Source organism: Erpetoichthys calabaricus, chromosome 8, assembly GCF_900747795.2.
Source record: "Erpetoichthys calabaricus chromosome 8, fErpCal1.3, whole genome shotgun sequence".
NCBI lineage: Eukaryota > Metazoa > Chordata > Cladistia > Polypteriformes > Polypteridae > Erpetoichthys > Erpetoichthys calabaricus.
The window spans coordinates 101056904-101195054 of NC_041401.2; the positions used below are offsets into that span (position 1 = coordinate 101056904).

The 138151-nt window shown below is 38.9% G+C and overlaps 4 protein-coding genes across 7 annotated transcripts in view; 3 read left to right on the top strand and 1 right to left on the bottom strand.

Annotated features, from left to right (window-relative positions):
* Positions 1 to 1224, top strand: part of LOC114656572 (fibrinogen-like protein 1-like protein) — an 8775-nt gene extending 7551 nt beyond the window's left edge. Inside the window, exon 3 of the mRNA XM_051931248.1 lies at positions 376 to 1224. Coding sequence (XP_051787208.1) covers positions 376 to 1004 — 629 coding nt within the window. The 3' untranslated portion in view covers positions 1005 to 1224. The remainder of the gene's footprint in view (positions 1 to 375) is intronic.
* An 8085-nt stretch (positions 1225 to 9309) lies between these two features.
* LOC114656573 (fibrinogen-like protein 1-like protein) lies at positions 9310 to 89852 on the bottom strand. Of its 3 annotated transcripts, XR_007935686.1 has the most exons (4): positions 89816 to 89852; positions 89161 to 89313; positions 84526 to 85244; positions 42294 to 42545 (listed from the first exon to the last, which is right to left on the bottom strand). XR_007935686.1 is itself a non-coding variant. In XM_051931336.1 (3 exons), the coding sequence occupies exons 1-3, from the start codon at positions 89817 to 89819 to the stop codon at positions 9928 to 9930; spliced, it is 780 nt and encodes a 259-aa protein (XP_051787296.1). In that variant the 5' UTR covers positions 89820 to 89852; the 3' UTR covers positions 9310 to 9927. The 3 variants fall into 3 exon arrangements, 2 of the variants coding, with proteins under 2 accessions (XP_051787296.1, XP_028664046.2); XM_051931336.1 differs by lacking the exons at positions 42294 to 42545; positions 84526 to 85244 and adding an exon at positions 9310 to 10550; XM_028808213.2 differs by lacking the exons at positions 42294 to 42545; positions 84526 to 85244; positions 89161 to 89313; positions 89816 to 89852 and adding exons at positions 9310 to 10550; positions 13703 to 13900.
* On the top strand, positions 24618 to 62600 carry LOC114656574 (fibrinogen-like protein 1-like protein). Of its 2 annotated transcripts, XM_051931340.1 has the most exons (3): positions 24618 to 24678; positions 26500 to 26640; positions 62044 to 62600. In XM_051931340.1, exons 1-3 carry the CDS (start codon positions 24633 to 24635, stop codon positions 62529 to 62531), a joined length of 675 nt encoding a protein of 224 aa, XP_051787300.1. In that variant the 5' UTR covers positions 24618 to 24632; the 3' UTR covers positions 62532 to 62600. The 2 variants fall into 2 exon arrangements, with proteins under 2 accessions (XP_051787300.1, XP_028664047.2); XM_028808214.2 differs by lacking the exon at positions 62044 to 62600 and having other exon boundaries at positions 26500 to 27128.
* Positions 89853 to 91326: 1474 nt separating the features above from the next.
* On the top strand, positions 91327 to 114846 carry LOC114656577 (fibrinogen-like protein 1-like protein). Its single transcript, XM_051931249.1, has 6 exons — positions 91327 to 91426; positions 94211 to 94352; positions 97591 to 97645; positions 99931 to 100057; positions 112086 to 112118; positions 114137 to 114846. The coding sequence occupies exons 1-6, from the start codon at positions 91327 to 91329 to the stop codon at positions 114763 to 114765; spliced, it is 1086 nt and encodes a 361-aa protein (XP_051787209.1). The 3' UTR covers positions 114766 to 114846.
* The last annotated feature ends 23305 nt before the right edge of the window (positions 114847 to 138151 follow it).

Consider the following 138151-nt stretch of genomic DNA (forward strand, 5'->3'; position numbering starts at 1 on the left):
TTTTATATTCAGGTGTCAAAAGACATTAAAGAGTCTTTTCATGTTGATCAGTGTTAAAAATGCCAAATTAAATCAACTGTGATTCGATGTTGTATTACAATAAAATATGAAAACTTCCAAGGGGTTGAATATCTTTTAAAGGCGCTGTAACTGTCTCCTCCCACAGTCAGCTGTAGCCTTTCCTTTAAAAAGCGGTGAAGAAGAGGTAGGAAATCAGTACTCCGTCTATCAGCACATCAATACACCGATTATTCATGCAAAAAGCTCAAACCTACACAAGTACAAATGTACAGTATGTTACACATTTTAGATGAAAAGCACTTCAATATTCTTGTGTTCAATAATCATTTTCTACAGCTGCTCTTCTTTCTCTAGCCTACAGTGACTGCAGCCGACTGCCCAGTACCAGTCCAAGTGGGGTGTATGCAATTCAGCCCAAAGACACACACCCCTTAATGGTGTACTGTGATATGAACACAACTGGCGGTGGCTGGACTGTCATCCAGAGGAATAATGGTTCTGGTGAGCTAACTTGGGATGAATCCTGGACCACCTACAAGTATGGCTTTGGAGATCTTCTGAGAGACCACTGGGTGGGGATGGAGTACATCTACAAAATAGCATCACAGACAATCTATCAAGTCCGCTTTGTGATCTATGATGCATCGTACAATATGAAGTATGCAGATTATAACATGTTCTTAGTTGATAATGAAAAAAATGGCTACAAACTGAGACTGGGCAGCTACTCTGGAACTGCAGGGGATGGCATGACTGTACCAGAAACCAACAAACTCCATGACAATAAAAAGTTCTCCACCAGGGATAAGGATCAGGACAGTTATGGTGGCAACTGTGCAAGTGGTTATGGGGGCTGGTGGTATGATGCATGTATTGCTTCCAATTTAAATGTAAAGAGTAGTATGTCCTGGCACAAACTCTGCTCAAACTGCTTGGGGTCTGTTATCCTCATTCGACCTTCCAGCATATGCAAGGGTGCTTAAATGGGAAAAATACTGGAGTTGTCAGAAGTGTATACAGATTTACTGTTTGTCATAAACTTTGAAATGCATACATGTATCTTCCAACTTAGCAGGCTCACTAATGTATTAACCAAATGTGGGTCCTATTAGATTTGTGCCTTGCCGTCACTGCTTTATCTGACAACTGCGATTTTAGGCTTGTTCTCTAATCTCTAGTGTGAAAATAAAGTTTGAAAGATCTCTGATATTATAGTGCTTCTTTTTATTTCCTTCAAGCTTCATATGTTTGAGCAATTTAAAAAGTAACTGTTGCTGATGAAAAATAAGTGCTGAGAGATATACAGGGGTATTACTTTGCCAGTCACTGATCTAGTAATAGTTGCGAGAGTTGCTTCTGAACTAAAACAGATAGGACATCCGCTTTTTACCTAATAAGAAGAAAATGAATATATGATGAAGTTGGAATTTCCCATAAGAAAGTGCAAAGGTAAGGAATTTGTAAGTCTCTTAGGATATGAACAGAACCATTGTTTACACTTTGAAGTTTTCTGGACACAATGAAACCAATGAAAACATCGTTTGGTTGTGTAAGTGCTGTATTAATGCGAAGGTTCACCTTCTATGTATAGCATCAGAATAGTGCACTTTTTATAATTGCTTCAACAAGAGATCTCATATTCAGCTAATTACTGGAGATGCATGATTACAATGAAAAGGCTAGAAGAGACCAATCTCTCATGACACTCTACCAGCTTCATTCAGATTTTAGACTTTACCTGTTAGTATGTTTCCTACTGTTTTGTTTTTATGTTCTCTTAATGTGTCTTTGTGAATTTTTCTCCAGGTACTCCAGCATTGTGCGTGTGTGTGTATATGAATGAGTCTTGTGATGGACTGGTGCCATGTCCCTGAAAAAAGAAATTGCCGTGGCATTTTGATTGTTTGTAACACTTTCCAAAAGCATATCAATTTGGATTTAAATCCTCAATTAATTTTTTTCAACATAATTTACAAGAATATTGTTATGACTCTTTAAATTGGTTAATGTAAACCTAATAAAACTTCCAACTATTAATCCTAGTAATATCTATTTGGTGATGTGACAAGGAAACTATGTAAGTAAATGAACAATCAGACTCATGTTAGTTGTAAAAAACCTTGAATAGAAACCCTTTGTAGGTTATCCTTTTGCTATCCTTATAACTTCATAATGTTGCGCCATTCAGGACATTATTATTACGGGACAAAATGAATAACAAATGACAAGAGTAAAATAATTATAAGTGTGCATTTTTAATGAATTTTTAAATAAAACAATCAATCTGAACTAATTATAATAGTTAGAATGAAGACATTTTACTTCTCCTAAGCTGAAAAAATAGTTTGTAACATTAATTACGACGAAGATGCTCCATCCTAATTGCAGGCCTAACCATGAATTAAATGTATTTAAAAAATGGATTGAGAGACAAATTATCAGAAGAGCCCATTTATCATTTATTTGACTCATATTTATAGTGTGTGCTTGAAACGGCAAAGAGCTAGAGCTTAAAGAACTAGCCCAAGTCTGTAATGTTTTAAAGAAAACTAAGCACCCCTTTAATTATGCTACTGTAAACAACTCTATTTGCTGTTCTACAGAACAAAAAGAGGGTTTTGTCAGTTATAATCTTATATTAGCAATAATTTTCATTAAACTCTTTAAATCCGTGACCCAGTCTTGCCCTGCTTTCAGCTATGCTGGAATTTACAAGGTTAAAAGTGATAAAAACTGGCTGTGGCAACAAAGTACAAAGGAAAAGAGAAACCAACCTGACTTCAGGGTCCTATTTATCAATAACCTTATCAGTAACTAATTAAGGACATGAGAAATTGTTCACTAGTCACATACTCCTATAACTAACCACGTATTAAGAAGTGTAATCAACATTGCCTTCTCTGTACTGCATGACTCCACATGTGTTGACAGAAGTTTCTTCGTGATTCTGGACACGGCTGCCTGACATTATCTTTGGCACATTTCATAACTGCTAAGGGTATTATATTGGCACCTGCAATTTCTGGAGAGACAATGAGACAAGGGTTACTTGGGAGATGATACAACAGTGTGAAATTGTAGTCAGGGATATGCTAAAGGCAAAACCAGAAAAGTCAAAAATGGATCAAAGTGATACAAAACTAAAGAGTATGAACAAACTCACAATACAGGAGTTAAAACAAATGAAGAATCCTCATGCTTGCTCCACTTTAATTTAAAGTTGACTACTGGTAAGACAGAACGTTTTAAAGTATATCTGCCAAGGGACACTAAACCTGCAGCATGTCAACATATTTGTACCACAGCAACTTAAATGTGAAAATCAAAACACAAGGCCAGCATTGTGTCAACTAAATATACAAAATGGTAATTAAAAAACAGCCCCCTGTAAAACAAAAACAAAAGTAAAAATTAATGTTAAACATTAAAACCTGACTCGCAATTATGAGACCTGGGTTCGCTTCCTGGGTCCTCCCTGCGTGGAGTTTGCATGTTCTCCCCGTGTCTGCGTGGGTTTCTTCCGGGTACTCCGGTTTCCTCCCACAGTCCAAAGACATGCAGGTTAGGTGCATTGGCGATCCTAAATTGTCCCTAGTGTGTGCTTGGTGTGTGGGTGTGTGTGTGTGTGTGTGTGCCCTGCGGTGGTCTGGCATCCTGCCCGGGGGTTTGTTTCCTTCCTTGCGCCCTGTGTTGGTTGGGATTGGCTACAGCAGACCCCCGTGACCCAGTAGTTAGGATATAGAGGATTGGATAATGGATGGATGGATGGACATTAAAACCCCATATGTATGAAAGTGGTTCAATACTGCACTTGCTCAAAATGAGAATAACAGAGCAACCTGATGGTCCTTATTTAAAACACCTATTGGTCTCATTTCCTTGTTGAGGCATTAAATATTCCTTGCATTTGTTGTTTAGTTTCCTTTCTAATTCCTCCATTCTAGACATTTTTTTGTATGTATCAGTTTCAATTTTTGAACTTTTTTTTGAGTTTGCCTGTTTTATTTGGTTTAGAATTTTGTCTAGGGGATATGATTTGTTTATACTTCAAATTACCTTTTATGCTTCTCTTTTGAATTTAATTTTTTTTGTGTTTAATTTTGTATTTGGTTATTTTGTGCTTTTGAATGTTTTGGAGTTTTTTGTAACTCTTTTTAAATTGTTTTTGAAAAAAATTAATAGAATTAAATATCAGAACTGTACATTTTCTTGATAACAGTGGCAGAGGGGAAGCATGAATTTGCCCTCCACAAATTTGACAGCAGGTACTGACCTCTTTCAAACTAAAAAGTGCAGTTTGTTTTTTTTTTTTCCTCTATCATTTTTGCTCACTCACTTCCACTGCTACCAAATAAGTGCAACACTAAAGCATGCAAATTCTTCAGTCCTTCCTGAGTGCATCAAGTGCATAGCATTCTGGGCAATATTGTAAAAAAGGTAGGCATCCATATCATACACAGGTCACACACATGTTCATATAAAGAGACATTACATTAAAAACACAAATACACTTACACATTTCCAGTTTCAATTTGCATTCGTGTTTTGTAGTTAAATATATGACAGCCGTCTTGAAATGCTTCAATGAATCATCCACAGAGCAGTTAGTGCTGTGGTCGCAGCTCAGTTGTGCACATTTGCACCACGATCCCCACACAGAAACATTGTAAAAAAAAATTTCTAGCTTCGAACTTTCCTCATACTGTTTTTTTTGCTGTTTTTGCTTTCTGTGGTTTTCAGTGATACCCTTTTCTTATTGCTTGTCAACATTTGAAAAACATCCATTGGAATTTAACTCATTGTCAACCTCCTACAGAAACGGAAGACACGAAAAAACGATAACAGTGTTAATGTTTGTGATGTGCAATCTGTTGGAATGACAAATGCAATGCATATGTCTTTGTTATATGCAAAAATAGAAGATTGGGTTGCAAACATATGCGAACTGCTGCATTTGAAGACAGTTTTATGTGGTTCAGTGATGCTCGTTCAAGAAACATTCCTATCAATGCCACTCATTCAAGAAAATGTGAGGTTTCTAAACTCTCTTGGGACCTCCGTCAATGGGACAAGTGGACAGACATAAAGACAGACGTTGGATTTTACGTTTATTTATTTAATACAGCTTTTTTCTGGTTTAAAAAAAACAGAACAGTTTGAACAGAAACCTTGACAACCTTTAAGAAGAATCTGGATGCGATATTGGGACAGCTTAGCTATTAGCTTAACAAACAGGCTTGATGAACTGAATGGTCTCCTTTAGTTTGTTAAATTTCTTACATTCTTATGTTTTAGAACAACAAAAAAGTTAAAGAAATCTAAAAGAAACAATACACCAGTAAAATAAGCACCAGTATAAGTTAAACAATCTACAAAAGTATTGCCAGTAACAACAGTAAGCAAAACAGTACAATCACCAAAACAGTAAATCATTCAAAAGAATGCAAAACTAAATCGGTATGTTTTACTTAAAACTGAATGCCATCTGGTGTCCTAGAAGACTCTTGCACAAGTGAGACCATAAAAACTAAAGTCCACCTCCCCAGGAGCCTTTGTTCTCAGCCAAGGATCAGATAAATAGCCCAAGCCAGCAGATCTCAGAGTATACCTTCAAAGCAGGCCTGAAGTATAAGAAGCATTTTAAAATCAATCCAATATTTAAAGGGTAGCTTTAACACCAGTAATGGGACCCCTCTTAGAAGATCTAGCAAGTTACTTTTAACTAAGGCCTTCCTGGATAGACCAGACAAGAGAGAACGGCAATTGTCAAGCATCAGACTGACAAAGAAAAGGGTGAACCTTGGTAATATTTCTTAGATAAATAAAATGCTGTTCAAGTAACATAAATCATATGAGCCTCAAAGCTAAGGGTTCAGTCTAACTTTATAAATAATGTTAGAGACAAAGAATTACAGTTATTTTTAAGGGATGTTTAAGAAGAGTGGTCAAAAGAAAGGCAAAAGTTCAAAGTGCTGAGTTGAAAAGTAACCAGAAATCTGAACCAAAACATTAAACAAAATTCATAGTCAACATTCAAATGAAACTGTACCCAAACTAAGCTTTACATATTCTTTATTTGTTGTTGTTGAATTGACATTGACTCACACCATGCTGCATCTCAGTTCAAATACATATGCTGTGGTAACAGCTGGTGGCCAGCCATGAACATGCAACATCTGGCTCAGAAGCAATCACCTTGTAACATCAGGTAAAGGAGTAACTCCATTAGTTTGTTGGCCACCAGCAGTTACCACAGTGTGAATCTTTGAAATCAGATGTTTTGTGGTGCAAATCTATGACAGTTCAGTTGTGCTCTGATATATTTTCATCATAACCATTCGTGTCTTTTTAACCAAAGTTTAGATGCTGTCTCCAGGGCACTGCCATATTTTATGATGCAATAACATCACTCATTCCATCAAAGTCAGGGAATATTTACTGTAAACAGTACAGCAGCAGCCATGCAAAATAATACTAATAAATGGTGGGTTCCATTGAAAAACAAAAAAAATTGAAGGTTACAAAATAATAATATTCAAACCATTAAATAATGCAATACTCTAACTCCACAATGACATCATTCCAGCCTATGAAGTTTCACCTGAGAAGCTTACACTGAGGTTTCCCATAAGATGGAAGCTTGCAATGAAAGATGAATAGCCTTTTTTAAAAAGAAATGACTCCCTGATAGAAAAAGAAGCACTGGAACTACAGTGTGCCATCATTAAATTCTATAAATACACTGAAGAGAAGAAAGTTTAACCTATTATTTTATCAAAACCCTTAGCCTAAAAAATTAGGTCACAAGGAGTTGCAGCTACTAGAATGAAGAAGTTACACCATCTTGTTGATGCTTATTTTTAAACTTTGCAACAGAATTGATTCACTCCTTTGTGAGCACTCTAAAGAGGAGTCATTCTGAATGCTGGTGTCTTCAACCAGGCAAATTTGGATCTAATGGCATGTTCCTTTTGTGGACACAGCAAGCTGGACTGACTGTATTCAAATGTTAAAGCATTTAAATGTAACCCTTTGGTATATCTGGATAGGTCTCACCATCTTATTGCCACCTACAGGCCTATCAACTAGAAGCTCATCATTAAAGAAGCCAGAAATTCTTACATGTGTTTGAGGAGTTAACTGTTTCTTTATTTCATGTAGATATATCTTATATACTGTATACTTTTTTCTTTTAGCATCTGTAAAGCTTTAATTTCCTCTTGGGGACAAATTAAGTATATCTAATCTAATCTTGGGCGGCACGGTGGCACAGTGGTAGCACTGCTGTCTCACAGTAAGGAGACCTGGGTTCGCTTCTTGGGTCCTCCCTGCGTGGAGTTTGCATGTTCTCCCTGTGTCTGTGTGGGTTTCCTCTGGGTGCTCTGGTTTCCTCCCACAATCCAAAGACATGTAGGTTAGGTGTATTGGCGATCCTAAATTGTCCCTAGTGTGTGCTTGGTGTGTGTGCGCCATGCTGTGGGCTGGCGCCCTGCCTAAGATTTGTTCCTGCCTTGCGCCCTGTGTTGGCCGGGATTGGCTCCAGCAGACCCCCGTGACCCTGTGTTAGGATATAGCGGATTGGACAATGACTGACTGACTAATCTAATCTCTAATTGTAGCTGCTTAAATTTATGAAAATCAATACAAAATTTTAAAGAAGCACCGCAAACTTAATTATTTAAACAAGCAATGAGGCTATCCAGCAAGAACATTGTGTCAAACTGAGTGTTTAGATAGTTATCCCTTGAATATTTACTTATAATTGTAAAAGAAATTGCATGTGAAACTAACAAAGACATAATTTTGAACAAAGTAAAAGAGCATGTAATATCAAAATGGCCAATATGTTTTCCAAATGACACCATAAAATCATATTCTACATTATAATTTTTTTTTGCATTGATATAGTGCTTTTCTCACTACTTAAAGCACTTAACAATTGTAGGTTAAGGGCCTTTCTCAAGGGCCCAACAGAGCAGAGTCCCTTTTGGCATTTTACGGGATTCAACCCTGCAACCTTCTGATTACCAGTGCAGATCCCTAGCCTCAGAGCCACCACTCTCTCTCTGTCACAAGGTTTTAACTCACCACTAAAAAAGATGGTGTTTTGTGGGATTTTCGTGTGGTTATAATTACACAACTGCAATGCAAAACAGAGCATACAATGCTCACTGCAGAATGATATGTGTAGAATTTATTTGACATTAATTCTTCTGTTTTGTACAGTATTCACTCTTTATCAAATTTTCTTCAAAATATCAAACATCGTATACATCTCTCCAATGGAGAAGTGGTGCTAGTAGGCCTATGAACGGTGAAGTGCCTGTCAGTTGTAATACTGGATATTATATAGCAAAGATGACAGCATAATTTAACTAGGCGTGTATATACATTTTAGGAGAAAATGATTTATACAGGGCTTGTCAGGAGAACTGGCAAATGGTACAGAGCCACTGTGTTGGGAGCCTGCATCTTCCACAGACATGGCAATCGCTCTTTGGGACACTCTTCGGCATGTCGTCCCTTTGGGGGAAGTACCAAAAGAGATTACATAACTTACTCTATATACACACAAACACACACACACACACAATGGACTGAATAAATGAATATGGATTGCCATCTTTGTCCATCAATATATATTCAAACCATAATAACACAATAAAAGCATGCTTTCAAAATGGTTTGAAAATTTATTAAAAACCTCTCATTTACCTAAGTGCTAGCTGTGTTACCTGTCTTCACCTGGGAAACTTCCTTAGAAAATGGGCCTCAGTTAAAGTACTGAAGGTAAATCGGATATAGCAGAAGCACTATGTATGTAAGCTGGGGATAACATTACTAGTTCACTGGTGCTCCTTACTCCTCAGCATGCAACATACAATTGTGTATGAATGAAAAATTCCTGTCATATGTCAATTTGTGCTTTTCATACTGGCTGATTTTGGCTTTTGTTGATGGTCATTGCAAAATGCAGTTTTACAAGGCATTGTATTATTCGAATCGAAACAGGTCATTAGTAGAAATAACACAAATTTTTGACATAAACCCAGTTTCACCCTGTAGCACCATCCTGCAAAAATGGTAGCTTCAATCACATTTGATTGTAACACTGAATCCACTGTTTGTATATGTAAAGTATGTGTGCATATACGTACAGTATATATATATATATATATATATATATATATATATATATATATATATATATATATATATATATATATATTATATACACACACACTTATATATACTGTATATATATATAGATACATACATGCATACACACATACTTCCATAATGCACAGTACACAGACACTGTATATATACATTTTTATGTTTGTTATTAAATATACTATATATTTTGCATGCTATATATATTTTATTTTTGCACTGTATTTTTGTCAACTGTTCTAAGGACACATGCAAGTACGAATTTCATTGTTCTATGTAGAGTACACATAACAACAAACATGAACTTGTTATATTCTGAGATGGTGCTCTTTTGTGTTGGAGTGGGATTACAAAATGGAGACCAACAGAAATCACCTGCTTTGTGAACATCATCAGCAGATTTGGTCTTGGTGGTCATATGTAAGAAATGGATGAAGTGGATTAAGGTGGGTCTAAATGCCAAGCTAGGGTTCACTTTCAGGACTAGCTATATTCTGCATTTCTTTGCACCACAACAAACACAAACAGTACCAGATGATTAACTGATTTATTTCAAAATTTTGAATTTAGTATATCTTCCAAAGAGCCTATAAAGAAGTAATTTATTACTTTTTTCCTGATTTTAGAAACAATGAAGAAACAATGCTTAAATCCTAATTTTTTCAATAAGGAAAGAGCTAGTAAATTTATACTTGACAAAAAAGCATTGGCATAAAATGTAAGGTTGCTCATTTACTGACAGATCTCTGAAGGTCTTATCATTATTAGTGAGGCTTGGCAGTTTCCATGACAGAGGGTGTTCCAGTAAATGTAGCCCTTTCCATTCAGCTGCACCGTCAAGCAATTGTCATACCACCAGCCACCATGATGTGCGGAGGCACAGTTTCCACTGCTACGATCTTGGTCTTTGTCCTTAGTGGAGAACTTCATATTGTCATGAATTATACTGCCTTCAATCATATAATCAGGAGCCGTTCCAGAGTACTGTCCAAGTCGCAGCGCATAGCCTCTTGACTCCTCATCCAAGCTGAAAGTGTCATAGTCGGCATACCTGACATCAGTCTTTGTGACATTAAGCACAATTCGTGCCTTGTATGCACGCTGGGTGGTTAGTTTGTGGATGTATTCATTTCCCAGCCAGTGATCTTCCTCAATATTGCCAAACCCATACTTATAAGTAGTCCAGGATTCCCTCCACTCAATTTCTGAAGAAACAGAGTTTTTCTGGATCACTGTCCACTTCAGATTGTCCACAGTTATACAGTAGACCACCAGGGGATGTGAATTTCTAGGCTGGATTACATAAACCCCATCAGGGTAATTGGGAGGAAAGGCACCACAATCGCAAGGGTAAACTGTAAAGAAAGTTGTAAAAATACCTTCAGTTTTGTCCTAAGTATGAAAAGAAAAATATGAAATTTTCCAGGCTCACAGAATTGTCCTTCATACAAACATATGATTAGTCTGCCATGCACATCATAACATTCTTAATCTGTATCATCCAATGCAGGATATAAGGAGGTCAGAGCATACCCTAGTCACATTATGTGCAAGGCAGGAAACAGCCCTGGACAGGACACCAGTCTATCACAGGAACCAGATAAACACACACGCACACTCAAACCAGGTTAGTATGGAATTTCTACTCAACCTAACATGTTTGGGGATGTGGGATGAAAATTAGAGCACTTAAAGGAAAATCAACCCACAAATAGGAAGAATGTGCAGACTCCACATGGACAATCACCAAGAAATTTGAACCCAGGTAGTATGTCATCCACTGCACCACCATGCCACCCTCTATTTTACATTAACACAAGGAATTAAAGAGAGTACGCAGTGTGGAAATAATAATACTATGCATTAGTTCTGGATGCCACTACATATGCACACCTCATTCAAGTTCTTCAATGTCTCTTGGTCACTCACTCTTTTTCTAGGTTTTGGTTTGTGGACTTATACAAACACAGAGGACTTATGCAAGCAAAGGACACCCAGTTACTAATAATACTACTTCAAGATCATTTTGGAAAAACAAGATAAACAGGTAGAAGATGTGGGAAAACTGTCAAAAGGTAAATGGACAGTAGCATATGAGGCAAAACATAAACAAAGAAAAGCATGAAGACTGAGGCATATTCAGGTATAATGGCCAACATATAAATGAAACAACATAAAAGCAAAAACCCACAGAAGACAAGGATGGAGTAAAAAACACAAGAAATAGTACAAAATAACTGAAAGACGCCTAGTTAAGAGGCAATTTAAGAGCATGCATTAATACAAGAACAATTTGGATTGAAGCAGGTCGCAGGTAATGACAGAATAACTACCTTGCTTTGCATGCATGTATTCAAACATCCATCCATCCACTATCCAACCCATTATATCCTAACTACAGGGTCACGGGGGTCTGCTGGAGCCAAACCCAGCCAACACAGGGCACAAGGCAGGAAACAAACCCTGGGCAGGACGACAGCCCACCGCACGGCTGTATTCAAACATTACATGTAAAATCTGGAAAATAGCACTCTAGGTCCTCAGCTATATTTTTGCAGAAATTAGGACCTGTAGTCAAGAGCGCCAAAATATGGATGTTCCCATTCTGAAATTAAGCACCAAGCAAGGAATACTTTCTTTAAGTTCAGAATGAGGTGACTTTGCACAGCTGCATTTTCTGTCCAGAGTTATTGCAACCAGAAATTGATATGTCAAAATATTCTTCTAATTTTGATCTGTTAGATAAAAAACAACTAGATGTGCAGAGTATGTGGAATAACCAACTTTAATGAAAAGATATAAACCAACGAATAAAAAAGATTTAATGAGTCTCAACAATAGAAAATTATTTTTCTTTTTAGAAAAGTGATTGTGCCCAATGGTCCTGTGATAATCAAAAAGTTTTGATGTGGATTATTTTAAGATACAGTCATTCTGATTTATGTTTCACTAGTCATGGTCCCTGTTGAAGACCGGTAACAGAATAATTTAAAAATATTTGCTATCTCTTGCTCTTTCAGCATCTTTCCTCTGTATTTGTGTGTGTGTCTGAACCTCTCATCTCTGGCATCTTCCTGCAAAGCCTGCTTCTCAGTCTCTGTCATTATGTTCAAGGCTCCTTTCTCACCTTCTGTCTGGTTTCATACTTTCCATCTTTGTAGGTTACTCTCTCAGTATGGCCTTTACTCCTCCTTATGCATCTCACACTCACACTTCCTCTTTCTTCACAGCACCAAAGCCAAACTGACAAATCAGATTGCTCTGAGGGACTGGACATGCAGATCTTTACATTTAATTATATAGTATATAAGATGTTGATTTGGAGAAAGACTTTAAAGGATTTTTGTTATCCTAGCCACTTTACATTGATGTTTACCTTGAAAGCTGTACTGAAGCAGATACATTATAGTTTTAAAGGAAAAATCCATCTAAGATTATAATATATTATCTGTTACTTATCAGAATTGTAGTGATGGCCAAGAAAAAAATTAACTCCATGTTTATATGGAAAATGTATCAAAAATATCAAAATTCATGACAGAGTGGACTTAAATGGGGACCAATACTGAAAAACAGCAAGCAATATGAAAAACAATTCTCAAAATACTCATGTTGCATAATTGAAGTATCAGGAATAAAGTTGTTTGCTCAAAAGACGTTAATCTTGGCTAAAATATTGGTAAATAAACCAATTATGGAAAGTGCTCATGTAAGAAACACAATCCAAAAGGAATCAAGCCTTTGAATTGCCTCTGCCCTCATTGGCTAGTTAGGACTTCCTGTTTGTTTGTTTTTTATCAGTAACCTGTAAACCTCCATTGATTAAGTGAATAATCTGCATGTTGAAGCACCTCAGATATTCACAGAAGGTTTAACTTGAAATCTCCGATTGTACACTTCTCTCTGTCCTCATACAGCAATGTTGTTGTCACATGAAGTGCAATGGTGGCCAATGAATGAACTATTAGAATGGAGGCCTCATGACCAATGGATGAGGAGGTATGGCAGGTGTTCATTATAAAACCTCAGTCCTGTTTGAATGCACTTCTCTGTAATGCATAAGAGTATTTTTCTGGGAAGTAGTTTATTTTACAGTATTTTAATCAAAATACAAGTGTTAAAAACTTTGTGAGATTACAATTGGATCCTAGAAATTTGTAATGAATAATCTGAGTTTTTTTTCTTTGATGTTTACATATTTTTTGTAGTTTTTCAAGGTGAGTATCCATTTAAGTTCATCATATCAGGAATTTTGTGATCTCTGGTCTCTATGAAAACAAGATTACAAGTTTTTCTCGGCTATTACCACAAACAATGCAGGGTAAATAACAAATAAACTTTAAAAAATCATTTTTGGGTGGAGTATATAAGACCAAAATGTAATTTTGCTTTTCTTTTGCTTACTTATCTGTATAACTAGGTACACTGCTTAAAACATAAGATGTCATCATCAGGACTGGTAAACTGAGCCAAAGAGATATGCTGGTCATCAAGGGAAAAAGCTTACCAGTCCTGCTTCTTCCAATGCGCAGATTGTGAACCTTGATAGCGTCATCATGCAGAAGATTGGCATTTGCTACGTTGATTTGCAGAGCGTCTGACTGTATGACGTGGGCCACTGCTGTCAGAAAAAGGACAGCCAGTATGTTTATAACAGCATCTAGGGAAACAAAGTATTTCATTCAAAGGTGGGCAATAGAGAAACAATCACATTTCAATTTCCTGAAAGATAACCCCATGTGTTTGCAATGCATGATGCCCAGAAATTCTTGAATGTGCCCGATATTATAGCACTTCACCCCATTACAAACAGCTTCATTTAATACTTGTCTCATTACTGCATCGGTCAAAATGAACTTGTTCTAATTACATTTCAGTCAGTTTGAGTCCTTAAGTGATTTGCCAATGCTGCCATGGGCACTGTATATTTATGAAGGACATTATCCATTGCCCTCGGACAACAGATGCTTTGCATAAGTGAAACAGTGTACGCAATCTTTACCGTCCAACTCTAACTGGCATAGTCTGATCTGTCTTCTCTGAACGTTACGTTATAAAGGTCCTCTTCTCAACCTCTATTTCAGATTCATAGACTTATGATCTCTCTTTCCAATTACACAAGCTAAAGCGAACAAACACTACCTTAAAGAAGACTACAAATTAAGTCAAATGTTAGGTTGACATACCCATCTCAGCTCAGCTGTAGTGCTTCTCTTATGATCAACGCATTTGTTCCGGTTATATAGAGAGCTCAGAAACATTCTTTCCATTATCATAAATTGTTTGGCCTCAGTTCAGACACCAGCCCTTTGAATCAACAGATCTTATCATATAATTATAAACTTTATGAGGGGCAGCACATGTAAAAAACAAATATTAACAATTTAGTATATTGCTTCGAAGATATGGAAAAGGTATTAAGACATTTTCCCTTGACATGAGTTGCGGGAGATGCTGCAGGGAAATTGGGTAAAAAGGCTACTCTTGCTTGTTATTCTTTTCCTATATGAATGCAGTGAGAGTGATAGATAGATAGATAGATAGATAGATAGATAGATAGATAGATAGATAGATAGATAGATAGATAGATAGATAGATAGATAGATAGATAGATAGATAGATAGATAGATAGATAGATAGATAGATAGATAGATCTTTAATTTCTCACTAGGGAGAAATTTAGCTTTTTACAGAAGCTGTTTAAATAAATGAATACATGTATAGATAGATAAGTGAATACATAAATACATACATACATACATACTATGATAGGTGGCAGGCCATTTATCCCGGCCAATACCCCCAGGCCGCCGGGTGGAGCTCTCCTTGCAGTTTGGAGGTATCCCGAATGCCAGCAGGGAATTATGGACATTGGAGTTTTCCTTTACAACACTGCTGGATACCACGGGGGCTGCTAGAAGGCGCTGCAGGGAGGAGCAGTAATTATTTTCCCTACGCCCCGGAAGTATGTCAGAGTCACATGAACAAGAGGAATGACGTGCTTCCGGGGTGAAGAAAAGGATTTTTTTCTGACCCGGAAGTGTTCCTAGTCACGTGGACAGAGAGGGCGAAACACTTTCAGGTCAAGGACTATAAAAGACTCAGAGAAACACCAGAGCGTTGAGCTGAGCTGGGTGGAAGGGTGGCAACGCGTCTGGGAGTGTGGAGGAATTGATTAGTGTTGTGATTATTGATTTATTATTGAGTATTGTGGAGTGGAGGGTGCTTTGTGCACTTTATTATTATAATAAATATTATTATTGGACTTTTATCTGGTGTCTGACGTCTGCTCTGAGGGTTCAAGGGGTCAACAGTGCTTCTATCTGTTACAATAAATACATACATACATAAATAAATAAATAAATAAAATCACACTTTGGTCTGAACACACATCAGAGAATACTTGCTGTTAAGTTGAATTTGTTCATTGTAGTTATTGGACTTCATTTATGGATATTAGGGCACAGCCAGGAATGTGAAGGTTTTCAGGTGGGGGGTTTATGGGCGTGGCATGGGTGTCCTCTTTGCCTCACGTGATTGTGACCTTTAACATACACTCAAGCAATCTGCTGCTGAGTGTGAAGCAGCTGGGTATAGGGTCAGCACCTCCAAGAATGAGGTCATGGTTCTCTCTTGGAAAAGAGTGGATTGCCCTCTCCAAGTGAGGGGGAAACAACTGCCGTTGGCGAAGGAGTTCAAGTACAGGGTGGCCCACGAAAAAGTAGCCCGCCTCCAATCGATCCCATGACGTTGCAAAGAGTGTACATGAATATGCTGCAACGGGCACAGAGATGTATTCACGCACAAGAGATCTCTTTCCGCATGTTCTGTAAATGTGAATACCAAATATGATATTTTTTCTCTTCACCACGTAATGCAGTCGTTTAGGTGGAGGCAGGCCACTTTTTCGTGGGCCACCCTGTATCTTGAGATCCTGTTCACGAGTAGTGGAAAATTGTAATGCGAGATTGACATGCAGATTTGGGCAGTGGCAGCTGTTCTGCAGGCGCTATACCGGCCTGTGGTGGTGAAGAGGGAGCCGAGATTAAAGGCAAAATGATCTGTTAACCAATCGATCTGTATCCATGATTAATATCTCTGTGGTTATGAGTGGTGTATAATGATCAAAAGAATGCAATCACAAGAACAAATGACAGAAAGGAGGTTTCCTTGTAGGGTGGCTGGGCTTACATTCCATGACAGGGTGCAAAGCTCATGCTGCGTTCACATGCTCTTGGACTATTCACAGCTCTAAGCTGTGATGTTTTCACCTTTCCATTTTACTCCGTTCACATGGGTTTCCCATTGGACTATTCAGAGAAACACAAGGTCGCTGCTGATTTGTTACTTGGTCTGTAAAAAAAAAAAATTGAAAGATAAACGGCATTTTACTTGGAAATAAAGTGCAAAATAAATATTTCATGTCACTCCAAATTCAGTTCAATCAAAAAATGTAATTTCTGGCTGACCAGGTTGTATGCTTTATCAAAAATAATTAATTAAGGTGAAAGTTCAGTGCTACCTCACAACTTAGAAAATTTTAGTAGCTTTGTTTTGTTGGAATTGTACAACTTATAGCCCTGAATTCACAGGGCGTTCACATGGAAATTGCAAATTTTGAAACTCTTATTTATCCTCTGTCTGAGAGTATGTGAAGACAGCAGCAGCAAGAGTAGAGTTGTTGCTTCTCTGGATCAAGGGCAGCCAGTTGAAGTGGTTTGGACATGTGGTAAGGATGCATGCTGGGCAGCTTTACCTGGAGCTGCTCCAAGCACATCCCACTGGGCAGACACCCTATGGAAGGCCTCTGAAAGGATTCCATGTTGGCTGAATTGGGAACATCTAGCAATTCCCCAGAGAGTGCTGGAATCTGTAGCTGTAGACAGAGAAGTCTGAACAAACCTTATTGACTTACTGCCTCTGTGACCATCACCACGAAGAACAACTAAGAGGAGATAAGATGAGATGAGCAAGTGGGCATATCAACAAAGCAACATAGCAGCAAAGAGACATACTGTTATGTCTGCAATGTATCGATTTTACAACAGTGTGTGTTTGTTTGCTGTAAAGTGTTTAGGGTTAGATGGAATGGGTTTTCTGGAATAAACGCCTCTCTGAGACAAATTGCACCTGCCCGATCTCTTATTGTATGCAACACATATGTGTTGAAAAGACATAAGGGCATTCGTTAGTCTTTGTAATTTTTTATGTCATCCATCTGCACTGCTGAAACTGTGACTCTTCCACCAAATGCTTAACAATCAAACATTTCAAGGATCAGAGATTCTTTTGTGTAGTATGAAAAACACAAAACAAACAATGTTGCCACTTTCCCACTCATGAATAGTCTGAAACAAGTTGAACCCTTTACTCTTGTACATATATCTATGAGTAGTTACTTCTCAATGAAGCAAAAGGAAAAACCATAACCTACATAAAAATATCACATGGCAAGGATGTCTTTTGTACAGACAGCATTTGCTTTATTAACTATGTACTTTACCAATACTCAGAAATAAAGCCCAAATTTTCCTCTATATATATATATATATATATATATATATATATATATATATATATATATATATATATATATATATATATATATTTTATCTTTAATAAAATATACACTTTACTGGTTAAAATAATCTCACCCTTTGGAAATATGCTGAAAATGTTTTTTTTTTTCTAGTAGAGGTGGGAGCTGCTTAGCATGAAGCAGCCCCATTCACCATCTGTCCAAATAATACTTTGCTTTAAATCAGCAGCCACGTCAGGGGTAACAGGATGTCCTGCACAGGCTGGCACAAACTGACAGAAGAATTAGGCTTGTCATCTATATTGTATTAACAAAGCAGATGCAAACAGAGAAATATGTGATAAGATAGGATGAACAACATATGTGCTTCGAAATGTAGTATTAGACATGGGTGTTTTGGAAACTTATATGGATTATTTGTTTTATTTTTTAAGAAACTTCATTTTTACAGTAATAGATGAAACATTTACTTTCCAGAATCAAAATAAAGTTGCCTTCTCTGTTGTAAATGATAAGACAAGTAAATATTTGTTGTTTTATTTCAGACCTAACGACTAATGAGAATAAAGAGAATACACCATTATTCTGTTAATGGTATTCCTCTTTTCAGTGTTTTACTAGGTGGATCTGTGAAAGATTCAAAACATGATTCTGCCATCTCTTTTTTGACATACAGTATACTCATGTGAAAAGTTAAGTATACCACATAAAATTCTTTTTTTTTTTGTTTTAAATTCATGGGAACATATCAAAATTTAAATAAAGGTCAAACAGTATCTTTAGATAAAGGTAATATGATTGAAAGACAATGAAAATTTCACTTTCCAATAATGAACAGATATGCCATTTCTGTCTGTGAAAAAAGTAAGTCCACCCTTGGCTAAAATAGCTAGTATTGCCCCCTTCAAGTAGATATTTCCTGTAACTGTCTAGCAGCCTCTAACATCAGCTGGAAAGAAAGTTTTTCTTATTCCTCCATGTAGAATTCTCTCACCTTTGTGACAACTGAAGGGAGTCCTGCGTGCACAGCCCATTTTAAATTCCCTTGTCACTTCTTGATGGGATTCAGTTCTAGACTCTGACTTGGCCACTTCATTTCCCTCTGTTTATTCCTTTTCAGATATTCCCTGTTTGATTTACTGGAATGTCAAAGACCACCGCCATTTTGCAAGGTCCAATTTGGAATAAGCTTCAGTCCTTTAAATATTGGTCTCAAACTACTCTCAAGCATCCAGTGGCACAATGAAGAATTCCAACAGGATTCTATGATTGTGAGCTGCAGAGCAAAGCAGCAACAAACAGTCAGATTTCCACCACCATGCTTGTTATTTTTCAGATTCTTCGCTCAAATGATATCTTTTGGTTTTCACCAAATACATGTTCTGGTATTGCAGCCAAATAACTCAATTTTTGCCTAGTCTATCTAGAAGTTCTGGGCTTTGCCTAGGTGTTTACAAAAAAACTTGTTCTGATGTTTTTTCTGGACAGGAAATGTTAAACCTCACAAGAAAATAATAAAATGCTAGACCAATGGCGCAATTTGAATTAACACAATGTACATAATAAAATAAAATAGCCATTGACATTAGGAGAAAGGATTTTTGTCTATATCTCTCAAAAACACTGAGGTCTCTAAATGCTCCCTGTTTTTCCTAGTCCAATAGATTAAATTTTGTCCAGAATCTCCTTTTAATTCAGCTCACTTACTATCAGCTACTATGCTCTTTCTTGATCACTGATCAAGAAAAGTCAATAGATAGATAGATAGATAGATAGATAGATAGATAGATAGATAGATAGATAGATAGATAGATAGATAGATAGATACTTTATTAATCCCAAGGGGAAATTCACAAAAGGAAGGTCCCAAAAGTTCTGCACTCCTCCATGTTCCTTGGTCATTCGTTCCATGGGTCTGTGATTCTTTGTGAGAAATTCTGAAAAATTTGCCCTTAAAATGTTTTAAAAAAATGTCTTTGTGTTCTTGTTACGGTTTATTTTAAAGTAACAAGTGGAATCTACTGTAATAATTCCTCCCATATTTTTAGAAACTTTAATCATGTCCCCACTTAATCTCCTTTTATTTAAGCTATAAATGTTCACCTTCTTCAGTCTCCCCTCATAGTTTGTACTTCTTAGTTCAAGAATCAGCCTGGTTGCTCTCCTCTGGACTTTCTCTAGGGCTGCTATGTCTTTTTTGTAATGTGGTAAAGAAAACTGAACATAGTACTCAGTCTAAGTTAGTTACAGACATTCATGGCTGTCAAAATGTAGTGAACTCGTGATATTTAGGAAGCTTGAAACTGTACTGGCGGCACGGTGGCGCAGTGGGTAGTGCTGCTGCCTCGCAGTTGGGAGATCTGGGGACCTGGGTTCGCTTCCCGGGTCCTCCCTGCGTGGAGTTTGCATGTTCTCCCCGTGTCTGCGTGGGTTTCCTCCGGGCGCTCCGGTTTCCTAATTGGCCCTAGTGTGTGCTTGGTGTGTGGGTGTGTTTGTGTGTGTCCTGTGGTGGGTTGGCACCCTGCCCGGGATTGGTTCCTGCCTTGTGCCCTGTGTTGGCTGGGATTGGCTCCAGCAGACCCCCATGACCCTGTGTTCGGATTCAGCGGGTTGGAAAATGGATGGATGGAAATGAAAACTGTACTGAGGAAGTAAGAGAGAGTCATGTAAACCGTCATCCTCAATGATTCTTAAATCTGACATCCTAAAGGCAATGAGATCCAGTAGCTGTGGATGTTGTGTGTGACATGCTTTTTGGTTCAAAGTCTAGTAGTGTGACAGCAGTCTAATTTTGAGTTGGCGAGCATATAACACTTAACAACTGCCACTACTGAATCTCATTGCCTTGAGGATGTCAAGTAGGAATAGCAGGATTACATGGCCAAAACAACCCTACCTACCAACTATAACTCAAAGCAAAAGAATGTACTATTTTACTTATAATTGGAGAAAAAATTATTAATTTTACAAAGTATATATCAAAAGCTGTTTTAGAATCTGGACAAAATGTACTGATATTGCCAAAATTTACTGCAGCATGTTGAACTATTGCAACTTTTCCAGATATTTCAGTTTCTGTACCTCATTAAATCTAAATAGATGGATAGGGGAAGAAGCATCAGATCTGAAAAAAGCCTTCTTATTAGTATTGTAAGCATCACAGAAAAATAAAGACTTTGTTCACACCATCCAAGCATGGGCAACTGAGCTAGTTTATAAACGCTTTATATTGATTTACAAATGCAATATTGAAAATATAAATGACGAAGCTGAAAAGCAGACTTCTGTCTGCCACAAACATTTCTCAAGATAACAAAACAAGATATGAATTTGAGTGCAGGGCCATCTTAACAGCATTACAAGACCCCAGGCAAAGCAGTGCACTGGGGCCCCTACCTACACAACCACTCACAGGAATAAAAATGTAAATGGTTGATAAAATTAAACATATATTTATTGTATTGGTATTTACAACAAAACAAGTGTTTGAACATTAAAAAAACATGCTGCACAGAAAAGATTAATCAATACATACATTTGAACAATATAGCATGAGCTTTGAAAAACACAAAAATTTCAACATATAAAGGATATTCAATTGGCAAACCATACAGATAGAGATGGCACAGTATGAAATTACTAGGAATTATTTATTATTAATCAAGTGTTCAACACAAACATCTGCAAAATTTCTTTCCAGAGAATTGAGTTGAAGTGACGTTAACATATACGCTTTTAGGTTATGTAGTGCGTGACATCCATTCACATATACTGTATGCACATGAGGTTGCAGAGGTGACCGTGATACTACATCAGAGGTAAATGCCAATGTCCACTTGTAACACAGTAACAAATCTTTATAGTTTAGTATAGTATAGTATTTATTTATTGACAGCAAGTCACAATATACATAGATTAGCATGGAGCCCCTATGCTCATGGGGCTCCTGGGCAACTGCACAGCATGACCATGCGTTAAGACAGCCCTGTTTGAGTGAAGTATTTCTATAAGCCAGATTTTAAATATGGGGAATGTAACAAAACACAACTAGCATATTGAAAAAAAACTGAAATTTGAGAACCACTAAAGAGATGATACTATAAAATGCATTGCTTCTTATTTCAAACAAAACAACAAATATAGTGCCTGTCCCCTAGCTCTAAAGGGCACATATTTAATACATAAGAAAGCCTAGTAAGCAGCTTTTATATGTCTGCTTAGAGCTATGCAAGCCCACAAGTCTTTAATCCATTTTAAAAATGTTCAGCATCTCCACTTCTACTTGCATGTTGTCCTGGAAGTAATAATTATTCATCTTTTTACGATGTTATAAGAAAGTATTAAGTCCTACTGAAATAAAGTGTCCCAAACATTATGGTGCCCTGAAATGGGGGAACCATGTATAAAAGGTGTTGTCATTTCTACCTAGTGTGACTGAAATGTATGCAAATACTTTTAAAATAAAGTCGGTAATGTGCACTTTAATCAAATCTGAATTGTTTGATTTGTAATTTTAAGTCATAAATCTGATTTTTATTTCAATGAATACGTTTAACAAGTATTTATTTAATTAGCAAAAATAAAAAGAAATGCAAATTCATCAGAAAGTAAAGAGTACATCAGGATTGTGTGAAGTGTAGAAGGCATTCCAAAACTCTGAAACTGTAACATCTGCTATGTCATCTACAATTCATTTTCTAAATCCGCTTAACCAGAACAGGGTCACAGAAAAGCTGGAGGCTATCCAAACAAACACTGGGGCCAAGATAGGCACAATCCCTTAACTGGACATCAGGCCATTGTAGGCAAAATACACAAATACACACACATACAAGCACATCAAGTGCCAAAGTAGAATTGCCACTCCACCTAAGTCGCATGTCTCTTGGAGAAAACTGGAGGACCCGGTGGAAACCCACATGGGAACGGGCAGAAAATGCAAACTCCATGCAGGAAGTACCTAGGACTTAAATCTCAGTCTCCCTGTTGAGGGGCAGCAAAATACCACTGCCCCACAATGGTGGCAGAGAAAGAAATATAACAAGATGAAATGTGGGACATAAAGCACAGAATTCAGTTGCACTTGCAAATGCTCCTGATGACACAATCTCTGTAGATATGAGAAAGGCAGCCGCTTTCATCATTTGTGTGTCCATGGCAATGCTGGATGTTGGGAATATCTTTGAATGTGGCTTTTTTATTAAATATATACTGTATATTATTAGCTCACCACTCTGAACTGGACAAATGGGTTACAAATTGGATGAATAAATGGATAGACTCTTATTAAGTATTTTACCCTATTAAAAAGGGACTTTATAAGAGGTTGTAGACATTCAAAAAGTGTTTATATTCCAAAGTGCCACCAAACGCTCTACATCTCTCTACAACTCAGCCATATGGAGATAAATTGGAGTATAAGGTTGAAACACCATAAATCATTCTTCCTGGAACTGTTCATTGATATGCCTGCCATAATTTAATCAATGTCAACAAGTGTGTTTGCTGAATCGAACTTTTGCAACAGATGCCAAGATAAACTCTTAACATGGCACACCTATTGCGTTGCCTTGCAGTTTGCCTATAAAAGGGCCCGCGTTCATCAGGAGTCAACAATCTCTTGCTTAAAAGACAACATTGCAATGCGTAAGTTGGTTGTTTAAAAACATGCAGTCTTAATATTTACTGTCTAGTATTCTAAAATATTTCAGCAGATTATTTAACAATTTAAATATTAATATTTGTTTTGTATTTTTTTTTTCATCTTGTTTAAATATTGTTCAGGACTTTTGCTCAAAACTACAGCACAATAAGGCTTTGCATAATATCATAAATTCAGATGTTTGACTTCAGGCCAAAAGCAGTCTGTGTGAGTTCTTATTGTTCTCTTTGCAGGGTTTCATGTTCATTTCGTGAGCTGCTTTGCAGTTCTCTTGGGTTTGTCCCAGTTATGCAGATCTTCTGTGGTTCTCAGCAAAGGTAGGTCTGTCATACAGTAGGTAAACTCGGAGACCAGGTTAATGTCTGGGCTGCTAACAAAGCAGATGTGGAATGGGAGGGCTAGTAACAGTTGCAGCATAATTAAGAAATCCGTGACTCTAAAAATCTTCCACTAAAACATTTTCTATCTGTCTAACCAACTGATAACTTGTAATGTTTAGAGTACAGCACATACTCTGTACTGTTCCCAGCTTAGATGTAGCTGTCTTGTAATTTTCATCAATACCTTTCTAAAACATTTGATATATTCCTAATATATTTTGCATTGCAAAACAGTAAAAAAAACTGCTTAACTATTTATCCATTCTAGAATGCTGTGCAATAGATAGATAGATAGATAGATAGATAGATAGATAGATAGATAGATAGATAGATAGATAGATAGATAGATAGATAGATAGATAGATAGATAGATAGATACTTTAATAATCCCAAGGGGAAATTCACAATTTGACAATTCACAAATTGCAACAGTTAATGATTACCTTTGCTATCTGATATGCCAAATTATTAGATGCAGTGTATTTACAGCAAGCCAACTTTATGGCAAAATCTTTAAGATGGCAATTAATGTTGCATTTTTGGTTCAGAGACAACAGAAATATACAATTAGATATCAAATATTAGAGATGAACTTTAACTTGAACTTTTACAATACAGAGGGCACCATCCCCATGGCAAATGCACCTCACTGTACAGTCTTAATTTAAAATCCTCCCCAGAGTATTTAGTAACATATATACTGGACCAGAGGCAGACCATCAAGAGTCTTGGCAAAACTTTGAAAAGAACTTCATCCTTTGAATATGTATGACTTGTGTGTATTATTTCAATTCATCTAAAAATTGTGTGCCTGGATTCTCAGACAACACTGCAAAACTCTAATGTATTTTTCATTATGTTTCCATCAGGACAGCAAGCTGATGTCATTGACACTACCAAAGGTTTGTACCTTATTTTATTTCAAAAATATTATTTCCACAATAAAAGCCAGTGTCACTGGTTTTGTGGTAGTCAGGGCTGTGGATATCACCCAGGAACAAAGAGTTATACTGTATTTACAAGTACGAAGACATTAGGGCACCACTGCCCCTTTTTAAGAGAGGTCCTCCCAATGTCAGTACCAGCTGCTGGTTTCCCTGGGGCTGCTTTCTTTTAATTATATCATTTGTTAACTTCAAGCATACCTCTGCTATTAATTCACTTCATACTTTAACTTGAACATTGCAAAATATAAATAATGAACCTATTTGAAACTGAATTAGTGTTACATTTTTATCTATATTATTTTGAAACATTAAACAAAGTGTAATTAATGTTACATTGAACACTGATACAGTGTTTAGTCCTTCAGTCTCCTAGGTGAAGGAGACTGAGATCCAGGCCCAGCAATAGGAATTTGCTAGTTCTCCTCGCATCTGTGCAAGTTTAGACTGACACCAGCAAAATGTTTTGGTATCAATAAAAGTTTTTAATGTTTATATTTTTTTACTTTTTTATTGAATTTCTAGAACCAGGCTTCCTATTCCAAGGTTGCTGGATATGCCTAATATTATACTCTCAGCCATTGGTAGTTTGAACCCCTATTATTTGACAAGTTGTAGTTTAAGTGGCTTCAGTACGTTTGACTCCTTTTTGAGCATAATGCTCTGTTTTTAGATAACATCATCAGTTTTCCTGAAATATTATTGTGGAAAATCAGAAAATGGAAAAGTCAATACCTCCCAGACTGACATGTAGGAGAAATTGTTAATGCAAATTTCTGACCACTTCAGGTTTTGACTCTTGCCCTGATCACTGATTTCTCCAAATATCTCTAGTTTCTCAAAGATGGGCCATTTAGGACTTCAAATGTTTGAGTGAGTGTGGGTGCAGGCCTACAGTAAATGTGGCCATAAGTGAAGTTGTATTCTGTCCTGGGTGGATCCATAGAAAGAGAGATCTTTGTAACTCAAGAGAAAAAATAAATAAATGAACTCCTCATACAGCATTACAGAAAACACCTCAAAGATGCCTTAAGGATATAGGAGAAATACAGAACACATGGGCAGAATCCAAATGCGAAAAGGAACAATCACAAGCTCTACAGAGACTCTGACTGCAGTTTAGTTCTTAAAAAAAAAAATCTGAAATCTTTAAACAGTTCACATTCTGAAAAAGAATATCTGACAGCTGTCACTTGTTCACTTTGGCAGATGCTACACCATCCCGTGGCAGATGCCAAAGACAGGGTGCAGAAAATGTGGTCATATAGCTTATGTACTACTGAACAAGCATATAGCCCTGTACTGGTGTCCACGAGAGGTTGTTATTGATAAGTGACAAAACCAAACAAGACAAAGAAAATCAAAATCAGCAGGAAAAACAGACAGCCTCCTGTGGAAGAAAAAAATCTTAGTAATTGATTTACAGTAAATAAAACTACAGATATTTACCTCAGAGTACTTTTGTCACCAACCCAGGTCTGCCACAATCTTGTTGAAGCCACATTACAATGCCATTTAGCAGCACTTGCTGCTCATGTCCACTGAATACAGTTTACACCCATGCATTAAAAAAGCTCCATGTGTAACTTCTTAAACATCAGTTACTATTTTTTATTTATAGCCTTTACCTCAAGCACTGAGTAAAATCAGAATTAAGTATGTTAGTATATTCAATGCTCATGTGAAAGGCTATAAATCCACAAAAACAAAAATGGACAATATACTGTAAACTTTAGTTGAAAGTTACTTCTCCTACTGTTGTTTTTCTCCTTTCTCTAGTCTACAGAGACTGCAGCCAGCTGCCCAGCAACAGTCCAAGTGGTCTGTATGTTATTCAGCCCAAAGATACCCACCCCTTAATGGTGTATTGTGAAATGAACACAACTGGCGGTGGCTGGACTGTCATCCAGAGGAACAGAGGTTCTGGTGAGCTGACCTGGGATGAATCCTGGACAACCTACAAGTATGGCTTTGGGGACATTCTGCAGGACCACTGGTTGGGGATGGAATACATCCACAAAATAGCATCTCAAACAATTTATGAAATTCGTTTTGTTATTTATGATGCATCAAACAATATGAAGTATGCTGATTATAATATGTTCTTTGTGGATAATGAAACAAATGGCTACAAACTGAGATTGGGCAGCTACTTCGGGACTGCAGGAGATGGCATGACTGTACCAGAAGCCAACAAGCTGCATGACAATAGAAAGTTCTCCACCAAGGATAAGGATCAGGACAATGCTAGTGGCAACTGTGCAAGTGGTTATGGGGGATGGTGGTATGATGCATGCTTTGCCTCAAATTTAAATGTAAAGAGTGGCCTGACCTGGCACAATCTCTGCACAAAATGCATGGGGTCTATCATCCTGATTCGGCCATCCAGTATATGCAGAGATGCTTAAAGAGAAAAGTAGTGGAGTGGTTTGAAGCTCATGAAGAGGCTGAAAGTAAACACTCGCCAAATGTTTACCTCTGATTGTTAGAATAACTGATCCATATGATTTTACCTTTTTAGTGTCAGCTCTACTATTGGGTTGCAGGCACTCTCATGTGTTTATCATATTTGTACCACATTCAATTTTTGCTTAACATTTATCACTTTGAATTAATTCATCTTCTTCTTGGGTGTCCCTCCATTTATCTGGGAAATGGAATGTGAGTCTTTTTGTGAAATCTAATTAAAAATTAAAGTTTATGTTTATGGTAGAAAAGTGTTTCTGTTTGTTTCTTCTTGACTGTTTTCTGCAGATTGAAAGTGCACATCTGCAGTTCCAAATGGTGCTGCCTCCCTTGCTGTTAGAACAGTGATGGCCATCACAACTGTATGTGCTGTGCATGAAAAGCAATTAAAAATAACCAGTATAGCCAGATTTTACGTGATAAAATACTTTATATAATAAGAATTCTGACCAATCTGTGCAATGGAAATGAACTCCCCCATGTACAATCAGGTGCACAGTCCAACAAAAAACAATCTATGCTAATAACATGTGGGGCAGAACACAGAGAAATTGGCCTTTTGCATAAATTAAAGTGTTGAAGAAAAGATCAGAGAGCCTCTTAAGTGCTTGCCAATGCTTTCTTTTATATTTTAGAGCAAGGGGTTCACAAGTCACAAGGAAGCTCTAGCTAATCCCAGCATGCCTCAGGGTCAAGGCGCAAACAATCACTGGATAGGGCGCTAGCCCATCACAGGGTAAACACACATACACTCATATCAGAGGCCAATTTAGCACACCAATCCACCTAACTTGCATATCATTGCACTGTAGGAGAAAACCAGAGCACCCGAACAAAAGCCATGTGGGCATGGGGAGAACTAGTAAACACCATATACGGAGAACACAGGCATGGACACTAGTCTCCTTTTAGCCGGGCAGCATGAATAGCAGCATTGACGTGAATTTACTGCATTCAGGCTATGTCACATTAGACAGCTTTTCCAGAGATTCTCAGTCTTAGCCTTCTTTTACATAATCTTAGCCATTTGATTGGCCAGCTCCCATGAGTACTGATTGTCTAATGTTACATACCTAATGATTGAAGAAAGCTATTCTGCAACTGGCTAGGGTAAAATCAAACAGATTTGATTGGTCTTTGGTCTATTGTTGAGCTCTTTCATGCAAGAGATGATACCCAATGATCATTCATTCAGAAATACAATGCATAGAATAAAGCAATGAAGGAGGAGGAAAACGTGTGTTTATAACCTCACAAATATAAGATAAGCTTGTCTGTCTAATGTCTCATGTTGTATATACTTAAACAGAATTGAAAAAGAAAAAAGGGCCAAGACTGTAGCTGAACACGCCTGTGACGGTGCAGGTCCGCTCCTTGTTCCTTCTTCCATATTGGGAGCCTGTTGAACCAGACACCATCGATAACGTAACCAGATGAGCTGAGCTGATAATGACAAAACACACCAAGCAAGGGAATGGTGAAAAGTGCAAGTGCTTTTATTATTAAAAAAAAATCCAAATATTGTCCACAAAGTGCAGTGCTCAAAAAAAGTTAAATAATCCATAAAATGATTGTACAGTGGAAGTTAAAATCCAATAAATAAGTTCTCCATTAAAACAAGGTTAAAATGCAGGCAAAAGTCTCCCTGGTGCTTCCCTTTTAAATCCGATGCCTCTCCGGCTTACAATACTCAGACTTGTAGCATGGTCAGACATCCACTAACAGGCACAGACATCCTTCAAAACTGGCCGGTGTCCCCAATGCCCAATCCACGGCATCCCACGGGGAGCCACCAGACTCTGCATCCGTGCCCACTGCTGCCAATCCAGGCTCCACCCAGCAAAGGCGCGCCATCATCCCATCGCTGCCAGTCACAGGCACCACCCGGCAAGAGGATCCTCCTGAGCATTAACAATCACTTCTGCTCCTGGCTGCTCAGCAGGAATGATCCTCGTGCCCCCATTCCTGAATGCGGGTCACACCCTACCTCCTGGGGCACCATTCCCATCCGCCTGTTTCTCTCTAAGCACCGGCTCACTGCTGCTCCTATCTTTCTTTCTGTTCTTTAACCTCCACTCTTTCTTGTTCTGTTTCTCTTTTTTACATTCCGCTTTATAGGCTGGGGAGCTTTTGCAATTACAATTGCCTGATGATAAGGCAATCAGACTGCCTGAACGTGCCAGAAAGGCAATGCACAGATGGCTGACTGGCTTGCACCAACCCTGAGACGGGGCATCTTCCCAGCAGATCGCTCACACCTGCTTTCCCTCCCCAGCGTGAGTACGTTCATTACTTATTTATTAATTAAAATGGCCACTCTTTTCGAGCCACGGACCCGCAATACCACAGCGCCACTGCTATCAACCCTTCTCCTAGCAGTACTGGTTCTGTCAGGAAGCACGGGAACTATGGACCTCATAAACAAAACAGAGCCCCATCTGTTTGATGTCTTGTGTCTTACATACCATAACAGAATGGAAAAATGAAATAAAAGGTAGAGACTGCTGCTGGACCCGGTGTAGTTGTTAACACTTTGTACAGGGTCGACTCCTTCAGGCAGGACACTATTGGCTGTCAGAAAAAGTGGTGAACACAACTGTGCTGGAACATAGGTGCTCAATCAGTAAATGTGGCACAGACTGCAATTTCCAGTCCTGTAATCTGACATGGTGCAGCGACAAGATCAACAAAAAAATCACATAATGTCTTCTAAATCTAAAGCTAATGTCACATGTTGCTGAGGAGAAATAATATTATGCTACTTTATGCAAGATATCATTAGAAAAAGCCACTTCACACTTATTTGACTCCCATTTTCCTTCATTTCAGTACTTACATTGTATGTAGCACAACTAAAACGAGCAAAAGCTAAAAAATAAATTAGAAAAGTAATTTCTAACTCTAAAATATTTTTTTGAAAACTAACTAATTAAGCATTCAAAGCATGTGAGAGAAAAATAAACAGATCCTTACTAATAGACCAAGTTAAGTCAAGTTGGGGAGCATGCACTGGTACAGTGCGTTGCCGTACCCACTACACAACAAAACAACTTGGCATCCCAGTTTGCAACCCCCCAGGCAGACACGCAGTCCAGTCCCACCCTCCGGAAATGACCCTCTATCTGCTGCAGCCAGGTGTTACGTGGGCATCCCCTTGGCCTGGTCCAGCCACTCGGGTCCCCAACAATGAGGATCTTATGAGCCGGATCACCCTCGGGGAAACGCGCCACATGGCCATAGTGCCGTAACTGACGCTCCCTCACAATGCAGGTAATGTGCCTCATTCGAGACTCCATGAGCAACCGCTCAATCGACACAAAGTCAAACCAACGGTACCCAAGGATTCTCCGAAGAGACATAGTACCAAAGGAGTCCAGTCTTCGTTTCAGGTAGACCAGGAGATGAAAATCTTAAGCAAAACAAAACTTGAACAAAGGAAACAAAACCAAAAACAGAAAAAACCCAATATGTTAGCCAAAATTCATAACCAAAAACACTAGCATGAATCAGTACTAAGAACCTTTAAAAAGAATGACAGCTTCTGTCAAGGTTTTGCAATGGACATCAATTTTTTGTTATAGTCTTTCATTTCTGATCCATTCTACATATCATTATTTTCTGTTATGATTTATTTAATTGCTATCATGGTAATGCCATTATGTCATCATTTGCAGGCTGAGGTTTCATCAGAATTATCATTCACATATGATTGCTATCGTCATGTTGCGTGATGTAATGAAGTGAAAAGCATTTAAGAAGGCAACATGAAATGTTTGGTATAAAAATGTATGTATAAAATTGTAAACAAAACTACTTCGGTTCAAGTTTTTTTTTTGTCTTGGGATTCTGCTTCTGATGGCAGCAATTCGCTCATTCCAGTTTTTACCTTTACCTGTTTAAAAGACAACTCTTTCCATGCTCCTTGTTTAAACTTCATTTCCTGGTCAGGTTATCTTGCTCCTTGGGCTGTGAAGCTCATTATCATCATCATAAAATTAGTTATGATATATCTTACAAAAGTGTTACCGTATTACCATATTACCATGCTACCATATTAAACAGTGACAACCTGGTAATATATCGCCGGACCTCAAAGTCAGTTTTTGCTAACAACAGACTCACAAAAAGAGACAGGATAAAAAATAGTGGCACAGTAAACAAAAATTATGATGGTAAAAATACAAAAATACAATAAAAAAAAAAAATTGATCCAAAGTAAGGCAAATTGAGTTCTATGCACTCCAAAACCAACTTACAGTTCCTAGAGTGAGAGTCTGGGACTTTGGAGTGTCTGTCTGCAGCTATATTGTCTTGTCTCCATAAAATATTCTGATATGAAATGTTAAATTTCTTAATTAAAATTAGGCAAATACTTTAAAAGTCATGAAACTGCCCAAATATCAACAGAATCAGTTCTGGAAAACACTCCACTAATAGTATCCCATCCATACATATTTGTTTCCATCAAAAGGGTTCCAAGCAGCCAAGCCAGACAGGGAAACTGCTCACCAAACCAAGCCTAACTAGTTCAAACTGAACATTATAAAAGAAAAAAACAAAAAAACCTAACTATAATATTGACATAGTTGGCTGAAAGTATTATGTGACATAAATATCCCATTTCAATCTTTAAACTGACTGGTGTCACACATGTGCGTATGGGGACCACCTCCCTGGGAGAATACCTCTTGTTTGGAACCATTACTGGCAGTCTTTTGCGTTATTATTAAACAGGGCTGCCAGGATGGTACCCAGTCTTTCCTTTGGTCTCTGACTTGTCTGTCTACTCTGTCACCTTTAACACTGGGTTCACAAAAAGAGGAGGTGAAGTCTATTGTTATCATTAAAATGATATATGCATCAAACCTCAGACCTGTCTCTATTATAAACAGATAATCTTTTGACAGTGCAGTACACCCCCAAAATCCGCGGGGGTTATGTGCCTAGAGCACCCACGAATTGTGAAAAACTGCAAATTTTGGATGTGATTAAAAAAATGTCTATTTTTTAGTTTAAACCCTAAATATGCCCCCAAAACACTTTAATTTAATTTCAAACTCAGCTTAACACATTACCTAAAAATAAAGAACGTAAAGGTAAACCTGTATACGTTATGTAAAGCACTTTGAGCTACTTTTTGTATGAAAATGTGCTATATAAATAAATGTTGTTGTTGTTGTTGTTATACTGTACTGCTATGTCTCCCGCAGTGCTAGAATGTAAAATACCAATATTACCACTATATGTACTATAATTCATGCAAGCGCGGTTTCATTGCCAGAAGCCTTAGAAGGTGCAGGGCGTTTTGGTGGCATCTTGGGGCTTTAACCCTTAAACTGCCACATACTTGGGGATTAATGCATCCCTGGATGCCAAATACTTTTTTGCTGCACTTTAAGTAAACGTCACAATTCACAAAGAAAAAGTGAAATTTTAATGGAACACATTTTTTTTAATGCAAAGAGCATCACAATTACTGGAACACTAATCATTTTACACACTGCTAATGAACTGTAACAACTATTTAAAAAACTGCTGGAACAATATGTACAAGGTGCAACTGACGCAATGGATGAAATTCAATAAATCACCAAGCCAACTGCGCTTGAACTGGCTGCACTCAAGCACACAGAGGTAAGCGCTGATGCTGGCAGGCTAGTCTAGTGCAGCGGCTCAATCCCAGAGACAGCGAGGCTGCAGTGCTGCAGGGTATCATGCTTGAGTCACAGAATTGCACAGAAACACAGGAGATTGTAGAGACAGGAACTTTATTTAAAAACTTCAAACAAATGTCTTTTTCAGAAGTAAAACGAGCTCAGTATGTAGTTAGTTCTCGATTAAAGAATAGAAAAACATCATAGGGGAGCACAACGGGAGCGGGACCTCCAACAGGAGCAGAGGATGTCTGAGGGAGAAGAGAGAAACAAAGCAATCAGCCAAAATGGACAGGTGCTGTTCAGGCTTTTAAGTATGCGTAGTGTCACGTGAGAAGCATATCATGCAACAGAGGAACCCAAGTAAGCTCAGCAAGTAAGGGAGCAATGTGAAAGTAGTCTATCAGCGTTTTTTAAGAATGTACGACACTGACTGATCAGCTCCTGCGTGCTGGCAAATGGCACTGGGAAACGACTATAATTGGTTGTGGTGGTTTAAGGGTTAAGAGGAACAAAACAGAAAACACAAGAACACTCAGCTGGAGATGCATCACAGTCAATCAGCAGCAAGGAGAATGCTGTAGAGGTCCGGTGCCGCTAAAATTCACACCGTCGAGAAGACGACGGTTTATTTATTTTTATGGTGGAGATTCCAGGGACGCACCCAGCCTTGGCCCGACCTGCACGCACTCACAAAGAGAGACAAAAACAAAGCAAACCGGTAATCAAACAGCATGTAATGAATGTAATGAAAACAAATGAAATAAATGAAAACAACGATACCACCCCTGTTCCCCTTATGGCGATTATACATTAAATACAACAAAGCACAAACAAAACACACACAGTAAATCATGTTCATGAAAAATGGCAACAGATGAACTGTAATGATGAAAATAGATAGTCCAGAGATCCGCACATTGAATGGGAATGTAAAGATAGTCTTACCGCTAGTTCCTGAAATGGCGAAGACAGGTGGACGGGTTCAGGAGCGCTCCTTTCTTTACAGGATGGCCATGAATCCACTTACAGTCCTCATGTACACAGGCAGACGGCAGACAATCCAGATGCACGAAATGATCCAGGACAAAATTAATAAGTACAGGTAACCCAACAGAAGGCAGACAGACAGGAACTTGTAACACAAATTACACCGGCCCCCTTTTTAAAAGCTGCGCTGACATCCTTTGACCCCAACAGCCCCAGCAGCCTCAGCAGAAGACCAATCAGAGCCACTGCAGTGACTGCTGGGAGTTGCAGTTTCAAATTCTGTTGGCTACTTTCACCATCTCAAGCCGTGTTTTCCTCTACAGCTGCTTCCTGGTCTCTCTACAGTGCAGTATTGCCACGATAAAAGCCATAAAAATTGTGGAGGATATTTGCAGTTTCCGCTAACAATTATCAGTTAGAGTCTAAGGAAAAATCCGTGAATGACTGAGGCCGCAAACTCTGACTTCGCGGGGGTCTACTGTATATACTAAATAAAATATAGAAGTAAAATTTTTAGCAAATGCTCCACTTAATTGCACTTCCCTCTATCTCCAAAAATCTCTGTCCTTATCATTGTCTTTGGAGAGTCTGCGCTTACTCCTCATGTTTTCTCCACACACTCCAGGTTCTTCTCACATACCAAACACTGTATGCCACTGCATCAGAAAGCTTACAGCTAGATATAGACTTGAAGTTAGAGAAAACTATGGCGAGAGTGAGACAGAGTGAGGCAGAAAAATAAACAACAGGCAATGCTGAAGGGGATGGTGCTGGTGACCTGACAAATTGAGGCAATATACAAAAAGAACACCAGAGAGAAGAAAGTAACTAAAGATAAAACAAAAACCCTGCCACCAGAATGCAGTGGAAATTCGCTGAAATGTCTCCAGAAGGACTGCCCAGTGTAGGAGATGTCATAAGAAAGGGAACTTTGTAAAGAAATGTAAGTCAACAGGGGGTGTCCATGACATTGCAGAGGAGCCAGTTGTATTCAAGTGTATTCAGAGGGATCTGATGAGTGGAATGAACTGTTATGTTTGAATGGAGAAAAGACTGTTTTCAAGTCGGACACCAGAACAGTGGTTAAAGCAAATCCAATCAGTATCTTCTCAGTCAAACAGCACGGGAATTTGCAGCCACCAAGCAAAATGCTGTACATAGCCAGTAATAACAGACTGGAAGTTAAAGGGTGCTTGAAAGGAAAGCAGAGTATTAAAAAGAGAACAACAGAACAAAACATTTATGTGGTTGATGGACTTTCTAAGCCTCTATTAGGCTTCCCTGCAATAGAAGCTCTTACATTAATACAGTGTCTCCACATACACAAAACTTAAATGTATGGAAGACATTAGGGTAATTGCGAAAGTGACCCAAACCACACCAGGGTGTGCTAGCATGGCCGTGGTGACCAAAGTCCAGGGGAAGATTCAGCTGTGAGTGGACCTGACACATCTGAACAAATGGGTGTGGAGTGACCATGATAGCTGGGGCCAAAGGTGCTCACGAAGCTGGACGCAACCTCCATCTTCTGGCAAATCACACTGCCCAAGCAGAGCTCACTGCTGACAACTTTCATCACCCCATTTTGGAGATATGCCTTCAATCGTTTACCATTTTGATTTCGTCAGCCCCAGGGCACTTCCAGCATCATATGTCACAGGTGTGGAGGGGCGTGAAGGAGTAGTATACCACGACAACAATTAGTGTATGGAAAGGACAGGCAGCAACATGAAGGCTGAAGGAAGATGGCCTCACACCGAATGATAAATGTGAGTTCGCTAAAGACAGTTTCCTGTTTGTTGGTCACCGTGTCGCAGTAGACAGCCTGACACTGGATCCAGGCAAAATCAGAGCTATCACACCTAGAAGGTGTGAGGAGAGTAATGGGTATGGCCAAATCTCTGGGCAAGTTTTTACCTAACTTTTCATCATATATCCGCCTGCTCAAAGATCGGCTCAGTGAGAAAAATGGGATGCACAACAGAAAGAGGCATTTCAGAGGCTAAAATCTGAAGCATGACTGAAAGTGATTCAAGAGAAGCAGAAAGCTGATCCTGTCTCTGCAAAGCTTATCAAATACCATGAGATGGGGTGGCTGGAGAAACATGCCCTTCACACCACATCCTGGCCATATTGGGCAGAAAGGGAGAACTTCACGTGGGCTGAACAGGGGTCAAAGAAGCTACTCTTTTGGGTTCATATATTTGTAAATCTCATCCTGAAGGAGTCAGTGCCTCACCAGCCATGAACCTCACCGCAAGTCACTGTTCTTGTTCAGCTGAATAAATGACAAAACAATTGAAATTCCTAATTTTCCATACATGTGAAATTATTTTAGTCTATTCAAATCAAGCAGACATTCCATGACAGTAATCTAGATTTTTGAATCAACAGACAGTGTCATTGTTCTTCCTTGCTTTCAAACAACTGCTATTTATCCAAGACACAACTGCAGAAAAAGAATGCATGAAAGTCACACTCTTTCTCAAGATATTTATCTATCACTTCGAGAGGTAATTTTGCAGAATTTCCTGGTCATCATCCCCACTCTAAATTTGCACAACACATTCATCAAGGGGAGGACACACTTTGTTCCAAATCAAAGAAGAGGAGGACCTTAGTCTACGATTGATAAAATGAAACACTACAAGGCAAAGTTAAAGCCTCACAACTGCTTTGTGATCCTAAAATTATACATAACCTCCTCACATCCACTAACTACAATTTAGGGTCATTGAGGTTCTAAAATATTTCATTCTAAAAATAAAAACAGCTTTAATATAATAGAAGTATCCCTTTCTTTGCACATGGCAGTCAAAATTAAATGATAAAAACATACATATATACAGCAGTTATCTGAAAACAGTTTTTAAAATTCTAAACATTATTGTGAAAAAGCCTACTATAATAAAAATAATTAAAGAAAACTTGGTTCAACACAAGAACATAAAGTGCTATAGATAATAATAATAATAATAATAATAATTCCCCATAACCACTTGAAAAATAATATTTTTTAAACTGTATTTGCATTTTAATATAACTTTCATGCTTGAAAGTTAAGGTTTAAAATTTAGCAAAAAAGTTACAAGAAACATATAAAACTAGAATGACTGTTTTTAAAAAAACAATGCTTATTGAAGACATATTTTTAATGGATTAGAGATTTGATTATAGGTCTCATGTTACTTTTACTTAAGACAATCCTAGAAAGTACTGGTTGCACTGTCCTGATCAGATATTCAAAGTAAATTCCACAGTAAACTTTACTAACAAAGTTTGAAGTGGGGCTTGACTTGCTTTATGTTGTTAATTTTTATACATACTTTATTTATAATTTGGACTTCAACACCAGCAATAATTATCAACTATGATTTACATAATGCAAACTCACCTTTCTGAACAGTTCTTCAATGTGATCATGGCAAGCATCTTGGCGGAAAACCTCCACTATTCTTTGGCTAAGTAATGACCCTTCGTGAGGATGTCTCCATGACACTGTATCTGTAGTAGAAGCACAAGAGTAAACTTCAACTCTCCAGCTTTAAAGAAGACTAAAAAGCCATGAGCTCCTCAAAGTATACAGCTAACAATCACCAAGAAATGAATGGCAAAATAACACAGGGCTTCATTCTAAGGTTTTGCCATCACATTTTGTAATAAGATGAGAGTCAGGAAATGTAACATCCATTTTGTATAATACAGCTTTGCTGGTGGTCCTGAAATAAAATTTAACAGTTCTCAGCTGCCTACTCAACAAGTGAAAGAAGTGCTTCCATCAAAGCCACACCAATTTACCCTCTACAACCTGAGACCCTTACTCCGCAAAACCAATAAAACACACCAAGAAAAAATGACATACTTAGTTTCTTTATGAAAGCTAAAATTAAATAATTTGAGAGGTCAGCACAAAACTAAAGAAAAACACTAAATTCATAACATGCATAAATTTATACTCGCTTTGATTTGAAATGGTTATTTGTCTTAGGTACACATAGTTATGTAAGAAATCAATAATTTAGTTATGAGATGGCCTCTGTCTGTGTACACTAACAGTGGTTGACACAAATATACTGTAGCATAAGGTAACCTGTAGCACAGCTCTGGGTCGATTCCTGACCGAGGTGGACTTTGCATGCTCTCCCCCATGTTTTCATAAGATTAATCTTGGGGGTTTGCTTATTTTCCACAGTGCAGAGACATGCTGTCAATATTAAACGGGCCCAATGATATTAGTGTGCCTGTGTGTTAAAGGGTCCATGTGACAGACTGGTTCTGTATATTCCTTGTTCTCAATTTGCCAGGACTGTGTAGGGTCAGTAAACAGATGGATATCTGCAAAAATTCTGTATCAGGAAGGTTACAAGTCACCATAAATATGAAACAGAGTTTTGAAATAAAGAAAAGCCATGTACTAGAAGAGCAATGTAGAAGAAAAAAATCAAAAAGAAGAAAAGTCATCTACTAAGACGAACAATAGTATGTCACTCTACCCTCAACCATTTCAGAGCGATGCACTCTTACCAAGCAGATACATGTGACATTTTTTCCTTGTGAGACTGTGCTTGGGTAATGAAAATTTGTGAGCTATGAACTACAGCTTGCTAAAATATTTTAGAATTGCTGTATACAAAAAGACATTACAGTTAGTTAAGGGTATATGTAAATCATTGAATGATTGTTCACAGTAACAAAAACATTTGAATAAAAAAGTAACTGCTATTTTAAATGGTTCATTAATAACTTAAAATAAGTAATGTGATGTACAATGACAAAATTCTTGCCTGAGGTGCTGGCACAGAGACAAATGAAGTCTTTTTCTTTGTATGTTTTTTTCAATCCATCGTCACCAACAGGTGGCAAGGAGTCACTAACTCATACAAAACCATTTGACAAGCCATATAACACTTTAAAAGTCAAACAGAGAAGCAATGAGAAATTAGAAATGAGCTATCAGCCCACGGGTGGGTCTTTAATGGCCGCAAACAGTCACAATTTTGGAGTCATGTTCCATCTGTAGAACATACACATCCTACAGTACAGTTTACTCAAACAATGCACTGAGCTGCTGATCTGTTGTTACAGATGGAAAACAAACAGAGCTAACTACTGGCTTATGAAAAAGGTCCATAAAAATGAATTATCTATAGTCTGACTATCTATAGGGAGGAACCAGGGATACCCTTCTAATTTCTGAGGTTTTGTACGATTACTTGGTACAATCATCAAGATGATGCCACTTTATATATATGTTATCTTACTAAAATGCAATATCATTAAACTTGGCTTATTTTTTATTATTTTTTAATACTCATTTTGGTAGCTCATTTAGCTTTAAATGTTACAGCAGAAAATATTGTGAAAAGAAGTTCTGGTTACAACACTTTTTGTACAACATACCATGTGGCTATTTAAAAAAAGAAGCAGACGCAGTTATTATACATTTTATCTGCCTTATTTTTTTTAAACTAGACAAAGTAGCATTCCTTACCTCCTCTGCAAGATTGGATGATAATGCCCTTGGGCTCCAGAAGGTAATAAATGTCTTTTGTCTGTACCAAATATTGAAAAGGTATGTTCAGTACGCAGAACTCATGGTTGTATTGTGCATGTTCCCTTATGTGAGGGTGATTCTTAACTGTGGTCACAAGTGCTCCTATAGCAGATGGTCCTGTTCAGTTATTAACAATCATTCACGGGCCACCTTATCAAGCAATAAAGAAGTAGTAGATACTCACTGTACAAAGACAAGGGTTGATTGTGTTGATTGACCTGTGAAATGCTTGCTATAGACACTGGACAATCGAAATCAAATCTTTAAATAGAGTGATAGGCTTGCAGTGGTCAACTGTTGCATAGGTTTAACAGTCTATTGAGACAAGGCAGACTGTAAACATGTTCTCCCCGTGTCTGCGTGGGTTTCCTCCGGGCGCTCCGGTTTCCTCCCACAGTCCAAAGACATGCAGGTTAGGTGGATTGCCGATTCTAAATTGGCCCTAGTGTGTGCTTGGTGTGTGGGTGTGTTTGTGTGTGTCCTGCGGTGGGATGGCACCCTGCCCGGGATTGGTTCCTGCCTTGTGCCCTGTGTTGGCTGGGATTGGCTCCAGCAGACCCCCGTGACCCTGTGTTCGGATTCAGCGAGTTGGAAAATGGATGGATGGATAATGAACAGAGGTATTATTAAATAATTGTATTTATTTGTGTTAATTAATCTTTTCACAGTCTTAGTTTCATGGACCCTCTTCAGTTGTAAATTTTGTCATACATTCCACTTTATATGCTTCTTTATTTTGTGAATAAGAAAAAGACACTGTGACAAATACACATCCCTAAAGCATAGAATTGTGACTTGGAGAGACTTTAACAGAAATCAAACTTTCATGATCCCACATGGGTTTTGAAAATGTTTGTTTTATTGCTGTTGTTTTTTTTATTAATAAGAAACACCACTTTGGATGCTTTTAAATGCTGAAAAGCAAAAAAAAAAAAAATGAAAAGAATTTGTGAAAATAAACCTCTTTAAAGATTAAAAGCCTAACCTGTATGGAGAATTGTATTTTTATGATCATTGTTTAATTGTTGCGATTCCCATAAACATTTAATTTCTGTACTTTTTCAGTAAAAGAAAATTAATATTTGAAGCATAAATACTGTAAGTTTATAAATTATAATGCTATTTACAGAAAAATTAACTATGAAAATAGTAGTTTCGGTGGAAAAGGCATTTGTTAATGGGGCACCAGAGATGGCTTGGTATCATTTTTTTTTTGCTGGGAAACAATCTCGTACCCTCTACTTGCTGTCACCTGCCCACCACTTACCAATGCCTGCGCACCAGGTGCTTTAAGGTCGCACCAGTTAATATTGCCTGTGTGCCGCTTACATTCAGATGAGCACCATCATGTGTGACTGTGCATCATTTTCTGTGATCAGGACATATCGCATAACAGTTTGATGCTACGTACACAGTTACACCCCATAGAAATGGATATTGGCAAGTTTATAAAAGCAGGCTACGCATTCAAGCCCCTCTCTTTGGATCCACGAAGCAGCAGCGCTAAGCACTGCACTACTGTGCAGTAAAAGGAAATGTTAGCTGACTTCCTCGCAGCTTACTGTACTAGCTCATAGCCAGCTTCTTATTTGTACTTACACTTTGATTGTATGTGACTTTTTCCTGGTCCAATTGCGGGTACACTAATTTTATCCTCTGGTAAACTTGGCACACTTACTTATCTACACCAATGGAGTGTGGTATTTGATATGCACTCCAATCGGGCCCCTGTAATTGTCATGGATATAGCAGTATGGACACATTTACATGTATTTATTAAGTTAGTTCACTGATGTTTAATTGGTACAAGATGCGCTCTGGTTGCCGTTGACTGCTTATAATCACTCCGCCTGCGAATGATCATAAAGCTGATCACCTTTTTTAAGGATCACTTTAACTTTTCTGATGTTTTCATTTAATGACAAGATGACCTGTTACCAGTTCTGAAGACTGCTAATTTGAACTGTAATGCTTAAATTAGTGTCTCTGCAGTTATTTTACGAAAATCTGCCTTTTTCTATTCTGTAAACGCGTGATTAGACTCCTGCTCACGATGATACTGTTGAAAGCTTTACGCATGCACATAAAGCACAGAGGTCATTTTGACAGTTGTCCAAATTTTTCACCACACCTGCTGTAACTTACTTTCTCTTTTTCCTCCCGACATCTACGTGGCAACAGTTTCCTCTGGGCTGAAATACTTGCGAAGCTCAGCAGCCACCTGAACTCTCGCGCACCATCTCTTTGAGCTCAACTTCATGAAGGTGCCCTGCCAATTGTTAATGTGCATCCAACCCTGCACTGCTTCAAGCCAACCAGAAAAATTAAAAGAAACTATTTCAGGCATGCACGTAACAATGGCCTTGTCAGATGCTGAGTTAGTGCATGCATTTATATCTAGCACTGTACCATATTTGTTATGTTTTCAGATGAAATTTACTTATTTTATTATTGCCTACTAAAAACACATTATTATGGTAAATGTGTGAGCAACCACTTCTTTCTTTCCACTACATAAATTAAAAAAAAATTCAGGATTAGAAGACAGAGGACTTTATTTTTGTAAGCACCTGTTCCCAGGCCTCAAGCCTAGGGGAACCTGGGCCAGGTGCAAGCCACTGCTGCTACTAGGTGTAGCCACAGCGATATGGCATCAAAAGCATAAAAGAAGTAGGCAGCAATCAAGAGTCTCAGATCATACTTCTTTGTTCTACTTTATTCCCATTTACCCAGAGATCTATAAATGCTTCAATTTCTGCATAGGTCAACATGACGATCAGTTAAACAATGGTACATGCCTCTGCAGAAAAAAACACATTTACTCTGGTTAAACAATAGTATAAGAATACCTGATCAGAAATCAATGTTCACAGAAGTCATTAATTTTCAAAGGAAGCAGGCAGTTCTGTGTCACTAATCAAAGCAGTCTGATTATTAGAGGCAGGTGCCTCTTTTGCAAGACAGGTAAATATTTAGGTCCTGCAGACAGCCATCAACAATAACCTGTACATAACAGAATTTTCCAGAGAATTTGCTATTTTCTTTAAAACACTGATTTAGCCCAATACACTAAGCAACACATAAAAGTCATTTTGTTTAAAACCCTGATTTCTAGCGCATTACACACCTATTTAAAAGTTATTTACTGTTTTATTGCAAACCTTACAGATAATATTATTTTAAACAGCCACATCTATACAAGCCCCAGCACTAATAAAATTAAACTGATGCAAATATGGCAGTCAGATTTAAGGTCACTCTTGACAAATTTCTGAAGGTCTGATCATTATGAGTGAGGCTGCACAATCACCTTGGCAAAGGGTGTTCCAGTAAATGTAGCCCTTCCCATTGAGCTGTACATTAATGCAATTGTTATACCACCAGCCGCCAAGGTAAGAAGTGGCACAGCTACCATGGTCTTTGTCCTTAGTGGAGAACTTCATATTGTCATGACCACCTTCAATCATATAATCTGGAGCCGTTCCAGAGTACTGTCCAAGTCGCAGCGCATAGCCTCTTGACTCCTCATCCAAGCTGAAAGTGTCATAGTCGGCATACCTGACATCAGTCTTTGTGACATTAAGCAAAATTCGTGCCTTGTATGCACGCTGGGTGGTTAGTTTGTGGATGTATTCATTTCCCAGCCAGTGATCTTCCTCAATATTGCCAAACCCATACTTATAAGTAGTCCAGGATTCCCTCCACTCAATCTCTGAAGAAATGGAGTTTTTCTGGATCACTGTCCACTTCAGATTGTCCATAGTTATACAGTAGACCACGAGGGGATGTGAATTTCTAGGCTGGATTACATAAACCCCGTCAGGGTAACTGGGAGGATAATCACCACAATCGTTGGGATAAACTGTAAAGAAAGTTGTGAAAAGACCTTCAGTTTTGTCCTCAGTCTGAAAAGAAAAACATGAAATTTTCCAAGAAAAGGAAAGGAAAACATGAAGACTGAAGCATATGCAGGTGAAATGGCCAACATATAAAATATACAGGAAAAAAGGAAAAATCCAGAGAACACAAGAATGGGGTAAAAACACAAGAAAAGTCAATCTTCTTGTAAATGACAGGGCTTAAAAAATAACCAAAAGACACCTAGGTAAGGGGCATTAATACAAGGCAGAATAACTACAGTACCTTGCTTTGCATGCATGTATTTGAACATTACATGTAAAATCTGGAAAACAGCATTTTAGGTCCTCAGTCATGTTTCTGCAGAAATGAGAACCTTTAGGCAATAGGACCAAAATATGACCAAAATCCAACTTCCAGCTCTCCCTCTGTCTTTATGCAAAGGTCACTCACTGCTATAATTAGTAAACCTCCAAAAGAACTTCATCCTTTGCAGCAAGAGTTAGACAAGAATATTATAAAGTAGAAACACATTTAGGTATAAAACAATCTTTCAACACCCAATCCTACTTGTTTTACAATCAATGATTATGTGACTTTTATCATGAAAATACTGGCTGCATCCTCCTGTCCTGCCTCAGCATGGGCTGTGTATCTCTTTTTTCTAGCAGTTCAAAATGAGAATGGCCAATAATAACATCAGGTAAGAGGCAGTTACTTTAATTTAGGGAACACGACTTTCTCTGAAAATTCAAACCTGCTTGTAACTGCAGCTGCCCCTCTGCAATACAGTAAAATTCTTACTGGCATATGCTAATCAACCTGAAACACTTTGTAACTCTCTGGGGCTACGATTAATAACATAACTACCTCACCACAAATTACTATGTTTCTTACCTAAAATGACATTTTATTTGTAAATGAAGCATTTTGTTCTGTTTTTGAACTAATGATTTCATAGATTGCCTTTTTCTTTGATGAGAGGTTATGTGACTGATCAGCTACTGTTTAAGCACAATGTCTAGAAATTAAGTACCAAAGCAAGGAAGACTTTCTTTAAGTTCAGTATAAGGTGACTTTGCACAGCTACATTTTTTGTCAAGAGTTATTGTAACCAGAAATTGAAATGTCAATGTATGCTTCTAAGTTTGATCTGTTAGATAAAAAACAATTACATGTGTTAAGTATGTGGAATAACCAATTTTCATGAAAAAAAATAAAAATGAAAAAGATTTAATGAGTCTCAACACAGGTTTAAAAAGTCAGAAACAGTTATGACTGGCAGAAACTGATTTTTCTTTATAGAAAAGAGATTGTGCCCTATAGTCTTGTGACCAATCAAAAGTTTCAATGTGGATTATTTTAGGAGACAGTCATTCTGAATTATGTTTTACTAGCCATGGTTCCTGTCAAAGACTGCTAATAGAATAACAGAATAATTTAAAAATATTTGCCATTCCTTGCTCTATGTGTACTTTCAGCATTTTTCCTCCATATTGATGTGTGTCTGAACCTCTCATCTCTGGCATCTTCCTGTAAAGCCTGCTTCTCAGTCTCTGTCATTATGTTCGAGGCTCCTTTCTCACCTTCTGTTTGGTTTCATACTTTCTCTCTTTGAAGGTTAAACTCTAAGCGTGGGCCTTTACTCCTCCTTATGCATCTCACACTCTCACTTCCTCTTTCTTCACATCACCAAAGCCAAACTGACCAATCAGATTGCTCTGAGGGACTGGACATGCAGATCTTCACATTTAATCATCTAATATAATACGGTACCGTGGCTGTCCGTTTGTCTGTCCAGGATTTTAAATCACCTGCAGCTTGCAGACCATTTGACCTATTGACTTGAAATTTGGTACAAATATACTACGTCACGTCTACTATCCGCTTTTAGAGTGATGATAGACCTCCAAGGTTATTCCTCTTTTTATTTTATTTTAGAATCTTTTCTCGGCAGTGGTCAGCAGGGCGGCCATGCGGCACATGTGTATGGGTGCCGTTCTTATTCCCTATCACCTTCACCATCACTTCCCCTACCTCTTCACATCTTAAATCATTCTTGAGGCAGATTGAAGACTGAAGTGCCAGCTTAAGTAAAAATTTCAAGAAAATGTACTAAGTAATTGCAACACAAACACTGACTTAATCAGTTTTAACGAGAAAAGATGCCAACGAAAGAAGAAAAGAAGTGGGCCGCTAGGGTGGAGAAAAGAAGAGCTGCTCAGGAAGCAGCAAGCGCATCAACCTCTGAGCAAACGAATGCTAAACGTACAGAGAAAGAGGATGAAAACTATAAATTGCTCAAGTCAAGTGTATTCACTGCACGTTATTGTGCAGTGCACCGTTACTGGCATAGTATATAAAATGTTGATTTGAAGAAAGACTTTAGAGCATTTTTGTTATCCCAGCCACTTTACATTGATGTTTGTCTTAAAAGCTGTTGTGAAGCGGAGACATTATGATTTTAAAAACATAATCCATCCAAAATGATAACATATTATCTGTTACTTATCACAAATTGTAGTGATGGCCAAAAACAATTTTAACTCCATGTTTATATGGAAAACAAAAGTAGCAAAATTAATGACAGAGTGGACTTGAATGAGGACCTATGCTGAACAACAGCAAACAATATGAAAAAAAACTCAAATTACTCATGTTGCATAATCTAAATATCATGAATCCAGCTATAAACTCACACATTCTCAAAACACATCAATTTTGGCTAAATATTGCTAAATAAACCAATTCTGGAAAATGCTCATGCGAGCAATGCATTCCAAAAGCAATCAAGCATTTGAACTGCCTCTCCTCTCCTTTGTTGATCATTAAGCCACAACTACAGGACATTTTTTTATCAGTAACCTGTAAGCCTCCATCAATGAAGTGAACATCTGCTTGTTGAAGCACCTCAGATATGCACAAAAGGTTTAACTTGAAATCTCTGATTGTACACTTCTCTCAGTCCTCACACGGTAATGTTATCCCATGAAGTGCAATGGTGGCCAATGAATGAACTATTAGAATGGAGGCCTCATGACCAATGGATGAGGAGTTATGGCATTTATGTTCATTATAAAACTTCAGTTCTGTTTGAATGCACTTCTCTGTTATGCATAAGAGTATTTTTCTGGGAAGTGGTTTATTTTACAGTATTTTAATCAAAATACAAGTGTTAAGAACTTTGTGAGATTACAATTGGATCCTAGAAATTTGTAATGAGTAATCTGAATTTTTTTCTTTGATGTTTACATATTTTTTGCAGTTTTTCAAGCTGAGTATCCATTTAAGTTCATCATATCAGGAATTTTGTGATCTCTGGTCTCTATGAAAACAAGATTATAAGTTTTTCTCAGCCACTACCACAAACAATGCAGAGTAATTAACAAATAAACTTTAAAAAATAATTTTTGGGTGGAGTATATAAGACCAAAATGTAATTTTGCTTTTCTTTTGTTTACTTAGCTATATAACTAAATACACTGCTTAAAACATAAGATGTGATCATCAGGACTGGTAAGCTTTTTCCCTTGATGACCAGCATATCTCTTGATTTGATTTCATGAATTCTTTTAAAAAACAACTCAAAACTCATCTGTTCAGGAAGGCTTTTAGCTCTGTGATCTTTGACTTTATTACCCTTCTCTCAGTTTACTTCTCTGTCAAGATGCTCATGTAACCTGTATGTGTGTGTGTGAGACTATCAATTATGTTATCTGTTTTTTTTTTTCTGAATTCACTGCCGTAATCTTCTTTATTTATTTATCTGGTTTGTACAATGCTATATACTGTATACCCTGCCATTCTTTCTTATATTCTATAAGTACCTTGAGCATGGGAAAGGTGCTATATAAATAAAATGTATTATTATTATTTATCATTTTGGCTCAGCTTACCACTGATGCTTCTTCCAATGCGCAGATTGTGAATCTTGATAGTGTCATCACGCAGAAGATTGGCATTTGCTACATTGACTTGCAGAGCTTCTGACTCTATGACGTGGGCCACTGCTGTCAGTAAAATGACAGCCAGTATATTTATCACAGCATCTAGGGAAATACAAATAGTTCATTAAAAGGTGGGGTTGGAAAATGGATGGATGGATGGAATACAGAAACAATCACATTGCAATTTCCTGAAAGATAACCCCCTGTGTTTGCAATGTGTGATGCCTAGAAATTCTTGAATGTTCCAGAAACTATAGCACTTCACCCCATTACAAATCCCATTACTGCTTTGGTCACAATTAATAGGCTATAACTGATCAATAAATTTCAAACGGTTCCAAGTCCTTAAGTGACTTGCCAATGCGGCAACGGGCACTGTCCCATTGTCCTCAGACAACAGATGCTTTACCTAACTGAAACAGTGTCTACAGTCTTTACTGCCCAACCCTAACTGGCATAGTCTGATCTGTCTTCTCTGAACGTTATATGATAAATGTCCTCTTCTCAACCTATTTATTTCAGATTCATAGACTTATGATAGCTCCCCTTGCAATTACACATGTTGAAGTGAACAAACAATATCTTAAAGAAGACTACAAATTAAGTCAAATGTCAGTTTGACATACCCATCTCAGCTCAGCTGTAGTGCTTCTCTTATGATCAACACATTTATTCCGATTATATAGAGAACTCAGAAACAGTCCTCACATTATGGTAACTTGTTTTGGCCTTAGTTCAGGCACCAGCCCGTTGAATCAACAAATCTTATCATATAATTATAAACTTTATTAGGAGCAGCAAATGTAAAAACAAATATTAACAATCGTATTGTACGAGAAATGATGCTCAATAAAATGGAAAAACACTCTGGAATTCAAGGTTCCCAGAATAACCTTGTAACTCCATGAATTCTTTAAAAAAACAACTCAAAACTCATCTGTTCAGGAAGACTTTTAGCTCTACTTGACTTTATTACCAAGATGCTAATGTAACCTGTATGTGTGTGTGTTAGACCATCAATTATGTTGTCTGTTTTTTTTCAGAATTTACTGTCTTAATCTTCTTTATTTATTTATCTGGTTTGTACAATGCTATATACTGTATATTCTGCCGTTCTTTATTATATTCTGTAAGTGCCTTGAGCATGGGAAAGGCGCTATATAAATAAAATGTATTATTATTATTATTATTATTATTAACTGTAACTTTTGGGTGAGGTAACTCTTCATGGTAAGGCACATTTACTTTACACAGGCTGACAATGTGGCCTAGCTGCCAAGGCACTGGGCTTTAAATTATAACATGTCTGCTTCAGTTTTTTGGTCTACCATGCTGTGTAACCATTAGCAAGTCACCAACAACATACATTTGCCATAACTGTAAAAAACTAAACAATTGATTTCTACAGTTAAAGTATTTGTACAAATTAAATAAAACATTTTTTTTAAATATTCACCTCCTTTTCTACAGTTGTGTCAGAGCATGGAACCATAATGGAGTTCACTGATATTTTTTGCCATTCTTGAACACCAATTACTCCATAATGTAAATGTGAAAAAAATGCAGACATTTCTCAAAATTAATTATAAGTGAAAAACATAAAATTGATTGTACAAGTATTTACCTCCTCATTGGATACAACTAAATTCCACACCAATTTTCACAGTTGGGTGGAATCAAGTCCATGTGAGTGCAGCTGAGGGGTTTCACATGTGTTCAGAATAAATATATCGGTGTCTGAGAGCTTTCCAGATTTGTTAGTGCATTTCCAAGGAAACATAAACAATGGGATGACCAACATTCCAAACAGATCCAAGACAGGGTCTATGGAAAATACCACTCCACACATACCACTTAGAATAAAGGCCAAACAGTTCTATCTTGCTCTCATCAGACCAGAGAATCTTATTTCTCACCATCTCAGAGTCCTTCAGGTGTCTTTTAGCAAACTCCATGCGGGCTGTCATGTGTCTTGCACTGAGGTATGTGTGGAGACAACCAGGCACTGCTCATCACTTGTCCAATACAGTCCCCACAGTGAAGCATGGCGGTGGCAGCATCATGCTGTGGGGGTGTTTTTCAGCTGCAGGGACAGGACGACTGGTTGCAATCGAGGGAAAGATGAATGCGGCCAAGTATAGGGATATCCTGGACAAAAACCTTCTCCAGAGTGCTAAGGCCGAAGGCCTCAGACTGGGCCGAAGGTTTACCTTCCAACAAGACAATGACCCTAAGCACACAGCTAAAATAACGAAGGAGTGGCTTCACAACAACTCTGTGACTGTTCTTGAATGGCCCAGCCAGAGCCCTGACTTAAACCAAATTGAGCATCTCTGGAGAGACCTAAAAATGGCTGTCCACCAACGTTTACCATCCAACCTGACAGAACTGGAGAGGATCTGCAAGGAGGAATGGCAGAGGATCCCCAAATCCAGGTGTAAAAAACTTGTTGCATCTTTCCCAAGAAGACTCATGGCTGTATTAGCTCAAAAGGGTGCTTCTACTAAATACTGAGCAAAGGGTCTGAATACTTAGGACCATGTGATATTTCAGTTTTTCTTTTTTAATAAATCTGCAACAATTTCAAAAATTCTTTTTTTTGTCTGTCAATATGGGGTGCTGTGTGTACATTAATGAAGGAAAAAATTAATTTAAATGATTTTAGCAAATGGCTGCAATATGACAAAGAGTGAAAAATTGAAGGGGGTCTGAATACTTTCCGTACCCACTGTATATATGACTAGTTACTTCTCAATGAAGTAAACGGAAAAAGCATAACCAAAATGAAAACATCATATAGCAAGGATGTCTTTTTATGGATTGCAACTGCTATATTAACTATGTAGCTTACCAATACTCTATGCACCTCCATGTTGTAGGAAGGGCTGCATCTGGCGGCCTGGGGGTATTGGCCGGAATGAATGGCCGGCCGTATATCACTATATATATATATATATATATATATATATATATATATATATATATATATATATATATATATATATATATATATATATATATACCTGTATACTGCTCAAAAACATTATAGGAACACTTTTTAATCAGAGTATAGCATCAAGTCAATGAGACCTCTGGGATATTGATAAGGCCAGTTAAGTAGCAGAGGGGGTTGTTAATCAGTTTCAGCTCCTTTGGTTTTAATGAAATTAACAACAGGTACACTAGAGGGGCAGCAATGAGACAACCCTCAAAACAGGAATCCTTTAACAGGTGGAGGCCACTGACATTTTTTTCTCCTCATCTTTTCTGACTGTTTTTTCCCTAGTTTTTCATTTGGCTACGGTCACTGTCACTACTGGTAGCATGGCGCGATGCCTGGACCATACAGAGGTTGCACAGGTAGTCCAGCTTCTCCAGGATGGCACATCAATACGTGCCATTGCCAGAAAGTTTGGTGTGTCTCCCAGCACAGTCTCAAGGGCATGAAGGAGATTCCAGGAGACAGGCAGTTACTCTAGGAGAGTTGCACAGGGCCATAGAAGGACCTTAACCTATCAGCAGGACTGGTATCTGATCACTTTGGGCAAGGAGGAACAGGATGAGCACTGCCAGAGCCCTACAAAATGACCTCCAGCAGGCCACTGTTGTGAATGTCTCTGACCAAATAATCAGAATCAGACTTAATGAGGGTGGCCTGAAGGCCCAACGTCCTCTAGTGGGACCCGTGCTCAATGCCCGGCACCACAGAGCTTGATTGGCATTTCCCAAAGAATATCAGAATTGGCAGGTCCACCAATGGCGCCCTGTGCTTATCACAGATGAGAGCAGGTTCACCCTGAGCACATTTGACAGTCGTGAAAGGGTCTGTGGAGAAGCCGTGGAGAACGTTATGCTGCCTGTAACATCATTCAGCATGACTGGTTTCCTTGGACCCATTGTCAGACCCTGTGCTGGTGCAGTGGGTCCTGGGCTCCTCCTGGTGCATGACAATGCCTGGCCTCATGTGGCGAGAGTATGCAGGCAGTTCCTGGAGGATGAAGGAATTGACACCATTGATTGGCCCCCACGCTCGCCAGACCTAAATCCCATAGAACACCTCTGGGACATTGTGTGTTGGTCCATCTGACGTCAGGTTGCACCACAGACTGTGCAGGAGCTCAGTGATGCCCTAGTCCAGATCTGGGAGGAGATCCCCCAGGACACCATCCGTCATCTCATTAAGAGCAGGCCCCCCAGATGTTGTGAGGCATGCATACAAGCACGTGGGGGACATACAAACTACTGAGTACGATTCTGAGTTGCTGCAATGAAATTTCGGCAAAATGTACCAGCCTGCTGCATCATTTTTTCACTTTATTGATATCCAGCAGGGTTTTCTTCCCATTGAGATCTGATGTGTTTTCAAAGAGTTCCTTTAATTTTTTTGAGCATATATATATATATATATATATATATATATATATATATATATATATAATTTTTAATACAAAATATACACCTTACTGGCTAATAAAATCTTACCAGTTGGAAATAAGGTTTTTTTCTAGTAGGGGTGAGTGCTAATTAGCATGAAGAAGCCTCATTCACCATTTGTCCTATAATATTTTGCTTTAAATCAGGATGTCCTGTACTGTTTGGCACAAACTCACAGAAGGATTAGGCTTGTCATCTGTATTGTATTAACAAAACAGTTGTAAATAATTTGATAACTCTAACAGATGCAAACAGAGAAATGTGTGATAAAAAAGGATGTACAACATTTGTGTTTCGAAATGTAATATTAAACATGGGTGTTTATACTGAGAAAGCAGGTGTGGGAGACTCCTGAGTTTTGGGAACTTCTACGGATTATCTGTTCTATTTTCTAAGAAACTTCATTTTTACAGTAATAGAGTAAACATTTACTACATCATCTCCAGAATCAACACAAAGTTGCCTCCTCTGTTGGAAATGATATGGCAAGAAAATATTTGTTGTTTTATTTCAGATGTGCCAACTAATGAGAATAAAGAGCATACTTCATTTCTCTGTTATAGTATTATTCTTCTCAGTGTTTTACTCGGTGGAATTGTGAAAGATTCAAAACATGCCTTTGCCATCTCTCTTTGGACATATAGTCATGTCAAAAGGTAAGTACACCACATCAAATGTTTTCTTCATTTTAAATTCATAGTAACATATCAAAACTTGATCTTTATTTAAACAGCATCTTTAGATAAAGGTAATATGATTGAAAGACAATGAAAATTTGACTTTCCAATAATGAACAAGTACGGTATGTAATTTCTGTCTGTGGAAAAAGTAAGTCCACCCTTGACTATTAGATAGATAGATAGATAGATAGATAGATAGATAGATAGATAGATAGATAGATAGATAGATAGATAGATAGATAGATAGATAGATAGATAGATAGATAGATAGATAGATACTTTATTAATCCCAATGGGAAATTCACATTATAGCTAGTATTGCCCCCTTCAAGTAGACATTTCCTGCCTCTAACATCAGCTGGAACAAAGTGTTCCTCATTCCTCCATGTAGAATTCTCTCACCTTTGTGATGACTGAAGGGAGTCCTGCGTGCACAGCCCATTTTAAATTCCCTTGTCACTTCTTGATGGGATTCAGATCCAAATTTTGCAAGGTCCACTTTGGAATAACTTCCATCCATCCATCCATCCATTTTCCAACCCGCCATATTCCTAACTACAGGGTCACGGGGGTCTGCTGGAGCCAATCCCAGCCAACACAGGGCACAAGGCAGGAACCAATCCTGGGCAGGGTGCCAACCCACCACAGTGGAATAACTTCAACCTTTTAAAACCTGGTCTCAAATTACCCTTAAGTACCAACTGGTTCAATGAAAAATTCCAAGAGGATTTTATGATTGCACGCTGTGTAGGCCCTGATGTAACAAACCAAAAACTGCCCGACTTCCGCCACTATACTTCACTGTTGCTTTCAGGTTTTTCTGGTCAAACGTTATCTTTTGTTTTCCCCAAAAATGTCTTCTGGTACAGTGGCCAAATAACTACCTTTGCCTAATCTGTCCATAGCACACTGTGCTAGACGTCATGGACTTTTCAAACTTTTGTCTTGCCCCGATGTTCTTTCTGAACAGCAAAGATTTCCTCATGGAACACTTCCTTTGACGACCTCTTTCTGATGGTGCACTCGTGTACTTTGAAATCAGTAATGTCAAGAGCCACCTCTTTATTCAAACACGTTTTTTAGGGTATTTGAAATATAAAAAATAAAATGTTAAAAACCATATGTATGGAAACTTATGGCATCACAAGATGATATTCTGGGGCCCTCATAAACTTCTTTCAGCACTTTATGTTTTTCTCTCAGGCTAAACTTGCTGGGGGAACCTGGACAAGTTGGCAGTTGTCTGAAATCCTCTCCACTTGTAGATGATCATCCAGATAGTGGATTGGTTCATTTCCTGTTATTTGGAGATCTCTTAAAATCTCTTCTTAGACTTATAGGGATCCATAACTTTCATTCTTTCAGTCTAGGCATGGTGATATTGTAGCGATCGTGGGGACACTAAAATTCACACCATCCGAAGATGGTGATTTATTTATGTTATTGTGGGGACCAAAGGACCACACTCAGTCTTGAACTGGCATGCACACACTCGCACACAGAGACATCGTAAGTGGCACAATGAACAGGTAAATAACAATGAAATATATTAATCAAATAATGAAAAAAAACACAATATAACAAAAACAATGTACACAAAAGCCCTTCCCAGCTCCCTGACAGCGATAATAAATTACAACACTAACAGCTAACAATAAACACTAAACAATTTCCAAAGCAGTCCAGTACAGCAGGGGCAGTTGATGATGGATGTTGTGAATGAAAATCCCCATGAACAGCTTTCTGAAAGCAATGCAAAGTTTTGTCCTATCAGGATCCTCATGTGGCAACAATAATGACAGTACTCCTAATAAAGTGTACATATACTGTAATGAATCAGGAGGACATTACGTGCATGTATGGTAAGTAAGCAATGTGAAAGTGAAAACAAACATGAATTTTAAGTAAACTCTTCAGCATACCCATATTTAAATAATAGTTTTTATTCTGCTTGATACATTATTGCTAACTACATCAGCTGTTACAGTTGCACAGACTAACTCGGGTTAAACAAGACCTTACAAACTGGCTATGTCTTCCTCTCATACAAGTACAAGAATTATCAGGCAGAATTAAAGTTATTAAAATGAATATTTTTGTATCTATTCGAACAGTAAGAATTCCTTTAAAAAACAAACAATAATTTTTGCTTTGTTTTTTTGAAAAAGAAAGACTTTTCCAGCTACTTGCAGCTATAGTGATTTACAGTACATAGTGTTTTGCACATTACAACATTAGAAAAGCTGTGACGAGAACAGGCCACTCAGCCCAACGAGTTTTTCCATACTGTTCATCTAGATTGTCCATAATAACATCAAGTTGGGATTTGAAAGTCCAAAAGTTCTGCACTCCACCACATTACTTGGTCATTTATTCCATGTGTCTGTGAATCTTTGTGAGAAGAAAAACTTTCTAAAATTTCTGTGAAATCTGCCCTTAAGTTTCCAAATATGTTTTTGTGTTCTTGTTACAGTTTATTTTAAAGTAACAACTGGGATCTACTATACTATTTCCTTTTATAATTTTAGAAGCTTCAATCATGTCTCCTCTTACCCTCCATTTATTTAATGTATGAATGCTCGCCTCCTTCATTCTCTCCTCATAGTTTATACCTCTTAGTCCGTGAATCAGCCTAGTTGTTCTCCTCTGGACTTTCTCTACGGCTGCAATGTCTTTTTTGTAATGTGATATAGAAAACTGAACACAGTACTCCATCTAGGTTAGTTGTGGACGTTCATGGCTGTCAAAATGCAGCGAACTCATGATATTTAGGAAGCTTGAAACTGTGCTGAGTATGTTAAGCGAGAGTCATGTCAAGTCATCCTCAATGATTCTTAGTCATGTAATCTGACATCATCAAGGCAGTGAGATCCAGCAACTGTGTATGTTATGTCTGACATGCTTTTTGGTTCAAAGTCTAGTACTGTGACACCTGTCTATCACACTTAACAGCTGACACTACTGAATATCATTGCCTTGAGGATGTAAGATTAAAAGATTACACAAATAGGAATAGCAGGATTAAATGGCCAAAATAACCTACCCACTAACTATAACTCAAAATAAAATAATGTTCTATTTTACTTATAATTGGAGAAAGCATATTTCAAAATCTTTTTAGAATCTGGCAAACATATACCAAATTTAGTGCGGCATGTTGAACTATTACTACTTCTCCAGATATTTCAGTTTTTGTACCTCATATAAACTTTTTGCCCTGTAGATGGGTAGGTGAAGAAGCATCAGATGTGAGAAAAGCCTTCTTACTGATCAGTACTGTAAGCGTCACAGAGAAAACTGAAAATCAATAAAATAGTTACAAAAGAGTGTTAAACGCAGACTTTGTTCATAACATCCAAGTATGGATGATTGTGCTTTCATATTGATTTAAAGGAGACTAAAAAGCAGAATTCTACCAGTCACCAACATTTCTCAAGATAACAAAGCAGTAACAAAGTTGGAATTTCAAGTGAACTTTTTTCTATAACCCCAGATTTTAAAACTGAGGAGATTATCAAAACACAACAAGCATATTAAAAAAGCTGAAATTCATGAACCACTAAAGATGTAAAATTATAAAATGCAGTACCTCTTAATTCAAACAAAACAACAAGTATAGTGCCTGTCCTCTAGCTCTAAGGAGCACATCTTTAATACACAAGAAAGCCTAGTAAACAGATCACCTTTTAGCACATATATGTCTGTTTAGCGCCATGCAAGTCCACAAGTCTTTAATCCATTTTTAAAATGTCCAGCATCTCCACTTCTACTTGAATGTTGTCCTGGAAGTAATAATTATTCATCTTATTTATGATGTTATGAGAAAGTATTAAGACTTCCTCAAATATGTTGCATCTTTTAATAAATGTGAACATGAATCTGGTTTTGATTTCAGTAAAATATACATTTAGGCAACATATTACACACTGAATAATTTTAATATGTATTTATTTAATTAGCAAAAATAACAAGAAATGCAATTTCCTTAGTTAGAAAGTTAAGAGAACAGCTGGATAATGTGAAGTTCAAATGTCAATTCCCAAACCCAGAAACTGTAAAATCTGCTTTGTCGTTTACTATCCATTTTAGAAATCCACTTATCCAGAACAGGGTCAGGGGAAAGCTGGAGCCTATCCCAGCAAGCACTGTGCCAAAGCAGGAACAATCTCTTAACCGGAAATCAACTAATTCCAGGGAAAATACATAAATATACACACATGCCAACACATCTAGGGCCACTGTAGAATTGCCAATCCACATAACTCACGTGTCTTTGGAAGAAAACTGGTGGACTCAGAGGAAACTCACATGGGCAGAAAATGTAAACTCTACACAGGAAGTACCTAGGACTTAAATCCCAGTCTCCATGTTGAGAGGCAGCAGCTTACCACTCACTACACCACAGTGGCAGCCGTGAAAGATACATAACGCAATGAAATGTGGGACATAAAGCCCAGAATTCAATTGCACTTGCAAATGCTCTTGAGGACACAATCCATGCAGATATGAGAAAGGGAGCCGCATTCGTCGTTTGTGTGTCAATAGCAATGCTGGATGTTGGGGATATGTTTTGGGTATGGTTCTTTTAATTTAATATATGTTTTATTAGCTCACCACTCTGAACAGGTGAAGAGGGTTACAAAATGGATGAATAAATGAATTGACTCTTTTAAAGTATTTTATCTTTAAAGAGGGACTTTATAAGAGGTAAACAGTCAGAAAGTGTTTATATTCCAAAGTGCCTCAGACCCTCTAAATCTCTCTACAAATCAGCCATATGGAGAGAAACTGGTGTATAAGGTGGAAACACCATGAATCAGTATTCCTGGAACTGTTCATTTTTATGACTTTCTTATAATTTAACCAATGTCAACAATTGTGTTTGTTGAATCGAATTTTTGCAGCAGTTGCCAAGGTAAACTCTTAACATGGCACACCTATTGTGTTGACTTGCAGTTTGCCTATAAAAGGATGAGCATCCATCAGGAGTCAAAGATCTCTTGCTTAAAAGACGACATCACAATGCGTAAGTTGGTTGTTCAAAAACTAACAATCTTAATATTTATTGCCTAGTATTTTAAAATACTTTTATATTTATTTCTTCTTGTTTAAATATTGTTCAGGTCTTTTGCTCAAAACTACAGCATAATAAGGCTTTGCATAATATCATAAATTCAGATGTTTGACTTATGGCCAAAAGTAGCCCCATGAGAGTTCTTATTGTTCTCTTTGCAGGGTTTTATATTCATTTCGTGAGCTGTTTTGCAGTTCTCTTGGGTTTGTCCCAGTTATGCAGATCTTCTGTGGTTCTCAGCAAAGGTAGGTCTGTCGCACAGTAGGTAAACTCGGAGACCAGGTCAATGTCTGGGCTGCTAACAAAGCAGATGTGGAATGGGAGGGCTAGTAATAGTTGCAGCATAATTAAAAAATCCATAGCTCTTAAAATCTTCCAATAAAACATTTTCTATCTGTCTAACCAACTGATAACTTGTAATGTTTAAGAGTATAGCACATTCTCTGTACTATTCCCAGCTTAGATGTAGATGTCTTGTAATTTTCATCAATACCTCTCTGAAACATTTAATATATTCCTAACATATTTTTCATTGCAAAACAGAAATCACTTCTTCAGTAAAAAAGTGATGGAACTATTCATCCATTCTAGATTATATAGAATTATTACATTTTCTAGCTGATAGACCAAATTCTTAGTTACAGTGTATTTACAGAAGGCCAACTTTATGACAAAAGCTTTCAGAAGGCAATTAAAGTTACATTTTTGGTTGCAGAGACAACAGAAATACATATTAGAGATGAACTTTAACTTGCACTTTTACAATACAGAGGGATCCATCCCCATGACAGATGTAACTCACTGTGCATCATTAATATAAAGTCCTCCCCTGGGTATTTAATGTATATAACAGCCCAGAGTCAGATATTTGGAAACCATCAAGAGTCTCTGCATAAAAGAACTTCATGGTTTGAAAAATATATGCAGAGACAATTTCTGGGCAAAGGCTTTCTAGGCAAGAGCTTAGGGTGTCATAAGGGTCAGGGTGCATTACTGCAGTCATCTGTAGCGATTCCTATCTTTATTTTGTTTAGAAAAATGTGTCCAAACCGGACAGGAGCACAAAGAAATGTTTATGTTGTGCACCTCAGCAATGTCTGCACTGTCTGCACTATGCCCAGAACAGTGCAGGCATAGTGACAGGCATCTTGTGCGACGTCCTGCCTCCTCACTACCTGTGCACTGTTTGCGTGATCATGAGGCAGAGCCGCTTCAACTTAGGCACATATCTGCAACCAGGACCAGGTGTCAGGATTCCACTGACCCCCTCCCAGTCTTCCAACTTGATGCACAGCCTGCCGTAAGCTTACATAACTAGGTCCCAATACCCTCCTCCTCGTCCTCTTCAAGCGTGACACTGCAGGGTGAATAACGGCTGACCAGGTGCAGTGAGCAACTTAATCCAGGCAGCCTCCTACTGTCATCACCACCGCCTGATTAGCTTGTTCCTCGGGTCGGGAGGTACTAAGGAGAGAGACTGAGCCTGAGGAGAGGAGGTCTTGGAGGCAGGAGCACTGGCACTGCAGCAGGGACATTGTGGCCACTACACCACTGCATACACACCAGGGGGACATTACACAGGGACACATTTAGGACTACACAAGCACAGCACCAGTTGTCCCTCCCCACCAAAATGGTCCTGCTGATGATGCTACAATGACCAGTCAGACCTTGATGGGAAAGCACTGCACAACAAATGGAAGTTTTCACAGATTTTCCTAAAGCTAATATGACCACACTGGACCTGTTATCTTTCTTGCTAGAAACTAATTTAAATGAAATACATTAAAATATGTGGATGACCCTCAGAAATGCAGCCACTACTCCCATAACTGTAGCTTCTCAAAAGTAAAGCTCATAAAAAATTACTTGAGGTCAATAATGATGATCATTAACAGAGATGTGTCTAGGAATATATCATATAATGATGTTGCAAATTATTTTGCTGCAAGAAATTCAAGTGGAGCCCGATTTTAAAAAGACTTTATTTGCAATGTTTCTAATATTATTTATTTGTTGTACTTCTTTTCCTATATAAAGTTTGTAGAGTCTGTTAAATAAGGTATTTACGTGCAAAATGGTTCTATTTTGTTATTTTATTTTTCTTTACAAGTTTTGTAGATTTTTGTACATAAACAATTTACATGCAATAGACCTCTATTGTTATATTATTATTATTATTATTATTATTTTATTATTCTATTTACATTTATTTTTAATTAAATAAGTAATTAGCCTGTGTTAGTAGCATAATGTGTGTGTTTGTGTCTGTGTATGGTGGTGTGAAGGGAGGGGGACTGATTTTGTTGCCTGGGGCATCAAGTAGGTCAGAAATGGCCCTGTATATTTGACTTGTGTGTATCATTTCAGTTCATCTAAAAATTGTGTGCCTGGATTCTTACACAACATTATAAAACACTAATGTGCTTTTCATTATGTTTCCATCAGGAGCGCAAGCTAGAGTCATTAGCACTACCAAAGGTTTGTACCTTTTATTACGTCAAAAACATTATTTCCCCAATAAAAGTCTGTGTCACTGGTTTTGTGGTGGCCAGTGCTGTGGATATCACCCAGGGATAAAGAGTCATATTTACAGGTTTGAGGAAATCAGGGCATCACTTCCCCTTTATAGGAGAGGTCCTCCCAAAGTCAGTAACAGCTGCTGGTTTCCCTGAGTCTGCTTTCTTTTAATTATATCATGTTTTAACTGCAAGCGTACTGTACTTCTGCTATTAATTCACTTCATATTTTAAACTGAAAATTGCTAAATAATAAATTATGAACCTACATGATACTGAATTAGTGCTACATTTTTATCTGCATTATTTTGAAACACTAAACAAAGTTTAAAAGTTGCATTAAACATTGACACAGTGTTTAGTCCTTCTGCCTCCTAGGTGAAGGAGACTGGTTTGATACCTAGTAGCAGGAGTTTGCAAGTTCACCTCGTGTCTGTGCAAGTTTAATCTCATAACAGTAAAACATTTTGATACTATTTAAATATCAATAAAACTTAAATGTTTTTTTTTTTACATTTATTCTTTATTGAATTTTTAGAACCAGGTGTTCCTATTCCAAGGTTGCTGGATTTGCCCATAATTATAGTTTCCGCTGTTAGTAGTTTGAACCTCCTTTTTTAATAAATTGTAGTTTAAGTGGCTTAGGTATTCTCCCCATGTTCATGTAAAACTTCTCCAAATATCTCTAGTTGTTCAAAGATGAGCTATTTACTTACTTAAAATGTTTGAGTGAGTGTGGGTTTGGGCATACTGTTGTACAGTATTATGTCCAGACTTGATCCATAGAAAGAGAGATCTTTGTAATTGAAGACAAAAAAAAGAATGAATTGAACTCCTCCTACAGCATTACGGAACTAACTCAAAGATGCCTCAGGGATATACTGTAGAAGAAATACAGAACACATGGACAGAACCCAAATGCAAAAAGGAACAATCACAAGCTCTACAGAGACTCTGACTGTGGTTTAGTTCTTAAAAGAATCAGAAATCTTTAAACATAGTGCACATTCTAAAAAAGAATATCTGAAAGCACTCACTTGTTCACATTGGCAGATGCTACACCATCCCACTGGAGATGCCAGGGTGCAGAAAATGTGGCCACATTCTAAAGAAGCAGGTAACCCTACACTGGTGTCCACAAGAGGTTGTTCTTGTTATTGATAAGTGACAAAACCAAACAAGACAAAGAAAACCAAAATCCACAGGAAAAACAGACAGCCTGCTGTGGCAGGAAATAATCTTAGTAACTGATTTGCATATATAGTATTTCTTACATTTCTAAAATTCACCTGTACATAGTTTTTGAACCCCCCCTCCTCCCAATAGGTATTTGTATATTGTACTTTGTCAGGTGAACAATCAGGCTATTTGCCAACATTTTCTTTCATCTGAATGTGAAGTGCACATTTTCAAAAGATTTCTAAATGTACTGGGACAGTTTATTGCAAAAATGATTCTCCTCATCTGTAAACACTTGCTCTTACATTCTCAGAGAAAAATCTTACAATTCTGTGTGACCTTATACAGAAATTACTAAATTCCCTGTTTCCACATCAAAAAAACTGCAACGTTGCTTATGTTTTTCTTATCAGCAGGTTTAGAAAATGGATGAATGGCTGGATAGATGACATTTCAGTCATTATCCAAAGCTACAGATTTTTAAATATATTTACCTCAGAGTACTTTTGTCACCACCTCAGGTCTGCCACAATCTTGTTGAAGCCACATTACAATGCCATTTAACAGCACTTGCTGCTCATGTCCACTGAATACAGTTTACACCCATGCATTAAAAAAGCTCCATGTGTAGCTTCTTAAACATCAGTTACTATTTTTTATTTATAGCCTTTACCTTGCAAAGCACCGAGTAAAATCAGAGTTAAGTATGTTAGTACATTCAATATACACATGAAAAGCTCTAAACCCACAAAAATAAAAATGGACAATATACTGTAAACTTTAGTTGAAAGTTACTTTTCCTACCGTTGTTTTTCTCCTTTCTCTAGTCTACAGAGACTGCAGCCAGCTGCCCAGCAACAGTCCAAGTGGTCTGTATATTATTCAGCCCAAAGATACCCACCCCTTAATGGTGTATTGTGAAATGAACACAACTGGTGGTGGCTGGACTGTCATCCAGAGGAACAAAGGTTCTGGTGAGCTGACCTGGGATGAATCCTGGACAACCTACAAGTATGGCTTTGGGAACATTCTGCAGGACCACTGGTTGGGGATGGAGTACATCTACAAAATAGCATCACAGACAATCTATGAAATCCGTTTTGTTATCTATGATGCATCAAACAATACGAAGTATGCTGATTATAATATGTTCTTAGTGGATAATGAAACAAATGGCTACAAACTGAGATTGGGCAGCTACTTCGGGACTGCAGGAGATGGCATGACTGTACCAGAAGCCAACAAGCTGCATGACAATAGAAAGTTCTCCACCAAGGATAAGGATCAGGACAATAATAGTGGCAACTGTGCAAGTGGTTATGGGGGATGGTGGTATGATGCATGTTTTGCCTCAAATTTAAATGTAAAGAGTGGCCTGACCTGGCACAATCTCTGCACAAAATGCATGGGGTCTATCATCCTGATTCGGCCATCCAGTATATGCAGAGGTGCATAAAGAGAAAAGTAGTGGAGTGGTTTGAAGCTCATGAAGAGGCTGAAAGTAAACACTCGCCAGATGTTTACCTCTGATTGTTAGAATAACTGATCCATATGATTTTACCTTTTTAGTGTCAGCTCTACTGTTGGGTTGCAGGCACTCTCATGTGTTTATCATATTTGTACCACATTCAATTTTTGCTTAACATTTATCACTTTGAATTAATTCATCTTCTTCTTGGGTGTCCCTCCATTTATCTGGGAAATGGAATGTGAGTCTTTTTGTGAAATCTAATTAAAAATTAAAGTTTATGTTTATGGTAGAAAAGTGTTTCTCTTTGTTTCTTCTTGACTGTTTTCTGCAGATTGAAAGTGCATGTCTGCAGTTCCAAATGGTGCTGCCTCCCTTGCTGTTAGAACAGTGATGGCCATCACAACTGTATGTGCTGTGCATGAAAAGCAATTAAAAATAACCAGTATAGCCAGATTTTATGTGATAAAAAACTTTATATAATAAGAATTCTGACCAATCTGTGCAATGGAAATGAACTCCCCCATGTACAATCAGGTGCACAGTCCAACAAAAAACAATCTATGCTAATAACATGTGGGGCAGAACACAGAGAAATTGGCCTTTTGCATAAATTAAAGTGTTGAAGAAAAGATCAGAGAGCCTCTTAAGTGCTTGCCAATGCTTTCTTTTATATTTTAGAGCAAGGGGTTCACAAGTCACAAGGAAGCTCTAGCTAATCCCAGCATGCCTCAGGGTCAAGGCGCGAACAATCACTGGATAGGGCGCTAGCCCATCACAGGGTAAACACACATACACTCATATCAGAGGCCAATTTAGCACACCAATCCACCTAACTTGCATATCATTGCACTGTAGGAGAAAACCAGAGCACCCGAACAAAAGCCATGTGGGCATGGGGAGAACTAGTAAACACCATATACGGAGAACACAGGCATGGACACTAGTCTCCTTTTAGCAGGGCAGCATGAATAGCAGCATTGACGTGAATTTACTGCATTCAGGCTATGTCACATTAGACAGCTTTTCCAGAGATTCTCAGTCTTAGCCTTCTTTTACATAATCTTAGCCATTTGATTGGCCAGCTCCCATGAGTACTGATTGTCTAATGTGACATACCTAATGATTGAGGAAAGCTATTCTGCAACTGGCTAGGGTAAAATCAAACAGATTTGATTGGTCTTTGGTCTATTGTTGAGCTCTTTCATGCAAGAGATGATACCCAATGATCATTCATTCAGAAATACAATGCATAGAATAAAGCAATGAAGGAGGAGGAAAACGTGTGTTTATAACCTCACAAATATAAGATAAGCTTGTCTGTCTAATGTCTCATGTTGTATATACTTAAACAGAATTGAAAATGAAAAAAGGGCTAAGACTGTAGCTGAACACGCCTGTGACGGTGCAGGTCCGCTCCTTGTTCCTTCTTCCATATTGGGAGCCTCTTGAACCAGACACCATCGATAACGTAACCAGATGAGCTGAGCTGATAATGACAAAACACACCAAGCAAGGGGATGGTGAAAAGTGCAAGTGCTTTTATTATTAAAAAAAAATCCAAATATTGTCCACAAAGTGCAGTGCTCAAAAAAAGTTAAATAAATAATCCATAAAATGATTGTACAGTGGAAGTTAAAATCCAATAAATAAGTTCTCCATTAAAACAAGGTTAAAATGCAGGCAAAAGTCTCCCTGGTGCTTCCCTTTTAAATCCGATGCCTCTCCGGCTTACAATACTCAGACCTTGTAGCATGGTCAGACATCCACTAACAGGCACAGACATCCTTTAAAACTGGCCGGTGTCCCCAATGCCCAATCCACGGCATCCCACCAGACTCTGCATCCGTGCCCACTGCTGCCAATCCAGGCTCCACCCAGCAAAAGCGCGCCATCATCCCATCGCTGCCAGTCACAGGCACCACCCGGCAAGAGGATCGTCCTGAGCATTAACAATCACTTCTGCTCCTTGCTGCTCAGCAGGAATGATCCTCGTGCCCCCATTCCTGAATGCGGGTCACACCCTACCTCCTGGGGCACCATTCCCGTCCGCCTGTTTCTCTCTAAGCACCGGCTCACTGCTGCTCCTATCTTTCTGTTCTTTAACCTCCACTCCTTCTTGTTCTGTTTCTCTTTTTTACATTCCACTTTATAGGCTGGGGAGCTTTTGCAATTACAATTGCCTGATAAGGCAATCAGACTGCCTGAACGTGCCAGAAAGGCAATGCACAGATGGCTGACTGGCTCGCACCAACCCTGAGACGGGGCATCTTCCCAGCAGATCGCTCACACCTGCTTTCCCTCCCCAGCGTGAGTACGTTCATTACTTATTTATTAATTAAAATGGCCACTCTTTTTGAGCCACGGACCCACTATACCACAGCATCAACCCTTCTCCTAGCAGCAGTGCAGTACTGATTCTGTCAGGAAGCACGGGAACTAGATAGATAGATAGATAGATATGGACCTCATAAACAAAACAGAGCCCCATCTGTTTGATGTCTTGTGTCTTACATACCATAACAGAATGGAAAAATGAAATAAAAGGTAGAGACTGCTGCTGAACCCGGTGTAGCTGTTAACACTTTGTACAGGGTCGGCTCCTTCAGGCAGCACACTATTGGCTGTCAGAAAAAGTGGTGAACACAACTGTGCTGGAACATAGGTGCTCAGTCAGTAAATGTGGCACAGACTGCAATTACCAGTCCTGTAATCTGACATGGTGCAGCGACAAGATCAACAAAAAAATCACATAATGTCTTCTAAATCTAAAGCTAATGTCACATGTTGCTGAGGAGAAATAATATGCTACTTTATGCAAGATATCATTAGAAAAAGCCACTTCACACTTATTTGACTCCCATTTTTCTTCATTTCAGTACTTACATTGTATGTAGCACAACTAAAATGAGCAAAAGCTAAAAAATAAATTAGAAAAGTAATTTCTAACTCTAAAATATTTTTTTGAAAACTAACTAATTGAGCATTCAAAGCATGTGAGAGAAAAATAAACAGATCCTTACTAATAGACAAAGTTAAGTCAAGTTGGGGAGCATGCACTGGTACAGTGCGTTGCCGTACCAACTACACAACAAAACAACTCGGGATCCCAGTTTGCAACCCCCCAGGCAGACACGCGATCCAGTCCCACCCTCCAGAAATGACCCTCTATCTGTCGCAGCCAGGTGTTACGTGGGCGACCCCTTGGCCTGGTCCAGCCACTCGGGTCCCCAACAATGAGGATCTTATGAGCCGGATCACCCTCAGGGAAACTCGCCACACAGCCATAGTGCCGTAACTGATGCTCCCTCACAATGCAGGTAATGTGCCTCATTCGAGACTCCATGAGTAACCGCTCATTTGACACAAAGTCAAACCAACGGTACCCAAGGATTCTCCGAAGAGATACAGTACCAAAGGAGTCCAGTCTTCATTTCAGGTAGACCAGGAGATGAAAATCTTAAGCAAAACATCCCAAGGTCAAAATTGAACAAAGGAAACAAAACCAAAAACAGAAAAAACCCAATAGGTTAGCCAAAATTCATAATCAAAAACACTAGCATGAATCAGTACTAAGAACCTTTAAAAAGAATGACAGCTTCTGTCAAGGTTTTGCAATGGACATCAATTTTTTGTTATAGTCTTTCATTTCTGATCCATTCTACATATCATTATTTTCTGTTATGATTTATTTAATTGCTATCATGGTAATGCCATTATGTCATCATTTTCAGGCTGAGGTTTCATCAGAATTATCATTCACATATGATTGCCATCATCATGTTGCGTGATGTTATGAAGTGAAAAGCATTTAAGAAGGCAACATGAAATGTTTGGTATAAAAATGTATGTATAAAATTGTAAACAAAACTACTTCAGTTCAAGTTTTTTTTTTTGTCTTGGGATTCTGCTTCTGATGGCAGCAATTCGCTCATTCCAGTTTTTACCTTTACCTGTTTAAAAGACAACTCTTTCCATGCTCCTTGTTTAAACTCCATTTCCTGGTCAGGTTATCTTGCTCCTTGGGCTGTGAAGCTCATTATCATCATCATAAAATTAGTTATGATATATCTTACAAAAGTGTTACCGTATTACCATGCTACCATATTAAACAGTGACAACCTGATAATATGTCGCCGGACCTCAGAGTCAGTTTTTGCTAACAGACTCACAAAAAGAGACAGGATAAAAAATAGTGGCACAGTAAACAAAAATTATGATGGTAAAAATACAACAAAAAAAAATTGATCCAAAGTAAGGCAAATTGAGTTCTATGCACTCCAAAACCAACTTACAGTTCCTAGAGTGAGAGTCTGGGACTTGAGTGTCTGTCTGCAGCTATATTGTCTTGTCTCCATAAAATATTCTGATATGAAATGTTAAATTTCTTAATTAAAATTAGGCAAATACTTTAAAAGTCATGAAACTGCCCAAATATCAACAGAATCAGTTCTGGAAAACACTCCAATAATAGTATCCCATCCATACATATTTGTTTCCATCAAAAGGGTTCCAAGCAGCCAAGCCAGACAGGGAAACTGTTCACCAAACCAAGCCTAACTAGTTCAAACTGAACATTATAAAAGAAAAAACAAAAAACCTAACTATAATATTGACATAGTTGGCTGAAAGTATTATGTGACATAAATATCCCATTTCAATCTTTAAACTGACTGGTGTCACACATGTGCGTATGGGGACCACCTCCCTGGGAGAATACCTCTTGTTTGGAACCATTACTGGCAGTCTTTTGTGTTGTTATTAAACAGGGCTGCCAGGATGGTACCCAGTCTTTCCTTTGGTCTCTGACTTGTCTGTCTACTCTGTCACCTTTAACACTGGGTTCACAAAAAGAGGAGGTGAAGTCTATTGTTATCATTAAAATGATATATGCATCAAACCTCAGACCTGTCTCTATTATAAACAGAATCTTTTGACAGTGCAGTACACCCCCAAAATCCGCGGGGGTTACGTGCCTAGAGCACCCACGAATTGTGAAAAACTGCAAATTTTGGATGTGATTAAAAAAATGTCTATTTTTTAGTTTAAACCCTAAATATGCCCCCAAAACACTTTAATTTAATTTCAAACTCAGCTTAACACATTACCTAAAAATAAAGAATGTAAAGGTAAACCTGTATACTGTACTGCTATGTCTCCCGCAGTGCTAGAATGTAAAATACCAATATTACCACTATATGTACTGTAATTCATGCAAGCGTGGTTTCATTGCCAGAAGCCTTAGAAGGTGCAGGGCGTTTTGGTGGCATCTTGGGGCTTTAACCCTTAAACTGCCACATACTTGGGGATTAATGCATCTCTGGATGCCAAATACGTTTTTGCTGCACTTTAAGTTGTGAAAGGGTACGTCCCGGACACAGACAGGCAGACACGTTGCAGTCCATCACCACACGTTTATTTCACAACTACTATATACAAGTCCTTATGTGCACCTCACCAAACCCTCCCGCAGTCTCCCAAAGTCTTGGCTCCTTCAGCCTTCTCTCTCTTCTAACACAACACACTCGGGCCTCTCCTTGCCCCCTCTGCACCGGCCTTGTCCTCCGCCTACCCGACTCCAGCCTTGATTGCAGGGCGGCGGCTCCTTAAATTGAGGGCCGCACCCGGCCACCTGCCACATGACTCCCCCGCTAGCTGAGACCTCCTGGGACCAGCGAACCATTCCGGGAGGACGGGAACCCCTCGGCGGCAAGCTGACACACTGTAGACTAGGGCCCGATCCTGTCAACACAAAAGAAAAACAAGGGCGGAGGCGTTGCCCTGACGCAGCCCCTCGGCTCGTCCTCAGCTGGGCCAACGCTCTCGGCCCCGATCGGCGCCCCGATGCTCCCTTTCTCGGCTTCCCAGCCCGAGCAGTCCGTGCTCCCCGCCACGGAATCACCAGTGGGATCACGCTCTGTTTCCACCTCTCCAGCTGCGGGATTCTCCTCTGCCTCCGCAGAGGACGGCCCTTTGCGGGACACGCGCACCCAGCAGCATGTCCTCGCTTATCGGAGGAACTGGCTTCCCCAAGCCGCTTCCTCCGTTTACTTTGTGACGCCACAGCGGTTCGGATCTGCCCATTGTAAGAGGGCAGACCCAGCTTGCTGGCGTCCGGAGCTTAACGGGGTCGGTCTCCCTTACCTTCCCCGCTGTGCCTCTCCGTCCAGGAGCTCCTGCAGTGCGCCGATCCTCTTCTGCCTGCAGCTCTCGATCCGACGCCACTGCCATCCCTCCCGAGTCCAGCGTCTCCGCCCGGAGGGCACATCGCTCGGCCGGCGGCAACAGCACAAGGGCGCAGCTTTTTTTGCAGCTCCTGTAAAATCGCCGCCAAGGAGAGAGAAGCAGCCGGCGGTGGGCTTACCTTAGGAGTAGTTCCACTTACCGACTGCTCCCTATGGGCCCTTCCCTGCGGCCCACTCGGGTTTCTTTGGAGCATGGGACGGACATTCCCTGCTCTCGCCTCCGACCAATCACTGGCGAGAGAACAGGACACGCTGTCCAACCCCGTGCCTGTTAGGAGGAGGGACTTCTGGTCGGCCATCTCGCTCCCCTCTCTCACTGGAGAGCGATTCTCCGGGCAGCTCCGCTGCTGCTGCGGCTTCCCCAGCTGCAGCCTCTCCTTCTCGGCAGCCTGCTTCTTGGCCATCGCGTCGGTGAGCCGCCCCTGAAACACAAAGTCCCACCACGAACCTCCACTGGTCCACGATACCGCGTTTCCCTGCGGGGTTGGGTGCACGCCGCCCCTGCGGCATGTGGGTGAGCTTGCCTGCTGTGCCGGGCCTTTCACAAACTTTTCCATGAATGCAGGTCCCCACCTTGACCCAGGTGGAGCCTCCTGCCGACTACGCCACTGTGAAAGGGTACGTCCCGGACACAGACAGGCAGACACGTTGCAGTCCATCACCACACGTTTATTTCACAACTACTATATACAAGTCCTTATGTGCACCTCACCAAACCCTCCCGCAGTCTCCCAAAGTCTTGGCTCCTTCAGCCTTCTCTCTCTTCCAACACAACACACTCGGGCCTCTCCTTGCCCCCTCTGCACCAGCCTTGTCCTCCGCCTACCCGACTCCAGCCTTGATTGCAGGGCGGCGGCTCCTTAAATAGGCGGCTGATTGAGGGCCGCACCCGGCCACCTGCCACAAAGTAAACGTCACAATTCACAAAGAAAAAGTGAAATTTTAATGGAACACATTTTTTTTAATGCAAAGAGCATCACAATTACTGCAACACTAATCATTTTACACACTGCTAATGAACTGTAACAACTATTTAAAAAACTGCTGGAACAATATGTACAAGGTGCAACTGACGCAATGGATGAAATTCAATAAATCACCGAGCCAACTGCGCTTGAACTGGCTGCACTCAAGCACACAGAGGTAAGCGCTGATGCTGGCAGGCTAGTCTAGTGCAGCGGCTCAATCCCAGAGACAGCGAGGCTGCAGTGCTGCAGGGTGTCATGCTTGGGTCACAGAATTGCACAGAAACACAGGAGATTGTAGAGACAGGAACTTTATTCAAAAACTTCAAACAAATGTCTTTTTCAGAAGTAAAACGAGCTCAGTATGTAGTTAGTTCTCGATTAAAGAATAGAAAAACATCATAGGGGAGCACAACGGGAGCGGGACCTCCAACAGGAGCAGAGGATGTCTGAGGGAGAAGAGAGAAACAAAGCAATCAGCCAAAACTGACAGGTGCTGTTCAGGCTTTTAAGTATGCGTAGTGTCACGTGAGAAGCATATCATGCAACAGAGGAACCCAAGTAAGCCCAGCAAGTAAGGGAGCAATGTGAAAGTAGTCTATCAGCGTTTTTTAAGAGGGGTTTTTTGAGGAGCGTCCGTGTCTTCTAGGGGTGCGTTCAGCTCACAAGGGGCTGGCAGTGGTCATGAGCTGGCTGCTCAACGAATGTACGGCACTGACTGATCAGCTCCTGCGTGCTGGCAAATGGCACTGGGAAACGACTATAATTGGTTGTGGTGGTTTAAGGGTTAAGAGGAACAAAACACAAAACACAAGAACACTCAGCTGGAGATGCATCACAGTCAATCAGCAGCAAGGAGAATGCTGTAGAGGTCCGGTGCCGCTAAAATTCACACCGTCGAGAAGACGATGGTTTATTTATTTTTATGGTGGAGATTCCAGGGACGCACCCAGCCTTGGCCCGACCTGCACGCACTCACAAACAGAGACAAAAACAAAGCAAACCGGTAATCAAACAGCATGTAATGAATGTAATGAAAACAAATGAAATAAATGAAAACAACGATACCACCCCTGTTCCCCTTATGGCGATTATACATTAAATACAACAAAGCACAAACAAAACACACACAGTAAATCATGTTCATGAAAAATGGCAACAGATGAAATGTAATGATGAAAATAGATAGTCCAGAGATCCGCACATTGAATGGGAATGTAAAGATAGTCCTACCGCTAGTTCCTGAAATGGCGAAGACAGGTGGACGGGTTCAGGAGCGCTCCTTTCTTTACAGGATGGCCATGAATCCACTTACAGTCCTCATGTACACAGGCAGATGGCAGACAATCCAGATGCACGAAACGATCCAGGACAAAATTAATAAGTACAGGTAACCCAACTGAAGGCAGACAGACAGGAACTTGTAACACAAATTACACCGGCCCCCTTTTTAAAAGCTGCGCTGACATCCTTTGACCCCAACAGCCCCAGCAGCCTCAGCAGAAGACCAATCAGAGCCACTGCAGTGACTGCTGGGAGTTGCAGTTTCAAATTCTGTTGGCTACTTTCACCATCTCAAGCCGTGTTTTCCTCTACAGCTGCTTCCTGGTCTCTCTACAGTGCAGTATTGCCACGATAAAAGCCATAAAAATTTTGGGGGATATTTGCAGTTTCCGCTAACAATTATTAGTTAGGTTCTAAGGAAAAATCCGTGAATGACTGAGGCCGCGAACTCTGACTTCGCGGGGGTCTACTGTATATACTAAATAAAATACAGAGGTACATTTTTTAGCAAATGCTCCACTTAATTGCACTTCCCTCTATCTCCAAAAATCTCTGTCCTTATCATTGTCTTTGGAGAGTCTGCGCTTACTCCTCATGTTTTCTCCACACACTCCAGGTTCTTCTCACATACCAAACACTGTATGCCACTGCATCAGAAAGCTTACAGCTAGATATAGACTTGAAGTTAGAGAAAACTATGGCGAGAGTGAGACAGAGTGAGGCAGAAAAATAAACAACAGGCAATGCTGAAGGGGATGGTGCTGGTGACCAGACAAGTTGAGGCAATATACAAAAAGAACACCAGAGAGAAGAAAAGTAACTAAAGATAAAACAAAAACCCTGTCACCAGAATGCAGTGGAAATTCGCTGAAATGCCTCCAGAAGGACTGCCCAGTGTAGGAGATGTCATAAGAAAGGGAACTTTGTAAAGAAATGTAAGTCAACAGGGGGTGTCCATGACATTGCAGAGGAGCCAGTTGTATTCAAGTGTATTCAGAGGGATCTGATGAGTGGAATGAACTGTTATGTTTGAATGGAGAAAAGACTGTTTTCAAGTTGGACACCAGAACAGTGGTTACAGCAGATCCAATCAGTATCTTCTCAGTCAAATAGCACGGGAATTTGCAGCCACCAAGCAAAATGCTGTATGTAGCCAGTAATAACAGACTGGAAGTTAAAGGGTGCTTGAAAGGAAAGCAGAGTATTAAAAAGAGAACAACAGAACAAAACATTTATGTGGTTGATGGACTTTCTAAGCCTCTATTAGGCTTCCCTGCAATAGAAGCTCTTACATTAATACAGTATCTCCACATACACAAAACTTAAATGTATGGAAGACATTAGGGTAATTGCGAAAGTGACCCAAACAACACCAGGGTGTGCTAGCATGGCCGTGGTGACCAAAGTCCAGGGGAAGATTCAGCTGTGAGTGGACCTGACACATCTGAACAAATGGGTGCGGAGTGACCATGATAGCTGGGGCCAAAGGTGCTCACGAAGCTGGACGCAACCTCCATCTTCTGGCAAATCACACTGCCCAAGCAGAGCTCACTGCTGACAACTTTCATCACCCCATTTTGGAGATATGCCTTCAATCGTTTACCATTTTGATTTCGTCAGCCCCAGGGCACTTCCAGCATCATATGTCACAGGTGTGGAGGGGCGTGAAGGAGTAGTATACCACGACAACAATTAGTGTATGGAAAGGACAGGCAGCAACATGAAGGCTGAAGGAAGATGGCCTCACACCGAATGATAAATGTGAGTTCGCTAAAGACAGTTTCCTGTTTGTTGGTCACCGTGTCGCAGTAGACAGCCTGACACTGGATCTAGGCAAAATCAGAGCTATCACACCTAGAAGGTGTGAGGAGAGTAATGGGTATGGCCAAATCTCTGGGCAAGTTTTTACCTAACTTTTCATCATATATCCGCCTGCTCAAAGATCGGCTCAGTGAGAAAAATGAATGGTGCTGGGATGCACAACAGAAAGAGGCATTTCAGAGGCTAAAATCTGAAGCATGACTGAAAGTGATTCAAGAGAAGCAGAAAGCTGATCCTGTCTCTGCAAAGCTTATCAAATACCATGAGATGGGGTGGCTGGAGAAACATGCCCTTCACACCACATCCTGGCCATATTGGGCAGAAAGGGAGAACTTCACGTGGGCTGAACAGGGGTCAAAGAATTGTGATTTCCCATTGCATGAAACAAAGAAATCATCTGCAGTGGTCACCAAGGTATTGTCAAGTGAAGGACAAGATCCCGCCAGTCGGTTTGGTGGTCAGCTCTGTCCATACATATCAGTCAGCTGGTGGAGAACTGTGGCATATGTTCACAAAGGACAGAGAGTCCTTGCTGGTGACACCAGTGCAAGAGAGACCCTAGCAACAGGAGGGTACAGACTTATTCGTTTGGGAGAGGAAGACTTACCTATTTGTTGTTGGTTACTTTTCACACTACATTGAGGGAGTCCACCTTAGTGTCACCTCGGGCAACACAGTCATTGCAGCTCTGGAGCAAGCATTCAGTCATCACAGAATACCAGAGACAGTTGTGTCCGATAATGGGCTGCAGTACATCTGTGTACTCTTCAATTTCAAAGGATTCAGGAATCATGAGAAGCAGAAACAGGAGAATCAACAATGCCAACTACAACCTGCTTAACAGGGCCCACCCCTTACGACAACTACAGCCCAGCCAAGATGTGTGACTTCTGAGACAGAATATTCAAGGGACAGTTATAGAACACGCAACACCCAGGTCTTGCATCATAGGCACAGAGGAAGGACTGGTCAGGAAAAACCACGCACACATGTGTATAGTGCACCATCCACAACCTCAGACACTCACTCACATACCTGAAGCTGCCCAGGAGCCAGCTATCACTGACACACACACGCACAGTACTGAGGACACAATCAATTACAAACATGCTTATGTGACCAACACACCCTAAGTGTCAGCTTCAAGTTGAGTGTCACGCCCTCCAGTGTGTCTGAATTTGTAATGCTGCATACAGTGTCTGTTGTAAAGAAAGATACATTGTTGTTGTGGAAAAAAAGAAGAAGAAAATGAGAAGAGAAAGCATTCTATTATTATTCTTATCTGGTTAAGATTTGCTTGATATGAGACATGTGATGTGTGTGTTGCCCTGGATTTGTTATGGGAGGAGTTCTTACTTGAAAACGGGAGGTGTTCTATAAAAGGGAATTATTAGGGAGGTGGATTGTAATGGGCACGGACCCTTTTAGGGGCGTACATAAGTCTGACAAATAAAGATATTCATGCATTGTATGCACACCTCACTGGTTCTTTATTGTTGCTGAATGTAGCACGCTGCACTGCCGAAATATGCCAGTCTGGCTGACAAGCTCATCACATCACTGAATCTGCTCTTTTAAAAGTCTTTAAATGACTTCTTCTTAATAGCTGATTCTGCGGATTCTGTAGCCTACGTCTTACTGGCATTAACCTGAACATCCTTTTTGATTAACTTTCCTGAGCAGGGTAGCTTCGGCATACAAATTTCTTTATATGCTTTGGGAACTCCTCCTCCTCCTCTACCATTCTCCCTTGTTGGATCCCAAGTTATTCTCGTTAGTCACCAAGGGGTCTCCACTTAAAAAAATATTGGGCTGAGTGCGAGTGTCTCACCGCGGTGTACTGTCAGGTCTGCAGCCTGAACGGCTTTTTCTTTAGACAGACGCGAGGCAGCGCCTGACACTGTGCGCACAAATGACCCTGTCAGTGACAGAGGTCTACCATCAGTTAAACTTTAGTTTACAATTTACATTAAGAGTAGAAAGATACAAGCATATGCTTACCTCCGTGCAGCCTTTGCGAGTGCAATTCTTTTTCCAGTCCGCCCGCGCACGTGCCGATTTAAAGGCTTGATCTGGCCAAACGTCTGCTGTTTCATTCTGTTGCGTCCCTGATAGACATTGAAATGTCAGGGTATGTGCTGTTAATACAAACGGCCAGGAGATGTCACTATGGAGGTGAGTGTCAACTTCTTCGAATCCTCGACAGCTGAGAAAGAGCTTTCTGTTTAAAGAGGCGGTGAGTATCGTAAGATGGGGTCGGTACTTCCAGGAAAGCGTATTAAAAGAAAGAAACAAGTGAATATTAATGTGGTGGCTCTGTGGCCGACAGTAAACGAGGAGCTTTTATTTGGTTCCTATGAGCCAAGTTAAGCTCCCGATTTATTTGAGGAGGAGCTTTATTAATTCGTCGTGGGATGAGGAAAATACGTTTTTCATTTTTATTGAAGGGCTTAGACTGTACCTTCTCTTTCGTTATACAGCCCTGTAAGAGCCTTTGCGAACAGGATAGTTTTTTCTTCTTGATTATTTTTGAGTGACACGATAGGGTTATTTTTCTTACTGTTTTTGTTTTGAATACTCCATCTCTGTTTGTTTTTGGCCTAGAACTGTGTTCTGGATATAACTATTTTGGCACTGCAAATATACTTCATCGTATGAACTTTCCACGTTTTATCCTCAGCGACAGTCACTCTGCTATTTTATTCCCTTTCTCACTTACATCTTTGGTCCCTTTCTGGCCATCTGCTGTGCAGCTGGCTTGTGACAGTGTGCGCAAGTCATTGATTATTATTATTATTATTATTATTTAATGTAAAGAAAACTGAGATTGTGATGTTTGGGATTTCCGATCTCCACAGTGCCTCTGATTTTAATTTTGGTTCATTGGCACTACACATTAAATTCAGTGCTAGGAACTTAAGTGTGACATTTGATAGCAACCTCAAATTAGATAAACCTAAATTCTGTTAAGTCCTGTTTTTTTTTCAACTGTGTTAGCTACTGTAAGATCAAACCCTTTTGTCTGCTGCTGATCTTAAAAGGTGATTTGAGCCTTTATTTCTTCACGATTGGACTACTGTAACTGATTATACAGTGGCGTTACCAAGCAATTCCTTTCTCAACTGCAACTGATTCAGATCTCCTTCTTCTTTCGGCTGCTCCCGTTAGGGGTTGCCACAGCGGATCATCTTCTTTCATATCTTTCTGTCCTCAGTATCTTGTTCTGTTACACCCCTCACCTGCATGTCCTCTCTTACCACATCCATAAACCTTTGCTAAGGCCTTCCTCTTTTCCTCTTCCCTGGCAGTTCTATCCTTATCATCTTTCTCCCAATATACCCAGCATCTCTCCTCTGCACATGTCCAAACCAACGCAATCTCGCCTCTCTGACTTTGTCTCCCAACCGTCCAACTTGAGCTGACCCTCTAATGTACTCATTTCTAATCCTATCCATCCTCGTCACACCCAGTGCAAATCTTAGCATCTTTAATTCTGCTACCTCCAGCTCTGTCTCCTGCTTTCTGGTCAGTGCCACCATCTCCAACCCATATAACATAGCTGGTCTCACTACTGTCCTGTAGACCTTCGCTTTCACTCTTGCTGATACCCGTCTGTCACAAATTACTCCTGACATCTTTTTCCACCCATTCCACCCTGCCTGCACTCTCTTTTCATCTCTCTTCCACAATCCCCATTACTCTGTACTGTTGATCCCAAGTATTAAAACTCATCCACCTTCACCACATCTACTCCCTTCATCCTCACCATTCCACTGACAATTCTGCTACTACTACTACTAATAATAATAAAGATAAAATAAAATACTACTACTACCACTGTAATGATTATATATTTGTATTAGTGGTATTAGTTCATATTAAAGTCGGTCTCTTTGATCATTATACTTATCTCCCTTGTTAAGAAACCTTGACTTCACCCTTACAAGTATTCTTCTGTATTCATATACTAATATTATGGTTTATAATTATTGACTTAGTGAGTGGTGATAGTGTGTTATAACTTTTAACAGGTGGTTCTTGTTCAGGGACGTGTGGTCAGGGGAGGCAGGGGAGGCAGAGCCTCTCCTGTCATTATGAAAAGTAACAAAACTAAATAATAACATAAAATAAATTTGCCCACTGGTCTGTGCTATAAATTTGTTTTCTGTGTGATTCCAATAATTTTGATCATTTTCATAGTCAAAATCACTGAACTTGCATATTTCTTGCAGCGACAAGCCTCACCTCACCTTGGACTGCGCTGTCCCTCACACACTGGGTTGATGCCTGCAATTGGCGCATGCCTGTTGCTGTCTCTGTATGTCGCCAATATAATTTTTGCAGACACGTTTATTTTACACCCTGACTTTCCACTGTCTGTCTAATATCTTTAATGAATGTGTGTGACATATTTAGTCTTGCTAATTGGACTTGCTAAGGCAGACTGTATTGTGCCACACCGAAGGAGGCGGATATGAGCCCAACAGGTGCTTGCTGCTGTTGTTCTATGCAGAGGCTCTGGGCACCAATAAGTTGCAGATATCAGAAAGTCAAGTCCGTTTATTTTAATTTTTTGTTCTGACTGACTGCCAAAATGGAAGATTAAGACTTTTAAAACTAAAGGAAAATAAGGAGGACTTTTACAAGAGAGTGACGGAGATTTTCGTGAAGAAGGATAGGCGCATGGACTAATAAAGGTAAGACCATAAACAGTTTTCAGTTTTATAAAAAATGGAATCAGATTAGGACAAAAAACAATCCAATATTTAAAAATTAAATTTTGACCTTAAATAAAATATTCTTTCTTGTTATCCTTTTGTTGAACAGTCTGAACTAAAATTGACTAAAGCATCAGAATTGAAAGCTTTTAAAAACAACTAAATATTTCAATCAAGGTCAAAACTGAAATCCATTTTTTTTACACCACTCTATAATTTCATTTGTATTGAATGAGTGTGAACACATGGAGGGTGCAAAGCAAATGTGCTCTCTCCCCTCGTCACTATAAATGTAGCTAAATATGAACCTTACCTACTGTATGTGTGTGTAAAGAATGCTGATGACATATGAAACATAACCAGCAGTCAATGTGCATGCTGCCAGTTGAATAGTGAATAAGCTACTCTTTTGGGTTCATATATTTGTAAATCTCATTCAGTGCCTCACCAGCCATGAACCTCACCGCAAGTCACTGTTCTTGTTCAGCTGAATAAATGACAAAACAATTGAAATTCCTAATTTTCCATACATGTGAAATTATTTTAGTCTATTCAAATCAAGCAGACATTCCATGACAGTAATCTAGATTTTTAAATCAACAGACAGTGTCATTGTTCTTCCTTGCTTTCAAACAACTGCTATTTATCCAAGACACAACTGCAGAAAAAGAATGCATGAAAGTCACACTCTTTCTCAAGATATTTATCTATCACTTCGAGAGGTAATTTTGCAGAATTTCCTGGTCATCATCCCCACTCTAAATTTGCACAACACATTCATCAAGGGGAGGACACACTTGGTTCCAAATCAAAGAAGAGGAGGACCTCAGTCTACGATTGATAAAATGAAACACTACAAAGCAAAGTTAAAGCCTCACAACTGCTTTGTGATCCTAAAATTATACATAACCTCCTCACATCCACTAACTACAATTTAGGGTCATTGAGGTTCTAAAATATTTCATTCTAAAAATAAAAACAGCTTTAATATAATAGAAGTATCCCTTTCTTTGCACATGGCAGTCAAAATTAAATGATAAAAACATACATATATACAGCAGTTATCTGAAAACAGTTTTTAAAATTCTAAACATTATTGTGAAAAAGCCTACTATAATAAAAATAATTAAAGAAAACTTGGTTCAACACAAGAACATAAAGTGCTATAGATAATAATAATAATAATAATAATTCCCCATAACCACTTGAAAAATAATATTTTTTAAACTGTATTTGCATTTTAATATAACTTTCATGCTTGAAAGTTAAGGTTTAAAATTTAGCAAAAAAATTACAAGAAACATATAACACTAGAATGACTGTTTTTAAAAAAACAATGCTTATTGAAGACATATTTTTAATGGATTAGAGATTTAATTATAGGTCTCATGTTACTTTTACTAAAGACAATCCTAGAAAGTACTGGTTGCACTGTCCTGATCAGATATTCAAAGTAAATTCCACAGTAAACTTTACTAACAAAGTTTGAAGTGGGGCTTGACTTACTTTATGTTGTTAATTTTTATACATACTTTATTTATAATTTGGACTTCAACACCAGCAATAATTATCAACTATGATTTACATAATGCAAACTTACCTTTCTGAACAGTTCTTCAATGTGATCATGGCAAGCATCTTGGCGGAAAACCTCCACTATTCTTTGGATAAGTAATGACCTTTCGTGAGGATGTCTCCATGACACTGTATCTGTAGTAGAAGCACAAGAGTAAACTTCAACTCTCCAGCTTTAAAGAACAACTAAAAAGCCATGAGCTCCTCAAAGTATACAGCTAACAATCACCAAGAAATGAATGGCAAAATAACACAGGGCTTCATTCTAAGGTTTTGCCATCACATTTTGTAATAAGATGAGAGTCAGGAAATGTAACATCCATTTTGTATAATACAGCTTTGCTGGTGGTCCTGAAATAAAATTTAACAGTTCTCAGCTGCCTACTCAACAAGTGAAAGAAGTGCTTCCATCAAAGCCACACCAATTTACCCTCTACAACCTGAGACCCTTACTCCGCAAAACCAATAAAACACACCAAGAAAGAATGACATACTTAGTTTCTTTATGAAAGCTAAAATTAAATAATTTGAGAGGTCAGCACAAAACTAAAGAAAAACACTAAATTCATAACATGCATAAATTTATACTCGCTTTGATTTGAAATGGTTATTTGTCTTAGGTACACATAATTATGTAAGAAATCAATAATTTAGTTATGAGATGGCCTCTGTCTGTGTACACTAATAGTGGTTCACACAAATATACTGTAGCATAAGGTAACCTGTAGCACAGCTCTGGGTCGATTCCTGACCGAGGTGGACTTTGCATGCTCTCCCCGATGTTTTCATAAGATTAATCTTGGGGGTTTGCTTATTTTCCACAGTGCAGAGACATGCTGTCAATATTAAATGGGCCCAATGATATTAGTGTGCCTGTGTGTTAAAGGGTCCATGTGACAGACTGGTTCTGTATATTCCTTGTTCTCAATTTGCCAGGACTGTGCAGGGTCAGTAAACAGATGGATATCTGCAAAAATTCTGTATCAGGAAGGTTACAAGTCACCATAAATATGAAACAGAGTTTTGAAATAAAGAAAAGCCATGTACTAGAAGAGCAATGTAGAAGAAAAAAATCAAAAAGAAGAAAAGTCATCTACTAAGACGAACAATAGTATGTCACTCTACCCTCAACCATTTCAGAGCGATGCACTCTTACCAAGCAGATACATGTGACATTTTTTCCTTGTGAGACTGTGCTTGGGTAATGAAAATTTGTGAGCTATGAACTACAGCTTGCTAAAATATTTTAGAATTGCTGTATACAAAAAGACATTACAGTTAGTTAAGGGTATATGTAAATCATTGAATGATTGTTCACAGTAACAAAAACATTTGAATAAAAAAGTAACTGCTATTTTAAATGGTTCATTAATAACTTAAAATAAGTAATGTGATGTACAATGACAAAATTCTTGCCTGAGGTGCTGGCACAGAGACAAATGAAGTCTTTTTCTTTGTTTGCTTTTTTCAATCCATCGTCACCAACAGGTGGCAAGGAGTCACTAACTCATACAAAACCATTTGACAAGCCATATAACACTTTAAAAGTCAAACAGAGAAGCAATGAGAAATTATGAATGAGCTATGAGCTATCAGCCCACGGGTGGGTCTTTAATGGCCGCAAACAGTCACAATTTTGGAGTCACGTTCCATCTGTAGAACATACACATCCTACTGTACAGTTTACTCAAACAATGCACTGAGCTGCTGATCTGTTGTTACAGATGGAAAACAAACAGAGCTAACTACTGGCTTATGAAAAAGGTCCATAAAAATGAATTATCTATAGTCTGACTATCTATAGGGAGGAACCAGGGATACCCTTCTAATTTCTGAGATTTTGTACGATTACTTGGTACAATCATCAAGATGATGCCACTTTATATATATGTTATCTTACTAAAATGCAATATCATTAAACTTGGCATATTTTTTATTATTTTTTAATACTCATTTTGGTAGCTCATTTAGCTTTAAATGTTATAGCAGAAAATATTGTGAAAAGAAGTTCTGGTTACAACACTTTTTGTACAACATACCATGTGGCTATTTAAAAAAAGAAGCAGACGCAGTTATTATACATTTTATCTGCCTTATTTTTTTTAAACTAGACAAAGTAGCATTCCTTACCTCCTCTGCAAGATTGGATGATAATGCCCTTGGGCTCCAGAAGGTAATAAATGTCTTTTGTCTGTACCAAATATTGAAAAGGTATGTTCAGTACGCAGAACTCATGGTTGTATTGTGCATGTTCCCTTATGTGAGGGTGATTCTTAACTGTGGTCACAAGTGCTCCTATAGCAGATGGTCCTGTTCAGTTATTAACAATCATTCACGGGCCACCTTATCAAGCAATAAAGAAGTAGTAGATACTCACTGTACAAAGACAAGGGTTGATTGTGTTGATTGACCTGTGAAATGCTTGCTCTAGACACTGGACAATCGAAATCAAATCTTTAAATAGAGTGATAGGCTTGCAGTGGTCAACTGTTGCATAGGTTTAACAGTCTATTGAGACAAGGCAGACTGTAAACATGTTCTCCCCGTGTCTGCGTGGGTTTCCTCCGGGCGCTCCAGTTTCCTCCCACAGTCCAAAGACATGCAGGTTAGGTGGATTGGCGATTCTAAATTGGCCCTAGTGTGTGCTTGGTGTGTGGGTGTGTTTGTGTGTGTCCTGCGGTGGGATGGCACCCTGCCCGGGATTGGTTCCTGCCTTGTGCCCTGTGTTGGCTGGGATTGGCACCAGCAGACCCCCATGACCCTGTGTTCGGATTCAGCGGGTTGGAAAATGGATGGATGGATAATGAACAGAGGTATTATTAAATAATTGTATTTATTTGTGTTAATTAATCTTTTCACAGTCTTAGTTTCATGGACCCTCTTCAGTTGTAAACTTTGTCATACATTCCACTTTATGTGCTTCTTTATTTTGTGAATAAGAAAAAGACACTGTGACAAATACACGTCCCTAAAGCATAGAATTGTGACTTGGAGAGACTTTGACAGAAATCAAACTTTCATGATCCCACATGGGTTTTGAAAATGTTTGTTTTATTGCTGTTGTTTTTTTATTAATAAGAAACACCACTTTGGATGCTTTTAAATGCTGAAAAGCAAAAAAAAAAAAAATGAAAAGAATTTGTGAAAATAAACCTCTTTAAAGATTAAAAGCCTAACCTGTATGGAGAATTGTATTTTTATGATCATTGTTTAATTGTTGCGATTCCCATAAACATTTAATTTCTGTACTTTTTCAGTAAAAGAAAATTAATATTTGAAGCATAAATACTGTAAGTTTATAAATTATAATGCCATTTACAGAAAAATTAACTATGAAAATAGTAGTTTCGGTGGAAAAGGCATTTGTTAATGGGGCACCAGAGATGGCTTGGTATCATTTTTTTTTTGCTGGGAAACAATCTCGTACCCTCTACTTGCTGTCACCTGCCCACCACTTACCAATGCCTGCGCACCAGGTGCTTTAAGGTCGCACCAGTTAATATTGCCTGTGTACCGCATACATTCAGATGAACACCATCATGTGTGACTGTGCATCATTTTCTGTGACCAGGATATATCGCATAACAGTTTGATGCTACGTACACAGTTACACCCCATAGAAATGGATATTGGCAAGTTTATAAAAGCAGGCTACGCATTCAAGCCCCTCTCTTTGGATCCACGAAGCAGCAGCGCTAAGCACTGCACTACTGTGCAGTAAAAGGAAATGTTAGCTGACTTCCTCGCAGCTTACTGTACTAGCTCATAGCCAGCTTCTTATTTGTACTTACACTTTGATTGTATGTGACTTTTTCCTGGTCCAATTGCGGGTACACTAATTTTATCCTCTGGTAAACTTGGCACACTTACTTATCTACACCAATGGAGTGTGGTATTTAATATGCACTCCAATCGAGCCCCTGTAATTGTCATGGATATAGCAGTATGGACACATTTACATGTATTTATTGAGTTAGTTCACTGATGTTTAATTGGTACAAGATGCGCTCTGATTGCCGTTGACTGCTTATAATCACTCCGCCTGCGAATGATCATAAATCTGATCACCTTTTTTAAGGATCACTTTAACTTTTCTGATGTTTTCATTTAATGACAAGATGACCTGTTACCAGTTCTGAAGACTGATAATTTGAACTGTAATGCTTAAATTAGTGTCTCTGCAGTTATTTTACGAAAATCTGCCTTTTTCTATTCTGTAAACGCGTGATTAGACTCCTGCTCACGATGATACTGTTGAAAGCTGTACGCATGCACATAAAGCACAGATGTCATTTTGACAGTTGTCCAAATTTTTCACCACACCTGCTGTAACTTACTTTCTCTTTTTCCTCCCGACATCTACGTGGCAACAGTTTCCTCTGGGCTGAAATACTTGCGAAGCTCAGCAGCCACCTGAACTCTCGCGCACCATCTCTTTGAGCTCAACTTCATGAAGGTGCCCTGCCAATTGTTAATGTGCATCCAACCCTGCACTGCTTCAAGCCAACCAGAAAAATTAAAAGAAACTATTTAAGGCATGCACGTAACAATGGCCTTGTCAGATGCTGAGTTAGTGCATGCATTTATATCTAGCACTGTACCATATTTGTTATGTTTTCAGATGAAATTTACTTATTTTATTATTGCCTACTAAAAACACATTATTATGGTAAATGTGTGAGCAACCACTTCTTTCTTTCCACTACATAAATTTAAAAAAAATTCAGTATTAGAAGACAGAGGACTTTATTTTTGTAAGCACCTGTTCCCAGGCCTCAAGCCTAGGGGAACCTGGACCAGGTACAAGCCACTGCTGCTACTGGGTGTAGCCACAGCGATATGGCATCAAAAGCATAAAAGAAGTAGGCAGCAATCAAGAGTCTCAGATCATACTTCTCTGTTCTACTTTATTCCCATTTACCCAGAGATCTATAAATGCTTCAATTTCTGCATAGGTCAACATGACGATCAGTTAAACAATGGTATATGCCTCTGCGAAAAAAACACATGTACTCTGGTTAAACAATAGTATTGTTGTCAGCAGCCATGAAAGAATACCTGATTAGAAATCAATGTTCACAGAAGTCATTAATTTTCAAAGGAAGCAGGCAGTTCTGTATCACTAATCAAAGCAGTCTGATTATTAGAGGCAGGTGATTCTTTTGCAAGTCAGGTAAATATTTAGGTCCTGCAGACAGCCATCAACAATAACCTGTATTTTCCAGAGAATTTGCTGTTTTCTTTAAAACACTGATTTAGCCCAATACACTAAGCAACACATAAAAGTCATTTTCTTTAAAACCCTGATTTCTAGCCCATTACACACCTATTTAAAAGCTATTTACTGTTTTATTGCAAAAAAAAAACCCAAAACCTTACAGATAACATTATTTTAAATAGCCACATTTATACAAGCCCCAGCACTAATAAAATTAAGCTGATGCAAATATGGCAGTCAGATTTAAGGTCACTCTTGGCAAATTTCTGAAGGTCTGATCATTATGAGTGAGGCTGCACAATCACCATGGCAAAGGTTGTACCAGTAAATGTAGCCCTTCCCATTGAGCTGTACAGTAATGCAATTGTCATACCACCAGCCGCCATGGTAAGAAGTGGCACAGTTACCACTGCTACGATCTTGGTCTTTGTCCTTAGTGGAGAACTTCATATTGTCATGAATTGTACTGCCTTCAATCATATAATCTGGAGCCGTTCCAGAGTACTGTCCAAGTCGCAGCGCATAGCCTCTTGACTCCTCATCCAAGCTGAAAGTGTCATAGTCGGCATACTTGACATCAGTCTTTGTGACATTAAGCAAAATTCGTGCCTTGTATGCACGCTGGGTGGTTAGTTTGTGGATGTATTCATTTCCCAGCCAGTGATCTTCCTCAATATTGCCAAACCCATACTTATAAGTAGTCCAGGATTCCCTCCACTCAATCTCTGAAGAAATGGAGTTTTTCTGGATCACTGTCCACTTTAGATTGTCCATAGTTATACAGTAGACCACCAGGGGACGTGAATTTCTAGGCTGGATTACATAAACCCCGTCAGGGTAACTGGGAGGATAATCACCACAATCGTTGGGATAAGCTGTAAAGAAAGTTGTGAAAAGACCTTCAGTTTTGTCCTCACTCTGAAAAGAAAAACATGAAATTTTCCAAGAAAAGGAAAGGAAAACATGAAGACTGAAGCATATGCAGGTGAAATGGCCAACATATAAAATATACAGGAAAAAAGGAAAAATCCAGAGAACACAAGAATGGGGTAAAAACACAAGAAAAGTCAATCTTCTTGTAAATGACAGGGCTTAAAAAATAACCAAAAGACACCTAGGTAAGGGGCATTAATACAAGGCAGAATAACTACAGTACCTTGCTTTGCATGCATGTATTTGAACATTTCATGTAAAATCTGGAAAACAGCATTTTAGGTCCTCAGTTATGTTTCTGCAGAAATCAGAACCTTTAGGCAATAGGACCAAAATAGAACCAACATCCAACTTCCAGCTCTCCCTCTGTCTTTATGCAAAGGTCACTCACTGCTATAATTAGTAAACCTCCAAAAGAACTTCATCCTTTGCAGCAAGAGTTAGACAAGAATATTATAAAGTAGAAACACATTTAGGTATAAAACAATCTTTCTACACCCAATCCTACTTGTTTTACAATCAATGATTATGTGACTTTTATCATGAAAATACTGGCTGCATCCTCCTGTCCTGCCTCAGCATGGGCTGTGTATCTCTTTTTTCTAGCAGTTCAAAATGAGAATGGCCAATAATAACACACACACTCTCAGGTAAGAGGCAGTTACTTTAATTTAGGGAACACGACTTTCTCTGAAAATTCAAACCTGCTTGTAACTGCAGCTGCCCCTCTGCAATACAGTAAAATTCTTACTGGCATATGCTAATCAACCTGAAACACTTTGTAACTCTCTGGGGCTACGATTAATAACATAACTACCTCACCACAAATTACTATGTTTCTTACCTAAAATGACATTTTATTTATAAATGAAGCATTTTGTTCTGTTTTTGAACTAATGATTTCATAGATTGCCTTTTTCTTTGATGAGAGGTAATGTGACTGATCAGCTACTGTTTAAGCACAATGTCTAGAAATTAAGTACCAAAGCAAGGAAGACTTTCTTTAAGTTCAGTATAAGGTGACTTTGCACAGCTACATTTTTTGTCAAGAGTTATTGTAACCAGAAATTGAAATGTCAATGTATGCTTCTAAGTTTGATCTGTTAGATAAAAAACAATTACATGTGTTAAGTATGTGGAATAACCAATTTTCATGAAAAAAAATAAAAATGAAAAAGATTTAATGAGTCTCAACACAGGTTTAAAAAGTCAGAAACAGTTATGACTGGCAGAAACTGATTTTTCTTTATAGAAAAGAGATTGTGCCCTATAGTCTTGTGACCAATCAAAAGTTTCAATGTGGATTATTTTAGGAGACAGTCATTCTGAATTATGTTTTACTAGCCATGGTTCCTGTCAAAGACTGCTAATAGAATAACAGAATAATTTAAAAATATTTGCCATTCCTTGCTCTATGTGTACTTTCAGCATTTTTCCTCCATATTGATGTATGTCTGAACCTCTCATCTCTGGCATCTTCCTGTAAAGCCTGCTTCTCAGTCTCTGTCATTATGTTCGAGGCTCCTTTCTCACCTTCTGTTTGGTTTCATACTTTCTCTCTTTGAAGGTTAAACTCTAAGCGTGGGCCTTTACTCCTCCTTATGCATCTCACACTCTCACTTCCTCTTTCTTCACATCACCAAAGCCAAACTGACCAATCAGATTGCTCTGAGGGACTGGACATGCAGATCTTCACATTTAATCATCTAATATAATACGGTACCGTGGCTGTCCGTTTGTCTGTCCAGGATTTTAAATCACCTGTAGCTTGCAGACCATTTGACCTATTGACTTGAAATTTGGTACAAATATACTACGTCACGTCTACTATCCGCTTTTAGAGTGATGATAGACCTCCAAGGTTATTCTAATTTTTATTTTTATTTTATTTTATTTTAGAATCTTTTCTCGGCAGTGGTCAGCAGGGCGGCCATGCGGCATATGTGTATGGGTGCCGTTCTTATTCCCTACCACCTTCACCATCACTTCCCCTACCTCTTCACATCTTAAATCATTCTTGAGGCAGATTGAAGACTGAAGTGCCAGCTTAAGTAAAAATTTCAAGAAAATGTACTAAGTAATTGCAACACAAACACTGACTTAATCAGTTTTAACGAGAAAAGATGCCAACGAAAGAAGAAAAGAAGTGGGCCGCTAGGGTGGAGAAAAGAAGAGCTGCTCAGGAAGCAGCAAGCGCATCAACCTCTGAGCAAACGAATGCTAAACGTACAGAGAAAGAGGATGAAAACTATAAATTGCTGAAGTCAAGTTTATTCCCTGCACGTTATTGTGCAGTGCACCGTTACTGGCATAGTATATAAAATGTTGATTTGAAGAAAGACTTTAGAGCATTTTTGTTATCCCAGCCACTTTACATTGATGTTTGTCTTAAAAGCTGTTGTGAAGCGGAGACATTATGATTTTAAAAACATAATCCATCCAAAATGATAACATATTATCTGTTACTTATCACAAATTGTAGTGATGGCCAAAAACAATTTTAACTCCATGTTTATATGGAAAACAAAAGTAGCAAAATTAATGACAGAGTGGACTTGAATGAGGACCTATGCTGAACAACAGCAAACAATATGAAAAAAAACTCAGATTACTCATGTTGCATAATCTAAATATCATGAATCCAGCTATAAACTCACACATTCTCAAAACACATCAATTTTGGCTAAATATTGCTAAATAAACCAATTTTGGAAAATGCTCATGCAAGCAATGCATTCCAAAAGGAATCAAGCATTTGAACTGCCTCTCCTCTCCTTTGTTGATCATTAAGCCACAACTACAGGACATTTTTTATCAGTAACCTGTAAGCCTCCATCAATGAAGTGAACATCTGCTTGTTGAAGCACCTCAGATATGCACAAAAGGTTTAACTTGAAATCTCTGATTGTACACTTCTCTCAGTCCTCACATGGCAATGTTGTCACATGAAGTGCAATGGTGGCCAATGAATGAACTATTAGAATGGAGGTCTCATGACCAATGGATGAGGAGTTATGGCAGGTGTTCATTATAAAACTTCAGTCCTGTTTGAATGCACTTCTCTGTTATGCATAACAGTATTTTTCTGGGAAGTGGTTTATTTTACAGTGTTTTAATCAAAATACAAGTGTTAAGAACTTTGTGAGATTACAATTGGATCCTAGAAATTTGTAATGAGTAATCTGATTTTTTTTCTTTGATGTTTACATATTTTTTGCAGTTTTTCAAGTTGAGTATTAATTTAAGTTCATCATATCAGGAATTTTGTGATGTCTGGTCTCTATGAAAACAAGATTATAAGTTTTTCTCAGCCACTACCACAAACAATGCAGAGTAATTAACAAATAAACTTTAAAAAATAATTTTTGGGTGGAGTATATAAGACCAAAATTTAATTTTGCTTTTCTTTTGTTTACTTAGCTATATAACTAAATACACTGCTTAAAACATAAGATGTGATCATCAGGACTGGTAAACTTTTTCCCTTGATGACCAGCATACCTCTTGATTTGATTTCATGAATTCTTTTAAAAAACAACTCAAAACTCATCTGTTCAGGAAGGCTTTTAGCTCTGTGATCTTTGACTTTATTACCCTTCTCTCAGTTTACTTCTCTGTCAAGATGCTCATGTAACCTGTATGTGTGTGTGTGTGTGAGACTATCAATTATGTTATCAGTTTTTTTTTTTTTTCTGAATTCACTGCCGTAATCTTCTTTATTTATTTATCTGGTTTGTACAATGCTATATACTGTATACCCTGCCATTCTCTCTTATATTCTATAAGTGCCTTGAGCATGGGAAAGGTGCTATATAAATAAAATGTATTATTATTATTTATTATTTTGGCTCAGCTTACCACTGATGCTTCTTCCAATGCGCAGATTGTGAATCTTGATAGCATCATCATGCAGAAGATTGGCATTTGCTACATTGACTTGCAGAGCTTCTGACTCTATGACGTGGGCCACTGCTGTCAGTAAAATGACAGCCAGTATATTTATCACAGCATCTAGGGAAATACAAAGTAGTTCATTAAAAGGTGGGCAATAGAGAAACAATCACATTGCAATTTCCTGAAAGATAACCCCCTGTGTTTGCAATGTGTGATGCCTAGAAATTCTTGAATGTTCCAGAAACTATAGCACTTCACCCCATTACAAATCCCATTACTGCTTTGGTCACAATTAATAGGCTATAATTGATCAATAAATTTCAAACGGTTCCAAGTCCTTAAGTGACTTGCCAATGCGGCAACAGGCACTGTCCCATTGTCCTCAGACAACAGATGCTTTACATAAATGAAACAGTGTCTACAGTCTTTACTGCCCAACCCTAACTGGCATAGTCTGATCTGTCTTCTCTGAACGTTATATGATAAATGTCCTCTTCTCAACCTATTTATTTCAGATTCATAGACTTATGATAGCTCCCCTTGCAATTACACATGTTGAAGTGAACAAACAATATCTTAAAGAAGACTACAAATTAAGTCAAATGTCAGTTTGACATACCCATCTCAGCTCAGCTGTAGTGCTTCTCTTATGATCAAAACATTTATTCCGATTATATAGAGAACTCAGAAACAGTCCTCACATTATAGTAACTTGTTTTGGCCTTAGTTCAGGTACCAGCCCGTTGAATCAACAAATCTTATCATATAATTATAAACTTTATTAGAAGCAGCAAATGTAAAAACAAATATTAACAATTTAGTGTATCGTACGAGAAATGATGCTCAATAAAATGGAAAAACACTCTGGAATTCAAGGTTCCCAGAATAACCTTGTAACTGTAACTTTTGGGTGAGGTAACTCTTCCTGGTAAGGCACATTTACTTTACACAGGCTGACAATGTGGCCTAGCTGCTAAGGCACTGGGCTTTAAATTATAACAACAACATACATTTGCCATAACTGTAAAAAAGTAAACAATTGATTTATACAGTTAAAGTATTTGTACAAATTAAATAAAACATTTTTTTAAAGTATTCACCTCCTTTTCTACAGTTGTGTTAGAGCATGGAACCATAATGGAGTTCACTGATATTTTTTGCCACTCTTGAACACCAATTACTCCATAATGTAAATGTGAAAAAAATCCAGACATTTCTCAAAATTAATTATAAGTGAAAAACATAAAATTGATTGTACAAGTATTTACCTCCTCATTGGATACAACTAAATTCCACACCAATTTTCACAGTTGGGTGGAATCAAGTCCATGTGAGTGCAGCTGAGGGGTTTCACATGTGTTCAGAATAAATATATCGGTGTCTGAGAGCTTTCCAGATTTGTTAGTGCATTTCCAACGAAACATAAACAATGGGATGACCAACATTCCAAACAGATCCAAGACAGGGTCTATGGAAAACAGCACTTAGGTCAAGGATATAAGAAATTTTCCAAGACATCTAATATCCAGTGCCTCAAAACACAGTAAAGTCCATAAAAAATCTAAAATGTGACTTAACTGTGAATCTGCCCAGAACTGGCTATCCTCTGAATCTGAGTGTCCAGGTATAGTAAAGCAGGCCACCAAGAGGTCTGTGGTAGTTCTGAATAATTTATTGTTGTGTTTGACAGAGACAGTAGAAGCTGAGCATAAAACAACAACAGCACACACACTTTGTCCTTCTGAGCTACAAAGAAGGCTGGGCAAGAAGAAGGACTTTGCTAAAAAATACTCAAATTATGATAGTCTTAACAGACAGCACTAAGACTTGTGGGGCACCACAGAGACCTAAACCCCACACACAACAATGGTGTACACAGTCTCCATTTTAATTAAGGCTTTCACTCTTTTTTTCTCTTCTTTATCACCAGGCTCTGTACTACAATATAGTAAGATATCTTTCACTACCTTTTCTTTTCATTTTTTGCCTCTACTCCAGATGAGCTTTGTCTCACTTCTCCCCCCAACTCTGATTCACTTGACTAAGAAGGGCAGGTTACTTTAAAGTGAGACCCAGACATACATCTTGTACATCACCAGTATATATTGGAAGTACTTCTGGGTATGACAGATGAGGGCAGAGAAGCTGATTCCCAAGAGCTTCATCCAGCAGCCCCACAGATCTCCAACAGCAAACTATCTGGTAATCCTAAGTGAGGATGAATGTGTTTGTATGTGTGTGTATGAATGTAACTTGTGATGAATTGGTGTCTCATCCATGACTGTTTTTTGTGCATGAAGTTTCCAGGTACATTCTTTAGCTTCTACTGAACCTCAAGTTGGATACAGCAAGTTATATATGGAGTAGTTATTTATTATAGCTGCTGATTTGAAGCAAACTATTAATGAGACATTTGGAGAACAAGGCTGCTTCACGCTAAGGGCAAATACCCAGGTGAGGCTGTCCTTCTCAAAAAGCTGCTTAAATCAATGTATGCAACTGACACAGATACTTTAAATGTGACTTGAACTAGGCAGCCGTTGCTGGAGAGTGTATGGAAGCATGATAACCCAGTCTACATGTGTTTTCAAGATATGAAAAAAGTATATCACCATGCCCCTTGCCTTCTGCTGTGGGAGGTGCTGCAGGAATATGGGGCATTGTGTGCTATTCATTTTCTATGTGTGCTGCGAGAGCTGGGTCTGAATGCTTATCATTAAGTTGAGTTCATTCATAGTGGACATAGTGGACTCCATCAAGGATGTGTGTTTTCACTACTTCTTTTTCTTGGTTTTATTTGGTTTCCTTTTTTGTGGTTATCAGGGCGCAGCATAGGATTTGCACATTTTATATATATGACTAGTTACTTCTCAATGAAGTAAACGGAAAAAGCATAACCAATATGAAAACATCATATAGCAAGGATGTCTTTTTATGGATTGCAACTGCTATATTAACTATGTAGCTTACCTATACTCTATGCACCTCCATGTTGTAGGAAGGGCTGCATCTGGCGGCCTGGGGGTATTGGCCGGAATGAATGGCCGGCCATATATCACTATATATATATATATATACCTGTATACTGCTCAAAAACAGTATAGGAACATTTTTAATCAGAGTATAGCATCAAGTCAATGAGACCTCTGGGATATTGATCAGGCCAGTTAAGTAGCAGAGGGGGTTGTTAATCAGTTCCAGCTCCTTTGGTTTTAATGAAATTAACAACAGGTACACTAGAGGAACAACAATGAGACAACCCTCAAAACAGGAATCCTTTAACAGGTGGAGGCCACTGACATTTTTTTCTCCTCATCTTTTCTGACTGTTTTTCCCTAGTTTTTCATTTGGCTACGGTCACTGTCACTACTGGTAGCATGGCGCGATGCCTGGACCATACAGAGGTTGCACAGGTAGTCCAACTTCTCCAGGATGGCACATCAATACATGCCATTGCCAGAAAGTTTGCTGTGTCTCCCAGCACAGTCTCAAGGGCATGAAGAAGATTCCAGGAGACAGGCAGTTGCTCTAGGAGAGTTGCACAGGGCCATAGAAGGACCTTAACCTATCAGCAGGACTGGTATCTGATTCTTTGGGCAAGGAGGAACAGGATGAGCACTGCCAGAGCCCTACAAAATGACCTCCAGCAGGCCACTGTTTTGAATGTCTCTGACCAAATAATCAGAATCAGACTTAATGAGGGTGGCCTGAAGGCCCAACGTCCTCTAGTGGGACCCGTGCTCAATGCCCGGCACCACAGAGCTTGATTGGCATTTCCCAAAGAATATCAGAATTGGCAGGTCCACCAATGGCGCCCTGTGCTTATCACAGATGAGAGCAGGTTCACCCTGAGCACATGTGACAGACGTGAAAGGGTCTGTGGAGAAGCCGTGGAAAACGTTATGCTGCCTGTAACATCATTCAGCATGACTGGTTTCCTTGGACCCATTGTCAGACCCTGTGCTGGTGCAGTGGGTCCTGGGCTCCTCCTGGTGCATGACAATGCCTGGCCTCATGTGGCAAGAGTATGCAGGCAGTTCCTGGAGGATGAAGGAATTGACACCATTGATTGGCCCCCACGCTCGCCTGACCTAAATCCCATAGAACACCTCTGGGACATTGTGTGTTGGTCCATCTGACACCAGGTTGCACCACAGACTGTGCAGGAGCTCAGCGATGCCCTGGTCCAGATCTGGGAGGAGATCCCCCAGGACACCATCCGTCATCTCATTAAGAGCAGGCCCCCCAGATGTTTTGAGGCATGCATACAAGCACGTGGGGGACATACAAACTACTGAGTACGATTCTGAGTTGCTGCAATGAAATTTCGGCAAAATGTACCAGCCTGCTGCATCATTTTTTCACTTTATTGATATCCAGTAGGGTTTTCTTCCCATTGAGATCTGATGTGTTTTCAAAGAGTTCCTTTAATTTTTTAGCATATATATATATATATATATATATATATATATATATATATATATATATATATATATATATATAATTTTTAATACAAAATATACACTTTACTGGCTAATAAAATCTTACCAGTTGGAAATAAGGTTTTTTTCTAGTAGGGGTGAGTGCTAATTAGCATGAAGAAGCCTCATTCACCATTTGTCCTATAATATTTTGCTTTAAATCAGGATGTCCTGTACTGTTTGGCACAAACTCACAGAAAGATTAGGCTTGTCATCTGTATTGTATTAACAAAACCATTGTATATAATTTGATAACTCTAAGAGATGCAAACAGAGAAATGTGTGATAAAAAAGGATGTACAACATTTGTATTTCGAAATGTAATATTAAACATGGGTGTTTATACTGAGAAAGCAGGTGTGGGAGACTCCTGAGTTTTGGGAACTTCTACGGATTATCTGTTCTATTTTCTAAGAAACTTCATTTTTACAGTAATAGAGTAAACATTTACTACATCATCTCCAGAATCAACACAAAGTTGCCTCCTCTGTTGGAAATGATATGGCAAGAAAATATTTGTTGTTTTATTTCAGATGTGCCAGCTAATGAGAATAAAGAGCATACTTCATTTCTCTGTTATAGTATTATTCTTCTCAGTGTTTTACTCGGTGGAATTGTGAAAGATTCAAAACATGCCTTTGCCATCTCTCTTTGGACATATAGTCATGTCAAAAGGTAAGTACACCACATCAAATGTTTTCTTCATTTTAAATTCATAGTAACATATCGAAACTTGATCTTTATTTAAACAGTATCTTTAGATAAAGGTAATAAGATTGAAAGACAATGAAAATTTGACTTTCCAATAATGAACAAGTATGGTATGTAATTTCTGTCTGTGGAAAAAGTAAGTCCACCCTTGACTATTAGATAGATAGATAGATAGATAGATAGATAGATAGATAGATAGATAGATAGATAGATAGATAGATAGATAGATAGATAGATAGATAGATAGATAGATAGATAGATAGATAGATAGATAGATAGATAGATACTTTATTAATCCCAATGGAAAATTCACATTATAGCTAGTATTGCCCCCTTCAAGTAGACATTTCCTGCCTCTAACATCAGCTGGAACAAAAGTGTTCCTCATTCCTCCATGTAGAATTCTCTCACCTTTGTGATGACTGAAGGGAGTCCTGCGTGCACAGCCCATTTTAAATTCCCTTGTCACTTCTTGATGGGATTCAGATCCAAACTTTGACTTGGCCATTTTAGATCCCACTGTTTATTTCTTTTCAACTATTCCATGGTTGATTTACTGGTATGTTAAAGTCCACTGTCATTTTGCAAGGTCCACTTTGGAATAACTTCAACCTTTTAAAACCTGGTCTCAAATTACCCTTAAGTACCAACTGGTTCAATGAAAAATTTCAAGAGGATTTTATGATTACACGCTGTGTAGGCCCTGATGTAACAAACCAAAAACTGCCCGACTTCCGCCACTATACTTCACTGTTGCTTTCAGGTTTTTCTGGTCAAATGTTATCTTTTGTTTTCCCCAAAAATGTCTTCTGGTACAGTGGCCAAATAACTACCTTTGCCTAATCTGTCCATAGCACACTGTGCTAGACGTCATGGACTTTTCAAACTTTTGTCTTGCCCCGATGTTCTTTCTGAACAGCAAAGATTTCCTCATGGAACACTTCCTTTGACGACCTCTTTCTGATGGTGCACTCGTGTACTTTGAAATCAGTAATGTCAAGAGCCACCTCTTTATTCAAACACGTTTTTTAGGGTATTTGAAATATAAAAAATAAAATGTTAAAAACCATATGTATGGAAACTTATGGCACACCCTGTACATCACAAGATGACATTCTGGGGTCCTCATAAACTTCTTTCAGCATTTTTTGTTTTTCTCTCAGGCTAAACTTGCTGGGGGAACCTGGACAAGTTGGCAGTTGTCTGAAATCCTCTCCACTTGTAGATGATCATCCAGATAGTGGATTGGTTCATTTCCTGTTATTTGGAGATCTCTTAAAATCTCTTCTTAGACTTATAGGGATCCATAACATTCATTCTTTCAATCTAGGCATGGTGATATTGTAGCGATCGTGGGGACACTAAAATTCACACCATCCGAAGATGGTGATTTATTTATGTTATTGTGGGGACCAAAGGAACACACTCAGTCTTAAACTGGCATGCACACACTCGCACACAGAGACATCGTAAGTGGCACAATGAACAGGTAAATAACAATGAAATATATTAATCAGATAATGAAAAAAAACACAATATAACAAAAACAATGTACACAAAAGCCCTTCCCAGCTCCCCGACAGCGATAATAAATTACAACACTAACAGCTAACAATAAACACTAAATAAACAATTTCCAAAGCAGTCCAGTACAGCAGGGGCAGTTGATGATGGATGTGTGAATGAAAATCCCCATGAACAGCTCTCTGAAAGCAATGCAAAGTTTTGTCCTATCAGGATCCTCATGTGGCAACAATAATGACAGTACTCCTAATAAAGTGTACATATACTGTAATGAATCAGGAGGACATTACATGCATGTATGGTAAGTAAGCAATGTGAAATTGAAAACAAACATGAATTTTAAGTAAACTCTTCAGCATACCCATATTTAAATAATAGCTTTTATTGTGCTTGATACATTATTGCTAACTATATCAGCTGTTACAGTTGCACAGACTAACTCGGGTTAAACAAGACCTTACAAACTGGCTATGTCTTCCTCTCATACAAGTACAAGAATTATCAGGCAGAATTAAAGTTATTAAAATGAATATTTTTGTATCTATTCGAACAGTAAGAATTCCTTTAAAAAACAAACAATAATTTCTGCTTTGTTTTTTTGAAAAAGAAAGACTTTTCCAGCTACTTGCAGCTATAGTGATTTACAGTACATAGTGTTTTGCACATTACAACATTAGAAAAGCTGTGACGAGAACACGCCACTCAGCCCAACGAGTTTTTCCATACTGTTCATCTAGATTGTCCATAATAACATCAAGTTGGGATTTGAAAGTCCAAAAGTTCTGCACTCCACCACATTACTTGGTCATTTATTCCATGTGTCTGTGAATCTTTGTGAGAAGAAAAACTTTCTAAAATTTCTGTGAAATCTGCCCTTAACAAGTTTCCAAATATGTTTTTGTGTTCTTGTTGCAGTTTATTTTAAAGTAACAACTGGGATCTACTATACTATTTCCTTTTATAATTTCAGAAGCTTCAATCATGTCTCCTCTTACCCTCCATTTATTTAATGTATGAATGCTCGCCTCCTTCAGTCTCTCCTCATAGTTTATACCTCTTAGTCCGCGAATCAGCCTAGTTGTTCTCCTCTGGACTTTCTCTACGGCTGCAATGTCTTTTTTGTAATGTGATATAGAAAACTGAACACAGTACTCCATCTAGGTTAGTTGTGGTCGTTCATGGCTGTCAAAATGCAGCGAACTCATGATATTTAGGAAGCTTGAAACTGTGCTGAGTATGTTAAGCAAGAGTCATGTAAACCGCCATCCTCAATGATTCTTAGTCATGTAATCTGACATCATCATGGCAGTGAGATCCAGCAACTGTGCATGTTATGTCTGACATGCTTTTTGGTTCAAAGTCTAGTACTGTGACACCTGTCTATCACACTTAACAGCTGACACTACTGAATATCATTGCCTTGAGGATGTCAGATTAAAAGATTACACAAATAGGAATAGCAGGATTAAATGGCCAAAACAACCATACCCACTAACTATAACTCAAAATAAAATAATGTTCTATTTTACTTATAATTGGAGAAAGCATATTTCAAAACCATTTTAGAATCTGGCAAACATGTACCAACATTGTATAAATTTAGTGCGGCATGTTGAACTATTACTACTTCTCCAGATATTTCAGTTTTTGTACCTCATATAAACTTTTTACCCTGTAGATGGGTAGGTGAAGAAGCATCAGATGTGAGAAAAGCCTTCTTACTGATCAGTACTGTAAGCGTCACAGAGAAAACTGAAAATCAATAAAATAGTTACAAAAGAGTGTTAAACGCAGACTTTGTTCATAACATCCAAGTATGGACGACTGTGCTTTCATATTGATTTAAAGGAGACTAAAAAGCAGAATTCTACCAGTCACCAACATTTCTCAAGATAACAAAAACAGTAACAAAATTGGAATTTCAAGTGAACTTTTTTCTATAAACCCAGATTTTAAAACTGAGGAGATTATTAAAACACAACAAGCATATTAAAAAAGCTGAAATTCATGAACCACTAAAAATGTGAAATTATAAAATGTAGTGCCTCTTAATTGAAATAAAACAACAAATATAGTGCCTGTCCCCTAGCTCTAAGGGGTACATCTTAAATACACAAGAAAGCCTAGTAAACAGATCACCTTTTAGCACATATATGTCTGTTTAGCGCCATGCAAGTCCACAAGTCTTTAATCCATTTTTAAAATGTCCAGCATCTCCACTTCTACTTGCATGTTGTCCTGGAAGTAATAATTATTCATCTTATTTATGATGTTACTAGACAAAGGGCCCGTTTCGACAACGTAAGATGAAACGGGCATGAGTGGAATAGTAATAAGTATAAGCACCACAAACCTGATGTAGGTGTATTGAATGAATGTGTAATTGAATCAGAATGCGTAATTAGGCCTCGAGCTGTAGTCGAAATCACCTTTCAGGCCTCTAGAGCTTTAATCAAAGTCGCCCTTCTCTTTGAATTTTTGCGGCCGTAAATCCGCCGCCTGCCGCGATGTCGGTCTCGTAAGGTTTTTCAAGCAGCTGTGCAGAAGGCGACTGCGCATTCGGCTTCGTACGGACGTGAGTGAGTGAGTGAGTGAGTGAGTGAGTGAGTGAGTGAGTGAGTGAGTGAGTGAGGAGGCTGGCAAATTATGTATTAAGATGTATTAAGAAATATGTTGCATCTTTTAATAAATGTGAACATGAATCTGGTTTTGATTTCAGTAAAATATACATTTAGGCAACATATTACACACTGAATAATTTTAATATGTATTTATTTAATTAGCAAAAATGAAAAGAAATGCAATTTCCTTAGTTAGAAAGTTAAGAGAACAGCTGGATAATGTAAAGTTCAAATGTCAATTCCCAAACCCAGAAACTGTAAAATCTGCTTTGTCGTTTACTATCCATTTTCGAAATCCACTTATCCAGAACAGGGTCGGGGGAAAGCTGGAGCCTATCCCAGCCAGCACTGGGCCAAAGCAGGAACAATCTCTTAACCGGAAATCTACTCATTGCAGGGAAAATACACAAGTATACACACGTACCAACACATCCAGGGCCAATGTAGAATTGCCAATCCACATAACTCACATGTCTTTGGAAGAAAACTGGTGGACTCGAAGGAAACTCACATGGGCAGAAAATGTAAATTCCACACAGGAAGTACCTAGGACTTAAATCCCAGTCTCCATGTTGAGAGGCAGCAGCTTACCACACACTACACCACAGTGGCAGCCGTGAAAGATACATAACACGATGAAATGTGGGACATAAAGCCCAGAATTCAATTGCACTTGCAAATGCTCTTGAGGACACAGTCCATGCAGATATGAGAAAGGGAGCCGCTTTTGTCGTTTGTGTGTCAATAGCAATGATGGATGTTGGGGATATGTTTTGGGTATGGTTCTTTTAATTTAATATATGTTTTATTAGCTCACCACTCTGAACAGGTGAAGAGGGGTACACAATGGATGAATAAATGAATTGACTCTTTTACAGTATTTTACCTTTTTAAAGAGGGACTTTATAAGAGGTAAACAGTCAGAAAGTGTTTATATTTTAAAGTGCCTCAGACCCTCTAAATCTCTCTACAAGTCAGCCATATGGAGAGAAACTGGTGTATAAGGTGTAAACACCATGAATCAGTATTCCTGGAACTGTTCATTTATATGACTTTCTCATAATTTAACCAATGTCAACAATTGTGTTTGTTGAATCGAACTTTTGCAGCAGATGCCAAGGTAAACTCTTAACATGGCACACCTATTGTGTTGACTTGCAGTTTACCTATAAAAGGAAGATCATCCATCAGGAGTCAAAGATCTCTTGCTTAAAAGACGACATCACAATGCGTAAGTTGGTTGTTCAAAAACTAACAATCTTAATATTTATTGCCTAGAATTTTTAAATACTTTTATATTTATTTCTTCATGTTTAAATATTGTTCAGGTCTTTTGCTCAAAACTATAGCATAATAAGGCTTTGCATAATATCATAAATTCAGATGTTTGACTTCAGGCCAAAAGTAGCCCCATGAGAATTCTTATTGTTCTCTTTGCAGGGTTTCATGTTCATTTCGTGAGCTGTTTTGCAGTTCTCTTGGGTTTGTCCCAGTTATGCAGATCTTCTGTGGTTCTCAGCAAAGGTAGGTCTGTCGCACAGTAGGTAAACTCGGAGACCAGGTCAATGTCTGGGCTGCTAACAAAGCAGATGTGGAATGGGAGGGCTAGTAACAGTTGCAGCATAATTAAAAAATCCATAGCTCTTAAAATCTTCCAATAAAACATTTTCTATCTGTCTAACCAACTGATAACTTGTAATGTTTAGAGTACAGAACATTCTCTGTACTATTCCCAGTGTAGATGTAGATGTCTTGTAATTTTCATCAATACCTCTCTGAAACATTTGATATATTCCTAATATATTTTTCTTTGCAAAACAGAAATCACTTCTTCAGTAAAAAAGTGATGGAACTATTCATTCATTCCAGAATGTTGTGCTCTAAAGTGCCCTAGTTAACGATTATATAGAACTAGCAAAATACCCGCGCTTCGCAGCGGAGAAGTAGTGTGTTAAAGAGGTTACGTAAACATATATATACATATACATATATATACATATCTACATATATATATACATATGCACATATACAGTGGTGTGAAAAACTATTTGCCCCCTTCCTGATTTCTTATTCTTTTGCATGTTTGTCACACAAAATGTTTCTGATCATCAAACACATTTAACCATTAGTCAAATATAACACAAGTAAACACAAAATGCAGTTTGTAAATGATGTTTTTTATTATTTAGGGAAAAAAAAAATCCAAACCTACATGGCCCTGTGTGAAAAAGTAATTGCCCCCTTGTTAAAAAATAACCTAACTGTGGTGTATCACACCTGAGTTCAATTTCCGTAGCCACCCCCAGGCCTGATTACTGCCACACTTGTTTCAATCAAGAAATCACTTAAATAGGAGCTGCCTGACACAGAGAAGTAGACCAAAAGCACCTCAAAAGCTAGACATCATGCCAAGATCCAAAGAAATTCAGGAACAAATGAGAACAGAAGTAATTGAGATCTATCAGTCTGGTAAAGGTTATAAAGCCATTTCTAAAGCTTTGGGACTCCAGCGAACCACAGTGAGAGCCATTATCCACAAATGGCAAAAACATGGAACAGTGGTGAACCTTCCCAGGAGTGGCCGGCCGACCAAAATTACCCCAAGAGCACAGAGACGACTCATCCGAAAGGTCACATAAGACCCCAGGACAACGTCTAAAGAACTGCAGGCCTCACTTGCCTCAATTAAGGTCAGTGTTCACGACTCCACCATAAGAAAGAGACTGGGCAAAAACGGCCTGCATGGCAGATTTCCAAGACGCAAACCACTGTTAAGCAAAAAGAACATTAGGGCTCGTCTCGATTTTGCTAAGAAACATCTCAATGATTGCCAAGACTTTTGGGAAAATACCTTGTGGACTGATGAGTCAAAAGTTGAACTTTTTGGAAGGCAAATGTCCCGTTACATCTGGCGTAAAAGGAACACAGCATTTCAGAAAAAGAACATCATACCAACAGTAAAATATGGTGGTGGTAGTGTGATGGTCTGGGGTTGTTTTGCTGCTTCAGGACCTGGAAGGCTTGCTGTGATAGATGGAACCATGAATTCTACTGTCTACCAAAAAATCCTGAAGGAGAATGTCCGGCCATCTGTTCGTCAACTCAAGCTGAAGCGATCTTGGGTGCTGCAACAGGACAATGACCCAAAACACACCAGCAAATCCACCTCTGAATGGCTGAAGAAAAACAAAATGAAGACTTTGGAGTGGCCTAGTCAAAGTCCTGACCTGAATCCAATTGAGATGCTATGGCATGACCTTAAAAAGGCGGTTCATGCTAGAAAACCCTCAAATAAAGCTGAATTACAACAATTTTGCAAAGATGAGTGGGCCAAAATTCCTCCAGAGCGCTGTAAAAGACTCATTGCAAGTTATCGCAAACGCTTGATTGCAGTTATTGCTGCTAAGGGTGGCCCAACCAGTTATTAGGTTCAGGGGGCAATTACTTTTTCACACAGGGCCATGTAGGTTTGGATTTTTTTTTCTCCCTAAATAATAAAAACCACCATTTACAAACTGCATTTTGTGTTTACTTGTGTTATATTTGACTAATGGTTAAATGTGTTTGATGATCAGAAACATTTTGTGTGACAAACATGCAAAAGAATAAGAAATCAGGAAGGGGGCAAATAGTTTTTCACACCACTGTATATATATACACATACATTCACATATATATATATATATATAGCAAATTACCCGCGCTTTGCAGTGGATTAGTAGTGTGTTAAAGAGGTTATGTAAACATATATATACATATACATATATACACATATACATATATATACATATATACATCCACATATATATATATACACATACATATACACACATACATAAACACACATATACATATATATACATATATACATACATACATAGTGCATTGTAACACGGGCTGTGATTGTTACATGGGAGGGAAACGACAAATCACAGCTTCCCGCTTTCTAATCGGGCCTGTGATTGGTGCTTTGACTGATGCCTAGATCCCACAGTATGTCCCCTTAGGAGAGGCGTTAGGCAAGTGTAATTGAATAGCGGTGCTGCAAGTTTAGCTTTACACCTGTTTTTAAGGCTTATTGACTGAAAGGGGCTTTCATGAAAAAAGTTAGGGCTTTGCTACAGGATACACCCTCCACAAGGAAGTAAAAATAAAGGTATATATTTCTGTTTTATTTAAACCTTTTAAGTTTGTATGCGGGCGGCATGGTGGCGCAGTGAAAGGTGCCAGTTAGGAGACCCGGGTTCACTTCCCTGCGTGGAGTTTGAATGTTCTCCCCGTGTCTGTCTGAGTTTCCTCCGGGTACTCCGGTTTCCTCCCACAGTCCAAAGACATGCAGGTTAGGTGCATTGGCGATTGTAAATTGTCCCTGGTGTGTGGGTGTGTGCGCCCTGCGGTGGGCTGGCACCTTGCCCAGGGTTTGTTTCCTGCCTTGTGCCCTGTGTTGGCAGGGATTGGCTCCTGTATTTAGGATATAGCGGGTTGGATAATGGATGGATGGACATTTGTATGCATAGCCCTATTTGCCCGTTTTCGTTTTTTTTCTTTCTTCAGTAATATTTCAGCAAACCCAGAGATTGTCAGTTCAAATCCTGGTACTGACACCACTGTGTGACCCTGAGGAAGTCACTTCACCTGCCTGTGCTGCAAAAAATAAAAGTAATGTAACAAATTGTACCTCAGATGTTGCAAGTTGCTGGAATAAAGGCATAAGTCAAATAGATAAATATGTATTATACACATAGGAACTATTAATTTATTTTCAGTCAAGTCATCTGCAGCAAACCTTTATAAATGAGGGTTTCTCCTTTTTAGATAGTGCAAACTGTTTCTTCTTCATTGAGGTTTTCTCTTGGAGAGCTTTTTTCATTTCATTGAAAATTAAAGCAGCAGCTGTCAAAATATGTAGCTTTCTTATTAATTTTTCAACATTGTGTAAAATAACTTTATAAAGTAACATAAAAGGTTTAAATACTGGTTATCCTTTTACACTAAAATATTACTAAAGAGATACAAAAAAAGTAAAATGCATATGTTCTTTTTCTTTAAGGAGAATAAATATTACTGAAGAAAAAAAAAAAAAAAAACTAAAACAGCCAAATGGGGCTATGCATACGAACTTAAAAGGTTTAAATAAAACAGAAATATATACTTTTATTTTTAACTTCCTTAACTTGTGGAGGGTGTATCCTGTAGCAAAGCCCTAACTTTTTTCGTGAAAGCCCGTTTCAGTCAATAAGTCTTGAAAACAGGTGTAAAGATATTGACAATAAGCTACGCAAACCCACCAAGACATGGAATCGTTTAAATCAAGTATCATTACATCTTCCTTTCTTAAAGAGAAGTAAGGCAGTACTTATAAGCTTACACATATATATATATATATAGACATACATATATATATATATATATATATATATATATCTATATATCTATATATATATGTATATATATATATATATGTATATATATATATATATATATCTCTATATATATCTATATCTATATATATCCATCCATCCATCCATCCATTTTCCAACCCGCTGAATCCGAACACAGGGTCACGGGGGTCTGCTGGAGCCAATCCCAGCCAACACAGGGCACAAGGCAGGGAACCAATACCGGGCAGGGTGCCAACCCACCGCAGGACACACACAAACACACCCACACACCAAGCACACACTAGGGCCAATTTAGAATCGCCAATCCACCTAACCTGCATGTCTTTGGACTGTGGGAGGAAACCGGAGCGCCCGGAGGAAACCCACGCAGACACGGGGAGAACATGCAAACTCCACGCAGGGAGGACCCGGGAAGTGAACCCGGGTCCCCAGATCTCCCAACTGCGAGGCAGCAGCGCTACCCACTGCGCCACCGTATATATATATATATCTATCTATATATATATATATCTATATATATATATCTATATATATATCTAAATCCCCGCGAAGTACTGCTTTTAAATTTTTATTAAGAAATAAAGAAAACCTTTTTATATTGAGGGAAAATATCCCAATAACAATTTGTTAAGGATCTGGTTTTTTGTGAAGCTGACCTCACACAACCTCTCCGCTGTTTTATAAACGAACGCCATAGAAGGTCTTCCTTTTTCGTTGCTTCGCCAACGGAAGCAGCCTTTTTATTTAATCCACGGGTTGTCCTCTGTTTTTTTGTTCGTTTATTACGATTGTTATAGTTCTGTTTGAATACCATGTTGTCAGTTCAGCACTCCAGTTGTAATATGACCAAGCCGTGCAAGCACACTCTTGAGAATGCAACGTATAGTTGTACAGGAGAAAAGCAATCTTGCCTGAAATCAATGGCAACCTTTTGTAGGTCTATGAACTTAATTTAAACTTTAGGTTTACACGGTGCTTTCTTTCCGAAGTACCTGCACTCATGAATATGTCTGTGTGCGTCAGTCGCTCAAATCCCCGCGCTTCGCACTGGCGAAGTACTGCTTTTAAATTTTTATTAAGAAGAAAAGAAAACCTTTTAAAATTGAGGGAAAATATACCAATAACAGTTTGTTAAGGATCTGTTTTTTTGTGAAGCTGCCTTCACTCGAGTGATCACTTCGAGCTGACTTGCTGGCTAACCATAAGTGTTACCTGGTAGGTAACCACACATACAATCAGATTGTGAATCAGACTACGAATGCCGTGAATGTAATTACCCCGATCTACATGCTGTCAAATAAACGAACCACACGCCGTGGCGCAATTTTAGGGGCTTCGCCTCTAGCACTGACGTCCAAGGTTCGATTCCCGTATTGGAGTGAAGTGAGTGGGTGGTTACCTACCAGGTAACGCTTATGGTTGGCCAGCAAGTCAGGTAACATCAGCCACAGTGCCTTCAGTTGTGAGAAGCAGATCATAAAATGGTTGAAAATAGTTTACTGTCAAATAATGCAAAGAGTACGCGACACGTCTTTCCCTCTTATTCTTGGCTCATCAGGCGTACACACTCACTGCACTCGCTTACGGTAATCGAACCTCAGATGTCAGCGCTAGAGGGGCTTCGCAGCGGTGAAGTACTGCTTTTAAATTTTAATTAAGAAGAAAAGAAAACCTTTATAAATTAAGTCTTAAAAAGAGGTCTAAAGATATTGACAATAAGCTACGCAAACCCACCAAGACATGCAATCATTTAAATCAAGGCGCGAGTCGAAAAACACCATGCCATTACCTTTTTAATAAAAGGCGAGCTTTTAAGCCTGAGAAATCACCCCGTAAATGCACACGTTTAATTGCACATGTGTTAATATGTATGCTTACACAGTATTAAAAGACACTCAACAATTACACAGTATTAAAAGACACTCAAAAATTAATGTCATTTACCTTCGTTCCCGCGTTTGACTCATGCTGTAAATCTCTTCCTTGTTTTCAGTTCACGTGATTATGTAGGAGGCATAATACGTGATGACGCGATACGTGACTCCGCCTCCTCCATTAGAGTATATGGACAAAAAACAGGTTCCAGTTATGACCATTACGCGTAGAATTTTGAAATGAAACCTGCCTAACTTTTGTAAGTAAGCTGTAAGGAATGAGCCTGCCAAATTTCAGCCTTCCACCTACACGGGAAGTTGGAGAATTAGTGATGAGTGAGTCAGTCAGTCAGTGAGTCAGTCAGTCAGTGAGGGCTTTGCCTTTTATTAGTATAGATTATTACATTTTCTAGTAAATCTTCTAGTATTCTTAGTTACAGTGTATTTACAGAAGGCTAACTTTATGGCAAAAGCTTTCAGAAGGCAATTAAAGTTACATTTTTTGTTGCAGAGACAACAGAAATACATATTAAAGATGAACTTTAACTTGCACTTTTACAATACGGAGGGATCCATCCCCATGACAGATGCAACTCACTGTGCATCATTAATATAAAATCCTCCCCTGGGTATCTATAATAATAAAAGGCAAAGCCCTCACTGACTGACTGACTGACTCACTGACTCACTCATCACTAATTCTCCAACTTCCCGTGTAGGTGGAAGGCTGAAATTTGGCAGGCTCATTCCTTACAGCTTACTTACAAAAGTTAGGCAGGTTTCATTTCGAAATTCAAAGCGTAATGGTCATAACTGGAACATATTTTTTGTCCATACACTGTAATGGAGGAGGCGGAGTCACGTATCGCGTCATCACGCCTCCTACGTAATTACGTGAACTAAAAACAAGGAAGACATTTACAGCACGAGTCACACGCGGGAACGAAGGTAAATGACGTTAATTTTTGACTGTCTTTTAATACTGTGTAAGCATACATATTAACACGTGCAATTAAACGTGTGCATTTACGGGGTGATTTCTCAGGCTTAAAAGCTCACCTTTTATCAAACGCGGGAAGAAAGGTAACTGACGTTGTTCACTGTCTTTTAATACTGTGTAACCATACATATTAACACATGTCCAATTAAAGGTGTGCATTTACGGGGTGATTTCTCAGGCTTAAAAACTCGCCTTTTACTAAAAAGGTAAATGCAAAACTATTTTCAATCAGTTTATTGAAACGCTCCCGTTAAGGATTGCAATAACATATTCGCGAGATAAAAGAACGAAGTAGGGGGAAATGGAGGAACAGCCGCAAACAGCGAAGAGCAAAAAATTAATTAAACAATTGAGAACGGAGCGAGTTAAGCATACAAGCATGTTCATAAGGGAAACAAAGCACGGTGTAAAACGTAAGTTTCAATTAAGTTTATAGAAACACTCCCGCTGCGGATTGCAATAACATATTCGCGAGATAAAAGTTTAATGAGAAGACACGAGGTATAAACGAACCACACGCCGTGGCGCAATGTTAGGGGCAACAGTTTCAACCATTCTATGATCTGCTTCTCGCAACTGAAAGACGGCACATGGCGGATGTTAGCCGACTTGCTGACCGCAACGTTAGGGGCTTCAACTATGGCGCTGACGCCACATCTCAGTGCCAACACTTTGCAGACTGTACTTAAAAGACACGCCCTCCTCACTGGACAGTTAAAAACACCAATCAAACTAACGATGACATCAAGTATTACCCAATCAAAAGTAGGAAAGGAGGCATCTTCATAAAATGCGTGTGGGATGATTTGCATGAGACGCTGCTTTAAAAAAAAAATGATAAAAAAAATACGGGATAAATCACGTCCAGTATTGATTCAAAACGGGACTCGCAATTTCATTCTCAAACGCGGCACGATTCCGTATTTTAAAGGACGGGTGGCACCCCTACAGTGCCAGGTAACCACCCATACAATCACATTGTGATTCAGACTAGGAATGCAATGAATGTAATTACCCCGATCTACATACAAGGCGAAAGTCTTGCAACATTCAAAGATGATGGTTTGGGATAAGTACACCATACAACATAAAAGAGCTTATGAAGCCTTGAACCGAAAAAAGCAAGATCTCAGAGATCGTAAAAAAAAAAATAGGAGGTAATGTCGTTTTACTCGCTGTAGATTTTAGTCAAACATTACCAGTTATTCCACGAGGGAGACCAGCAGATGAACTCAACGCGTGTTTAAAATCCATGCTTCTCCCACGCTCGGTTATATGTCGCGTGTTCTCGGGTAGGTGCACCAAAAAATGTATACATTTAAGCATGTAATGAGCAAACAAAAAATGAGGTATACCCGAAGGCACTGCAGTAGTACTTAATGTAACTTTACTTCTTAAATGTTAATGTTTTACTGTTTAATATTTATACGCTTCTTATATGTTGTTCAAATTCTTTTATCAAAATACCAGTGACAGCGCAATGCACGATAACATGGAGTGAATACACCATACGCATCCGCCCACGGCTGCCCTGCTGTGCGCAGATAGGAGTTGATTCTACAATAAAATAAAATAAAGATAAAAAGACTAAAACAATCATGACCCATAAAGCGTGTGTGTGTGTATATATGTGTATATATATATGTTGATATGTGGATGTGTATATGTATATATATATATATATATATATATATATATATATATATATATATATATATATATATATATATATATATATATATATGTAGATTTGTATATATATGTGTATATGTGTGTGTGTGTATTTTATATATATAAAACACAGCAACACTCATAACAATGACAACACAATTACATTGACAATCATGTTACGTTATTTTTAAAATGTTTCCTTTTTTTTTCATAACCTCTTTAACACACTACTTCTCCGCTGCGAAGCGCGGGTATTTTGCTAGTTTAATGTATATAATAGCCCAGAGTCAGATATTTGGAAACCATCAAGAGTCTCTGCATAAAATAACTTCATGGCTTGAAAAATATATGTAGAGACAATTTCTGGGCAAAGGCTTTCCGAACCGGACAGGAGCACAAAGAAATGTTTATGTTGTGCGCCTTAGCAATGTCTGCACTGTCTGCACTATGCCCAGCACAGTGCAGGCATAGTGAAAGGCATTTTGTGTGACATGCAGCCTCCTCACTACCTGTGCGCTGTGCGCGTGATCATGAGGCAGAACCGCTTCAACTTAAGCACATATCTGCTGCCAGGACCAGGTGTCAGGACTCCACCGACCCCCACCCAGTCTTCCAACTTGACGCACAGCCTGCCATAAGCTTACATAACTAGGTCCCAGTACCCTCCTCCTCCTCCTCTTCAAGCGTGACGCTGCAGGTTGAATGACGGCTGACCCAGGTGCAGTGAGCAACTTAATCCAGGCAGTCTCCTACTGTTATCACCACCGCCCAATTAGCTTGTTCCTCGGGTCGGGAGGTACTAAGGAGAGAGACTGAGCCTGAGGAGAGGAGGTCTTGGAGTCAGGAGCACTGGCACTGCAGCAGGGTCACTGTGGCCACTACACCACTGCATACACACCAGGGGGACATTACACAGGGACACATTTAAGACTACACAAGTACAGCGTCAGTTGTCCCTCCCCACCAAAAAGGTCCTGGTGATGACGCTACAATGACCAGTCAGACCTTGATGGGAAAGCACTGCACAACAAATGGAAGTTTTCACAGATTTTCGTAAAGCTAACATGACCACACTGGACCTGTTATCTTTCTTACTAGAAACTAATTTAAATGAAATACCTTAAAATATGTGGATGACCCTCAGAAATGCAGCCACTACTCCCGTAACTGTAGCTTCTGCAGAGAGAAGCTTCTCAAAACTGAAGCTCATAAAAAATTACTTGAGGTCGACAGTGTCACAAGACAATGATGATGCAATGATGATCATTAACAGATATGTGTCTAGGAATATATCATACTAGCCAACCCGCGGTATAGCATACGCTGCATAATTATGTATTGATGGGTGAACACTTCCTGAACGACACAGTTGTCCAAACAGAAGTGAAAACAAAACCGAGCCCAGTGCATTTTTTAACTGCCTTCTTTGCCTTGTAGCGCAGTGGTAGTGTTGCTGCTTTGCAGTACAGAGACTGTGGAAGATTTTGGGTTCGCTTCCCGGTTCCTCCCTGTGTGGATAGCGCTTCAAATACTGAAAACACCGGTATATCAATGTAATGTAGTATTATTATTCTTATGTGTCCAGCACTCTCTCTCTCGCGCGCGCGCCTGTATGTGTGTGTGTGTGTGTGTGTGTGTGTCGCTCACTCTCTCTCGCTCGCTCACTCGCTGCACGTGTTCCTGCAGGCATACCAGTAAGTGAATGAAAAGATGGAACTCTGGAGAGAGCAACATACAACTGTCTGTGACTGTCTTCGTGTTAAAGTAAAAGGCAAATTGTCCGCGGCAAACATACTGTTTTACACACTGCATACCAACCCGCGGCGTAGTATACGCCGCATAATCACATTGCTTTTTTAATGTTTTTTAAGCAGAGGGAAAAAAACATTTGCAAAATCCATAACGCTGCTTTCAGTAAGTACAATGCACACACGTTTAATTTGTCGGCCTCTTTTTGCCAGTCGTCTTTTCTGATTTGGGCTGCTTTTGCAGTGTTACCGCTTGTGCATATTAAATCTTGAAATCCTTCGAGTAACTAATTAACTAACTAACACCCACCCACCCACACACACAGCTTGTGTGAAAAAAATGCACCCGTTCTTTCATCATTTTGTTGCAGCCTATCAAAGACTTGCTGATCATGTTTTCTAGACTCAGTATACATTGGGTTTTCACTCAGCGCGGGGGCGCGCATTCATCTCGGATTATTACATCCAGCTAATCTGCTATACAGCTGCATTTGAAAAACCGACTTATTCCGGATGAGTTTCACCGGCATTAATGATTAGGAATCTGGTTGGAACAAAACCCTGCAGCCACAGGGGTTCACCAGGACCGAGATTGGGAAACACTGCCGAACACAGACGAAACCGACTCAGGTGAGGAGTTGGGGCAGGCAAAGTAGTTGCAGCTATTGATTATTCAGTGTTGTTTGCCTGGGTGTCTGATCTGCTTGACGGGATCAGAAATAAAAGGAAAACAACGTGAAGGCAATGTCACAGGTTTTCATGTGGTATAGTGGGTCCACAGCTCCCCTTCAAAAGGCCATTTTTAAATAAATAATCACCACGCTCACAGCGTAGTGAGGGACATGGAAGTGTTGCTGAAAGTCAGCCATGTTGCGAAGAAAAAGTAGTATTGGTGGGCGGAGAAACGTCTTCCGTGTTCCTGCAGGACCATCAAAGAAGACGCATGTTTGTCGCGGATGCGAATTGCTGTATGTAGCGTGTAAAACAGTTTGTTATGGTGCACGCGGTCGTGCATCATAACCGAAAAGTCAACGTGGCTCAGAGGTGCATGTGTACTGTAGCACAGCCGAACATAAATGACAGCATTTTTTCCGAGGCATCGTGTTCGAGTTGGTGGGCGTGGCTCTGCGAGTTGTCGTCGTATCCAATGGTCTTAGAGTTGGTGGGCGTGGCTCCTTCCTGCATGCGCCATGGGCATCTTACTTGTCGGCGGCTTAGTGAATCCACGCCCCTTCTTGCGTGCTTTCCATGGGTGGCTACTTGCGTGCTTTCCATGGGTAGCTACTTGTCAGCGGCTTAGTGAATTATATATATAGATAATGATGTAAATTATTTTGCTGCAAGAAATGCAAGTGGAGCCCGACTTTAAAAAGACTTTATTTGCAATGTTAAGTCCCTCCAATTATCAGCGGCATGTTTCTAATATTATTTATTTATTGTACTTCCTTTTCCTATATAAAGTTTGTAGAGTCTGTTAAATAAGGTATTTACATGCAAAATGGTTCTATTTTGTTATTTTATTTTTCTTTACAAGTTTTGTAGATATTTGTACATAAACAATTTACATGCAATAGACCTCTATTGTTATATTATTATTATTTTATTATTCTATTTACATTTATTTTTAATGAAATAAGTAATTAACCTGTGTTAGTAGCATAATGTGTGTGTTTGTGTCTGTGTATGGTGGTGTGAAGGGAGGGGGGCAGATTTTGTTGCCTGGGGCATCAAGTAGATCAGAAATGGCCCTGTATATTTGACTTGTGTGTATCATTTCAGTTCATCTAAAAATTGTGTGCCTGGATTCTTACACAACACTATAAAACACTAATGTGCTTTTCATTATGTTTCCATCAGGAGCGCAAGCTGGTGTCATTAGCACTACCAAAGGTTTGTACCTTTTATTACGTCAAAAATTTATTTCCTCAATAAAAGTCTGTGTCACTGGTTTTGTGGTGGCCAGTGCTGTGGATATCACCCAGGGATAAAGAGTCATATTTACAGGTTTGAGAAAATCAGGGCATCACTTCCCCTTTATAGGAGAGGTCCTCCCAAAGTCAGTAACAGCTGCTGGTTTCCCTGGGTCTGCTTTCTTTTAATTATATCATGTTTTAACTGCAAGCGTACTTCTGCTATTAATTCACTTCATATTTTAAACTGAAAATTGCTAAATAAAAAATTATGAACCTACATGATACTGAATTAGTGTTACATTTTTATCTGCATTATTTTGAAACACTAAACAAAGTTTAAAAGTTGCATTAAACATTGACACAGTGTTTAGTCCTTCTGCCTCCTAGGTGAAGGAGACTGGTTTGATGCCTAGTAGCAGGAGTTTGCAAGTTCACCTAGCATCTGTGCAAGTTTAATCTCATACCAGTAAAACATTTTGGTACTATTTAAATATAAATAAAACTTTTTAATGTTTTTTTTTACATTAATTCTTTATTGAATTTTTAGAACCAGGTGTTCCTATTCCAAGGTTGCTGGATTTGCCCATAATTATAGTTTCCGCCGTTAGTAGTTTGAACCTCCTTTTTTGATAAGTTGTAGTTTAAGTGGCTTAGGTATTCTCCCCATGTTCATGTAAAACTTCTCCAAATATCTCCAGTTGTTCAAAGATGAGCTATTTACTTACTTAAAATGTTTGAGTGAGTGTGTGTTTGGGCATACTGTTGTACAGTATTATGTCCAGACTTGATCCATAGAAAGAGAGATCTTTGCAATTGAAGAGAAAAAAAAGAATGAATTGAACTCCTCCTACAGCATTACGGAACTAACTCAAAGATGCCTCAGGGATATACTGTAGAAGAAATACAGAACACATGGACAGAACCCAAATGCAAAAAGGAACAATCACAAGCTCTACAGAGACTCTGACTGTGATTTAGTTCTTAAAAGAATCAGAAATCTTTAAACATATTGCACATTCTAAAAAAGAATATCTGAAAGCTCTCACTTGTTCACATCGGCAGATGCTACACCATCCCACTGGAGATGCCAGGATGCAGAAAATGTGGCCACATATTGTAGCTTATGTGCTTCTGAAGAAGCAGGTAACCCTGCACTGGTGTCCACAAGAGGTTGTTCTTGTTATTGATAAGTGACAAAACCAAACAAGACAAAGAAAACCAAAATCCGCAGGAAAAACAGACAGCCTGCTGTGGCAGGAAATAATTTTAGTAACTGATTTGCATATATAGTATTTCTTACATTTCTAAAATTCACCTGTACATAATTTTTAACCCCCCCCCCCCCAATATGTATATGTATATTGTACTTTGTCAGGTGAACAATCAGGCTATTTGCCAACATTTTCTTTCATCTGAATGTGAAGTGCACATTTTCAAAAGATTCCTAAATGTACTGGGACAGTTTATTGCAAAAATGATTCTCCTCATCTGTAAACACTTGCTGTTACATTCTCAGAGAAAAATCTTACAATTCTGTGTGACCTTATACAGAAATTACTAAATTCCCTGTTTCCACATCAAAAAAACAGCAAGATTGTTGTGTTTTTCTTATCAGCAGGTTTAGAAAATGGATGAATGGCTGGATAGATGACATTTCAGTCATAATCCAAAGCTACAGATTTTTAAATATATTTACCTCAGAGTACTTTTGTCACCACCTCAGGTCTGCCACAATCTTGTTGAAGCCACATTACAATGCCATTTAACAGCACTTGCTGCTCACGTCCACTGAATACAGTTTACTTCCATGCATTAAAAAAGCTCCATGTGTAACTTCTTAAACATCAGTTACTATTTTTTATTTATAGCCTTTAGCTGTTAGTATATTCAATGCTCATGTGAAAGGCTATAAATCCACAAAAACAAAATGGACAATATACTGTAAACTTTAGTTGAAAGTTACTTCTCCTACTGTTGTTTTTCTCCTTTCTCTAGTCTACAGAGACTGCAGCCAGCTGCCCAGCAACAGTCCAAGTGGTCTGTATATTATTCAGCCCAAAGATACCCACCCCTTAATGGTGTATTGTGAAATGAACACAACTGGTGGTGGCTGGACTGTCATCCAGAGGAACAGAGGTTCTGGTGAGCTGACCTGGGATGAATCCTGGACAACCTACAAGTATGGCTTTGGGAACATTCTGCAGGACCACTGGTTGGGGATGGAGTACATCTACAAAATAGCATCACAGACAATCTATGAAATCCGTTTTGTTATCTATGATGCATCAAACAATACGAAGTATGCTGATTATAATATGTTCTTAGTGGATAATGAAACAAATGGCTACAAACTGAGATTGGGCAGCTACTTTGGGACTGCAGGAGATGGCATGACTGTAGCAGAAGCCAACAAGCTGCATGACAATAGAAAGTTCTCCACCAAGGATAAGGATCAGGACAATACTAGTGGCAACTGTGCAAGTGGTTATGGGGGATGGTGGTATGATGCATGTTTTGCCTCAAATTTAAATGTAAAGAGTGGCCTGACCTGGCACAATCTCTGCACAAAATGCCTGGGGTCTATCATCCTGATTCGGCCATCCAGTATATGCAGAGGTGCATAAAGAGAAAAGTAGTGGAGTGGTTAGAAGCTCATGAAGAGGCTGAAAGTAAACACTCGCCAGATGTTTACCTCTGATTTTTAGAATAACTGATCCATATGATTTTACCTTTTTAGTGTCAGCTCTACTGTTGGGTTGCAGGCACTCTCATGTGTTTATCATATTTGGACCACATTTAATTTTTGCTTTACATTTATCACTTTGAATTAATTAATTAATCTTCTTCTTGGGTGTCCCTCCATTTATCTGAAAAACGGAATGTGGATCTTTTTGTGAAATCTAGTAAAAATAAAGTTTAAAATTTATGGTAGAAAAGAGTGTCTCTTTATTTCGTTTTGACCATTTCTGCCTCCCTTGCTGTTACAACAATGATTGCCATCACTACTGTAGGTGCTGCGCATGAAGAAGAAAAAAATAACCAGGATATCCAGTTTTTATGTGATAAGAAAACTTGAATTCACTGAGTATTCTGCCTGTGTACATTGTCCGACAAAAAACAATCTAAGCTATCAACACATGGGGCAGAATACAGAAAAATTGTCTTTTTGCATAAATTAAAATGTTCAAGAAAATATTGGAGAGCCTCTTAAGTGGTTGCCAATTCTTTTTTTTTTATATTTTAGAGCAAGGGGTTCACAAGTCACAGGGAAGCTGGTGCTGATCCCAGTATGCCCCTGGCAAAAGGCACAAACAATCCCCGAACAGGGTACTAGCTCATCACAGGGTAAACACACATACACTCAATTCAGAGGCCATATTCTACCTAACTTGCATGTCTTTGAACTGTGGGAAAAAACAGAGCACTCAGACAAAAGCCATATGGGCAAGGGGAAAACCAGTAAACTCCACACAAGAAAACACAAGCGTGGACTCTAGTCTCCATGTTGCAAGGTAGCAGTGTTACCACTACACCGCCATGCACACAACAGCATTGGTATGGATTTACTGTATTAAGGCTATGCCACATTAGACAACTTTTCCAGACAGTCTCATTCTCAGCCTTCTTTTACATAATCATTGCCAGGTGACGGCATGCTCCTGTGAGTACTTATTGTCTAATGTGACATACGTAATGATTGACACCAACTAGTCTGTAACTGGCTAGGGTAAAATCAAACACATTCGATTGGTCTTTGGTCTAAAGGGAAAGCTCTCTGCATGTGAGAGTTGATAACCAAGGAGCATTTAGCTGCAAGTACAATGCATAGAATATAGCAATGAATAAAAAGGAAAATGTGTGTTTTTTAAAAGCTAAAAAATCAATTAGAAAAATAATATCCAATTCTAAAATATTTTTTGAAAAGCTAGCTAATTGAACATTGGAGGCATGTCAGTGACAAATAAACAGATTCTGCTAATGGACCAGGAGATGAAAGAAAGTCTTAAGCAAAATGTCCCAAGGTCAATTCTGGACAAACAAAACCAAAAGCAAAACCCATTATATTAACCAAAATCATAATCAAAAACACTAGCACGAATCAGCACTAACAACCTTTAAAAAGAATGAGAGCATCTGTCCAGGTTTTGCAATGGTCATCATTTTTTTGTTATAGTCTTTCATTTCTGATCCATTATGCATATCATTTATTTTATGTTATGATTTACTTAATTTATATGATGGTTATACCAGTATGCCATTATTTTAAGACTGAGATTTCATCAGAATTCACACATGATTTTCTGACCGCAGACATTTTGTGTGTAGCAACTGCGCTCATTGCTATCATGACCGCCATCATGCTGCGTAATGTCATCAAGAGAACAGCATTTAAGATGGCTACAAGATATGTATGGTGTACAAATCTCTCTCTATATAAAAGCCAAATACCACTGACTCACTCATCACGAAATCTCCCGAACCATAAGGGCTTGGAACTTGAAATTTGGAATGTAGGTTACCCTTGGCCCATAGGTGCTCACTAAGAAACAGTTTTAAAAATTTCGTGGTACAAGCGCGTTCTGTCTGTATGTCTGTCCGCTTTTCACGAGAGAATTACTTAACAGATTTAGATCTGGTTGTTTTCTATAGTTTGCTTCAACTTTCCGGTTGATTTTGCGACTTCTCTCATTGCGCTATGCACCATAGTTCACTTGCGGAACCAACGTATTTATACAAATCTAAGAGAGTGGCCCTGGGCCGAGAGCAGGGGGGCGGGGCCTTCCTCATTCACTCGCCGGTCTCTGTTCGAGTTGGTCTACGTCTCGCCACGCGTTGGAGGGCACCTTGCCTACGCTTAGCTAGTGAAACCTGTTTGTTCAATAGACATTATCATCTACAGATTGTTAAGGAGTAACGTTTGACGGTTTTGAGAGAGAGATTAGAAGTACATGTGTTTAACAGGGTAGCTGCTGATTGCCAGTGATATCATGGCCATGTGCTTTTCTCCCCACACGGGAACACTTTCCCGTCAGAGCTGAACACGATCAGATATAGTGCCAGCGTCTGTTGATTTGTAAAGTTTGTCCTGTTTCACTACTATGTGGGCGCACCCACGGGGTACAGCTATCTTATATACTGTATAAAGCAGAATGTAACCGTGTATGTTATCATCCAGTTGACGCTTAGTAACCACAAGGGAGCGACAGAGAGCCCCAGACACAGCAATACAGTTCACAATATAAGAATATACAGTAATCCCTCGCTATATCGCGCTTCGCCTTTCGCGGCTTCACTCTATCGCGGATTTTATATGTAAGCATATCTATACTAATTAATAAAAGGCAAAGCCCTCACTGACTCACTGACTGACTGACTGACTGACTGACTCATCACTAATTCTGCAACTTCCCGTGTAGGTGGAAGGCTGAAATTTGGCAGGCTGATTCCTTACAGCTTACTTACAAAAGTTAGGCAGGTTTCATTTCGAAATTCAACGCATAATGGTCATAACTGGAACCTCTTTTTTCACAATATATTGTAATGGACGGCAGCTCGATGGCCGTGGGAGGAGGAGTTGAGTGTGACGTCATCACGCCTCCCACGTAATCATGTGAAAAGACTGTGAACGCAGTAGGGAGAAATGAAGGAGGAGCCGCAAACAGCGAAGAACAAAAAATTCATTAAACAATTGAGAAGGGAGCGAAACAATAAGAAGCGAGCGAGTGAAGCATACAAGCATCTTCATAAGGGAAAAAAGCACGGTGTAAAATGCAAGTTTAAATTAAGTTTATAGAAACGCTCCCGCTGCGGATTGCAATAACATATTCGCGAGATAAAAGTTTAATGAGAAGACACGAGGTATAAACGAACCACACGCCGTAGCGCAACGTTAGCGGCTTCACCTCTGACGCTGACATTCGAGATTCGATTCCCGAGAGCGGATGCAGTGAGTGTGTACGCCTGTTTTGGGCTCCCTTGCTTAAAAAGGGGTGTTACTTAGTGCTGACCATATCAGGTGCCCAAACTTTTGCTTCAGGCCCTTTTCATTTTTTCCGTATTTTGTACCTGTGAATGATGGAAATAAAATTGTGATCTTGCTTAAAATATTAAAGAAATGTGTCATCTTAACTATGCCTTGTGGTGATCAGTTCATCTTCTGCTCACTTAACTATTCACAGTAACAGACATTTTAAGCAAGTGTGCCCAAACTTTTGCATGCAGCATCATGTATTGTTTGTCACTATTTATGAACCCTGCTTCATTGAGATTTTGTCTTATATGATGTAAACACAAACATTTTAAAGGGAACTTTATTATTAAACTGACTGTAGCAGACTTGTATGAATAATTACAATTAAACATACAATGAAAATTCAGGGCGACTGTGAATTTGTGTGCACAATGCTGTAATTTTTTTATATCAAGACATCATCTCAGTACAGAGAGAGCATACTGTTAACAATTCATGCTGTCCTAAATGATAGCTCATTAGTTTTTTTGATATTTCCTTAAGGCAGATGCTTCTAAGTTTGTTTATTAATATATTTTTATATTTTTATTTTAATTTAATCTAAATTATTTTAAACATATTATCTGTGTTTACTCCCCATGTAGATATGCAACATGTGGTGAGAATAAACAAAAAGGCAGCAAAACACATAGTAGTTATGGAGCATTTTCTCAATAATAAACAAGATCATCATTTGTCTGAAATGTTATGCTTTGTATTTTTATATTTGGCAATGGAATGTTACAATACACTGTCAATTTATTACATTTCTGAAGGTGTACATTTTTGTATTTTCCATTGCAATTGTTCATAGTGTAAAATGTATCAATGTGGCTGATAGATGGAGGGGCGTTAGACAAGAGTTAAAGTAATGGCAGACGAGACACCTCCTCACCCTGATGCTCAGGCTCTTCTAATAAATATCCCCTTCATGTGCTTTTTATCATTATTGTCATATTTCTATTGTTATTATTAATAACAATATTTGAATGAAACTCAATGTTGACGATCGGTAACAAGTGACAGCAGGTGCTGGCTTTGAGTAACTTGACAGGTAAGGAGCAGAGAAACATTAAATGTGTCAGTGACTGGGATCGTGAAACTGGAAGATGAGTTAAGAATTCAGAAAGGACAACAGCTCAGTCTTAGATTAATTCTATTTACATAAAGCATTTATTCTGCTGTGCTGCAGCCCGGACAACTTCTTATTTACTGATCCCTTGCCAGACTTTGACAAGATGCATTCACAAGGGGCAGATGTTGCTGGCAAAGTCAGATGCTTTTTTGAAAATCTGGGTCCAGATATGCTTATCCAGCTGTTCCTTCTTGCCAGTACTGGAGTGATCTTTATGTCCTCCTCTGTATGAATCCACAAAGTGTCTTTACAACTTTTTTGTCTCATTAATGCAGAAGTCCCGTGGCTCCCACAAATTGCAGATGATGCTATTGATGGTACTGGTTCTGTTTGAAACACAGTTGCATTTAATTATTCACATTACATTATACATTTTGGAAATCAACATATTACATATCAGCTTCAGATTTGAATATTACTGACTACTAACAATGTTTAATGAGAAGTGTCTTGTGCATATACTGTTGTGATGTCCACATTGGCTTTGTAAAGTTCAACGTGAAGGGTCTCTCAGCCTCTCGGACATTATCGAGATAGGTGTACAATGGAAGCTGTATTGTTACAATATGCATGATGCCTTACCCAAAATTTGTTCATCAATTTGATAAAGGTTTTATATGGACATGACTCCACACCATGAAAAGAGGTGTCCCGTGTACATTTTTCATCATGTTTCTCAAAAGTATTTGTTAACTTATAAGTAAGGATATTTTTGGTATAAAATCCTTCTATTCTTTTACAGCTCACAAATATGTGCTCACATTTTGGGAGGGAGAAGAATAAGAAAAAAAAAAAAGCTACTGTGGCTTGTTTCTTAGACGTCCATGAAATAACAGGATCATGATTGGTCAGACTGAAACAATAACCAGTAGTGTGCTGCACCTGTATGGAGGTTCAAGTGCCCAATTAGTGTCACTAAAAGCAATTACACCCATGTCCTCTTCAAATTTCTTAAAACAAAGCTCATAGTCTAAAGTGCCCTTCAGATATGTTAGTACATGTTTAACAGTGATTAGGTCTCCTGTTTGGGGGTTTCCTAATGATTGTGAGATTTTACTGACTATCGAGCAAACGTCACTTCTGGTACACATCATAGCATATATTAGGCTCCACAGTTTCCTGGTATTCATTGTGATCGACAGTACCCTGGATGTCATCATCTTTTTTTGGCTTACATGGTGTATACCTTGGCTTGCAATTTGTCATATGAAACCTTTCAAGAATGTTAAGGATATAGTTCTTCTGATTCATTCTGATCTCTCCATCTTCTTTCTCAAAATTAATGCCTAGGAAGTATGAAATTTTTCTTACATTTTTTTATGCTGAATTGACATTTCATGTTTTCTTTGAACGCACTAAATAGTTCATTATTGCTTGCTGCTATGATTAAGTCATCAGACCAAATAATCAATATAACTAATTTGTTTCCAATTTGCTTTTTATACACATGATGATCTGCTTGATATATCAGGAAGTTTTTTGTTCTAGGTGATCAGGCAGAACCTTGTACCAGTTTCTGCCAGACTTTTACAAGCCATAGAGAGATTTCTTCAACCTGTACACCAGTTCCTACCTGGTCTTAGATTCGATTGTGAAGTCCTCCGGTTGTCCTAAGTAAACTTAAGCATCTATTGGGGAATGCACATGTGTTGTTTTAAAATCCATTTAATAAACTGTAAGGTCATTCTGACTGCTAAATGCATTAATACGCGCACAAACATGACACTGGCATTAGGAGAGAAAGTTTCTTGATAATCTATTCCCTCCACTTGACTGTAGCCTTTAGTACATTTTTACACTTTTGGCTCAGACACAGGAAGCAAAGGGTGATGGTGAGAGAATTCAGAATTGGCCGATGTTAAGAGTGGTGTTGCACAGGGGCAGTGCTAGAGCCGCTGCTATTTTTAATATACTATATAAATGATTTAGATAGGAATATAAGTAACAAGATGGTTAAGTTTGCAGATGATACCAAGACAGGTGGATTAGCAGATAATTTGGAATCCGTTATCTCATTACAGAAGGACTTGGACAGCATACAGTCTTGGGAAGACTTGTGGCAGATGAAATTTAATGTCAGTAAATGTAAAGTATTACACATAGGAAGTAAAAATGTTAGGTCTGAATACACAATGGGCGGTAGGAAAGTCAAGAGTACACCTTATGGGGAGTCCGCTACAGCATATCTTCCAACCTGAGCCTGGAACAGGGGAGAGTCCCGAGGCTTTGGGAAACATCTTGCATCACCCCAGTCCCAAAGGGATCACGTCCTAGTGAGCTGAATGACTTCAGGAATTAATTCTTCCACCATTGCACATACCCACCCTTTTGATTTGAAAGAATTTAGGGCCTCTCTGTAAGTTTGAGGAGTACCACATATCGTCCCGTAACAGCAGTCAGTTGTGATGTTAACTGAGTCATTAAAATCAACTACATAATCGTTTAAATATTTGGCCCCCTTTCTCTCCTTTCTTGTGAATCGATAGTTTTGAATATGATTTAGGCCTGGGCCAGAATTCTCCCCCACATTTTGGACTGCCCTTTTCCTCATCACATTTTGTTCTGAAATATCAGTACCATTCTCTCCTTGGCTCCCACTGTTTTGGTTTCTATATCTATATACTATATCAACTATATACATATTCTTCAGTTTCTGAATTACAGTCATCAGTTTGTGTCTGTTTCGCAATAGGATTAGTTGTGATGAATTTTGCCAATATGTGTTTAAACAATTTATGTTTGACTGGATAATAAACTAGATACACTGAGCTGTTTTTATCGTACCCTAGGAATATACCCTTTTCATATCTGGAATCCAGTTTCTTGTGATTGTGTTAGTACACATAGCAATCTGACACAAATATCCACATTTTAGACAGGTCAGGCCTTTTCCCTGTCAGCATGAAACAGGGTTTATTTTTGGTTTGGTTATTGTATCACCAACTGCGGATGTGTGCAGTATTCTGGACAGCATACGGCCACAAAGTTTTAGATAATCCCTTTCTAATCAGCAGACATCTGACCATATCAAAAAGGATCCTCCAGTACGTTCTGCTGTGCCATTCTGATGACGAAAATAAATGGATGAGGTTTCATGTCTAATACATTTATTGCACAAGAGCAACTGAAAAGCTTCTCTCACTCAGTATCATTATCTGACGTTTTTCACTTCACTTCATTATAGGGTGCAGTCTGCCAAGAATCTCGTTGCTGCCAGCACTGTTTCTGATTTGTATTTAAGGAAGTAGACAAACACTGCCCCTAAAAAGTCATCTATAAATAAGACTACATCTCTAAATCCATCTACAGCAACTGGATCAATTACACCAGCTAAATCAGTATGTACCAGCTCTGGGGGAGCACTGTTCTTATTTCTAATGTTTACAAACTTTCCCTCAGTACATGTATCACAATCTATTTTTGTCTTTTCATTTGGAATTTTCATCCCATTAACAATACCCAGTAGATTCAACAAATCATTAAAATTACAGTGTCCTAGAATTTAATACCATTTCTTAATATTGCAAGATAAAGTGACATTAACTCTTTGTTAATCTGCTATGTCATTAATAAAACCTGAATTACTCTCTAAAGTGTCCCTAGTGTGTGCTTGGTGTGTGGGTGTGTTTGTGTGTGTCCTGCGGTGGGCTGGCACCCTGCCCGGGATTGGTTCCTGCCTTGTGCCCTGTGTTGGCTGGGATTGGCTCCAGCAGACCCCCGTGACCCTGTGTTCGGATTCAGCGGGTTGGAAAATGGATGGATGGATGGATGAATTACTCTGTTTCTGTTGATTTACCGTTCTCAAAGTACAGTCTCTTATGCTCATCTATGTTGAAAATTGTTCCAGCTTTATGTGCCAGCTCGTTCAGTCCCTTTTGAACTTCAAACTGGCACCATTAGTTGTAGCTGCTTTCATTGAGAATATACCTTGTGTGATATACTAGAATAGACAGAGCCTTCTCCAAAGTGGTTTTGACGTATCTTTCTCTGTTGTTCTACATGTATATCGTTGCATTTTAGGGTAATGTTGTTTCTTGTTCCGTCGGCCAGTTCCATATTAATGCGTTTTTGGTTTCAAATGTCTCATCAAATCTGACAAATTTATCTTTTTCTGTTATAATGTCATATAATTATGACAGATGCTTTGACTGATTTTAAATGTGTATGTATGTATGTTGTTCTTTCCAGTTTCTTCACCTTCTGCAGCCTGTTTCGCTTAATCTTTGGGTTTTTGTCTCCTGCACCTTTCATCACTGTGCATTGAACTACACCATTTTGTCGCTATCTTTTTGGGACATTCTCACGTTGTGAATTACCGATTTTGTAACAACTTACAGTCCCCAGAGAGACATCTACCTTCATTACATTGTCTTATTTTTGTTTAGCATTACAGTTTTCTGTCTCCTCATAACTTCATAATGCACTACTCTTCAATTGGGTGAATATCATACCATCATTATTCTGTGTGATGTAACGAAAGGTTTGGATGATTCCAGCAGACCGTTCAGAATCACAGCTATTATTAGTCTGTAACTTAAGTTTTTTTTCGTGTTTCTCAGAGCTGTTACTGCCTTTTCTGTTTCTGGGCTTACCATGACTGGCATAGTGTCCTTGGAAAATCTGTAAGGCTTTACTTCCAACATCTGTTCCTTTCATCATAACTAAAGAAAGGTTTTTCTGATCGAGAAACTGAACCATCTTGGCATAAAACTTTCACTCTTATCTGGGTCATCAAATAAGATTTTTTCAGGTTTAATACTCTTAGGTGTGAGAGGAATTTTGCTTCCCATATGTTGTAATTATTTTCATCTCCATCGAATACTGACCTCTGCTGTCTGCTCCCTGTGTCGTGCCCGGGTCTATAACCTGTTGGGTTTTTCAGTATTTAACAGAGATACAGAGGATGTTTAAAGAATAAAATCCTTTAATACTTTTACAACTCACAAACATGTGCTCTCACTTCAGTACTTCTTGAGTGCTAGAAAAATATTTTTAAAAATCCAATAACATTCATGTGAGAGCATAACTTGACCATAACATAACTGTTTTTTAAATGTCTTGTATTTTTGCTGAGACAGTATTGTATGTGCGAGGCCTACGGAACTCATGTCGGAATACTGCACAGATGGAGAAGGGTCACTGCTTTTACTGTTGAGCCAAGGAAGATCTGCAACTGACTGGCTGACCAAATCGGCTTCCGACTGCAAGGCGTCATGGCGCGAGTGTGCCTCAAGATCACGTGACAGGCACATTTTAAACAAGCCTGGAAGCAGCGCTTCAAACATGTGCGCTTTGAAAGCTCAAAATGGCATTGACACATCAGTATCGAGTGGCCCACCACTAGCTTCGACTGCCATATGAAGGGTCTGTCAATCTCACAGCAGAGCCAAAGAGCTTTTATTTTGTTCCTATGAGCTAAGGTTGGCTCCTGATTTATTTAAGGTGGAGCCTTATTAATTGGGATGAGGTGTTTTTAGGTACGTTGACGCATAATGTGCAAAGCACTATTGCGATAGCACTCGGGGCTTAATCTGGGATCCTGAGTTGATTTGTCTTGTGGTGGCTGCAGCAATGTGCTCTATCAGCATGTGCTCCTAACCTCTCTCTCTCTCCAGCAAGCCAAATTGCCGCCTACTAACAATATGTAAAGTTGTTTATAATCAATAATCATTTCATACTCGTTGTTAAACACAACGTAAACAGTTATAAAACTATAAACAGTTGCACACATATATAAACAACAATACCTGGAAGAATACGAATGCGATGCAACGGAAGCTCCTGCACGCGTTCTGGGGTATTTGCTCCTGTTCCTAACCTTCTTCCAGCAAGCAAAATTCCCGCCTATTTAAGACAGGAGTCCACATAATTGCGTCCTGGGCAGCAGCCTGAAACACTCGCTCTCCCAATAACTGTTCCTACGTATGCTAAACAAAAATTGAACAATATGGGGCACAACAATTTTGGGGAAATATAAATTACTTATATTTTATATATATATATATATATATATATACAGTATAGTAAAAGTAACCATTAAATTAACCCTGTATATAAATCCATTAAATTAACACTGTCACCCTGTCACTGCAACAAACTTTGTCTTTCACTTCTGCTATTCCCTAACATTTGGCGTTACTGAATAGATTTGCAAGTCTCATTTTATGAAAATTAAAACAAACAGACATGCGTCAGGAAGTAATTAATTACAAAAGTATTAGTTGCCAGTTGCAAATTGTCAGTTTGGGTATATGAAGTGTATGTATTTGTGTGTGTGTGTGTGAGTGAGTAAATGAGGAGAGGTCCTTGTAAAGGACTAGCAGAATATACACCAGAATCGTATATTTTCAAACCTGTTCATTTTAATTGAAGAGTAGAGATTGTACCTATTTTACCGATTCTTTTGTTATTTAGCCACATAAGCCTTTGGAGTATAGTTATTTAATAATTATATTTTGTAGTATAGTTACTTAATTGTTATTTAGCTACTATATTTTGTAGTAGAGTTACTCAGTAGTTATTTAGCATTTGTACATAGGACAGTTTTTCTTTTTCATTATTTTTGAGAGTGTTTTGTTTTGAATTCTCCACCTGTGTTTGTTTTCGGCATAGAACTGTCCATCCATCCATCCATTTTCCAACCCGCTGAATCCGAACACAGGGTCACGGGGTTCTGCTGGAGCCAATCCCAGCCAACACAGGGCACAAGGCAGGAACCAATCCTGGGCAGGGTGCCAACCCACCGCAGGGCATAGAACTGTATTTTTGGGAATACCTATTTTGGCACTATAAATATTTTTCACCATATAAACTGAATATTTTTAACTGAGCTGTGCTGGTAAATAAAAATGGCACTTTTTATCCTCAGCTGCTGCCTCTCTGGCATTTTTTTTTTTTTTTGCTTCTCACTTATACCTTTGGTCCCATTCGGTTCAGACAACTGGCAGGCCATCTGCTCTGCAGTTGGCTTGTGACAATGTATGAAAGAGAAAAAAGTTTTTAATGTGAAGAAAACTGAGATTGTGATATTTGGGCTCTCCAACCTCCATAGTGCCTCTGACTGTAATTTTGGTTCACTAGCACTATATATTAAATCCAGTGCTTTGAACTTAGGAGTGATATTTGCTAGCAATCTCAAATTAGATAAACATTCAAATTCTGTTATTAAGGCCTGTTTTTTTTAAACTACAGGTGTTAGCTAAGACCAAGACCTTTTTGTTTGTTGCTGATCTTAAAAAGGTGATTCACGCCTTTATTTCTTCGAACTGGACTACTGTAACTGGTTATTCAGTGGAGTTACCCAGCAATCCTTTCTCAGCTACTGTATAGCTGGTCCAAATGCTGTCTGCATGTGCAGTTTTTTTATTTCCCTTGGTTTTCCTCTCACATCCCAAATGTGTGTGTTAGGTTAATTGGTGACATTAAACTGGCTGTTTGAGCAACTCTTGGTTGCTTTGCTATGTTCTGGCCCAGTACAAACATGAACTAGATTAAAGGAGTTTGTTAAAGAAACAATAGCTGTGACCATTTACGGTATCCTGGGATACTGTTTAAAGGCAAATGGGCATGGTCCATTGAGCTGTGAGGTTGTTTCCTCTTGGCTTGATTGTGGTGGAGTGTGATTGCTGCAGTGGCTATTTTGCATGTAGATTTCAACATATAGCTGGCTGACTGCTGTTCTTTAAGTGTTTTAAATTATTTTTCAGTAGACTTTGGTATTCTAGATGCTATTCCAGTTTACTTAAATTAGATTTTTGAAATTTATGTAAGGTATGGTGTATACACACCATGTATTGTTTGCACGGTGGTCTGCACATGTCTTAATGTACGTCTAAGGGTCATGGAAGGCAATCTACGTGTTAAACTGACTGGAGACTTTGAATTGGCTTATGAATGAATGTGGGAATGTCCATAATTCTAACCTATGATGGGCTGACATTCTGTTCAAGGTTGTTAGCTGCCTTGTACAAGATGATGTAGGGATGGTGTCCAAATGTTTGAGACCAAGAATCACATTAAGCAGGTTCAGGAAATTAATGGATCAGTGGAAATTGCACATATACAGGTGCTGGTCATAAAATTAGAATATCATGACAAAGTTGATTTATTTCAGTAATTCCATTCAAAAAGTGAAACTTGTATATTAGATTCATTCATTACACACAGACTGATGTATTTCAAATGTTTATTTCTTTTAATGTTGATGATTATAACTAACAACTAATGAAAGTCCCAAATTCAGTATCTCGGAAAATTAGAATATCAATTAAGACCAATGCAAAAAAAGGATTTTTAGAAATGTTGGCCAACTGAAAGGTATGAACATGAAAAGTATGAGCATGTACAGCACTCAATATTTAGTTGGGGCTCCTTTGGCCTGGATTACTGCAGCAATGCGGTGTGGCATGGAGTCGATCAGTCTGTGGCACTGCTCAGGTGTTATGAGAGCCATGTTGCTCTGATAGTGGCCTTCAGCTCTTCTGAATTGTTGGGTCTGGCGTATTGCATCTTCCTCTTCACAATACCCCATAGATTTTCTATGGGGTTAAGGTCAGGCGAGTTTGCTGGCCAATCAACAACAGGGATACCATGGTCCTTAAACAGGTACTGGTAGCTTTGGCACTGTGTGCAGGTGCCAGGTCCTGTTGGAAAATGAAATCTGCATCTCCATAAAGTTCATCAGCAGCAGGAAGCATGAAGTGCTCTAAAACTTCCTGGTAGACGGCTGCGTTGACCTTGGACCAACACCAGCAGATGACATGGCACCCCAAACTATCACTGACTGTGGAAACTTTACACTGGACCTCACGCAATGTGGATTCTGGGCCTCTCCTCTCTTCCTCCAGACTCTGAGAACTTGATTTCCAAAGGATATGCAAAATTTACTTTCATCAGAGAACATAACTTTGGACCACTCAGCAGCAGTCCAGTCCTTTTTGTCTTTAGCCCAGGCGAGACGCTTCTGACGCTGTCTCTTGTTCAAGAGTGGCTTGACACAAGGAATGCGACAGCTGAAACCCATGTCTTGCATACGTCTGTGCGTGGTGGTTCTTGAAGCACTGACTCCAGCTGCAGTCCACTCTTTGTAAATCTCCCCCACATTTTTGAATGGGTTTTGTTTCACAATCCTCTCCAGGGTGCGGTTATCCCTATTGCTTGTACACTTTTTTCTACCACATCTTGTCCTTCCCTTCACCTCTCTATCAATGTGCTTGGACACAGATCTCTGTGAACAGCCAGCCTCTTTAGCAATGACCTTTTGTGTCTTGCCCTCCTTGTGCAAGGTGTCAATGGTCGTCTTTTGGACAACTGTCAAGTCAGCAGTCTTCCCCATGATTGTGTAGCCTACAGAACTAGACTGAGAGACCATTTAAAGGCTTTTGCAGGTGTTTTGAGTTAATTAGCTGATTAGAGTGTGGCACCAGGTGTCTTCAATATTGAACCTTTTCACAATATTCTAATTTTCCGAGATACTGAATTTGGGACTTTCATTAGTTGTCAGTTATAATCATCAACATTAAAAGAAATAAACATTTGAAATACATCAGTCTGTGTGTAATGAATGAATCTAATATACAAGTTTCACTTTTTGAATGGAATTACTAAAATAAATCAACTTTGTCATGATATTCTAATTTTATGACCAGCACCTATAATTCACCTCCTAGAGGCATTTGTTAGATTTTAGTCATGTATTGTGAGGTAGCCATCTGAGTTCTTTTTATTTCAGGGTGTACTTTTTCAAGCTTTCTGTGTGCTACTTTGTAAAGCTATGGTATTGTTTTTATAACAACTAGCTAACCCGCGGCGTAGCATACGCCACATAATTATTTATTGATGGGTGAACACTTCCTGAAAGACACAGTTGTCCAAATGGGGTGGGTTTGAGGATACGACTGTGAGTGAATGAAAAAATGGAACTCTGGAGAGAGCAACATACAATTGTCCGGGACTGAAAACTGGTTTTGGCAGATACAGGCATATCTTTTTGAAAGTTTGTCCCTGTGCCTTATTAATTGTCATTGCAAAGGCCAATCTAACAGGAAATTGTCTGCGTGTAAAAGTAAAAGGCAAATTTGAATCTGATGGGGTCAGGGAAATCTGGACAGTTTGTGAGGTAGCAGCTGCGATTGTTTTACACTCTAGTACATTGCCGTGAATGCTGGTAACAGTCAGTCTAGTGCCTTTACAGAGACTTCTTGCTGGCATGAGGTTGCTAAGAAGCATGACGACTGAACCAATTTTAAGTTTGAGTTTATGCGGAGGCATGCGAGTGGGAGTAAGACTGCTAAGAAATTCTTCAGGGAATGAAAGTTGATGTGCGGGATCATCTGTGGAATCAACACTGGTGAAAGTTACTTCATCGGTAGGGATAAGTTTCAGTACTTGTTCATTAAGGTGTTGCGAGTCTTTGTTGGTGGCGCTTAATATAGCTTGCGTACTGAGTTGTTCCGGAGTCACAGTTGAGAAGTTGATGTCGCCACATAGTTGTTGAACGGGATCGAGTTGGCGGACGGGGCTCTGTCTTGCGTGCGTGCATATCCCATGGTCGGGCGACTTGGTGGATTATATATAGAAAAGCAGCCGGAACCGAAAAGAACAATGAAAAGTCAACATGGCTCAGAGGTGCATGTGGACTGTAGCAGAGACGAAAGCGACTGAGGCGGTGTTTGGTGAGGTGCTGCGTGCCTCAAGAGCGAGGGTGGACGCGGGAGGAGGGTTAGAGTTGGTGGGCGGGGCTCTGTTGTGCATATCCCATGGTCTTAGAGTTGGTGGGCGGGGCTCTGTCATGCATATCCCATGGTCTCTGTCTTGCATGCCACGGTCGGCTGCTTAGTGAATTGTTGGTGGGCGGGGCTCTATGAGTTGGGGGCGTGGCTCTGTCTTGCGTGCGTCTTGCTTGCCATAGACTTAGTGAATTATATATTTTCTTAGTTAATCAGAAGTGTGTGGACAGGGGGATCTCGCTGTTGATAGTGCTGCTGCCTTATGGATCCAGTGTCCTCAACTTGAATCTCTGTTTTCCAACATTGCATAGATTCCCCCATAACCCCTTGTAATGGATTGTATGCATGGACTGGCATCCTGGCCGGGACTTAACAAGGACCTTTACCCAGCTGGGAGGCCAGTATAATGGAAGGAGAGTTGAAGACAATTTATTCAGGTCACTTTCTTCCCCAAAACACTAGGTGGTAGTGTCCCTGCATTATGGTACCTGTTCAGATACCCGCAGAATATGTTGGGACCTATAGTTCCATGGAACAACCTTGTTGAGTTCTGTGGGTGCTGCCAGGAGATGCTAAAGTGTTTAATGGTGCCTATCTATCTATCTATCTATCTATCTATCTATCTATCTATCTATCTATCTATCTATCTATCTATCTATCTGACGGGCACACTCGTGACACTGGCAGTACTTCCAGGTTCTGTATAAAAGAAGCAGCCTCGCTCCAGTCCAGCAAGCCTGAGTCAGGTGGAAGTGGACAAAGCTTCCATGGAGGAGAGGAGGAGAGAAAGAAAAAGAGATTGAAGAGTTTGTTGTGTTTGCTTGTGCCCTTTTGAAATCGGTGTACAAGGTATTCACAACGTTAATCCCTTAAATTAAACTGGGGCTTATGTCTGTGCAGTTGTGTCTGGAATTTGGGATGATGCAATGCCCCCTGGCAGTCACACCTTTAACATGCAGGGTAGGTTCATTAACCAGGCTGACGCTGTGATGGTATATACATGACTGGGCCATGTGATGGACTGGTGCCTGCTCAGGGCTCTTCCCTGCCTTACTTCCAAAGCTACTGGGATTAGCTCTGGCCTTCTGCAGTCCTGAACTGCAAGAGCAGCGTTTGGGGGTGGCAAGTGGGGTGACCACCCCAGGCCCCGCGCATAAGGGGGCCCTGCTTTTGAGGTCCGCGTGTCCCATTCAAGCGGATTTGTCAAGTTATATTCTCCAGTATAGATCAACCATTTCTCAAGACAGGCTTTGTGGTCTTACGATCCTATCTATAGAAAAAGACATTGCATCCAGATTATGAAGATGTCATCAGCGAGTTTTCCAATCGGAAAGCAAGAAAAGTGGATTTTCGTCTCTGAACCTGGAAACCAATAAGAGATTTCATGATAATACCTCTACTTTAATTTCACACTTTCTGTCGAAACACTGAAACTCACATTTTATTTGTAGGCCATAAACATGTCCGAATATTAATTCACAAAAAAATGTATCGCTAATGATAACTGGCTGACATGACATCAATGTGAGTTATGACTATAACATCCTGCATATCAAGCCTCAGATAATGAGAAAATCCAGGGTAGGTACAACATTATTTTTATTAAATTTGCACACAAGTTTATACAGTCCACACACATCGGTAACAGCGTTTGACGTAACCGGCCCCAAAATGGGGTTGGTCAGCCCTAGGCCCCACACACCCCTAAGGCCGCCTCTGCTGAACTGGATTAAGCAGGTGTCAAAATGATATAACATAAAATAATTACAAGTATTATTTTCTTTTATACAGCACATTAAAACTCCAAGAAATAAAATTTTACTTCAGTCTGTGCACTGTTTATCTAAAATGCAACTTTTGTAATTTTGGGTGCTACAGCATTTAACATTAACCAGGCTTCACTTCACTTTGCAGTAAAGTCTTAAAGTGGAGTTGCTCGCTGAATAGCCTCCTAGAAAACCACACATATTAATTATTATTCATCTATTCTCATTTATCAGTATATTTTATACAATACTAGACTGTATGTGTTAATCTTGTGCTAATCTTTAGCTGGTTTAATTGCCACACTAATGTTCTTCACAAGTTGTGAGTGATGACAACAGGACTAAGTAACTTTTCTTATAACTTATAAAACCTGCGAGTTTGAGACACAAAGTGGACCAGCTTCGCATGGCAGCGTTTACTACTTTGCTGTTCTGTGTCTGCATATGGTAAACATAGCCACACTGAATGGCATCTGCTCTGTCTTTAGAACAACATCACTTAGTTGGAGTATGGATTCATCATGGAGCAACCTCTCCAGTGTGTGCCACAAATGTTGTAAATTAACTGCTGGTGTTATTTTCTACTTTTAAAGGCTGATTACACCCCAAATCCATTCCATTTCTACTTGATTGCATCAAAGACTGTTGAATAAATTAAATTCACTGTCAAGTCCCTAGAATCATTCAAGTATCTTTCTAACTTTGTGGCATTAAGTAGTATTCTACTAAAAAGCCATTTATAGTTGGAGGAACTGTTGTTATCAAAGAATGTGCCTAAAGGACAATGCTGTTCTTAAATGCAGTTATTGTACATTCAAACACTGCTTTCTTTGTATCAAGGGAAACCACATGGTTTAAAAAATATACATGTTGCACATTTACTACCACTCTGCATTGTTGACATCTAGCGGGATTCATTGGCAGACCCATGTGGATAGTTGCAGTGTATTTTTGATAGTACCAAACTAGCAGTGGATCAAGACCAGACTACATAGTATGGATCTAAGTTGAGATGATCCTCTGGGGTAAGTGCTGTCTGTGAACAGCAGAATAAGATTAGTACCAAGTTTAACCAACTAACTAACTAACTAAGTTTAACTAGTCATGTTTTGGCTTTGTGTTCGTCTTTAGTTTGCTCAGCTGGCCATCTGATTGAAAGTTAACGGTGGAGCATTGGCAATTAACGGCTTGCCCTCTTTCAATTGACAATGTCCTGCTGCACTTTCCTCTTGATTTAAAGGAACAGAACTCTGGGAAGAAGTATGTTCTTGTGTAAACTCAAAAAATAATTGCAGTCGTTATGATACAGTGCATCTGGAAAGTATTCACGGCGCATCACTTTTTCCACATTTTGTTATGTTACAGCCTTATTCCAAAATGGATTAAATTCATTTTTTTCCTCAGAATTCTACACACAACACCCCATAATGACAACGTGAAAAAAAGTTTGAGGTTTTTGCAAATTTATTAAAAATAAAAAAATTGAGAAAGCACATGTACATAAGTATTCACAGCCTTTGCCGTGAAGCTCGAAATTGAGCTCAGGTGCATCCTGTTTCCCCCTGATCATCCTTGAGATGTTTTCTGCAGCTTAATTGGAGTCCACCTGTGGTAAATTCAGTTGATTGGACATGATTTGGAAAGGCACACACCTGTCTATATAAGGTCCCACAGCTGACAGTTCATGTCAGACCACAAACCAAGCATGAAGTCAAAGGAATTGTCTGTAGACCTCCGAGACAGGATTGTCTCGAGGTACAAGTCTGGGGAAGGTTACAGAAAAATTTCTGCTGCTTTGAAAGTCCCAATGAGCACAATGGCCTCCATCATCCGTAAGTGGAAGAAGTTTGAAACCACCAGGACTCTTCCTAGAGCTGGCCGGCCATCTAAACTGAGCGATCGGGGGAGAAGGGCCTTAGTCAGGGAGGTGACCAAGAACCCGATGGTCACTCTGTCAGAGCTCCAGAAGTCCTCTGTGGAGAGAGGAGAACCTTCCAGAAGGACAACCATCTCTGCAGCAATCCACCAATCAGGCCTGTATGGTACAGTGGCTAGACGGAAGCCACTCCTTAGTAAAAGGCACATGGCAGCCCGCCTGGAGTTTGCCAAAAGGCACCTGAAGGACTCTCAGACAATGAGAAAGAAAATTCTCTGGTCTGATGAGACAAAGATTGAACTCTTTGGTGTGAATGCCAGGCGTCACGTTAGAGGAAACCAGGCACCATCCCTACAGTGAAGCATGGTGGTGGCAGCATCATGCTGTGGGGATGTTTTTCAGCGGCAGGAACTGGGAGACTAATCAGGATAAAGGGAAAGATGACAGCAGCAATGTACAGAGACATCCTGGATGAAAACCTGCTCCAGAGCGCTCTTGACCTCAGACTGGGGTGACGGTTCATCTTTCAGCAGGACAACGACCCTAAGCACACAGCCAAGATATCAAAGGAGTGGCTTCAGGACAACTCTGTGAATGTCCTTGAGTGGCCCAGCCAGAGCCCAGACTTGACTCCGATTGAACATCTCTGGAGAGATCTTAAAATGGCTGTGCACTGACGCTTCCCATCCAACCTGATGGAGCTTGAGAGGTGCTGCAAAGAGGAATGGGCGAAACTGGCCAAGGATAGGTGTGCCAAGCTTGTGGCATCATATTCAAAAAGACTTGAGGCTGTAATTGCTGCCAAAGGTGCATCGACAAAGTATTGAGCAAAGGCTGTGAATACTTATGTACATGTGATTTCTCAGTTTTTTTATTTTTAATAAATTTGCAAAAACCTCAAGTAAACTTTTCTCACGTTGTCATTATGGGGTGTTGTGTGTAGAATTCTGAGGAAAAAAATGAATTTAATCCATTTTGGAATAAGGCTGTAACATAACAAAATGTGGAAAAAGTGATGCGCTGTGAATACTTTCCGGATGTACTGTACATTAGATGGGCTGTCATTATTGTAAATGTTATTTACTTCAAGCTTATGAAGAAGTCCAGAAATCCCTATACAGAAAGCAATGATGATCAAAGGTAAATGATAGTTGAATCATATCTGGCGCATAATTGTCTCTTTGTAGCTCAAGGCCGGATCTTCCATCAGGGTGACTGGGGTGTGCACACTGGGGCTTTGACATGAGTCCAGCTGTCACCAAAGTACATAAAATACCGAGGCAGAAGTGGAACGATATTCATAAAGAATGTCTCATCACAGTGCAAACTATACAGTAGTGAACAAGCTCTATATACTACATATTGTGAAAGATCTCTTATCAGATCTTGAGGACACCCACAAAGATTCCTTCATGACACTCAAGAGGAATACAGTATAAGAAGAAACTCGCAGCATCTTTCAATGTGCACTTTCCCAACCGGTTGTTGGGCAGTATCGTATATGGTACAAACGTAAAATGTTTTCCACATGTTTTATGGTACATCTGTCTGGTGTGAGTGGAATTCGTTTTGTAACATTGCCCACCATACTAAGTTTGTTTAAACCTGTTCACAAGGTGATGTAATTAGTATGCCACTTTGTTCAACTTCTGTGACTCCCAGAAGCACACTGCAACTTCACTTTATCTTAGTCTGTTGATAATCAGCAATTCTGAGGCACACTACAACAGCTAAACCTGAAAGTTAGCCTTCTTACTGTAAATATATACTAAAAGCAGACCAGCATGCAGGCTCATAGCAAACTGCAACTGACCCATGGGGTTTTGCCATATTAGGAAGGACCTGAGATTATATAAAAGAAACAAAATGTTTTTCAAGTCACCCAGGATCAGTTGCAGTTGCACTTTAATTGTCAGACCATATTCCCTTAGATGGAAGATAAGATAAAGCCTGTTTTATCAGTTAGATGGTGAAAGTGTGAAAGGTGGGTGGTAAGTCATTATAGAATGTAAACTAATTCAATTAGAAGGTGCAATGAGAAGTAAAGCAAAATGACACTTTTTATTGGTTAAATAAAAAGATTACAATATGCAAACTTTCGAGGCAGCTCAAGCAGGCCCTTTCATCAGGCAGTTCATAGTTAGAGTTAGAGAGTGAAACTGTGAAAGTTGGGTGGTAAGTCATTACAGAGTGTAAACTAAAATGACTGAGGTCATTGTAGTATTAAATTAGCCCGGGCTCAATGCAAAATGTGCAAACATTTCTTGACATGGTGGGATATTATAGGATGTTGTCAGACATGTGAAACCCAGGAGCACCTCACAGGTTGTTAAAAGGTAGGTACCGTAAGGAAAGGTGAGGATGCAACACAGTTCTGAACTTTCTTTCCCTGCTTGTCTCTAGAATATGGGAGGATGCCCCAGAGGACCACCAACAGCACTTTCACCCTGCTAACGTAAGATACATCTCTTCCAGGCCTTACATTATATAATGTAGAAGGACAACTAAATTCAGGGTTCACTTTAGGAGAAGCTTCAGATAAGGCTCCCCTATTCTACAAAAAAAAAAGCTTTATGAAGCTGGTAATAGCACTTTTTCAGCACAAAGGCCCAGTTGGGAGGGAACACTTACCTATTTTTGATTAACATGCAGTGAACTGCCTTTCATTAAGTGAAGTTTACCAAAACTGGATGCCAAATACCTTTTTGGCTCCCTCAGTTTTTCTTTCACTGTATTTAGTATTTATTAACCTTTTCCAAAAGGGAGTTTCATCCATTAGGCAGATTGTGCAGAAAAAAAATCCTCAGTGCTACCATTTGATCCCAAAAAACAAAGTCACTTTCTTTGATCTTTATACTTACCCTGAACTTCATTCTTACAAGTAATCTTCTGTATTCATATACTAATATTATGGATTATAATTATTGATTTAGTCAGTGGTGATAGTATGTTATAACTTTTAAATATGTGGTTCTTGTTCAGCTGAATAAATGACAAAACAATTGTGTTGTATTTCAGGTAAGTATTTGATGCAGGGCAGCAGAGACAAATACAATTGACAACTACTTTATATGAAACAATATAAAAGAGCAGTCTGAAGCAATAAAAGTAACAAAGGATACATGTATTACCTTATATGGATATACTCTATACAAGGCGGGGTATACAACCCTTTATTTGCCAAAATAAGTAATTTTTTAATAAAAGACAAAACAACTAAGAAGTCCTATTCTACACTTCTCACCCCGAGACACTCTTCAGAAACTTCTAGCAGAGGTGTAAGGGCTTACCTGGGATTACTGCAATTCCCCTCAATTGTATCCAGCTCAGCCCCAGTAGGTTCTGTCTCTGAAACATCGGCAATAACGGGTATGGATGTTTCCCATTTCACTGCACCAGTTTCCGCTTCACCAACCAGATCAGATTACACCCATGTGGCTAACAATTGGTTTACTTTCTGTTTCATCACCTTGTCTTTTACCCGTACGAGGTACAGGACATTGCCCAATTTTTTTATAATTGTATCTGGCACCCAACTTGAGCCTTCTCCACCCCAATACATTCTAACTAACACACTCTGTTGGGGAATAAATTCTCTAGTTCCCTCTTGGTTTTCAGTATCCTTTCGTTTCTCTCTCATAATTTTGTAAAAAGGTTGCTTCATTGTAAACCACGTCTACGACCATGACCACAACCATGTCTATTCAGAAACATCTACTGGGGCCTTTCCTGTTTTAGCATGTAGTGTGGTACAATAAGCAAACATGCAAGCTCTAATGATCTCTGGCACCCTGTTTATTTTTCAAATTCTAATTTGATTCTTTGCACCATACTGTATGTTCTAGAGCTCCATTGCTTTGTGGACAATATGGTGCTGAAGTCTTGTGTCTTACTGCATTTAGTCTAAGAAACTCGTCAAATTCAGCAGAATTGAATTATGGACCATTGTCTCATATCATCTCATCCAGAAGACCATAGGCAGCAAATTGTTTTCTCAAAACCTCAACCAACCTAGTGGTAGCAATCTGGCCACACCTAGAATAGGCATCCACTAACAAGAAAAACATCTTTTTCCACAAAAATCTAAGTGAAGTTTCTGTCAGGGTCTTTCACCCCAACTCTAAGAATGTATATGTGCTTTTTCTAGCAGACTCCCGTTTTCATGACAAGGATCTGCACACAGCCACCATTTCCTTTATCTGTCTATCCAATCCTGGCCTCCAAATATAACTCCAGGCTATCGCTTTTTTCCTATTCCTGAGAGCTCCCCATGTACAGTTGTGCTTGAAAGTTTGTGAACCCTTTAGAATTTTCTATATTTCTGCATAAATATGACCTAAAACATCATCAGATTTTCACTCAAGTCCTAAAAGTAGATAAAGAGAAACCAGTTAAACAAATGAGACAAAAATATTAGACTTGGGTCATTTATTTATTGAGGAAAATGATTGAATATTACATATTTGTGAGTGGCAAAAGTATGTGAACCTCTAGGA

What these genes read in the sequence shown, in the direction of transcription:
- LOC114656573 (XM_028808213.2), bottom strand. Translation starts at nt 13,877, where the DNA reads ATGAAATACTTTGTTTCCCTAGATGCTGTTATAAACATACTGGCTGTC. An exon ending in CATTGGAAGAAGCAGGACTG is followed by an intron (nt 10,551 to 13,702) that starts GTAAGCTTTTTC and finishes CTTTCTTTACAG; the next exon opens with TTTACCCTTGCGATTGTGGT.
- LOC114656574 (XM_051931340.1), top strand. Translation starts at nt 24,633, where the DNA reads ATGTTTCCATCAGGACAGCAAGCTGATGTCATTGACACTACCAAAG. An exon ending in TGTCATTGACACTACCAAAG is followed by an intron (nt 24,679 to 26,499) that starts GTTTGTACCTTA and finishes TCCTTTCTCTAG; the next exon opens with TCTACAGAGACTGCAGCCAG. An exon ending in TGTCATCCAGAGGAACAGAG is followed by an intron (nt 26,641 to 62,043) that starts GTTCTGGTGAGC and finishes AGAGGAACAAAG; the next exon opens with GTTCTGGTGAGCTGACCTGG.
- LOC114656577 (XM_051931249.1), top strand. Translation starts at nt 91,327, where the DNA reads ATGAGGGCAGAGAAGCTGATTCCCAAGAGCTTCATCCAGCAGCCCCAC. An exon ending in AAGTGAGGATGAATGTGTTT is followed by an intron (nt 91,427 to 94,210) that starts GTATGTGTGTGT and finishes GTTTTATTTCAG; the next exon opens with ATGTGCCAGCTAATGAGAAT. An exon ending in TGTCATTAGCACTACCAAAG is followed by an intron (nt 112,119 to 114,136) that starts GTTTGTACCTTT and finishes TCCTTTCTCTAG; the next exon opens with TCTACAGAGACTGCAGCCAG.